Genomic DNA, 140,777 nt, shown 5'->3' with positions numbered 1-140,777 from the left:
ACGCCGAGTTTGTTGCTAACTAAAACATTGCTTTGTTGCGCAGTTATGTTTATGAAGCTTGCTGTTCAGAGATACCTACAATGTATTACGAACAAAGTTATGTAGGCGATTATAAATGCATACAGATACGTTGAGATTCCTGTTTTATGGATTGAAAAAGTTAAATTTGTGTAGGTATATTTTTAACAGCATAACATTCAATACTAAGTTATAATGAGGACGAGAAAAAAAATGGTAAGGAAGTTAAGCATTGATGCTCTTGACTCTATCCTACTAGTTATCTCCATTTAGAGTTCCGAAGCCAGGTAAAAGCTACTAATAAGAACATTAGCAAAAGCAAGATAAATTGGGTCTAATCCGTGATCATCGAGATCCGCAAAGTGGGCTGGTAGCGTAACACTAACAGCGGCGAAGCTTAAACATACTCTGGATAGTTTGACCAGCTCCCCAACTAAAAGCTGCAAGTACTTAGAGACTTTTGACGGGCTTTTTAAGATTTTCCTATCGATTAGCGTCAGTTGAGTGGCTAGTTCGTGCCTCGTTTTAATTATCTCCGCCGAAGGATCCCGGCAAGTTCTGCAACATTGCTCGTAATATAAATTTACATTTTAACGGGCAGTTAGTGTGCAGTCGGGCGAAGCGGACGCTTGAGATATAACCTTATAGTGCCCGACATGCATTTAAACTGCCTTATGAACATTTTTAAATTATTATCGCATCCACATATTGAATACGTGAACATTTTTAGTTTCTCCTCGTGTTCCAAGATCACCTTCATTTTGTATTTTATGATTTGCTGCAGATATCTAAGCTCTAATAGAAGGTTTCCTTTCAGGCTTGAAGCTGAACTCTATAATTTAAATAGCACCTCTTTGATACAAGCGAAACAACTTCATATAACTTAATTTGAGATAGTGTCGAGTCCCGAGACTTATTTCAGTAGTTGTAGCTTCACTAATAACTTTTGTGCTTCGGGGCGTATAATTTTCAATGCTGGAATGAACTACGAATGTCATTATACAGCTGCTTGCACAGCAAACTTGTCACCGCATTGCAAGATGAGAATTCGCATTTGTGATATCTCCTAGATCCTTAAGTTCTTATATTTATTAAATTCTACCATCTATATGCTTTCAACTTTCGTGTCAACTTCAAATTCCTAACAAAATATCCAAGGAAAAAAATAGTCTGAAACACTTTTAAACTTTTTTAATCTGTGACAAAACTTTGCGTTTTCAGTGAACAGCGAGGCTTCAGATTTTTCTGAATTGCTTTTAGGAAGTTCAATTTTTAACTTTCCGAATTGAAAAGGAACTTTTGTAGTTGGGTAACGGGTCATCTAGTTATCTGCCGTGAGTATCTCATTGCAACTCGCCCGAAGCAAAAGAATTGTGGGTAAACTATTGAAGTAGTTTCGCTAGGTTCGGAATATGAGTACCAACTTTCAACTTTACGGACTTGAATATTTTTAATTCACATTCTAAAATCCGCTAGCAATTTTTTCATTTCACTTCGAAAACTCTTTTTAAAATAGCTAATGCTTTTAAAAGTTTATTAGTTCTAAAGAATAAAAGGAACGTTCGAAAGACTTGAAAGTTTCTCTGGTAAGTTTTTCCCGTTGCTTTTTCAGTAGAAAGTGCATTTATCTAGCGGTGGCGGGCAGTTAGCAATTGTTCCGACCATGTTGGAGGGCTAATTAAAACGTCCCCCGGGTGAAGCGTGTCGCGGCTTGCCGCACTGTCTGTCACTCTGACTGCAACTTCCACTTCGATAATAGCTCTGGACGCAGGAATTCACCAGACCACAAAATACGATATAACATTTTGCGAGGACGGTGTCGGTGTCCGAACACTAATGCATGGACCTGATATGTGGTTAAATATATTCGCTACTAGTTTGCACGATACCTCAAATCCGAATGACCTAGCATTTGAAATCTACACCTTGTTGATGTTAAACCTGCAACTTGTAAAATAAAATAATTTCAGTATAACTGCAGTAAAATAATTAAATGCAAAATCCTAACATAATTCTGCAAAAGCGTTACAAATTACAAACACACCGTAATCATATTTCCTCAAAAGCTGTTAAAATTAATAGCTCGTTATTTGAATATGCGTTATTAGCAATTGAATAGATGGTACGCAGCTTAAAGTGAGTTAATGTTGTCATATATCTGTAGCGGTTTTACAGCGCGCGTAATAAAACGTGCTGTTACGATATGTGCTCGAGGAATTATGAGCTGAAATTAAATTTTTAATATCCTCGCAGCAATAACATCCTAAAATTGTTACGATCATCGTATCGTAGTACCGTTTTTACATCACTCAAGAGCATTAATCACTAGAGCCGGGCGAGATCGACGGACGGTAAATAATTTACTGCTGATATTGAGCCTTCGCACCATAAATCCTCGTCATGAAATAGCAACCAGATTGACAGTCACTCGATTATAATCAGCAGTGGCGCCCCTCATCTGATACTCTGTATTAATCACGACCTAAGATCACGGAGGACAGCTTTCCATAGTTCACAGTTAACGATCGTCGATAAGAAAATTTTCGAAAGTTTGCGAGGAAAATATTTTTCTGAACCGATCTAATTTTCATTTTACGGAAAAGATCTATTCTACAAGGCGCATCATATGTGGAGTATACCTGGAAATACCTTGTAAATGATTTCTTGCGATGGGTGCACAGTAGCTGTCATGCACAAGCTTTAGGGAGGGGCTCGTGGATTCACATGTATGCTTCGCTTTAGCTCGCCACACGGCGCGGCGGCGGTGCAAACATGAGAGTAGGGTTGTCAGAGCTCAGAAGGCAAAATAATATTTCAAATACTCAGAGCTGGTCAATTAATATAATCGAAAGTATCTAGATTTCCATTCCCCTTACTTTTGAGGAAAACTTGCTAAAATAAATACTTGACCTCATAACTGTTGGTCTTTCAATATATCTTTTCACGATTTCTCGAAGATTTACCTATTACATCAACATGCAAGAAGGTTGTATTAAACGCAAGGCAAATTAAGCTATAGAACTAAATCGAGTGCTTTCTGTTGAATTTTAACTTAGATTCTATCTTTAAACAGTTGAACTTTTGAATCAGACTCTCTAATGAAAACGATGAAAACGTCACTCCGGTGAAAGACATTCACGCGACAACCTTGATGTAGATGGTAAACGTTGTAAACAAGAGGTCTGTAGGGATCTCATGAATTTTACGCGTAGCAATAACGTATTGTGGTACAAGCGATCGCTACAAGATAACGATCTCAGGTACACGATCAGTTTAATATACCTAATAACGGATGGTATTTATTACACATCATTTCATTAATGCTCTTTAGTATTTTAACTATGGCTTTTAGATTGCGTTCAATTTTAGGCTTGATTGGAGACCCCAATGTATAATTAAGAGTCGAAAGACTACCAGAAAAAAATAGATATGAATAAATATCTGATAACAAGAATGTACCTATTTCAGCTTGGGCTTAGATCATTGGTGGTAAAAGTTAAATTTATTTTCTCATGACAGTCTTTTAGAATTCAATTTTCATAATATTGTAACTATCTCGCGAAGGATAACGTATTGATGTAGATAATATTGCTATCGTCTCACAGGAAATTGAGCTATATATTTGAGCGAGAGAATCACTGAAATCGGGTATAGAGAATTTTATCCACGTAGGAAAATCATAAATAGGAGGACCCCTTTCTTCCCTGAATCATTTATCGTCCGATAGATACAAATATATGTATTAGTTTTATATTCTTGGGGTAAATCAGTGATATTTTAGCTTGAGCAATTCACTTTGCTTCATCATCATATTTATTAGGAGCAATCTCGGTTGCTATCTCGCTTGTAATGTTGCGTAGAAATGGTTAGTTATGGGAGTCAAGGGAGTCTATTAAAGTAGATAGTGGGCAAGGGAATATGGCTAACGTATGTAAGTACAGTTTTTACCTAAAAAATAAGGTATGAAAAAAGTTTTACCTTAATTTTGTAAGAATGTTTTTATTTATTCTATAATTTTAATAAATTCGTGCCAGCTAGGTAGGAATAACGTGAAACACTTAAGGTGAAAGTTAAAAAAACATGCTCAGAAGTTATAAAAGCTACATCACAATGTATAAAGGTCATTCACTACGACGTAGGTCAATACAAATAAATAGGATACTTTCTAATTTATTTCAAAAATAATTGTCAACCCTGATATTTCTCCCGTTGAGATATATTTACAAAATACAAAATAAATTATGAATTATATTACATATATCCGAACCTTACAGTAACACAAACACCAATCGTGACGAAATTTCCATCTCAGTACATTGCGGAAGTCTCAATTTACTTTAGCATTAACCCGGCAACTGGTTTGTAGGTCAGCTGCCCGTCCTGGCTTCAATTTTGCATCTCACTAAGATATTAGGGCGTGAGGCTGTAACTTAGTGAAGTGGATCACCTGATCTCGCCGGGTCTTAGCGAGTAAATAATAGCCTAGATTAAATAGTAACAGAACTGGCCGGCTAGCCCACAGTTTGGCGTTACAAGATTAAGTTACCGGACTCTAGGTTGCTTGTGAGTTTGAACAAGTTCGGGATCCTCATGGAGTTTTATTCATAATCAGCTAAATTGGACGTCTGTTGGAGTGGTTTGTTTCTTTTTGGTCTTTGGTTGGTTGCTAGGTGTTCTTAAATGTTTGTCTTTTTAGTTGTGGTGTCGAAGTACCTACACACACGTGTCTATATTCATATGTGTAATATTAATACATGTGTGTCATGTACACTGCAAATAAAAAGGCAATAATCGTGTCCAAACCACTGACTGGTTATGTACGAGTACTATCTAATTTAATTTGTTTTGTAAAATAGATTCAGACATAGGTCCGTACGACCTATACGAGGCACGTACAGTGCACCATGCAAATGTAGCACAAAGACCAGCATATCACGATACAAAAAGCACATAACTACGGCATAACTTGTTGGGAGTATTGTTTTAGTGATGTTGCGGGACCCAGGATTTGTGGCCGGGATATATTTTGATTTTATGTTATTATTGAACAAAAATTAGAAATATTGTGTAATTAATAAAAAATGTTGTTTGTTTGAAAATGTGTACTTACTGGCTTAAGAATTATTTTCTGGCTAATGTTGTTCTTGTTTTAAATTCAAGTTATATCTTTACTAATCTCATTGCAACCTTTTAAGCTGCTTACGGTAAAAAGCGTAGCAGCAAAATATTCTTACAGTGTTCAATGTGTAGTATGGATAATTATATTAGTTGGGAGAACTGGATACCTTACCGGGAAGATAGAGTTTGAAAACAGTTGTTAAGCTATTAAGATAATGGGTTTCGATTTTAGTGTAACCTTTACATTCGCTTCTGGAGAATATATAGGTAGAAGCGGTTTATTATTCGAAATTAGATTTTTGATTACGGTAAATTCACACACAAACTGTAAAAGATTTTCTTTTTTCATTGAAACGACTCCCGCAGTAAGGAATGTAATCCCTGTGTCGCGGGGGTTTTACAAACATACAAATCACATGCACTAAGACACCCAGACTCAGAACCGCGGCAAGTCGCGCTCAGTGGGTTTGGTGTGGTGATCTTAACCACGGCTATCCGTGCAGTCATTGTATTGGTACACAATTATAGGGTGAGTTATTAAATTAATCTGAGTTCACAATATGAGTACAATTGATTTCACCTGGGGAAGCATAGCATACCATACCATCCCATTCAAATTAATTTGCAATGAGATCCCAGTTAATATTGCATTTAAATAATTCTTTATTGATTATGTAAATTACTATTATTCGAATGTGTGAAAAAGATTAATTAACGATGTTTTATTGATAGCTTAAATAATTTTACTGAATAAAATTGTATATGTGTAATGTAATTAAAATAGAAAAAAGCTTCAAATTAAAACAGGCTGAATGTAATCCAATTTTATGTTTTATTTTAAATATAATTCCAATACGCACGCATTATCATTTTTAATGTGCGTTGTAAAACGCAATACGGGACATAGCCCTTCCATTGTTCTTTATATCTTGCTAGAAGCATCTATTCAATCCCTGCTTTTTTATACATATAACCACTGACGAAAGAAAATATATCAAATCCGTTAAACAGGGTTTCTACATTAGAACTTTCATATCGGCGAAGATTCCCGTGCGACATATTCCCGGTTCCCGGTCCCGGGGTCGGTATGGTAATGCACACAGCACTACGTGTATCGGCGCGGGGCGTGTGGGTCTACGCTATCGGTGGCGTTTTCGCGCTCGGCTGGTTCCACTGAAAAGCGTCCGTTGCAATCTCTGACCACGCTTGAACACTTCCCCTCACTGCGTATATTGTTTCCAACTATCACTAAGATAAATTGTTTTATAAATGTATATGTACTACTTGTCTCTACTCTAAGGAAAAACTCTAGCTTTTTTAAAGCCCAGCTATAATTTATTGCGGAATTTATCTGGAAGTGGAAGAAAATCGAATAATGGGAATGGCTGCCAGTTTGTTTTTTCCGCCGTATAAATGTCCACCGAAGGAAAAGAATTACGCTTTACGTAAGAGACTATTAAGTTTCCAATGTGGAAGAATTCCCTTCCTTGGTATAAAAAAAAATAAACGCTGGAGGGCTTCTAAAATTTATTTTACTTCCATTACATTTTTTAATTCAGTTTTTGATCTAAAATAATCACTTATTACGTGCAAAAGTACACGTGCGTAAAGAACGCTACTGGCATTTTTGGAAAGTTAAAATTGACATTGAATAGCACCCTAATTTTTGCGTTTTCGCCCACACCTCACACTTCAAAAGTGCTTCAGCTGCAGAGAAGAAACATCGCAACAAGCTTAACAGTAAGCATTATAATAATTATCCCATTTACATTTTCTAATCACTGGTTGAAGCTGGTCCTGGCATCTATTTAGATCGATTGACGCGACTCGAGCTGCCCGCACCGACAAAGCGCCGCAATTAGTCTGTTACGGCTTATTGCACCGATATATCTTCACCAACCAATAAATAACACAATTATTTGCCGATGGGATTATGAGAAACTCATTCAACGATTCTGGGGAAAGCTATCGTTTTACGAATCGAATTAAGTGTTTCTTCGAGCGAAGTAATATTTCTGGTGAAATGGTTGTTTACCCGCCTGTAATAACAGCCATAACGTACCTACTATGTATAATATTCGGATACCCCCAGAAACTTGTTTTATTTACAGAACTTAATCATATGGGATTTAAAAAATAATAAGATATTTAAAATATGGTGTAATCAGGATAATAAACGTGAATATTCCAGGTGTAGGTATCGCTCTCAGTTATTATGTAGACCCCTTTTATTGGTGAATGCGACACTCCAGGACTGAATACGATGGTTGAGCATCTATTAAGCCCATGCCCGTGCCTCATTTGCTCGACCTCAAACAAAGGACGATCCTACTTGTGTAAAATGGCCCAATTTCATTCTTATACTGTTTAAATGTGTAAATCTACAGGTGTAATTCTGAGGATTGCCAAACAAATTGCTAATTAGGTGGTATGAAGTTTCTTTGTCATGAAATTGTGTGGACCATGGAAAAAAGTATTTTATTTTCCTTACGATTTAAATTGTTATTTATTTGTGTCGTTAACCTTGGTGAAAAAAAAAATGCAATGCAAAATGCTGTTGTTGGTTTGAAAGCTACCTGCTTACAACGGGTTTAGACTGGACACGCCTGAAGGTAATCAACTCCTGGGCCAAGCTATGCAGTTAGTGGAGTCCATCCAATATATATCTCAACCCCAAATGAGATAGAAGGAGTACTGTGCCTCAAAAAAACAATCAATATAAAAGACGCTTCGTTGCTTCAAAATGTTATCACTACCAAGTGGTAAATTAAATTACTTGATATCGAGTACACATTATTTGGCCGCAGTAATCCAATGTGTTTGGAAGCCAACCCCAACACAATTGGCAAACAGTTAGGCCAATATCATCGGTATTTATGTTATTAGCAACACACAGATTTCATGGTTGATTTCAATTATTATTGCCGGATATCATCCTATACATTCGTTAATGGAGCGTTTCCTATAGCCATAGAACTAATAACTTGCAGTATCCAGAATAAAGGTTGATTTATTATGAAATAAAGACATTTATGAAACAATAGATTCTTGCCCGTAGCTCGCTAGAATCGACTTTATTTTCAAGATAAAACCGACCTTATGACTCTTAGTAATAAAGTATGTTATCGTAGTGTAAATATTCCAATTATTTTTATACACCTGTCTATACATTCATAAAACGTGTGTGAGTTTATATTACGAAGCTTGTATATTGCTCCGGTAGTAACAGCACTAGCTTTGCTCGTTAAAACTTTACGTCTGATCAATTCAGCGTACTGTTGACTAATGATGAACTTTAAGCACCTACCTACAATCTACATAGTGAAAAAGTATTATGGATTTTCGCTCATTATTTATATCCTAGAAGCTCGACACAGTTGCTTGTTACTTCGTACTTATGCCCAGTTGTGGGTTTATTACAGGGTGAAATCATAATCAAGATCATTTTCTTTATTTCAAGTAGGCTTTCCAGGCACTTTGAAAACGTCAATAATAATTCTAAGCGCACGGTTCTAAAATATCATTCTTATGGAGAACAACCGGCAAGATACTGTATAATGTATATATAATAGATTCAATGAGATTTTCGTGCTAATGTCGAAGTAAATTCGTAACCATTTAAAATTATGACCGTCATAATATTTATTCTTAATTATAGCGAAAACATAAAATATCATCTGTGAAAAAATGATAGAGTCGGATTGTTGACGGCCATACGAACAGTACGAGCGGAACCTCTGTTATAAGGCCCCATTTTTGTCCTTTGGTTAGGGATCCCTAAAAATACTACTATTTCGATTCAAGAAGACTTGATTAGACTTTGCAAGACAAAAAAAGGTTATGAAAAAACATATTATGGAACGCGACTACGTAACAAAAATGACTAGGGTGTATTTTTGGGCAGAAATATGAAGATATTGTCGAACCTATCAAATACCATTCGAAAGATATTAAGTGTTTGACGTATGTACGTACGTAACATATCTGTTATGTGTATTTATAGAAGAATATGTGAACCTTCCATACAACAACAAAAATCACTTGATTGTTTTCCACACTTTCTAAAATAGCAGGACATTTTTGATAAAGTAATGCTGTTTAAAATATTAAATATTTTAAACTGGAACACTGCTGGTATTTTGTGAAATTGTTTTAGGGTTTCGTACGAGTAAAAACGGGTGCCCTATAATTGAGATTCGTCCGTTCATCCTTTACGAGGCTATATCTCATAAACCATGTTTTTTTTTTAACTAGATAGTATCTAATTTTTTTTTTCAAATGATGTGTTTCTGCTGCCGCTATAACAAAAAACGGTCATACATTTATTGGGATACAATAATTTGACTGTGAGTACCCGAGCCTTTCGTGTATTTACACGAATTGTGTGTCCTATTTGTATGGAATCCTGTGTCGCGAGTCTGACTCGCACTTGACTGGTTTTAAAAAGTTAAAAGCTTTTTTCTGTTTTAATTGAGGTGGAATTTGTGTTTCATTCTTATACAGTTGACTCTGCTCGTACTGCGTACAGGCGCTATTTTCCTTAAGACCAAAGATTTGTTAGAGTATACATTAACGGGGCTGGAAGAGATCTTTAGGGGTTATATTTGCAATTGGTTTATTGTTAATATAACCAATAGTCATTAACAAAGCAGATAACGTCCTGAAGGCTTATTAACAAAAATAAATCTTAGAATGTTTTTAATTTACAGTTCTTCAAAGTGAAAATAATGATTTAAGTTTATCACTTCTATAGCCTGTTAAACTATAATTGAAGTGGTTGGTTGCATTGTTTTATGTACATATATTTGTAACGTACGTAATACCGAGTCTGGTATTGACGCCTTTCCATCTTATACAAGTATATCGACCGTGCACTAACGAATGGTCAGTGTTATCTCGTATGTTTCGAGTTTTATGAACCAGTCTGCTCTTAAAACTTTCAAGAGAGAGGTTTCATTCATCAGATAAAATATAACGTTATATATTTTTCCAGTTAACTGCTCAAATAGAGTAAAGTAGTGCGCTGCACCAAATGAAAGTGGTTCGGGTAAAATATAAAAGGGAATATTGCGATATTTTTTCTTTAACATGAATAATATTACGAAAATTTGTATGGCCCTTACTCAAAACATTAAGGACAGTGGCTTAATAATTTCACCAATAAACACACTAGATAAGCTGTATTATTTGTTCTGTGTGCTTCGTAAAATATTCGTTTGAGGGGGAAAAAGAAACAAAGATATTTCTCATGTAGATTTATACAATAAAACTTTTCAGAAGGATCGAGTTTCGGTCTCCGTTCAATGTCTATTTGATTATGAAAATAGACGGGGAAGTAAGCAAAAGCTTTTTGTGTTCTCAGAAACAAACGTAGGACGGAATTAATTTCGTCAACATTCTCCACATCGAAGTAATCGCTTATGTATTAAATATGAAGGTGAGTCAACATCAATTTGCTTTTAGATAGTTTCTTTTAGATTATAATATTGTTTTTGTTACAAAGGCCTTTGCCGTACAAGGTATAAATTCAATAAAGAGTATGGACATGTTATTACGTTACGTGGACTCTTTGCTGTAAACAACCGCCGGCTGGCTCGTCATAGGTTAATAGTAATCTTGTTTCGCCAAATATTGGTTTGCTGTGATAAATGTGCTCTACCTTAGATGTGTAGAGCAAACTTTTTTTGTTAATCTTAAATAGACAAAGCATTTTGTTTACAAATTATTTCACTTAACACGCAATGTTTGTAACTTTATTCTTCGAAGTTATCTTTTTAATGGAACCTAAATATTGATGTTATAGGCTGCAGCATACACTTATTAATCTAAGAAGATGTTTGTTGAGTAGTTCTACATTATAAACAAGATTTTAGTGTATGTACTACTAAAATCAACTACATTAAAATTTTAGCAATAATTTTAAACTCGACTGACTCTTTGCTACGCGTTCGGGTCGTAGAGAGCGCTACGAGGCTGCTACGGCCTACGGTGGCAATCTTGAACTCTCGTAGCTGCCATTGTCTTCTTAAAGCTATAACACTAATGTAAATAAGTGTTACTTCTAACTGTAAATGAATTTATTACTTTATTCATTTATACTGTAAGAGTCCGGAGTACCATTTCAACCCAACCGGGGTAGATATCTTTATCCAATATTTGACGATCATATCAAGCCCTCGCATTTCGTAAAGAGGTTTGGTGAAGCGAACAATAATGCCCGTTTCCAGTTAATGCTTCGATGGATTGGGGAACGTTACGCGTTAGGAATTTGTGGGTACTAACTCAATGGAAATCATGCCAATATATGCATATTAACTGAAGGAAATTCTTATCGCTACTGTATACAACTTTCTTTTTTTATTATTAATACTTTTTTATAAGTAATACGTGTTGAAGACATCGGTGTATAAATTCCATAGAACGATATTTGCTAATCAAAATTTACCTTAAAACTGCCGTTCATTGTCACTGAAGTTTTTTTTTGCGAATACAATTTTATTTACATGTCTTAAAGTTGATTTTACGAAGTACGACAAACAGGCAACACAATAAAAAAAAAAGAACTGAATGTATATTTTGGACTTTTCTATTAATCAAAGGTTGTAGGTGACCAAAATACGAAAGCATTCTAATTCCATCTGAATGTGTTGATCTGGTTATCTTGAGTCTGCTTTTGATTGGATTGAAAACGATGTCTAAATTGGTTTTGATTCGTTAATTACAGAAAGCGAGGCGAACACAGCGATAAATTGGTAATATCTTCGGTAAGACGAAGGTTCTTGGGGTTGTTTGCTATCGACTCGAGAACAAAACAAACGCCCGCAATCTTCCTCGGCTTCCAACATTGAACTCCTGTTCCTTTGCTCTTTCATAATTTATTAACGTATTTGTCAACGATTTAGCGATTGTAATTAATTTTAATACCTCTTTGGTTTTTGGAGATAAATGTTTTAGGTACTTCTGCTTAAAATCGTTTTATTTCTTTTCATATTACACTACGCACTTTAGGTTCCATCCCACTTCCTACTAAAATTTTGAAACGAGAACGCTTGTGTTTATCGACGTATGGATGTTTGTTCCTTTTTCACGCAAAACCACTGAACGGATTAGGCGAAACTTGGTACACAGATAGTTAATAACCAGGATTAGCACATGTGATGAGTTTTTATCCAGATTTTATGTTTCCGTGTGACCACTCTCGATTTGTAGCGTTCGAGCTCGCCGGCAACAGCTAGTCGTGCTCTATAAGTATACTTTGATCTCCGCTCTCTTTATTTAGTCAAACTAAAATGCTATCAATACGTATTAAAGTAAACGAAGCACAAAGGCTCGACGTGTCTGGTAATTGTTTATCGGTACCTGCTCAGTTGGAAACAATTACGTGGGGATACGTATTGTCACGTTAACACACGCCTTGTCACCTGTCAACTAACAAAAATGGCTGATATGCCCCTGGAATGATCCAGCAACACATTTGTCCCACCTACCGATTATTTCTGAACGATCTGTCTGATATCTCTTTGAGTAATGACGAACCCAATGGACCGCGGTGATCGATTTAGATAAAACAATGTTTTCGTGATAAGTGTCGTTTTAATTCAATTACAAATGCAGAGATACTTGTAATTGAATTCGGTCTGTTTCTATTTAAAATCGTATATATTATAAAAATACGTATAGTTTCTAAATATAATCTTAAAAACAATCAAGAGAAGAAAACAAATGTATGTTTAGATTCTTTTTAAATCGGCTTTTGTAATGATGTCCTTGACCCTGGCCGTTATTCTTAATTTATATTTTTAATCTTATGTAACGCTCGCATAGTCATTAACCCTTTTTATATCACGTTGAACAGAGCGCAGATAAATATGATGTATGAAGTGGTGGTATGATAAATGCGAGGTGAATCCGACCCTCCGTCGACGAGTGCGGCATACTACGTCAGAGTTCAGGTATGCAAGCATTCGGGAGCAATGTGGAGGATAAGTTGAAGTTTGTATTTATAATTTAATCATTCATATTTGATGCTGTGATAAAATGTTTGTGGGTGGAATACAAACATAATTGTAGTTACAATTAAGAATATCTGAGTTAAAAAATAATAATTAGGTTTCATCTAAAACAATGCTCTGAAGATAACACGTGGGAAGTTAGTCTAATGTCAGATTAAGGATTCAATGTCGCTTTGAAATATCAAATTTATTTGCAAAATAAAGATGGACATTCAGTTCTATTTATTTGATAGTTTATGTGCACACAATTGAGCAAATTAAAAAGCGCGGGTTGTTCTTAAAATATTCAAGTCACACATACAAAGAAACCCAGACGATGGATTAATTCGTGGATTACACAAAACCTTGTCCTACGCGGGTAATAAACTCGCGACACGTTTAATGGGTTCAGCGTGGTGACCTCAACCATTCGGCTATAGGTACCTTAAATAGTGTTAAATTAATCAATACGGAATTACTTTAACTTTATAATAACAAAAAGGTTTATTATATTGAGGTCTAATAAATACAACTTAATACTTACTTAGATACTTCTAGATTTCCATTACAGTTATGTATACAAATCCAAATAAATGCACCCAGTCAACATGTTTCCAAGCCAGGTCTGGGATCAGTCAGATTTGCGAGTGAGCGAAGTCGGAGGCTAATGATGCACTTACAGTTTACTTTTGCTGCGAGACGGTAACGAAGTGGATCTATAGATTTGTCGCTATTCACTAATAGTGACAGATCTATAGACGCTATTCATATAGAGGCCATCTATTGATGTTATGGGAAGTTCACACAAATATAACTGTATCTAGCTATTCCAGTTGCTTGTTTTGCCATACAGATGAATTCTAGGGACTAAAAAAAAACGGGTATGAAAAAAAAAATAATACAAATGTTGTCAGACCTGCTCAATATGCACACAAATTTTCATGAGAACCGGTCGAGCCGTTTCGGAGAAGTTAAATAATGTATATTGTGACACATTTTTACGTTTATAATATAACAATATGAGTGTATACACCTCTAACTGCTGGATACAGTCCTCTTCCCACATTAAGAAAGTTTGAGCATTGATCACCGTGCTAGCTTTTAGCGTGGTGATCAATCAGTATTTTTTAGTTAGAATGTTTCACATTCACTATATAATTTTAGGGTCATAATAATGTTTCAGCAGTGAGATAACGTGTTGAGCAATGCTAACGTGTTGCTCAAGTCAATTAGGCATAACGGCAGTGGAATCTCTATAGGTTGGGGTGTTGTCACATTTTTTCTTTGAAAAGGTTTGTTTGAACTAAGTTTATTAATCTATATCTTAATATTTTATTCGTTATAGATATAGTTACAAAAAACACTCAGCCCAGATTAATTTATTGTCACCAGGTCCTGTTTTTGTAATTATAAAGTCACAATATCTGAATATGTATACAGCTAGCCTTTATAATCGAATAATAGCAGTTGGTACAGCGAGCTCCGAATGTGGTCTGCATAGCACACTAATGGAAAATGATACCTATTGCATATTAGATGAGCGGCTCATAACAGCATAATATACGGTTACACTACGAGTTGTAATTGTCTTCATGCAGTGCAAATACCAGATAATATGACCTAATTGAACCATGGATAAGGTTCAAATTTGCTGGAAACTTTTTGATCATATTGACCATGTGTCCAATCTTACTTAGCAAAGAGGCAGAATTTAGTTTCTGTTTTTGCATTGCCTTCTAAATTGTTGGGCTAGTTATCAAAATATTGAACTTGTTCTAACACTATGCTAGATGCTTATCATAATCACGTTACCGTTGTCGAAAGGACACGTCGCTCTACTTCATCTCCGTCTCGCTTTTATAGCCTTAAGATGTGGGGGTAGACCCACAGAGCTATTTTAATTAAATTTGGTTTGTTGAGAACTCTCATACTAAAACTGAGGTGCTAGCGAACGAAAAGTAAAAGAATAAAAATTTGTTCACTGCTAATTACTGAAGATATTCACACGTTACATTCATCTTACCAAATAAAAGCGTAACATTGATCCGGATTGCTTGAAACCTACTTAATTCAGCGCCCCCGTGGGATTCCCTGTCATCATGAATCACTGGGCGGGTCATAATTATCCGGGTTCCGCGGTGATTCCCCTCAGCACCTAAATATAGATCTCTAATGTGACGATCGTGACTGATGAATTGTTTAGTCAAGCGAGCATCGCACCTACTGTCTCTCGGTCAACTGAACATCTCGGATCAAGTGTGATTTAAATAGTTAAATCACACTTGATCCGAGATGTTCTATACATATAGATGTATAGAACAGATGATCTGATTGGTAATTGGCATAATGAACAGAATTTTATGTGAATTATGACCATTGTTTCTGTCAAAAAGTAAAAAAAAAAAATTACTTATTTAGTATTTTATATACCCTATTAAAGAGGTATGTTATCGGCAGTTCAAAATAAATAATTGAAAATAATTCATAATAGCAAACATTTGATGGAAGCATCGTTTTGATTCATAAATAACGTGTTGTTCAAATACAGAAAACGGTTACAATAAATTAAATTCAGCTTACCTACCTATTCATGCAAAATATATATACTACAAGTACTGTTCGCTGAAATTCGATTACATAAATATTTTCAATCAGCAGACAAAATCTCTATGGATTCGGACTACCACGGATTATATAGGATATAAGCTGTAATAACGAACAAACTAACAAACGTTGTACGGAACTGAAAATTATAGAAATAGAATTTGGCGTATAGCCAAGAACAACAGACACATTGGACTGGTACTATGTGTGCTAACGTACCCGTATATGTTTACGTCTTTGTATATTGTCGAACTTCGATACGGATAGCTTCTGTAAAATTACAAGAGTTTAAATTGTTCAATTGTCCGTGTTTAAACCTAGACTGAAGGCAGGATAAACTTTCTGTACTATACCACGAATAGATACTAAGATATTATTCGTTACGGATTATTTTGAGATTATCAGCCAATTTTAGACCCACTTAGCACAAACCTCTTCCCACATAAGGAAGATTTTCATGGTTTTAGCTTTCAATATTTAGAACTCAGGTTTCTCTCATGTTTTCGTTCATCATATCAGTGGTGTCTTACAATAATAAGAAAGTACATAGAACTTTGAAAAAGACACGTCACTCTTTTCATTGAAACCTCATACCGTCGTGGTGGCCTTACCATAACAACCTGAATTACAAGTATTGAAATTGCAAAATCGCAGTAGGTAAGCTAGCGTGGTGAAAAACTTCCGTGTATGGGAAGAGGATTTTGCCCAGCAGTGGGATATCCCTGGGCTAGTATTATATTTCGAATCGGCGCTCTGTATACTAAACCTTCTATTTTCGATACTATAAATATGTAACCTACCATATTATAGTATCTGTTGAAATTTTCCCTCCCTACCGTATGATTTACTCACGTAAGTATAGATACCTAAATTTACTTTTCCAGATCAGATTTGTCCTTGAATAACTCCCCGGAAGCGATAAGACCAAGTTCTAACCAAGCGGGTGATATGCCTCGCGGGTCGACTTCGTTAATGTCGAATAAATTCTTCCACAACTTTCACGAACCGATGACATTATAATATATGCGTATTGTGATAAGGTGAAGCTTGGATTTCAATGATTTTGACAAAATTTGGTGGCATGATTTAAAATTCTTGTGAAATTGTTTTTTTTCTCCGACATTCAGAAAAAGATTTCATTTTGAGGGTTCGTTGAAGTTTTTAAAGGACAATGTCATTATAGTAGAAGTGAACGCGCCGCAATGAGCTGCGCTCATGCCGCAATGCACTGTAACATAGTTGGTGAGATTTATTCCTTCAATCTCCGCTACTTTAGCCGGCGCGGCACACTCACTCACGCTAATGGGGTAATAACTACACTTGAACGTGGCAATTTGTACTACATTTTTTCGCTAAAAACTTTTTCTTGTTAGTGCGCTTTGAGCCAGGAATGTTGTGTTACTGCGACGTAATCCAGGAAAAATATTATTTACACGATTTTCCTCTTCCTTTTACCTCGCTCTGATTATAAAATACGTTTAAATGCTCCTTCAGGAGGCTTTGCGCTCTATAATTAGCATTTGTTTCCTTAATCCTGCATAATTAACATCTTTTTCACAAAGCAGAGTAAGCGTCATTACATTAATCAAATACTCTAATTGACTAATTAATTTAATGGTTGTTGTATAAACTAGTGACTCAATTACAATGCTTGCGTTTCGACATCAATTTGCGATGATCTAATCAGGAAATCATTTGCATACCATACTATATAGGTATATGTCTAGATACATCAGGCTGAATTAAATCTGTCCTAATTTCGTTTCATAACAACTCGGTGATTAAATCCTGCATAGAGGATATGCGAGGGAATACGAGATTTCCTTGTACATTAGCGCTGAAGGGTGTTAACAGAAATATTCTAATGAGAATGCAAATGTTAAGCGCACTAGAGCTCGCTGTTTTGCTGAAACAGAGCTGTAGTTTAGGCAAATTGAAACTATATAAAGTAAATCTTGCTTGTAATCTGCCATTATGGATATTAGTGTTATCCCCTTAGAGCCGGAGTTAGGAATTGACGTAGAAGAGGGATATAGAAACTGCATTGAAAGCATCGTATTCTTATATTGGCAATTTGGAGTAAATACGCAAGTCCGTCGTTCTATTTGGATTGGCGATATAAATGGAAACGTTTTTGATATTTACAACAAAGTGAATTTACAAAAATCTCTTTTGTTTATTATAAATTATATTGATAAAATATTAATAAAGGGGGTGTTATGATTTATAATATCAATATTGATAAACGACCAACACCGCTGCTTACACAGGCCAGCCATTCATTGCCATAGCCTTTTTCAATGTTTTATTTATATCTGTACTTATACAGGGTGTAAGGAACACCGTGACTTTTCCGTGGGACCTGAGTTCTAGACATGATTCCAGACCCCCCTGCGTTGGAATTTTTCATCGGTCTTTTCATGAAAATTGCATTTTTTTTCGCGTTTTTTTAATTTTATGTGTCATAAAATCATTTTTCCTACGTATTTCAATAATATTTTCATAACGAAAGTAATTATTAAGCCGTTTTCACGAAAAAAGGCAATGTAAATGAAACACTAAAAACTGCTCCCGATCAGCTGATTCGTAAAGGTACTCGTCGGTCATCGCTCTCTCGCAAATCTAACCGAAAGTGACGTCAAAACCGAACCAATACATGAGCGTCAACCGTAAGAGATAGCGCAACTATTGCGCGCGCACTCGCACTCATTATTCGTAATCCTGCCTACTATTCCTTTAAAAAAAGCCGCGCGCTTTGTAGGCACCGCTAGCCGCCTTTGTCGACACCGCCAAGCGCGCCGACAAACACCTACAGCGGTATCGGCGAGTGACGTACCTGTGACACTGGATAAAATAGTACATCGATTTTTGTTACACGGGTTCCATGTTATAAAATAAAAAATCACTTTCTCAGCGTTTATCAACTTATCGTACTACGAAATTTATTAAAACCTTTTATTATTAACAGTTTGTTATTGTTTAGAATTCTGTAGTTCTAAAACATGTTGTTATAAACAATAATTTATTTTTTCTAAAATTAAACTCTGTTTTGTTACTAATATCCATCATCTACTAAAGAAATTCCTGCCTAAAAATTTTTATCATTTTTTTTCCTACGAACTGCTGAATAATTATTCCAGTCACATAAAACAATTATGTTCTTACACAAAAGTACATTTTGTGATTAATCAATTTTAAAGGTTTAAGTTAAGTACTTTATTGTCAAGAATAATTTTACGATATTCACTTCGACCTCATGTAATTTATCGATAAAGAATCATAGGTACCTAGGTCCAACACTACTCAAAGGTAAAACCGAAAGTTCGGCTTTTTTCAAAATAGTACCTATTTTTACTCAGTTTGTTCCTTACGCTAATCGAATGTGCATGTGCAATCGGGTAATTCGCGGACTAATTATCGTGTAGGCAGACAATTTTATTGTGTTAAGTGATATAAGTGCGTGTGTTGTGTGTGTATTATTTAAATTACGATCCTAGTAGCTCGATAGGTTATTTTACCGCCCGGGAGAATGGCAACATGCTAATGTGTTATGGCGAAGCACGTGGCAATGCAAGTCTCGCGATGAACATTTACTGGACGCGGTACTTTTTGCCCTGGGTTCAGCAGCAGATTTTTCGCCGCGCCAAAATTTGTGTGCACGTAGATGGCGGACATTTCGAACCTTATCTGGTTAGAAGTGAGCGAGATTAAGGTAAGAGTAGGTTTGATTTAATAATACACAAGACACAGATTGAAGTCAGAATAGTGTAAATTGATTGGTATTTTTTTTGTGATTGTTTTTCGTTACATCACAACATTTTTATAAAATGCGCGCGCGTTTCGAATGTTTCGATCGTGTCGCCGAGTGTCGCCCTCCTACCACATTACAGTTCGTGTAAGTACGTACGCTGAGCGTAAGGATCGCGCGGTAACCAATTCATTGCGTGCTCAAAAATGACTAAATCTATAAATATTAATCTCCGACGGTAGCGACTTCTTTAATATTAATTAACACGTTATTTTAAAGTCATTATGCGACTTTGGTGGTACGGTGTTCCTTACACCCTGTATATGTTAATGCTAAAATGTTCATTTACTTTCATTTAAACATAAAAGCTAGCAAAACCAAATCAAACATCCATAAACACAAAGGAAAGCAATAAATAACGAAATATAGAGCAACCTTACTAAAATGCAGTACGTGAGGACATTGTGAACAATAGTGAGTGGGACAATTGTGACACATCGTCTGCAACGGTGTCAATTAATCTTTACAATGAAAAGAAATGCAATGTCCTTTATCCACACATGTCAAGCGAACAATAAACGATCCAGTTTCCAAAAGGAAGGTTCCAAAGGTTAACATGATCGAATGTGTACTAACGTTAAAGAGACACCGTTCGATTTTAATACATACTTTTTGGTGTGAAAATTTTTAATTGTGTTTTAAATCAAGTCAACTGGCACAACTGTTTGGTATTAGTGGAAAAAATATGGGTGTCATAAGTAGTTTTTTAGACTGCAATAGTTATGAAAAACTACTTATGACACCCATATTTTTTTCATAACGATTGCTGTCTAATATTGTGAACGTAGTTTTTAATATCGTTTAAGAAAACTAATCGTCCTTTTAGTCCCAAGTTTCTATTTGATTCCAATCTAAACAAAACTAAAAAAATGAGTCGATTAATAAAACCGTGGATATTAATAAAAGTGAATCAACCACAATAAAAAAGGCAAGAGTTACAATATACAGCCAGTATTTCTGTCCACTCAATTTAATGTAAACGGGGAAATGAAAATAGGATTAATTCGTCAAACTTTGTAATTGAAGTTGTGGATAAAAGCTTGCAATGTTCGTGCAATAACGTGGCGTCAAATCAAATAAACGTAAAACAATGCAGCTTTGAACTGTTATTTTTCAATGGTTCAGCGGAATATTCCGTTGATGTGTTATCCCTGTGACGGTGATATACGGGATCAATCAACGCATTGCAGATACGGACAGGGCTTATTTCACAGTATACAAAAGTTTCGTAGCATGCGTTTAGTTTTAATTAAATAAGATAAAGATAATTATATTAGTACGAACATGTGTAATGTATTTGTGGATAGAAAAATTGGGAAAGACAGAAGATAACCATTAAGTCCAAACATGTTTTGCCACAAACTAGCATACAAAAATTAACAATTGTAACTTTTTAGGAAAACATTTATAAAGACAAGAAACTAATTTGAACGATACTACTGTACATATTTTAGAATATAAATTATGTAACTACTTTAGGTACTAAGCCGTAGTATAAATTAGTATTAAAGAAATAACTCAATTCGTGATACGAATATAAGTTTAAACAAATGAATATCTTACTAATTTTTACTTTGATTAAAAACCTGTATGATGTAATTTTTGAGACCTAGAAACAATTCTGAAATTAATTTAGTATTCAATAGAGCTCAGAACCCGGCCAAAATCCAGGCGTTAAGGATAAAACCTTAAATTATTCTCTGAAATGAATGTATAGTCTCAAAAAGTCCTACATGACTCAAAAATAATTCCGACGCAGACATTCGAATACTGCGTCGAGTAAGTCGGATATCATGTTTGAAAATCTTTCAAGTTACGTAAGTTGGAATCTTAAAATGTAGGCTTGACTACGGAGAGATATGTCTTGAAAATTTCTGCGGGTCGCTGAGTTCTGAAGACATTTAGAGATATAAATACATGTTTTACTACTGTCCCATGACTTGGTCTGTCATTCCGATCATTGTTATAGCCAAAGGCCAAGATTTTATTAAAGATTTTCAGCAAATACTAAGTAGGGAAACTGTGCAAATGCAAGGTGTAAAGTATAGTGTGTGTAATGTTAACATGTAAGGTTAAGCAAAGATAAAGAAACAAATTATTCGCTGCTCATATTATGCTGAAGATTTTGTTCGTTTAAACTTGCTTATCTCAGGAACTAAGGGTTCGATTATTGAGGATCCCAATTGGATAGGAATGCTACTGGAGCACATCACGATATAACTGATAGGAACAGAGCAGTACTGAAATATATTACAAAACACGGACGAAGTCGCACACAGGAGCTTATCCGTAATAAGAATGTAATAGTAGTAACAGCTTTTAATAACATTTGTTTATAAGCGACTGTCGTTATTTCCCGGGCATTATTCCAAACCCCTGTGAGCAAACAGTTCGCTTGCAACCGCTGTAATAATGAGGTGGTTAATGAATGTTATTTTTAGTTGTATTTTAAATGCCTGTGTTTGTAAAACTAAAGGCCTTTACATTCACATTTTGAATGACGAATATTTTTAAACGCATTGTTTTTTACTATATCTCACACACTGTCGATTTCAATATCAACCATTTCTTCTATTGTAGGTCTGCTGGTAGACTTGTGAGGGCAAAGGAAGGAACATGGATGGGTTTTAGCCAGTAAAAGTATAACATTCTGTCCATTAAACCCAAAGTTGACTTACTTGATGATTTACCATCCGTAAGAAGTTCTGTTAGAGGTGTCTTTTGAAAAAACGCAATACCTCTTAATATCTTTACTTTTATTGTTGTTTTTTTTAAACATCTATGTTCACATAAACTATTAAAAAAGAATCCTCTACTAAGTAGGAGCTGTTGCAAAAAGGATTATTTTCGTCGTAAAAACTTTGAATACGTTCTTATTCCATATAGCCTATTCAATTATGCCCCAACCGACTTCAAAACGCTAACGGTACCAGGAATTTCGACAATATCAATCCTTATACGTAAGCTAATTGTTTTAATCGAACAACTACAAGAACTAGAGTACAGTTATTGTGAGACTGTATCGATGAAACCAACTACGGCTTCACATAAAACATTATTTCCGATATTAAAAACATTGTGCGGATACATTAGCGTTTATTACATCTGTTTACGAGGCGAGCGAGGGCAGCCCCCGATCGAATGGCCTTTACCTGTACTATGAGATTACAAAGCGAGACAACCCGTGTAGTGGAAGCGAGATGGAGTTATAGTGAGCAACTGATATCCGTGGACGCGATCAGATTTTCAAAACGATAAATAACGTTCAAATTTAAAAAGTTACTGTTTTTTCAAGTGATTCCAAAAAGGAGGAGGTGGTCAATTCATCTGTATTTTTTTATGTTTGTTGCCTCATAACTTCGGACGGGTTGCACCGATTTGTTGATTATTTTTTCATTTAAATACCTGTTTTTTTTTCAGAAGTTTTAATTCGAAGTCGGCTGTATATTTTGTTGCTAAAAAAAATTATAATGTTGACGGTAATGTTTGACATCTGGCATAGGATAGATAAAACATACTGACTACCAATTCGTATATAATAAGTCAGTGGAAAATACTGACACTGTAAATCGGATATCTTCTGCGACTTGTATTGTTAATTATACTACTATGTTGTGGTCTAGTGGTGTCTCGCTCTCACAGTCGCAACACACTCAAGTTCTTGGTACGGGGTGGTGGATTAATGACGCCAGCGAATTATTGTTCTACCACTAAATTATCCATTGGTAGCTTGCCTTTATGTGAACTCCACGATCCCTTCGAACGCTTTCATTACAGTTTAGCGCCATGAGACGCGTTTTTGGGCAGCTTTAATTCCTAAATGGGAATAGTTACCGCCATTAAGGGTAATTTTATACGGATACAATTAACGAGGAGGAATGGTGCGGTTTCATGGTAGGTTATGTCGTATTGCGTAATTTAGACTTTGATTTTGAGGATATTTTCTCGCTAAAACTATATTCATAAATCGAACACTCACATTTTTTTTTGTAAATAAATTGAATATATTCTTTTGTGTTGTTTTTGAACAATTTCTTTAACTTGGTTTTTGTTTGATTCGTTTTTGCGACATGGAATATTCACGTTTGATCAAAAGTTTTTCCAAATAAATATTCCCTTAAAGGATACTTTCATGCTTTGCTGGCATTTCTATTTATTTTCCGATAAATCGCTCAAGATTACCTTTAATTCCCTTTCAATAAAACTCTCGTTTTATGAGGAAGTTAAGAGCTTATTCGCCCGACTTCTGTTTATATTCGGGTGGTTTCCTATGAACCAGAAAACATACCAACTGTATGTAATTTTAATCTACTTTCAATTCCCGCTGTTTTTTCAATAAACATCAAAGCAAAAATTATGTGTAGACACGGTTTCGGCTCGAATAATTTATATTCGTAAGGATAAGCCACGCGCGCAGTTTACATTATGCTAATGTAGTGAGGAGCTCCTGACTTACTGTATGTAAGGTGATAGATCGAAGGTATCTGACAAGGGTCACACAATTTCCCGATGTAAGATTAAATATTAGTTCGGTACGATATCCGAGCCTCCGCCTGATCCACTCAGCTTTATTCAACAAATATGAAGGAACGACTGGAATTCAGCGCAGTTCAGAGATAAAATGTTGCCGTTGAAAATTCTTCTTCAAACATTTTATAAAATGAAGAATTTAAAACAATAATTTCACGGTTCTCGGATGGCATTGCTCGCGAAACAAATTACAATTTTGACGATGTTTTTGAACAGAATGGCGGTATGGTCAAGGTAGCGATATGACAAAAATCATGTACCGTGTGAAGAGGGTCACGTATGTCGCGCGTCACTCTTGATGAAGAATTATGGTGTTCATGTTACAGTTTAAAAATACAGGAAGCGTTGATTAGGGTTGTGGAAGCAAGCTTTAATGTGGAATTGCACAGTCGCGATAAAACTCAGGACTATCAATAAAAAGTATTCAAATTATTGCTGTATTTAAAATACTTTACCCCAAAACCCTGACACAGAATTTGTCCTCGTTTGTTTCTATACATCCTTTAAACTTTTCAGTACATTACATACAGGGTGCTAAAACGAAACGATTCTTGCTGCAGAACGAAGGAAATTTAATTAAATCTGGCTATTTAGATAATGAAAAGCACCATCAACGCGTCCGGCCGAGCGCAGATTATAAAATTATCACTTAACCCAGTGGTGACAATTGTTTTAAGCCAACCCTATCGATGTAATTTATTTTTATATCTGTACGTTGCGAACGCGGGCGGCACGTTGTCACGCTTTCGAGTGAAACTTATTTGCACGCTGAACAACATTTCTACGAGAATCAGTAACGAGATGAAACGAGATAACATTTATAATGATAATTGTTTTTATCATACTGTATTGAGGTGTTGATTAAAGTTATTTGAATTTGTTGTGAAATATTTATTATTATTAATTTGTTAAGAGCTTTTTTCTTTAAATGGGTGATGATTGTAAGGTGTTAGCAGCCCATTTGTTTCTGACGTGGCTTTACACACCATTGAAAAATCCTTGTGTGCTGGTTGTCTAACAATATTTCCTTTATCGTTTTGAGCACATTTTAAATATTTTAAAATGTTGGTTTTTAAACGTTGTTTGCTGATTCGATTCCTGTGACCTTTTACTTAGCAGTCCGACAATCCTACCACTGGGCTATCACTGATTTTTGATGTGAAGATTGTTCTTGTATCTATTATGTCCACAATCTTCTTCTACCACTGAATGTACTTACAAATCTAATTATCATCAATATGTAATTACAGGATGAGGTAAATGACGAATGAAACATTAGGAACGAATGAGAATGTATGGCGGTGAGATGAAAGTAATGGTGATTGAAAGGAATGAAAGTATTTGTGTAATGTGGACATATGAGACGAGAGCGGGTCGTGTGTTTGTTGGAATAAATGAAGACTAGCTGTTGCCTGCGGGACCGCCTGCTGCAAATGAAAAATGATCCCATGGTTACATAAAATCGGAATAAAAACAATCCTATGTGTTAGTACAAGTTATAGAAAATGTGTGTACCAAGTTTCGACAAAATCTGTTTAGTGGTTTTTGCGTAAAGCAGTAACAAACACACATGCATACAAAATTTTGCATTTGTAATATTAGTACGATGTGGATGAGGTCTGCAATATTGGTAACATTACAGTCGAGTGTTCGGTAAATGAGGTTTGATTTTGGGAATGTGTAGTTAGTGAGCAGGTCTATGAAGAATTAATTTCTGTAACCTACTTCCAAATTACAGGTTTTAATGTAACAATTCGAGGATATAATTAATTGTTTCATAAAATTATCTAGAAAAAACACAACTATTGCCATTAATTACACACAGGAAAACACTCTTACCTATACAACTTACGGTTTGAGTCTCTACATACACAAAACTAAAAGCAATCTGAACACAAAGTAAAAAGTAACTTTAAAATTAGATTCTAGATTACTATCTATCTATCATTAATTTGACGCAAATTCCAGGCCGCTTAGCAATCACATTGAGTAGAACATTACTAAAAACGTAGTCATAGAAAATGTAAACAAAGAAAGAATCTGAAAGAATACATGGACCATTTTGTATTGGTTTTGTATGGAGTCCGATCTGAGTCCGCGCCAATTGGGTCGTCACACTAAATGCGAATGGTGAAAAGGCATCGTTGCCGTCACAATAGGGCCTGGCAGCAGAACTTAGATCATTGCAAGAATGGTTCTAGTTTACCTGAAAGATATTGAAGAAGTAGTTCGTTTTACTGTTAGCATCGTTTTTGGAAACTAGGTTGAAGTTTTTTTTAGGTTGAAATGTTTGAATTTAATTTATAAAGCTTTAATTTTACTTTAAATTCAAAATAAAACTTTCATTGTAGTATGAAACGATGATAAAAGGTGTCTGAAAATATTCCCAATAATGTCATAATTTGCACGAGCGGTCTATATGCATATACCGAACCGCCATTATCCAATAATCGCTTAAGGGTTGAAGACGGTTTCCAATTATTTTTTAATGAGTTTATACAGGAAACAAGGTCTTCATTAAAACCATAATGTATAATTTATTCTCATCTATTTCATACTCTATGGATCTCAATTGCTTGAAATGAAGCAGTTCGTAATTTATTAATTAGAGTAATGAAAATTTCTGTTTCACCGGTCATAGAGAACTTTAAGCTATTAATGTTACAAGAATATTCAAAAGCGGAGTACGCATTAAAAATGTATCAAAGGAAGCCTTTGGATTAGTCAGAGGGAATGTACCTTCTCGAATTCATATTCACGACATTTAGTTATCAATGGTTAATCGAAACTGCCAGCTATAAAACAAGACTATCTTAGTTTTGGTATGAGAACTTACCTCTCTAATTAAGGTTGAATTTCTACAAACGGAATATCTTTGTTAGCTGTCACATTTGTCTGCCATCTTAATATGAGCATTAGGCGAGTTAGCAAGCTAATGTATGTAAATGAGGGCGGTTAACTTTACATTGGCTGGCGGGGTGACAGGTGTCATGTGGTAACGCGATGTCAGCCGCGATACGGCGCGGCACGGCGCGGCATGGCGCGTCATGGCGCGGAGCGAAGCGCCTCGCCGACGACTATTTGTCAGTGTCACTTGACGCGTTGTTGCTAACCTACGACCTACGTGTCACACACATCAGATGCCGGTCGTATTAACACACAGTTTTTTAACTAATTTTATCCTTAATTATCGGAGACATCTTAAGATTAGGTTATTCGAAATTGCTAATAAATTTCATTCGTAAGCGAAGCAGCTTGCACACGTAAAGTAAATGGATTCCTTTAATGAAATAGATTTCAAGCTGTCCGGTTTGAAAATTAATTACTACTATTTTACCTGAACGTATTTGTTTTTACTGTCAGCATAAAATATAGAGTTAGATGGGATCTATCTATCGATATAAATCGTGGCCGAGGAGAGCCACATAGCTGCCGCTTTCCAATGTGACCTCGATCTCATAAATAAGAATGAGGAACGGCGAGGGAACAAAGCGCCTGCAAACGGTGCTCAAAGACGATTTTAAAATCTTATCTGAGACTGAGGCGTGATTGACAAAAGTCAGGCGGAATTCGAAATGGTGGAGGATGTTTGTCGAAGGCTTTTTTGTGGGCGCGGCAGGAGACGCCTTCCGCGGCGGAAACCTACAAAGAGATGTGGCTTGGGCCGATCGTAAAATCCGCCGTTACTGTGCGTAATAGCAGCTGGGCTCTCGTCGCTGAAATACGGAAGCTGAAACTTTCTTGAAACAGAATGAACATTATTTGTTTGTACCCTACGTTGAGGCATGAATTTTGGTTAAGATAAGCCGTTTTACGAAGCTGGCGGCTTTGTGAATTATTACTATTTACCTTCATGAAACTCTTCCGCAAATGCCGCATTCTAATATTACACATAAGATATTCGTCAAAAAACGCCGAAAAAGTCATCACGATCAAAACTTTGAGAGATCGAAGAAACCGGAATAATAATGGAAAAAATATATTCGCACCATTAAACTTATTTTACGATTTCATCGAGAAGATATCGTCATCGAAAAAACCGGGATAGCCATCAATCAGGCGGCGCTCCGAGCTCCAGCCGAGTGTTTTTGTTTGTCCAACAGTCGCTCTGGACGGCGGTGCCACTGAAATATATTGTGTTCACTTACTAAACAAATTGTTTTAAAACAAAGAACACTTAGTTTTATTGCCTCTCGTTTAGTGTTAAGCTAACACTTTTTCAAAGTCTAGGTGATAATATAATTAGTTATGTGGCATTTCTGGGACAGACCGAAAGGGCTAGCGTGGCCCGGTACATGAAGGGTAAAGGGAGATATATGGGACGGCTTTAGTCAGTAGGAGTCTGATACTCCATTCCGCTCAACCCAAAGCGGAATGAGTCATTTGATGATTTGCCATCCGAAAAAAAGGTGATAATATAATTAGGTATGAGTTATTTGATCCATTAGAACTCTATTTGTAACTGGTGTTTTTCTGACGTCAAGTCAAAAAATAGTATTGGTATAACGCACCCATGAATGTTCTATATTACATTTTTGGCAGACCGCAAGGAAACTTTAAAGAAAAGGTTTCCTTTTAACCATTCTTTATTTATTGTTCGTTTTAGTAAAATCCTTAGTGAGTGAAACATAAAGACCACAAGTGAGCATAAGTTTAAAACTTATCCGGTCGTCTAGGAGCACGTCACGTGATTTGAATATTCTTTGATAAGGCTGTCCATTCATTTTGGGACAATCTCCTTACTTGCAGTAACTTTTCAGTAACTAACACTCATTAATCCAGTTCGACTAAAAGTATCATTAAAATGACATTCGGGAATATCGTGTCATCGGCCTAGCCTTTTCCCAACTATGTTGGGGTCGGCTACCAGTCCAACCGGTTTCAGCTGAGTACCTGTGTTTTACAAGGAGCGACTGCCTATCTGACCTCCTCAACCCAGTTACCTGGGCAACACGACACCCCTTGGTTAGACTGGCTGTCAGACTTTTTCAAGCTTCTGACTACCTGTAACGACTGTCAAAGATGTAGGAATAACAGCTGGGATCCACAATTTAACGTGCCTTCCGAAACAAGGAGGAACTCGCTATGACAAAGACGGTCACCCATCTACGGACCAACCGCGTCAAGCATAGATTAACCTGTGATCGAATCACTTATGCGGCTATAGCACAGCCACGAGCTCCTCTCATGAATGTGAGTGAATATCATGTATTTAAGTGAATTAAAAATATTAGACGAAATATTTACTTTATGCCCATAATGTGTTAATACTTTGGTAATTACAGCTAAAGTACTTGCGAGAAAAGAAGTAGGAAGCTGGTTGTGTCAAACTTAATGACTGGACGGTAGTAAAATGCTTCCGTATTTAGTCATTTGGCATAGAAATGTTATGGTATGGTCTGTCTTGTTTCAAATGTTCCATACAATGAACAGTTAGCCTTATCCAAGTCGTGACGCGTGTAGACAGTGGCGCATGGATTTCTTGGCTCAAGCAAACTTACTGCAAACGACACAAACGTAAAACGTAATTACTTTTAACTTCAACAACTGGGTCACGTCACGACGAAGATGCATTGAGATTAAATTTTATTATTTTTAATGACTGTTAAGTGGATTTGTGCCATGTTTATTCCAATATTATTATTAATGAGACTGAATATTATAATATATGAGGGTTCGCCCGCAGTGTGCAGGAGGAGGCCAGTAACACGGCTAGTGTTATAGAAGGCGCCCTCAAAACGCAAAAAAAAACATTCGAAGCGGTCCAGCCGTATTGGAGGATTTCAGTGCAGTCACACTTACTATGGAATTAGATATAAATACGACCTATATACCAATAAAGATTTAAGAGAAAAATATCGTGAATTCTAAAAAGATCCAATGTTGCATCTGACATAAAAACTAGTAGGTAGTAGAATGAGTGTAAAAGGATGAGGTTATACACTTCTATTAGACATCGATTTGTGTATCTTATTAATGCTACTTTGGATTATCATTATTTATTTATAGCTTATGGTTGTTGGAAGTTTTCAGGAAAATAGCCTTAATACTGTTGAGGACACGCGGTTCCCCATTTGCAGGCTTACGTCCCGAGGCACCGGCAGGTGGCGACATCTCTCGCTAATCAGGAACCTCCGTCGTCACACGTATATTACATTAAATACCAGACATTCTCTGCGTCGGCCGTCGCCATGTTATGACACCTCATTACTCGAGACGAGTTACTGTAATAATAACTTTTATTACTCACAAGTGAAGACTATCTAGCTTTTCTTTTGTTACGTTCCATGAAGTTTAACTTATGTATACCTCATATGAACTAGATACCTCCACAGCTCTGTAGATACCGAGAATATTTTTGCGAGATTCCGACTTCCGATATACAGCCTCCCCCCATACATTTTCATCATATTCTCCATTTTTCCTTCTCGGCAACAATAAATAAAACCTCCATTCGGGAATCGTTTTTGTTAGTTTCTGTAGTACCCAATACGGTACGAAGTAATAGAGCACATTTAACTTATGAATACTGAACGGTGAACCGACATTTCAAAGAGCAGTCGTCATGTCAGTGAGGGGAACACAACGCGATATTCATGGGTCGGTAATTTCCGTAAATCTCTCAGTAAGTGAGCTCATGTAGCGCTACACGAACAGGATTAGGCTGAGCTCTGAGAACAGTTTTTCTCTCCACGATTCATTCGAGAGAGAGTGTGCCGGAAATAAATAAGGCGAAGTGGGAATGCGAGACAAGAATATGCCCTTAGTGGAAACGATTTTTTCTTACAGCCAGATAGTAATGCAAAACGTATCGAACCTCCTTAAAAGCATCTTAATATAAGTTCGAACCGAGAGTACTCGGAGAAAATTTTCTCAATTGTTGAATTACACATCGACACAAAGGGACGCTTAGACAAGCGAAGTTTTCTTGAGAAATTACTTTCGGAATGTGAAAAAATATTTTCCTTTCTTTTATCAACGCTGAGTACTTTCGCTCTTGAAGCCGAGATAAGTCATCAAATTATGCGAATGCTATGTTGTTTACAAATTGTTTCTGAAACGAGTCACGTTTCCATTTAGAGGTAGGCGTAAAAATTGGCCCAATTTAAATAATGTTCAGTATGCCTCGCGCTTCCAACTAGGTGTTTGTTCGGATGGGGTGTCAACAAGACGCTTGCCAATTATTTTCATACAGTACCAAGGAACGAGTATTTGAAAATTATTTTACTTTAAGAAGCTCATGTATGTTGATACTACTATTTTTAACTAAAACAATCCCGAGTCCGTACTATGAGTAACTTTACATAACATGAAACTCAATGTTCAGGACGCCGCTCCGCTGCGAACTTTTTGCAAAAAACGAATACATCTAGTTCTGCAATAACATACGTTGTTCTACCGCAGAAAATTTCATATTTTACGTATTTAATTATTCACGAATTCGCGATATGAAGTACTTTCAGTGAGCATGTAAACTCTGAACGCATTTAATTTCAGAATGTTGTTCAATAATAAACATGTATTTGCATGATGACAGATTTATTATACGATTCATTGGCAAGAAACTCGATGGCGGGAATAAATTTTGTTCGTGAATAAATCACATTCTGACCGTTACAAAGGTAGTTCATCAATGTACGCGCAGACTGTGTAATCGTATTAATTGTTCCGAAGTGTTTGTTTGTGCTAGAACAATTGGTCACTTTTGGGAACGTTTTGGCGATCATTTATTTTGAAACGTGTATTTATTTTGGCATCCCTTTTTAAGTAACGGGTTTTTTGTAGGTATTGTAGGTTATGTAGGTAGTTTTTTAGGATCGAGGTTAAACAACGTTGTTACGATCATAAATTATTTGGTGGGTACTCACAAACTTATTTGTCGCCCAATTATAATAACATCACATACATTGTTCTGAACCCAAAGTAAGTTGCTAAAGCACTTGTGTTATGGAATTCAGAAACATCGAAGGTACCACAAACACCCAGACCCAAGACAATGTAGAAATGTGAATTTTTACATTGACCCGACCGGGGATCGAAACCGGAACCTCAGAGCTAGCGACACCTTGAAACCGGTGCGTACGCCACTCGACCACGGAGGTCGTCGAATTAGATCGACTCTTGTAACTCGAAAGTTGCGGTACATCTAATAGGTGAAAAAGTACTTTATTTAACAAATATAAATTATTTACCAAAAATTCTGACTGAGTATGTAGACTAGCCACTTATAATGAAGTCTTCTGCAAAGGCTAAATAATTATTTGTTGCTAAGGCGTAGGACTTAACATCAGTAAAAGAAAACTTACACAATCCTACACAAATAAATAAACAAAGGTTTCGTTGCTTATAATAATCCTTAATTTAACATTCAAACTAAAATAAAACTCAAAGTCGGATGAAAAGTGTCTTAAAATTTAATTACAAGAGAACACTTAAGTTTACACGACTCCAAACCCATTGTTTAATAGACAATAGCGACGTCTCTTCACGACTGCTTTTACATTAAGTCGCCCGCTCAACTTCCGAGGCAAACGACTAAGCTAATGTATGAAACATACAGACTGATATTGACGCGTTTTGATTCAGGACTTTGGTTTTATTTATTTGAAGAACGGAACGTCCGCGTTGAGGGATTTTATAGTGTTTTTTTTTTTTATAAATTCTATTGTTATTTAGTTACAAAAGCGGTGTTTAAAAAAGAACTTAACGTTTTTAATTTGCAACTTTCTTCTGTTTTGGAAATAAAATCAGACATAGCAGTTCGATTAGGTATCTGAAAAAACGATTATGAAGTATATTTACAGTTATTTAGATTATCAAAAAGTTACAAACGTTGTTCGGGGTCTTTGGACAAAAAATTCTTCGGGCGATAACGCTTTTGAATCAGCCTAATGTATAGAAATGTCAATACAGATATGCCTACTAATCGAAAGGAGATGTATTCCTTGCACACAAAGTTTTGTTTGCCAAAATCAGTGTTTAATCAACGTGGCTTTTGGAGTATTTTCGAATATCTTTATCGCGAGTATAAAAATCGCGGAAAAAGACGATAAAAAACCGTTTAATTTTGGCATAAGATGGTGGTATTAAGTGGTCATCGTACAATACGAATAGTTTCGTAAACCATGGGTGAAGGAGCACACAGCCACGATCAATAACAATAAGCCGGTGGAGTGGATTATATAAATCACTGGGCCAGCCCACACTCGTATAGCTCTAGAGATTTTCCTAGAACATATTCCGTTTACCATCAAACCCTTTGTTTGTAACCTTTGGCACTATACCATACCATACCTACATATTTCTAAAATAGGGATTTACGACTAAACATAAGCTTTTGTTAATAAAACCTATGTATGTAGGATGTTTATGTAAATAATCCTAGTTTCTACTAAACCTACTAATATTATTCTACTAGTCCTACTTTTTTCAAATATTGTATAGTGAAAACCACTGAACGGATTTAGATGAAACTTGGCACACAGATAGTTTATAAGCAGGATTAACCCATAGGATAGTTTTTATAGATTTATACTTCTTATATGTGAGAAAATGTACTAAGACGGACTTAATGCCTGAGGCATACGTATAATATTAGATTTAATTAAGCAAATAGATTCATCTGAAAACATTTAAATCAAACAGTCATGAATTGTGGAAGTTATTCGCTTTGTTTGGACGGAAATTGATTTAATCGGAGCTCATTTCATCTCCGCCACATTCATTTGTTGAAAACACTTCGAAAATTGAGAGCGAAATTTGAAGGCTCGAAGAGAATTATGAATTTGTATAATGTAGCGAATGTTTACCGCAGCTATTAAAATATGTGCATAATATATGGTATATGATTACATTATTATCATGGTTTATCTATATAAACTAATATATAAAGCTAAAGGGATTGTTTGTTTGAACGCGCTAATCTCAGGAACTGCTGTTTCAAATTGAAAAAATATTTTTGTGTTGTATAGACCATTCTTCGAGGAAGGTTTTAGGCTATATACCATCACGCTGTGACTAATAGGAGCGAAGTTACAATGTGGAGGAATGTGGTGGAAAATGTGGAAAAAACAGGGAAAATTATTCATCTTCGAGGGCTTCCGTTCAAAAATTCCTAACTTATATCCTCTAACCACGCGGACGAAGTCGCGGGTAACAGCTAGTTATTTAAATGAAGTGTGGACTGCTGTACTGCAATAGAAAATGCGATTCCTGGATATACTGGCACGTATAAACAGCATTCGCGGTTTGAGTCCACACTGTGATTTGAAATGTGTTTCCGGTTGCATTTATTATCACAAATTATAATTGTTAAGAAAGAGATATACAAAATATTTCATTCTATTTTTACCTTGGTTGTTATTATTTGTATTTGTTTTGTACTGCTTAGCTGTCATGGTGTATGAGAAAGAACCTCTTGACAGGCTGACAGACCAAAGGCCCAGGAATACGGTTCCATTTTTATTTCGAGGGAACCGAACACTAAGAATACGCTCTGCATGAAAGCTTGGAGATACACTAATCTAGGTATATGCTTGTAAATTAAACAAATAAACTATGTGTTTTAAAAAAAAATACCTTCTTTTACGAATGCAACTCACTCAAGACATCCGGAGTCTTTATTCCATTTAAAAAGCTTAACAATAAAATGTATCAAATTGAGAACATAAAATCAGTATGTCTACTTGAATAGTTAGCTTAGATCAAACGCTGCTTGAAACAAGAAGTTCACAAGTGACAAATGCCGATCGAACTCTACAGCTGCCATTTTGCTTTCGTAACTCTATCGATCCACCCATTACTCGTGATGTATTGAGATCATATTTCTCACACTTTGAAGATGACTGTAAAGCTTTTGAATGGCTTTTGATTTATCGCTACTTATATGAAAGTGGCAGGAAGCCGGTAGTTCAGTAGATTATAATAATATTCCACAGCTTTCGCACAACGCCACCTCGACTTCAAGCAAAGCTTGGATTATGAGTACTAGAAAACTGATAGACATACTTCAATATTTATAAATATATACTTACATATCATAAATAAATTACACCCAGACACGGAACAAATGATGTTGCTTTTCACGGCCTCTGGTACAGAAGTCCTGGCTACTAACCACTAGACCAAGAGGTAGGTACCATGATGGTAGGTATATGAGTAGAGGTGATGGCTCTAGTTGCGCGGTTCCAAAGTGTCACTCTTATGGAGAAGAACCGGCAAGAAACTCCATAAGTTACTCTTTTTAAAAGTAAATGTATACAATATAATTTTTACAAATATTATGTTTATGCAAGAACAGCGTAAAATGGTAAAATGATAAAAAAATAATAATAAATCCAACAATGGAAAAAAGGTAAATTCTACTGGGGTTTACACTGTTGATGCATTTACAATGCAAAGGGGAAAAAAAAGCAAAATAAATGAAGTAGTTTTCAATCCTAGTTTAAATCTATTTTCTATGCAATTGAACTATGGACTTATGGTATTTTCTAATTACTTAAAGTTAGCTCTGTTCACAATATTAGAAACGTTGCAAAACTTTAGAAATCATAAAAATAAAAACTTTTCGCTTATGGCTATATCCACTCCAGCCAATTAAATGGAAATAATTTTGCCATATTATGCAAGTTTTACCGCGCATCTGTAAGTCCCTATGATAAAGCGATGACGTCAAATCTCAGCTCCATTGCGTTCCCCTATTATTCTTGTATGATGAGTCTACAGGGAGCCAAGTGTTGCAAACCGAATATTTTTCAACGAAAACGTATCTACAGTCATTTATCCTTGCATTTATCATGCCAACCTCGCCGTTTAACTTTTAGGGTTGTCACTTTTCATTTCAAGGATACCAAAAAAAAAACTTAAAAAAAATCTGTTACACAAACACAACAACGTATTTTAAAGTGGTTTTCACAGTTCTCTAAGTGCTCAATAAAATTTAGAAAAGAAATTTAACCTCGAGCAGGTAATTCGACACCCCTATCGTCTAAAAGCTTGGTCTGGCGGCACAGTCCGCTGCTACTCAGCCTTGTCTAACGAACCGTGTTTAAAGGCTCGTTAGTATCACTTGTCTACGCCTGATGATATAGTATGAACACCACACCTCTCGAATGTCGATTGAAAATGTACCAATTATTTAGAGAGCACACAAAAAGTTCAGGTCTCTCTCCCGACTTGTATTGACTTGGTTTGGAAGTTAAACATGAGTTCTAATGTTTTATAGTGGCATGCGGGCTGGATGCGGCCGGCTGGTTGGATCTTGATGTTTTTAGAAAAGAAAACAAAAGAGTCTAAACTCAATTTGTTTATTTATTAAGAACCTTATTGCTGTGTCTTTGTGTCTAAAAATTGTAACAGAAAACCAATTTAAAACAAGAATAAAGATAACCAAATTAAAAACATCAGACATTTTATTAATTTAACATGACGTGTTTGTATATTTACTGTCTAAGATTGTTCCCACTGTATTTACCATACAAGTTCTGCTTTATGAATAGCAATATGCTTCTCAAACATTAATAACTGTCATCCTAATAAACAGCAAATATTTTCATTCAATATTAATATTGTAATGTAATACAAACATTGCTCAAAGAAAAAAGTTGTTAAATAAACAAAATTAATCTTCTCAAAGATATTTCGCATCAAAGTATTTGATACATTTTCATTACGTACGTTAATAATAAATTTTATTTATAAGGAATACGAGTATGATCGCGGAACCAAGTAATATTTCTTCGGATATTAAATAAAATATCTCAAGTCAAATTGAAAATACTTTTCTTGTTCAAGTCAAAGATGAAAATGAGTGATAAAAGTGATTAAAAACTTTTTTAATGTCCTTCAGATTCTATCTTAGTTGGTGACAACTGACAAACTATTTACGGGAGTAAATTTATTCGATTCATAAAAAGTCAATATTATCTATGTAAAAAGATATCAAATTAAATTGCAAATCCAAGAACAGAATCCACAAAAAGAAATAATATCTTGTTATTATATTTATATTCAGGTACGTTCATTGAAATGATAAAAACAATTAAAACTATTTTTGTAATTAAGTTATATTTCAGGAATACGTTAATTTGACTTTAAACTATTTTGACGTCTCCGATGTTATTATTCACATAGTATGCGCAAAATAAGGGAAAAGCCTCCATAATACAGGTACCATAGAAATAGGTATTCCCTGAAGTAGTTATTTCAATAACGGTTCCCAACAATATCTCGCTACTTTATTAAAGTATAATTTTATTGGCAAGTCTAATATAAGTCCTCGTCTCCATAATATATTAAAATATTACCTTATTTTGTTACAAGCGCTATTAATATAAATCATCTGAAGACGTAATAGATTTTTGCCCCAAAAGTAAATATAATTAACTTTCCCAATTAATCATTTATGGACACTTTATCGGAAAAGCTTTTAATGTGAATTTGTTTTCGAATGAATAATGAAACCGACAGAGGCTGGGGGCAGACAGCGTGAAACTTTCACAATAATCTTGCTTCTTCATTAGGAACAAAAACGTGGCCTCTCATTGATGCCCTTCACAGCTACTCAAACTGGCCTATTGAGATTAACCAACTCCGACAGAAAACAACGTAATTAAGTTTGGTGTTGGGCCCCACTGATGTTTATTGGATCGCCACGTTACTTATTGATTTTCCAATCCTTAGGTGCCGCCCCCTATTGTTGCTCGTTATATTAATTTGCCAAGCATTTCGCCGTCGCCACGTAAAATAAATTTAACCCTAGTTGCTGTGCAAACAGATTCTGAGAAACGGATTTATTTCGATGGCGGACTTACTTGTTAATGATTTTAGCTGGGTGGATGACTTGTTTGCTGAACAATTAATTACTTTAGATTACGGCAGTGGTAGAGTTTTTTTATTTACATTTTTAATAGATAAAAATCCTTTCATATTGATTTGTTTTCCTTTTATAATCTTTGCTAAAAAAAAGCATACCGTCTGCCAATCCAATAGTGACCAAAGCTTTATGAATAACAATGAAATAAATGAAGCAAGTTTTATCACGATGGCACGTTTCTCAATGTGCTCCTTCTTGGTAACGATATTTCAAGCGTTTTATGTTTCAGGATCTATTTACCCTTAGGAGGTGAAACGTGTCTTTTGCTGACGTCAAAGTCCTTTATGTAGAGTTTCCTTGTCCATTGAAACGTGATTGAGTAACAAACAAACAAAGTACGAGTACGTACCTACAGTTAAGTGAGTAACTGTAGGGGATCTCAAGCCGCCTAAAATAATATTTTGTCGAATGTACATATGTATATAGGTAGGTAGGTATATGTAGGTCTATTTCTCGGAGGAATTGAGGCTGTGGACTTGTATGTATGCTCCACTTGTGATCTAGTTTGAGATGTTATGTTTATTTGTTTTTGAGCAATGGCATGCCATCAATATACTACATGCTGAGCAATGTGAGGCGTTATCAGTAGAAATATACAAATGAAATATGATGGAAATGATTTGTAAACGGGTCCATTTAGTTGTATTTAAGGTGTATATTTCAAGAAATAGAGATAAAATGAGCTGATTGACAGTTCATAATTATCCAGTTCCTTGGTCTAGCTAGCTCTTTTATAATTTTGCTTCAACTTAAATTCATTAAGTATCAAGGAAAGTACATCGTATCTAACACATCGTTCTAAATCGATTTTTTACAAATTGTTGGTGAAAAGAGCAGTACTTAAAAAATGCGTAAAACGCGATACTCCCTTAAATATTCTGCAACCCAATTACGAGAGGATAAGATAAGAAGGTGAATTTCCGGATTGTTTACTTTAGTCAGCTTACTCCGCGTATCTCTAAGGACGGGACGCGGTTTCAAATGAACCACCTTTCACAGATACCTCACAACCAGTTCCAAAAGTACATAAAACCCCAGCGAGTTATTTACGAGAGATAAAATGGGATTTTTGGCTTTAAGCATGCCTCTGCATATAAAATCTCAATTATATCAGACCTTCAAAACCCGGGATTTGTTTGAATTTATATCATATTTTTATAAAAACAAAAGGATAAACCATGAAAGCTAGAACAGTAGACCACGATTAACCCTTGATTGTAAAAACACCTTTATCTTTATAGTGTTAAGGTTCATTTTTGTGATTTGTTTTCCTTTCGCCTCGCGGTTTACCGTACTATGTTATTTCTTTGTCGATATTATTGTGTGGAGCTTTCCGCTAGTCACGGGCAGTTACGTAGTTTTTAGTTTGTTCTCCCGCGACCACAGACCTTGTGAACTTTTGTTGTACCCGCCAAAGCACAACTAAAACCTGTTTTAGCCTCACCCTGTATGTGTAAAAGTGTAGGCGTTGCTCCAAATTTAAGTGGCGTATTACCACGTTAGGTGGTTTTTTTTTATAAATGGTTGTTTAAATATATTGGATTGTAACGATTCGGAGCATATTGATGAAACAATACTATGTTTTTTTTAGAACATCTTGTTTATCTACTCTACTAATATCATAAAGTTGAATAAGTAAATCACAGTTCTAATCATAGATCAACGATTGTGTTTATATTCAACTCACTTTTCTTTCTTTTGTTTTTACTTTTTATCTTATATTATAACTTGAAGTACCATGCACATTCAAACTGATCCACAACATCTGATTATGCTTCGGTCAGTCGTCCAATCATGGGTCGCTACACTCGAGAGGACCCTTAGGAAATTCTTTTCCTCAAGAATTGGTAATTGTTCCGACGTCCGCAATGATTTCCCCACTGCATTCATGGATGAGACTCCTAGAAAACTCACGGAAACCAAGATAAAGCTGCCGAATTTAAATATTTTAGGTTCGACTTTAAATATTTATTTGCGGAGGAAACCGCATTGTGCCTGTTTTCTACTTAAATATTTATGGCCTGTGTTTCATTTAAATGTTAGGCACGTGAAAACAGGTGCCTTGTACAATAAGGTTTCAGGCTTCAGGTACGTCCGAGTAAAGAGGAATTTTAAGAAGGACACTGTCTTTTCTATATGTTGAATGTTTGTACGGAACATTGCCACACAAAGAAAATTATGAATAAAGTTTGTCAAGGACATTTCGTAACTGCCACTTTGACAGATGTTCACAAATATTGTTGTTTGTAAGAGTTGTAAATCTCATAGTTATAACCAGAAAAGTTTTTTTTTTCATAACAACCCAGAAAGTCCTTGGTTGCTTAATAAATTGGTTAAAAGAGGAAGTTGTGTGCTTAATAAATCAGGTAATTTGGTGTATGAAATTGTAAATAATAGCTGCTCAGTCCAGAATTAGTCCATTTGTTTGAATTAAATATTCTTCTTTCTGTTTTTAAATAAAGTAGATATTATAATGAGTATTTTTGAAAACTCAACTAACCAAGGCAAGGCAAATGTAAGAATACAACATGAAACTCAGGAGCTGAGCTGCCTCTTAGGCGGCCCTGCAGAATCTGCATATCAGCAAGAAGCGGACACAGGGAAATTCAAAATGGAATACGGGCATCAGCCAAAAATTCAATTTTTAGTTTCAATTTGCTGGCGACTTACGTCATCCCCAAAGAAATAACATGGGCATATATGACATTTGTCAATTCGTATAAAGAATACGTTGCTATTTCGAAATAAAAGACCTTTCTGGGTTACGAATTATTTTCCGATACGGGTCGTTATTCACGTATCTCATGTAAGTGCTGTATGAATCTGTCAATGTTAAGATGTTATCCTTTTTCCGAAGTGATAGATGTTTTAGGTGTCTGTCAATCGGATATTGACAGATTTCTGGAAGACAGTTAATTGAAATAGCCGCATCTTTCTGAAACAAAACACATCATTTTATGATGAAAAAAATAATTCTTAATATTATTTTTAAACTAAAATATGGTTTAAAATGCGAAAACAGTCAATAATGAAACCTTTGTATTCGTCAAGAACCTAACATTGGGTGCAACTTTGAGTTGGTATTCGTAGAAAAACTTCACATTCGTAGCAACTTCTACTTGACTCGCGTCTACCATTCAAAACGTCTTGTAATGTACATAGTATAATATATTCGCCTTCCTAAATTAAAAATCTCCGGATCGTATTAGTATAATTTTTTACTTAAGTGTTCGAATGTCAATTGAGAGTTTCGAAATAAATATAGAAAAGTACTTACAAAGTGTTCATTCAAACTTCATTAGATTTGTTTGCGTGTATAATTCATTAATGTTTTCCTCGGAAAACACGGTCGTATTTCAGCAAATAAGTAACATAATCTAAGTTCCGAGTTTTTGGTAATAAATTGCCTACTTTGTATTCGTGGGGAGGTATTGGATACCTGAGTGTTCGGCCCTTGGGGATCTAAAGAAATAATACATTCTATTGGAAATATGAACTTAGTTTAAAATATACTATAATCGAATAAATTGGTAAATATTTTATTTGGATAAATGATTTTGTTTTGTTTCTTTCATGGAAGAAATACCAGAGGTACAATAAAAAATAACAACTTGTAAGGATCTATGGACGGTACCAACCGGTTTGGGCAGATAACAAAATTAATTTACCCTACACTTCATTACAATTCCTAGACTAAGTAGGTGTAATTAATTCTAAACAAAACATTACATTAAGTCTGGCAAATTAACTAACTCAAGTCTTTAGCCTGATCTAAATTTACCTTACTAACAAAAGAAATATAAAACACCTACATGGTATACGTAAAGTCCAATTAGATTATCTAAATGACGTCACATTTGTGCCCAAGTAGTCCTCCTTACCCTTATGGTATCGCATCAGGATCAATTAGATGACATGATGTTGATACTTAGCGGCGCCTTGATAAGTAAAATGTTGTACCTCATTTTGTATACTTTGCCCATACATATGAATATGTACCTACACATCGCCATATTACCATGTAATCCATAATACAGCCATTCATCGGCTAGTATGAAAATTTTGCCTTATTGTTTAAGAAGTCACCTGTGTGACAATTCGATAATCGTATTACGAACGGTTAATATTTATGTTTATTTTGCTACATTTGAAGAAATCCACTTCAAAATTGTTATTTTAATTTGCATATTCCAGCTGTTCTTTTAAAAGACTGAGGGCACTTTAAGTTACAAAAAGAACACTTTCGAATTCAATATTCACACAAACAAAAAAAGAGCGTAAAGGATTCCAATTTTCATTTTCCAGCTCTCTCCGTCCGAAAATCTGTTAATATTTTTGCGGTGGACCTCATATCTGGGTTAGTTAGTCGCTAGTATCGACGACAACAGAAATTTGGGGCCGCACAAAACAATCTCGACTTGACAAATCCCGGCTAATAATCGCCGCTCGTTATCCGCACACGTCCGGACCCGCCCGGATAGATTCCGACGTATTTGTTCCCGGTATTTGATATTGATAATGTTTTATTGACAATCTTACTTGAATACCTTTCGGAAAATAGGCGATGAAGTTTGTCGTAGTAAATTAAAAGTGAATTGTAGACGTCAGGTGTTTTTTTTTAATACATGCGAGAATTGAATATGTAACGAGGATAACGACTGAGTATAAAAATAAAAATATTTTCAAGCCTCAAAATTATTGAAAAATATTCGACACGATTTTTTGCCTCAATCTGAATAGTAAAAGTTGGCAAAAATAAAAAGTTTAAAGTTTAGGAGAGGTGTCATGACGACTCCACAAAATTTACAAAGAAAAGTGATGTCATGCATGCGTTAGATTCACAGTTCATTTATGCAATTCTGTTTGCGAGAGACAAAAAAAACAAAGTATTCATTATTCTTTATTAAACTAGCTGAAGGGCAATGAAAAAAATGTCTCAAAGTGATTTGGCTTTGGTTATCAATAAAGTCCTAACATATTTAAATCATGATCCTTGATCTATATTGAGATCCATCCTTTCCTGTAACTCTTCTGAGTAACTGTTTTATGGTCAGTTTGCATGTGCTACTCCTTAATCCATATAAATCACAGTATACGTGAGTCCAACTTCTTCTCGTAGTTTATTTACGTAAGTGGAGCTAAAGCTTTTGTTTGTGCCAATTAAGTTTATTGTGGACGCAGTAAAAGATACGTTGAACAAGCGAGACAACTTCTGCGGGTCACGACCTACATGATAACTACTCACTTACTTTGTTTTACCTTCACTACTTTCTTAATCTTTATTTGATCGGCTCTCGACAATCCGACTCAAACTGTCAATATTCTTTACTCGGAACTGTCTCAAAAAAAGTCATTTTAGAATTTTTTGACTGCACGATTAGCCGAGTGGTTGAGGTCATCACGCCAAAACCCACTTTGAGCGACGTGTCGCGGGTTCGATCCCCGCGTAGGACAAGTATTTGTGCGATTCACGAATGCTTGTTCTGAGTCTGGGTGTCTTTGTGCATGTGAATTGTATGTTTGTGAAACCCCCCGCGACACAAGGATTAAATTCGTGAGTGCGGGAGTCGTTTTTAAAAAAAAAATATATCTCAAGGAACCGGCGAAAACTATTTTGGCATTCAGCACATCGACGCTATACTTCTTAACAAATGGATATATCGTATCAGCCTCTGCACGTATATTTCTGTACATTGAAAATTTTCCGAGCACAATGCGCGTCTACAATTGAAAGATTCGCTATCGGGTCAATGTGACACTTTTCTCTTCGCAACTATCTTTTCGGGCGGTTTACGTAAGTTCAGAGAATGCCTCATTCAATACGGAACATGTGTGTTGACATCTGATTAATGGTCGTTTCGAGCTCTCCGTTTGGCTTCCGAGATTAAAAAGGAAAACATGGGAAAATAGTTCGCGCTCCGACTGTAGGCGTTGTTACAATAATGTCCATTGAATGATATCTTTTGATGAAGGTTTATTTGGTGTAGCTGAATTAAAGAAATAAAAGAGGCTTTTATTATTAGTCCCAGTTTTAAACCACATTAAGGGATAGGATTTCCATTTACGCATAATATGTTAACAAAATATTGTTTCAAACATTTGTTTATTTAAAAACATTGTTTGCATAAAACACGGAAATTATACACGCAGAGAACTAGGTCGGAAATTAATATCTTTTATTCATTTTCGTGTAACTACGTTCATTTGGGCGCGCCGAACATATTGGGCCAATGTTCACCGGACTTCGATACATACAGCTAACAATAGCGGGAATCATACGAGTTGTGTAACTGTGACGTCACGCGGATTTATGATGCCAATACATTGGTCGAACGGGATTGATATAGGCGGAAAAATATTTGCAGTATCGAAAATCATGACTTTTGAAATACGAATATCAATATGATATTTTGAGAGGATTTAATTAAAATTATTCATTTATTTTTGTGTATGATTGTCACACTATACACTAAAATATTTCTAAGGGGTGTTAAAAACACGACAGTGATCTACAGGCGGTTCAAAAATATTGACACCAAGTTAAACTTCAACCGAATAAAAATACGAAAAGAATACATGAAATGATGAAATATTATAAATGGCAATATTTTGACTGATTGATGAATATTAATTAACTTATACATTGTTTCACAGCACACCTCGGGAAAATAACTGGAAATAGGTAAAAAATTCAAACGTAGTCATGTTTTTTTTTTTAATTCGCTGTATAGTATGTTTTAAACGAGAATCATTTCTAATTAATCTGTTGTATCTCGAAGCTTGTTCACACACACGAATCTTTCCAGTCCGAAAAATAATTTAATTAGCAGGAATAGTAAAGCGAAACTGAATGCATCCCGCAAAATCGCACTTGTTTGAAATATTAAACGTTTTGTGGATACGAGATGAAATATGTAGGTATTGTTTATTTATGTTATTATTTATGGGGACCGTACTTTACGTACGTTATTTATTACGCAAAACCCGACGTTTCGGTAGAAATATAAACGGAATAGTTTAATTACTGATATATTAGTTTGGATAAATAACTGTACTACAAGTTGTGAGTCGATAGTCGATTGGTTTTGTTTATGTTTAATATAGAAAAATGTTAATACCGTTCATCAAAGCAACTTCTTTTATTTGTATTTTTATATGTAGGTAATGTACAAATAGTTTTTTGTGTAAGGTTTTATACTAAGATTTTTAATAAGATAATTAAAAAATATCTACCTAGTACCTAATAGTAAAGTCATAATCACTATTTATTTATCATCTTATCCACAAAAAATACTCAACAGGTTATTGTTGTTTATTCAATAGTATCAGTAATAAAAATACCAAAAAACAATTTAGGATGCTGTTTATTTCGTTAAAAAATCTCTACAGATTCATTAGATATTGAACAAAAATGTATAGTGGCTTTTCTTTACCTTGAATCATTCCATTATAACATCGCCTACAAGTCATTCATTCATAACTTATTTAGAGAAGATCTTGATTCCGTCCATTTTATAGAAAGTCATAACACAGAATAGAGAGGATTTATTTACGTCATATTCCACGGTCAGTGTTCTGCTCATAAAACATGGCGACCACGTAAATAGGGTATCAGAGTGCAACTAACCACAAACACGGCTCGGCTATTAAAATGTGCCGTCATCGTGCTAATGATGTGACTAGAAGGTGATACGTTTTCAATCATTGCTGACGAGCATATGGAAAAACTGCATGAATTTTAATTATTATTTCTGTCGTTTATAATTGGAACAGAGTTGGTTGTATGTGAGGATTTTTAAAGTTAGTGCAGTCTACACTATGATAGTTTATTTTGGTTTATCGTGATTCATCAGAATTAAAATAATAAATAAATGCGGACAACATCACATACATTGTTCTGAACCCAAAGTAAGTTGCTAAAGCACTTGTGTTATGGAATTCAGATACAACGAAGGTACCACAAACACCCAGACCCGAGACAATGTAGAAATGTGAATTTTTACTTTGACCCGACCGGGGATCGAACCCGGAACCTCGGAGCTAGCGACACCTTGAAACCGGTGCGTACGCCACTCGACCACGGAGGTCGTCAATTCAGTAAAAAATAAATACTGTTCCGGTTATCTTCACTTTGTTTATGAAAACATTCGTTTGTTTAAAAAGCAGTGTTGGAATATAGTAGAGGACAATTTAAAACATACCTTCCCCAATGATTCAAGGTTCAAATTCCTGCATACAAACCACCCCTAGATATTTTACAAGATAGCTTCTTTCCGGTTAAATGGGTAACGGAAAGCATTTGTTCTTTTACCCGTATTTGTCGCTGTATTTGTTAAGGGACTTGCACTACTCCAATTAGGGTTGGGCTTTTCAAGAAAGCTTACAATCCGAATGGTATTGGACCATTTTTCAGACTTCTATTTACAAGATTGGGTTTATCCAACCCTGTAACATATACAAAATGTAAGTACAAAAATATAAATTTCTTCGAACTCAAAGTCTGTCGCTAAATAAAAAGAAACTTTTCTCTTTGCATTATTTTGATGTTGATCCTTTTCATATTAGCTAATAAAAATTCTGCGTATGAAGTTGCGGAGTTTGGAGGTCTTTGAAAGTCTTCTTTGAGTTTGTACGCTTTAATATTAATGGCATGTTGCATACATTAATTACGACTTTGGAACATCTGTGTACTGTATAGCTGGCTTATGGAAAATAGTAGATGTAAATCACAACTACAAGGGTAAATTAATACAGAACCTTAAATATACCTAGCAAAATCTGATTTAGTTTCGAACAGTCACTATGCCTACACTACAGAGTATATCTGGAATATAGGGTATAATTCATTGTGAATATTGTACGCAGTAACAAAACAAAAGGGTAAGTAGAAATACGAAAAGGGGTCGCCCTCCAAACACTGTCGACCTTGTGTTGTTTGTCGGAGGGGTCCTTCGAAAAGGTCAGGTGTGGGGAAAGCAAAATGGCTGGTGTGTTTTAAAAATGCGTGAGTATGTAATGGAAGAATGCGTGAAGATCGTAAAATAAGACTTTATTTGTTTAGCATTTAACGTTGAGGAAATCCTTTTTGGGGATAAACTCGGTTTTATTTATTTATAAAATAAATAAGATTTATACTTATCCTTATATTTTTTGCGTAGGTTAATACAAGTTCAATAACGTTTCGTTTGAATTCGGTAAATACCTAGAAAACTGTAATGCAATATTCTAAATATTTTATTCAAAAACTAGCTGTTGCCTGCGACTTCGTCCCCGTGGGTAGAAGATATAAGTTATGATTTAGGTAGGTATACCTGCCCAGTTTTTTTTCACATTTTCCATTGTATCTTAGCTCCTATTAGTCGCAGCGAGGTTATAGCCTAAAGCCTTCCTCGATGAATGGTCTATTCAACACAAAAATATTTTTTCAATTTGGACCAGTAGTTCCTGAGATTAGCGCGTTCAAACAAACAAACTCTTCAGCTTTATACATATATTAGTATAGCATAGATGTAATCCATACTTTAAATAAAGTCATCTCTTTCTTCAGTGCAGCCCTGTTGCAACCGCATATCCATTGACAATTTGTGTTGTCAAACCAGATAAAAGATTTAATGGCGTCCTTAGCAACCGTGTCGTCGTCGGACCACCATTGTTGTGAAACAATTTCCACGCTTTAATCGCTCCCCTGAACAATTTACCGCTCGACTGTCGCGCGCACGCGGTTACTTATTGTTTTGTACGGAAAACAGCCTTTTTGTTCCCTTCGTAGAACTACGGGCCTTTATGAATAATAACGGTTCAACTACAATCACATTCGTTGTACAATTGCGAAAGTAACTCGGGATGAGTTTAGAAATGTGTTTTTGAAAATTAGAGTTAGATATTAGATATGTACAGTAATTAACAACAATATTAAAAAAATCTATGTTTTAATTTCAGTATTTTTTTTAGGCAAAATTAGGAGGGGAAAGGATAAAAACAGCTATTGAAAATTAGTACTGATTTAAAGCCATGCCTCAGACACATTCTATCAAAATGTGAAGTGGCAGACGATTTGTCTACCGTACCAGCACCAGGTAACTTTTGCTATTGTAGTAGCAGGGATAAAAAAGTCCAAGTGAGGTTGCAAAATTTACTGTAAAAACGATTTTTCTATGTCGGCACTTTAATACGGATACCGAAGATTTAGTTTACCTAAGAACTAAGACGCCCTTAATACGCTCAATGTCACACATGCACGGAAATCATTGACCATCAATCTCATTCAATTTTTAGATTTTGATTGCGGATCGCGATCCTTACTAATGGTGTCCCATCTGCTTAATACTCGAACAAACAGGTCATGAAAAATGAGTAGGTACTTAAATGTACCTAGCTAACTAGGTACATTTAAGTACCTACTCACCTATCGTCTAAACGATCCCTGCCGACTCCAGCGGTGATGGAGGTGTCATAGCAATTAGCATAGCGAATACGTTCCGTATAACTCTTCAAGTTTAGGCCAGTAGTTAAGCGTGATCTTAGGCGTTATAATAGTTATCGTTTGTCAGCAGTGCGGTTAATTAGGGCAACCTAAGTAAGTGAGTTAGTGACAAATGTTTTAGCAGCGGTAATTCCGTTTGTTGCTGTTTTGTTGGTAGCAAATGTTTGTATAAATGTTGGCCAACTTGTAATTTGAATAATTTTTAAGAAAAAAGGTTTGACAATGGTCATAAATATATTTTTTCAATATTTTAAATACTTCACTGTACTTATATTGGTGAAGATATCTTTTAAAGTTTCATTAAAGCTATAGACGAAAAGAACTAATGAATTGAAACAATAAATTCAAATTGCAAAATGCATTCATTTCATCCCATGCAAAAAAAATCTGCTCAGACAGAGGAACCTTAGTAAAAGAGGCACTTTTACACTTTGGCTACGGAACCCTAGAAAGCTGTCGTGAAGTCAATTTATAGTGTAAAGTGTTTTCTTATAATAAAGTCACAGCGTCTGATAGGTTGTTATTATAACTTTTAATGTAGAAAACTTTATTAAAGATGCAATAAAGCAAGAATAAGTTTAGTTTTTCTTTCTAAAGATTTTTTGTTGTTATTTATTAAGTTACAGTTTGTAAGTAGCTTCTCGTATTTAATTCAGTAAATTGTTCAAATTCTGTTCTAAACCTTAATCTTTTTGGTAAAGCTATAGCATTATATTTTGATACTAGCTGTTAAATGCACAGGAGGATTAAAAAAAAACCTAATTACAAAAAAGGTTACATGCAGCTTCTTCCCATTTTAGAACATAAATAATTACTACCCTGCTTCTATTAATTAAAGCGTGATGAAATATATCATATAGCCTTACTCAACAAATGAGCTATCTCACATTGAAATAGTATTTTAATTCGGACTAGTGGTTCCTGAGATTAGCGGGTTTAAGCAAACTCTTCATTTTATCAGTTCTTATAATACCGTACCTAAGGCATCTTTGGTAGAAAAAAAACCATAAAGTTTTTATTAAACAACAAATGCAGTCCGTTTTTGAAATTAAAACAATAGCCGTATACATAAAGTGTTTAGATCTCGTTCAATTATTCATTTAGCGCGGCTCCCAGGAGAACGTTCTTCGGGCAAATCCCTTTGATGGAAAATGTATGTTGCGGCTGGACGGCCGTTACTGTACAATTAATTTTACCTAAATCTGCCGCCGCGGTGAATTATTTACATATAAATGCGAGCAGACTATATTTTAGATAAATGAGACTAAGATTTAAAAGGGAAATATATGAATGTTCTCAGAATTGAAGAAAGGAAAACGATTTTAGCTTTTTTTTTTCCAAAATATTGAATTAAATATTTTGTACGTGTCCATCATATTCATCAAACATGTGTCAGTTTAAGGTCTTTTTGACCTATTCCGTTTTAGAACACGGCAAATCAACTAAGAGTATATTCACCGTCTTTCAACAAAACCGCAGTTTTATTTCATCCACCCACCGTGCACCGTTCCATTTATAATTAAACAAAACGAAGTGCTATGTGGTACCAAAAAAGGTTTAATACGTTCCGTGGAAATATGATGAGTGATTTAATTTGTATTTTTTACATTCGCAATTAAAATTTACAAGCTCGTGTTATAATTGAAAGGCACGTCCGCTTTTATTCGTGCCAATTAAGATCGGTTGACACTCTATGAGATGTCTGCAAATGAAATCTAGGCGTTACGTATTTATTGTACCCTGTGGGACTTGATTAAAATAATTGTTTTGTACAAAGGGTATTTATTACATAACTCTGAGTTATGTAATTAGTTAAGTAATTATGATTATGGTACCTATTAGAATAATGCTAGAATTTTGCTATCTTTTAAAGTTATTTTCAGGAATTCTTACCATGGGATTCTCAAGAAGACAGTGTTGCCATAGTATTGTCTCGCTTCCACAATCAGCAACAGTCATATTTCAGGAAACGGTCAATTGCTGACGGACTAGGCAGACAAAATTTGACGGTTCTTTACAAATAGGTAAAGAAAAACAAGTAAGCGGAAAAAATGGTCAGCTATCATGTCTATGGTGGTACGAAACCTGGCATACATCGATTTTCATGTTTCAATTTGAATTTATTGTTGCATCCACATCATAAATACGTCATCTGTGTAAGGTATTTACACTATTTACCTACCCTTATAGTGTTCCAAATTATAGTTGACAGACGAACGGAGGCCGTGGAGTTGCATAATTTTCTTTGGTTATAGAACCCTAACAATGGCAAAACTTATAGTGCCACCCTAGATCGTGTTCTCGCATAGTCCACAGATATCGTCACCCAGTTTCTCGCCGAAAAAATACAGGTGATTAATTTTCCACCCTGTTTATTGCAAATACGACTCGTCATAATCATTAAGTTCTGTAAAGTTGTAGAGCGCTCGTTAGACTAACTAAGTTCATGTAAATCTCAGCTAGTTAGTAAAGTTTATTACCATAGTAATATAAAATAATTTAATTCTATACGAACACAATTAGCACTCCGTCTAGTTTGCGGCGGTAGGTAGCTGACAAAGTTATCACGCCCTACAGATACACTTACAAATGATAGGAAACAATAAATTCTAATGAAGATTCAATTACGCGTTTCCAAGCTTAGAAATATTAAATTGTATTTAATATTTGTGAGAGTAATTAGTGCGAGTTGAAATAGAATATTAATGTAGGTATGAGAGGGTTTGACTCTCCAAAATAATGACCTTGTGATCATTTGTAATTTGGAAATAATTTATATACCTACCCATAGTAGGCTAGGAGGTATATGCTTAATACCTACCTATGTAATCGTGATTGCGAGCGTGTGTAATTTAGCAAAAAAATATTTATTTCAAATCAAAATAACCTAAGTAAGCCTCCTTATTACTTCAGCTACCTACTGACAAAGTCCCATCAAGATCGGTTCAGCCATTTCAGAGATTAGCCGGAACAAACAGACAGAGACAGACTAAAAAAATGTTTTATGTACCGTGTATACTTTCATATATCTACATAAAAACGGTTATTGCATTAATACAAAGAGACACTTCAATAGTGTCTGAGCCGATATTTTTTCTGTAAGAAAATACAAGATAGCAAAAACATTAATCTAAGAAAAATAACTATCCCTTGGGTGACAGTGGAGGGCGCGCTGTCATTCTCAAAGCAGACATCTTACTCGGTGACACTACTAACCTTTATAGACGTTGGTACTCTTTAGATAGTATTTCCAACTCAAAGCTTTGTTTACCTCAGTTTTTTGTTTTCTTTCTAACTAATAATTAGATTTTATGTTATCATTGACATCAAAAGAATATTTTCTCGATGTTTTTCAGAATCTATCTCCACTCATTCCACAACTTAGTTTTATTGGTTCCCAAAAACTGCACTATACACCGTGATTTTTAGTCGTCTTACGAAAGCAGCCCAGTTCGTGTATCCAATGACTAGAACACGTTCATGATAAAAAAATAGGTATTTATGAGATTTGAATAAATTTAAAATGCAATTTTTATTCAATATTATGATGCAAATCGTAGTATTTTAGAAATACAGCTCTGTTGCGAGAGCGGTCCGAGCCTTGTAACAATGGTAAGGGGCGCGGGCGGCGGCGTTTTGATCATTTTTAAGAGTATTTTCAGATTTCTCTTGTTTAATTTTTCTTCGTACTTATTATCTTAGTTGATGATAAAAAAATAATAATCCCGCCTAGCATTTTACGTCGGATACATGAACTGGGCTCCTATTGTAAGACGACTAAAAATCACCGTGTATAGGGATTTATTTTAATAATGTCTGTGTTATCTTTTATTTACAGATACAAATGGAGGAATCAAGAAGGCTCCATGCTGTCTCGAGCCCCTATGATTGTGTTACACATGATTCAAGGGCGCGCAAAACGGGATTTGGAATCCAAGTCACGCATCAGACCGAGTATTATTATTCCATTATAGGATCCAAGGAATGGTGAGGATAGCTTAACGGTAATTATAAAGACGCACGTGCTCTAGGGAATTTCTCATATTAGTTCTAACAAGAACAGTTTAATTAGTCGTCTCGACATTGCGACCAGAATTATTGGTAAATACTTAGTTACATATGTACATACTTAGTGAAATATTCTGAAGCTTACCTTGCAACCGCAGAAATTCTTAGAACATTAATGTACTCGTATCGTCAAAATTTGTGGTTGCATACTTGATTTTAAAAGACCTCAAGTATCACACTTTAATATCGCTCGCCGTAGTCAACATGTCTTGAATAACTTATAGCATAATAGTAGACATATTAGCTAAATATCTAATCCACTTTAGGGTCTGATACCCAAACTTCCACTTGTCTTGTATTTATTCGAAAAGAGATTACCAGATATTAATTACATTTAATCTAGCAATCAAAGAACAACCGCACTATCCTCAAAACTATTTTAACCGTGAATGTTAATATAGAAAGCAGTTGTCCATTCACAAAGAGGATATTCGAAAACTCTCTCAAAGGGTCCAAAATTAATTATTATAAAATCCATCGGACGAGTACCTTTTGATAAACGGCACGTGAAATCCAACGAATCCAACAAAATGGCGTCGGTTTTAATAATAGCCAGATATGGCGACACCCACGCAAGTGTACCTACATAATTATGTGGAAGGACTCAATGATCCTGTATAAGTCTGTGGTTTATGATAAAGCTTGATTCATGATGCGTACACCTAAGTGCTAAAGATTAAGGACTTGTTTTATTGAAAAAGTTATTGCCAACACTTTGGCTTAGTTTGGTCCACAAATATTACCAATGTGGCAATCGGCAAAACTAGGCCAAGTTAGAATTATTTTTGGACCACTCGAGATCTCATGGTTGGGTCAATCTTCCAAACTTTGTTTCGTGATTTAAGGACACGAAATGGGAATGAAATCTGACTAGATATTCGCAGCACCTTAAGCAAAATAAATTATTACGTCATTATTCCATTTCACGAACAAAAGTCTGTCAATCGTTATTCGTTCTCGGCGCTGCGTACGTGACACTTATGAAACAGGTAATGCGGAACGAAACGGCCTACGTAATTGGATAAAATTTAAGTCAATCACAATTTGATGGGAAGCTGATGATGTTTTTAATTGGAAAAGGATAATATATTTATATTCATTTGTTTTATCGAAATTGACAATACAGGATTAATATTTAATAACGAACATGAACGAAGACTGAAATAAATAAAAGAGAATTGCATAGTCGAGTAAGTCTACGTATATTAAATAACTTAATGAAAGACAGTGCTTTTGAATAGTCGTTGTTTTTAGCATGGATTTTCATCAAAGGCCTGAAATGTACAAGAAAGCCTTTCCAGAAGTCTATTTTTTTTAGGTGTATCGGTTTTGAAAATTGTACGTACTGGCTTTTCTTACTGATATGTACTTACTATGGCTGTACTTACTTCTGTTCAAAAGTAGAAGTTTTATTACAAAAACAGTTAACTGCCGTGATCCGACAGGTAGAGACACCGTTTAGCATTTGTTTTTTATTCTTATTTGTTTGAATGAAGCGCCTGTCTTGTTAATCTTTTTGCCCCGAAGTACCGTCAGGCGTTCAATACACTTTAGTAAAAAGTTTTAATTGAAACAATTATGGTGAAGTTGGTAACGTAGAACTGTTTTTGAGGTAAAACAAGCTAATTGTTTAAGCTTATTGTTTGTCAGTAAAATTCATTGTATTTTTTTAATATAATGATCCACACTTAAATTATTAAATCCTAGAAAAAATTTACTTTGCGGAATTAATATTTTTTGAAGAATATCTTCGTTGTCATCTACTTACATACGATATTTAATATTTCTTTATACTTTTTCCAGAAATAGATTGGTGTCCACAAACTCATTAGTACGAGAGAATACTCCTATCAGAAAGTTCTCTGCAATGCAAAGACATTTAACTTGTTTCGCGATTTATTAAGGGGCTAGTTTTAGCAGACAGTAATACAGATGTTCAAAAGAACCTCCGATACTTGCACAGATGTCTTGCCCTCCCCAATACCAAGGGAATAGTCGCAGAAGTTTTAGATGCCGTCCTCAGAACAAGAATTCGTTTGATGCGGTGAACATTTTTCAAAGAGGAAAAGTCTAAAATCTTTTTGAATACTATTTTTAAAAGGGGTTTATATATGGAGATCAAACAAAAAGCTTGAGATACCGAAGTTTCCTGAATTTTTTGTAGATATTAATAAAATTATTATTTTGTTCATTTGCTTAAAATTTCAAAGGTCAAAACTATGCAATTTTGTTTAATTTTTTATTGAAAACTGAAATGTAGTCTCATTTAATTGGTATAATAAGTAATAAATAGCTTGATGTCATTTTTAAGTGTTGCATAGGACAAGCGTTTGCGTTATCCAATGCCTGTTAAGCCTGGGTGTCTTTGTTTATGTGACTTAAATGTTTGTGAAAAAAAATATCCATTCACGAACGTTCTCGAACGCTGTTCTTGGCTTCAATCTTGTGGCTTTTAGAATACTTCACGGCGCTCTTAAGAAACCCATTATTAATGTACATAGTCTAATGGAAAGTGTTATGGCGTCCTCTTTTATTATCCCCCGCTGTTATTGTGCTGGTCGTAGGCTTGCTTTGAGGAAGTTTTAAGTGCAGCCACGGGTATACTTCAAGCTTCGTCAACGTTTACGCAGGGTTCAGAATGTTCTCCGTGGTGAGCCTTGCTTGCCATAAGTGAGAAGTGTCTAGAGTATATATAGCTACATATTCATTTGTTTTTATGTTGAACAGTTTGAATTTGCCAATTCATTTAAAGAGTAGTCCGGAGATTTTGATTTGAATATGTATTTAGCCTTAAATCTTTGTATTACTTTTGACATTAGGTCTCTGAGTAGTCTGCTACTAAATTTCCAGTAGCTCAAAAAAATAACATGTAAAAATGATGATGTACGATACAGATTAGATAGTAGTGTTTACAGAATAAAGATTGCATGTTACCGGTACAGTGCGAGTCGCAGTATCATTGAGGGTTCCGCTAAAGAAGGAAATTGAGGGTGAGTTCCCACAAATTAACTAGTGTTCAAACATTTTTATGACCCTTACACCGCTGCTTAACTTCGATCTTCATTTTTAGTTATCATCATGTGTGAACATTTTAATTAACTCTCACCGCTCAGGGGACACAAGCTGGTCACAGGCGACCTGACAGACAGCGGAGTCTCAGTAACAGGGGTTCAGAACTCTAAAAACGACCATAACATTCTAACTTACAGCTATTACAAATTAACCAAAAGTAATAAATTTTGGGCCTTCAATATTAAGTTAATTTGCCCGCATGTAGTCTAAAATTTTATGTTTCGATGGGCACTTGAATCACCAAGTTCTAAGCCCCATGACTAATGAGCGCTTCACTCACTTTTACTGCACTTTCCGAAGTATTAATGATACTTGATAAAGTTCCCCGTGTAAAAACAGATCTGGGGCTACAGCGGGCAACTTGTTGACGATGGCTGCTGTTGCTCATTCAAAAGAGGCCATTACGTTGTTACTGGCTTTTGCCCCACATTCTGTCTGTAGTTAGTCCGCTTTTAAGTTTTATTATGTTCGTGGAGAATCATTTTCTTTCTACTAGTGCTAATTTTATGTTTTCATTTTGTCATCTTTGGGTGACTTGCGTTTTTCCGAAGGATGCTAGCTGCCATGTACCTAATAAAGCAATTTATTAATTTTAAGTGCATTAAAATGGATTAAAAATTTAAGGCTTTTCTTTTTTTATGCATTCATTTAAAATGTAGTCCTTGTTTCTAGTTCAAAGACGTACAGTTTGAACAATACACGTTACTTGCTATAGTCATTAACCTATTGGATTGATTAGATCCCTGTCGAACCCTCTTCTATCCGTCTCTTCTGTAAACTAACTCACTCCACAAACCCCCGCCAATTCCACGCCAAATTTAAAACTTTGCGGTGTACACATACTGTTCGATATTAAATTAACTAAATTATTCATTGACCATAACAAAACAACGATTGTTCTGGATAAAGCCGTGTTAAATATTAAACGAGCAGTAATGAAATATTATACAGTCACCTTTATGTTGCACAGAATCGTTATTTATCGGCAAAAACAAGCAGGATATTTTAATATACATATTTTATGTCAGCCGCCGATGAAATATGTAGATATCGGGAAGTGGCGCCTTTAAAAGTATACATAAATAATTTGCAATGGATTCGCTGACGCCTGTCGAGACCTTAAAGGTCACCTATTTTGTTAGTAAAAGTTTTTTGATACTGCATTTCTACTTTATTTAAAGCTTTGATGGTGTTAAAATATTTAATGTGCACTTGACGCTACTTTCGGTATTTGGTATTGAAATTCTTAAGGTAATATTTTTTTTGCCAGTACATAAAAATGCATATTTAAGTTTGTAAGTTGTCTTAAATCCTCTTCAAAGCAAAGCATTTCTTTTTTCAAATGCATTTCACAAGTTGGATTCAATAGAGACAGATATACACAAAGACACGATTCAAAACTTGTACAGGTTCTATTTTAGATCAAGTAGTTGCCTCATTCTTTTGTTTTTTGATAACGTTATTTATTACTTGTAATAGAAAGATTACAACCGCTTTATATTCAAACGCCCAATCATTGGATGTTGGCGCAATATTTGTTCCGTTAGTGTTATTCGTCTGGTGTACTATTTCCCGAACACAATTGTGAATGTATTCTATTTATTTATCTAGGGTCTGTTTACAAGCAGCGCTATTTATAAACATCAAAGGCTCAATCTACATATTAATTAACGTCGACGCCATGAACGTGACAGTGTTTATTTTTCTTTAATTTGTCTCGGCGTTCAACGAGCATTTATTGGAGCTATACGCGAATAAAACGAGTACTTGAATTAAATGAACAGTGAAAACATATACAGCCTCCTGTTTTAGACTTCTGTACCCGAAGGGTATAAACGGAACTTTATTACAGAGGCTGTTCCGTCTGTCACCAGGTTCATCAGCCTTGATACTATCTATCAAAACAGGTAAAACTTTCAAAAAATCAAATTACAAAATAAAATATAAAAGGGTGCTGCTTATTTCTCAAGAAATCTCTAACAGCAAACCCGCGATAGGAGAAGTTGTTGCTATTGACAGTCAAAAGTGTTTATCATAATTATTCTTTTCTTTTGCTGTGCCCTAACAGGGTGACCATAATATTGTACCTAGCTTTAAGCCAGTAACAATATGGAATGCAAATAAATATATGAATGTGACGAATAACAATGTTATATTTCAGTTTAAGATTTTTATCTGCGTAGTTTTATTTCATTTTCATATAGTCAGTACCTCTTATAAGGTATGGAGTAAACTTAACGTATACCAATACCTCAAGGGCTTCACATTTCACTGGCCTGCAGGAAGTTTTATTTTATCGGTATTTTATAATTCTGGGCCCTCGTTACATGAGGGGCTACCTTTCACAAATCGAAAAGGGGAATTTATATTAATGCGGGTTGGGAGCCGAGTAAAGCTTTTATAAGTGACGAGATCTAAAATCAAACGTTCCAAATAAATTTAGAAAGTTTATGTACCTTTGGAGGCCTTTGGAAACCAAGTTCGATTGAATGACGTAAAGTTATTCGTAAAGGACTTGTGTGATGACGTTTAAAAGGTTTTAAAATCAGATATTTTATGCTTTCTGCATGTATATTTTTGGCAATGTAAAGCACACATTATTTTCAGCGCATTCAAAAAGAATAAATCTGAAAATTGATTAATAAAACATCTGTAAATCTCAGGATAAATATTTGTCGTTGCGCCCATATGTTGGTGCGTTACAGATAGTAATTCCACGTGACAAAACTCCCCGAAGGGGAATAAATATTTGCAGTGCACACAAACAAATAACCCTGCGCGATTAAATGCAAAAATACAGAGTATTCATTATATGGAAATAAAAATTGTGACAAGTACCCATTCAGTAAAATACAAATTTGACCATTGATCACTACCCTAGTTCACTGCGGTTTGGATATCTCAGATTTCAGCATTTGGAACCCTGGTTTTGTCCCGATGTTTTCCCTTCGCCGTTAGTCATTATTTAATGTAGGTACTACCTATCCGTGTACGGGTCAATCTTACTTTTTGGATTTTACTACTTCACGCCAAAACGCGGGACTAATTTTGATGAAATTAAGTATGTAGGACCCTTATGTCCAGCGGTGGGACATAGTGGGCTAGATAAAAAATGGACAGTCTACTTTCATCCGATTTCGATCCATCTGACAAAGGAGGCTAATGTTTTTTCAGCTAAAGCCATCCAAGCGGACGAAGACGAGAGCAACAACTTGTGTTAGTATATTAATTAATACGTCATTCGTTTGTTTACACAGCACCCTTGTTATAATATATGGAAGACGGTTACCTGGGCCTAATACACCCTTCGTTCGGTAATGAAGATTATGTCGACTAAAACTGGGTGAAGGTTACGGGATTGGTGTGTTTTAAAATTCATAGAATTTTAAATACATAAGCCGCCGACACATGCGTAAAATATTAGACTTATCTTTAGATTTATTACATAATGTAAGCTTTCCGGTTGGATATTTATAAGATGTTTGAGCATTTAGATTTTATGATTGGTTGAAATATCTTTCTTCTAAACTCTTGCTAAGAATAATGTCTAAGATAAAATTGTTAAGAAATTTAAAGATATGCGAATCCATAAATATTTGTATTTTCAATCAATTGACGCGAAAACTATGTTATTCTCTAGGATTCGTATCTTTAGTTTATATTAGCTGTTTCCCGTGGTTTCATCCACGTATTACCCGCTCTCGTGGTACTATTACAGTTTTTGTTATTTTTTGTCTTTGCTGCCATTTTTCCGTATTTTCTCACCATTTAAACTTTCCCTGGACAGCTACGTCAGCCAAATCGGTTCAGCCGTTCTCGAGTTTAAGCGAGACTAATGAACAGATTCATTTTTATATAAAAAAAGAATAAGAAGATGTAAAATAACTATTCTTCATACATTATTCTTTTTACCTTGATCCCGTTTAGCTACGTATCATCAGTACCTTCTCCCACAGGTAATATGTTTAGTTGTGTGTTTGTTTGTACTCAAATCCGTCTGCCGTTATTACTAAAGTCCCTCTGGGATTCAAAGGGTTGATTCGTAATATATTGTGCCTCGCAGTATCAACGACAAATGGTGAGTTATTGACAATGTAACAGAGTAATTGTGTATGAGATGACAAACTCTCTTTGGATAAAAAATATGTAACAAAAGTATTTGAAAGATACTCGTGTATATTGATGGTTTTGTGAGTTATGCTTTAAAAAGGTTGAATGGTATGAAGGGTGTAAATAAAAATACAACCATTTACATTATATATTTATCTATATTCAGGATCTTAATGGTTTACTTTGTCACTAACTAATCAATAATTAAATTAAAATCTACATGTACAAAAATTGTTTTATATACACGAATTCATGCAATTACTATACTTAGTCTAATTGGTAGGTACATAATGACCGTGACGCTCGTTACTCGAGGAATTTACAAATACAATTAATATAATATATCTGAATTCTGACGAAATTCATCATTCTGACACAATAAGTAAATCCGAGTTTTTAAAACTTCCATACTAATTAATGTTGTTATTTATTTTAAGTAGCTAATCGCTAATTATATTTAAATTACATTTTAACGTCTTTGTGAACCGGTATGACGATTTTCGCAATAATTAAAAATTGACAATCATCAATTATATTCTTAAGATTATGAATTTCATACATGAACATGACACTGAGTAAAAAATGATTGAATAAATATGATTTATTCTCGCAAATGGGTTCACACAGCACTCCACTGATAGTTCTCAACAAGCACTCGCCAGCGAGGAGCGACGCACACAAACGCACGGGCACACACGCGCCCTCCGCCTGCACTGGGACCAAACAGACTGCGAGGTCGTCCGACGTCTACCCACTAATGTTAATGTCTATATCAAAGAAATATGTTTATATGTACACGCACACACAGACGTACAAACATTTGGCACAAAGAGGCGTTTCACGCTCCAACACGGGCCACTGCACGATCCACTACAGGTTCTGAGCAAATATAGGTATGCGGAGAGATATCTACACAAGTACTTCGTAGCCTCACCTATTAGTCTCCACTTATAATATTGGTGAGTTCTTATTCTACTTATTTACATCTCACAATCAGTCGTAAATAGTATATATTTTGGCAGATAATTTCCATTTAATAACTATTTTAATTAAAGAATATTGTTGATACAAAATAAATATCAAACGCGACATAACTGTCTGGGTTGGCACTGTTAAGTCCTAAATAGGCCGGACTAAAAGCGGCTAAAAATATCATGCAAAATGTAAAGTCGTATCGTATAAATTCTGAAACACGAGTCTAATTCCGATCTAATAATGTACGGTCTCATAATGATAAAATTATTTCACAACCTGTTACAGTATGTTTGGAATTAATGACTATTCTACACAGAGGGGATGAAACGACTATTCGAGTATTATAAATTAGGTTTCGAGATTAAAAAGGAGATATTGTCAAGATTGTGTCAAGTCTCAGTAGACGAATACAGTTCTAGAAGGGTCTAGAAGTTGCTGTCATAGTCGGAGCGGCGCCGGGAGTAGTGCGAGCGCGGGTACTCGCCCGTGTAGCCGTAGACCTGGGAGCCGCCGCCCGTCTGCCCGTACAGCTGCGAGCCGCCGCCGCCGCCGTATCTGTGGGCCAACACAAACCTATTAACATACGCAATTTGTCCGTGTGCGGAAAAACTTTCCCATGCCGCATGGCCGTTTCCATGAATCGTGTAAGACGAGGTTCCGTCGTTCGAGCCCCGCGGGATAAGTTAGTGGTGGAGTTGCAGGCTCTCGCCGGCAAATTTCGTACAAAATTTAACGATACGGAAACTATTCCCGCTCTCATGTTTAAAGTTTCTAAAACATTACTCGTTTTGCTTAGCAGGACTGCTAAAACTTTTGTAATATACATTTATTTTCCTTCATTTTGTATTAATATCTGCAGTGGACTTTCGAAAGCAGAAGGTGGAAGTATAAAAAGTATCGTACAAGTTTTAAGTACACATGCTACATTTCATGGATAAATATCAGACCCATATGCATTTCCAGCTGGCCCGTAGATCTGCGACCCTCGGCCAGAGTCAGGCGTGTAATGCTGCATGTATTTCTGGAGCTGTGGGGTCCACTCCGACCGCCACGAGTCACCCGGGTTCGGGTAAGCAAGTTGCTCTATGAACGCAGTTGACATTCTCTGTGTAAACAAAAAAAAAGATGAAAAATAAGAACACAAAATTATGACATCAGAATAATACTTGTAAATGAAAGTAATTATTTACCTTTCCTGATGGAAGATACGGCAGTTCCCGTTCTTTAAGTTGATGAACATCATCAAAGCCACCCATATGACTCTTGTCCAAATCCCGAAGCATTTCTTCACTCAGAGGTATCGGCTGTTTTGCTTTGGCACTCTTCTGACGATTAACCAACTGTAAAATAGTAAATCAGTGTTACTACCCAATGACATCTCACATAACGGATGTTAATAATTTATCTCAAGTGTACTTACTACTGTAACTCCAAATATGACGACAAACAGAAGAGAGGCCAATGCAATAACAATGACTGCGATGCCCCATTGAGGTAGGAACGATTCTTCATCAGGTTCTACAGGAGTTGGTGCCGCGCGTTTCGGCAAAACTGCACAATAAAGTAATGTTAAAATTGCAATCCAAGAACAAAATAACTCTTAAGAAAGCTTCACAAAATATTACCTATAAATTCAGTGTACGCAGGATCCATGACAAATTTTCCTATTTCCAATTTGCCTGCAGATTTGTCAATAGTCTTTGTCATCTTCTCGTTACTTTTTCTCATTCTTTCTTCATCCGGTTGGTCACCCACCATAACATCAGGATCAAACTCATCATCTTTCGGTTCCTCTGTTACTGTCATGATTACTGAACCAGGTTTGGCATCGTGCAAAGATTTGTGGAACATCTTTTTCAAGTCCAATGTATCCACTCTTTCTTCTACCTCCTTAAGTTCAATAAAGTAGTCGACAAGAACAGAGCCTTGACTGAAACCGTCGATTCTTATACCCTTGTACCATTTGCGCAGGTAGTCCGATTTCGAATAGACGGAATTCAACTGAAAATTTAATGGAGTTTATTAAATAGTACACATATCATCATACTTTCAAACAGTTCCAAAGTAATACAGAAAAGTGTAACAAACCTCTTCTTTAACATCTTTGGCGAGTCGTTGCCATTCTTCTGTGTTATGGTCTAATAATTCTGGTATCCATGTGACTCCTGTAAATTGGGCAAGTATATGACAGTGTCATTTTTAAACGCATTGAAAAATTAATTTTAGCATTTAGTTTGGGCTGATTTAAATTATTACCTGAGACAATCTTTATAGTTGCAGCAATATCACACTCTTTCCGGCAAAGACCGGGAGTGGTCGATGGAGGAGGAACGGGTGTCGTTGTGGTCGTGGTCGTAGTGCGGCGTGTGGTAGCCTCGGTTAGATAATCTGGTAAAGGACTCGTGGCGGTAGCATTCCTTTGAGCTTCCAAGAGTTTTTCTATCGAGAACGGTGTCGTAGAAGGTGACGGCCATCCAGTAAATTCAGTTGATGCCCTAAAATAATCAAATGAAATGTTATTTTCATGACAAGGATGTAACTATACTACTATATAAATACTGTATTCCCCTAATAAATACCTCGTGGGCCAGCCCTTTTGTATTTTTGGTGTGACTGGAACTGGACCTAACGGTTTGGGTGTGGTAGTTTTTCGGTTCACCTTGCCACCGGGTCTTGAAGGGAACACTAATTTGATCAATCCGGGAGCTTTTGTTGTACTCACAGGTGGAGCTTCTTCACTTTCAGTAGCGTTCAATTTAAATCCAGGTGGTAATAAGCTAGAAATATCAGCAACTTTTATCGGAACTATTGGAGTATCAGGCGTTTCTTTCTCCGTCGCATTAAGTTTAAAACCAGGAGGTAATAAAGCCGTAACATCAATTGGTACAGCGTTAGCTGGAAGTTTGAACTCAGTTTTTGGTTTTGCTGTAGTTGTAGCATTCTTTTTGAAGTCTTTGGGTAAGAATGCAGAAATATCAACTTTTTCAATTTTATCAATTATGTCAGGTTTTGCTTCCGAAGATTCCGTAGTCGGCGGCTTATAATTGGCTGGTAACAGTTTACTTAGGTCATCCTTTTGTAATTTCTTAACAAGATCCTCTTGAGGTTTGTTCTCCTTTGGCTTATATTCTTTTGGAAGTAAGGATTTGTAATCTAATACGATTACTTTGTTTTTGGCACTTATACCAGATGATCGACCCTGTGTTCCGTTAATAACAGGAATTTCACTGGGAATAGTTGGCACACTAGGCGTTGTTGTAGTGGTAGTGGTCGTTGTACTTGTACGTTTGTCCTTGTAAGACAGCCTCGATTTATAACCTGCTGGTAATAGTCCTGCTATATCGTCCATAACGGTTACTAAAGATGGCTTCTTTTTAGGTTTCGGTGTTGTTGATGTTGTTACTCGATGTGCAAACTTTTTGATTTGTACGGGTAATGGTTCTGGTGCTGATTTTTCTGTTGCGCTAGGTAATAGAGTGCTCTTCAAAGTAAATACATTCAAAGAAGCCGGGGTTGTGGTAGTAGTTGTCGTTGTCGTTGTTGTGGTTGTTGTGGTTTGTTCTGTAGTAGATTCAGTGATCAGTTCAATATTTTTATTTTCGTTATCTAAAGAACCTGACAAAACTGCACTTGACAACTCTGATTGAATACTATCTAATTTATCGTTAATATTTTCTGTCGACGACGGAGTATTTATTAGACCATTCGTCTCCAGCCTTGGGTCTTTTGTGACAGATTCACCATCTTCGTCATCTTCATCCTCTTCGCTTTCATCGGCTAGAACTTGTTTCTTTTCTTCTTGTTCAACTGTGGGGAAAGGTAAGAATCGTGCCCCCGAAACGCTTCTACTTGTTTGTACTGAAGCAACGACTATCCAATTCTCAGTGGTTACTGGTACAGAAGCGTCATTTGCTTGGTTACTTGCAGTTGAAGAGCTTTCGGAAGATGCGCTAAGTTTAGTAGTGCTTGGGGCGAATGTTACGTCAGGAATAGATATGGTTCCATTGACAACACTTTTTGTCGTAACAACCGATACAACTTCTTGTCCCAATATTGAAGGCGTTTCTATAGAAGTGACATCTTCATCTGAAGTTTGTGAATTATTTCTATTCACTTGTATGTCTTTTTCTTCGCTTTCTTTATTATCGGTTTGATCTATTACAGTTGTATCGACGAAGTGTTTAAAGTTGTCATCTTTTACCATAGTCTTTTCGGGTTTCATGACAAGTACATCAAAGGATTCCGTAGTATTTGTTTTGGCTTCTTCGGTAGATTTAATAGGTTCTTCGGTTGTGTCGTAATCATCGTCATAAATATCTGTAACATGTTCTGTTTGATGCGGTGTGCTGTGAGTAGTATGAGGGACTTCAGAGCTTTCTGCGTCGTCATAATATTCAACATATTCACCCTCATCATCAGAGCTATCTTTTTCATGATCTTCCTCTGCATGTTCATTTGATTCTGTTGTCGTTGTAGTAGTGGTAGTTGTCGTTGTTGTTGTCGGTTTCAAAGTCTTTATTTGCTTGCTGGGATAATTGTCAGCATTCATGGAACTGGCGTCAGGTTTGCTGTCCGCAGTTGTTTCAGGTACAGTTGTATTAGATTTAATAACTTGTACGTCAAACGATCCTTGGGTATTTTTCATAAGCTCTCTAAATGAACTTAAGTCGCTAATGTCATCTTCAAGTAAGGGTTCTATATCTAAGAGTCCTTTATACTCGGTGGAAGAACTTTGATATACATTATCTGGTTTGGGTGCATTAAAGTTATTGTTTCTATTAAATGCTTTGTTTGGCGAATTTGTGTTTTGGTTTACTGATGGTATTTCTAGTTGTGAGAATCTTGGTGTATTAGGTTTAGCATTCAGTCTTTGTTTGGCAGCGAGCTTATGGGGATTATAAGTAGTCACTCTATGGTGATCAAATAAATCTTGATTGTCGTTTTCGATATCTTCGTCATGAGCAATGTGGCCAGTTTGTCCATTGCTTTTTAGGCTGTTGCCATCGAATGGTATATTTTTAAATCTGTTGTTTTGTAAATAGTCGATATCCGGGTTGTTTAAAGTGATTTGTCCTAAAAACGTTTCTGGTTTCGAGGGATCATTTTGATAGGCAACGGAGTGTATTTGTGACACGTCAGGCCTTTTGGTAGACGCTGGATGTAATTGGAAGTTGTAAGGTAATGCAGGCCTGAACCTCTGTCGTTGTGCAGGAAATTCGGGTTGATTTACATAATACTGTGTTCCAGCCTGACTTCTTCCAGTCGGCAATTGAAAAGGTGATGGATTTTGATTGTAGTTAGGACTAGGAAATCTAGTTTGGCCATCATTGTAGAGTGGCTGCTGTGCTGTTGGTGCAACTCTGTAGTTATCACCATGTTCAAAGAATGAAGATGGTCGAGTATTTGGAAATAAAGGCGGTTGAACTTGAGCAAAACTTTTTTCTACAGGTGAAAAGTAATAGTGGCTTTCATCTGAAACAAAGAAAAAAAAACAATTTAAAAAATAATTCTTGATGTAGTAAAAAGAAACTTTTTTATGCAAGACTTGGCATTCACAAAATTGTGTACCTATAGTTGGTAATCGCAAAGGAATGTACTGGGTATTTCCGTTGTATTCAGATGAGGGAAAAGTTGTCGAGTGAATGCAAATCACAAAAGTATCAGTTTTGTTGGACATTTTTATTGCATTGTAAATTAAGACAAATGTGCTTATAAAAAGAATTATGAAGTTAGATGAACAGCCTAAGATAAAAGTGCGACAAGAACGAGTTAACGTTGCGGTTTGTGGTAAGTCAACAAAATTAATAAATAACACAAAATGTACCATTAATTACATTTTCGTGTTAGTTCAACCACTTCCCTGTTACATTTTTATAAAATTTACACCGTGTAAAATACTTTGGTACTATAGATATACTAAGCTTCGTCCAAAGATATATGAATCGAAAGCAGGGCTTCAACTCAAAAGTTCATAAAAAAATATATATATGTTACAGTTCATCCATAGAAAAAAAGGGAACAGCGAGTAAAGTTCTCCAACGTCTAATTGAGATCGCTTACTACGTAGTACGTACTTATGTCAATCTTGGTACCAACATTAAATAAATACATATATGTATAGCTATTATACATATGAGTGAAAAGTAATCACGTTATTGGTCCATAAACTGCGAGGTATACCAAATAACTCCTCAGTTGCGGAGAAAAACAATATCCTAATGGGTTGTGGAGTTTGTTTTGTACAAATTTTTGGTCTAACCGGCTTTAATACAATTTTGCGAGAAAACTATATACTTATATTAGCTAATGCAAAAAGCGCATGCTTTTGAATATGGTGGACATCATATATCATATTTAAACTAAGACATAGGACTGTATACGACATTATTAACAATATTAACTTACAATAGGATTAAATAAGTACAAAGATTTTATAAGATTTTTGAATGGAACTCTTTTTTTTTATATCTTCCTAGAGTTTTAAAAGCGGTATGGTGCTATCTTCAATGTTTTATGCACTATAGTACAAAAATCATTGAATCAGAGAACGCAGTGTTATCACATTTTGCGGCTCTTCTAGTTTATTATTATTCTCGGTTTGGGGCTGTATATCGTTCGGAAAGATAATCTCGAGGAAATTACTTTCTTGTGGATCATATCCCTAATTAGGAATGGCCTCGGTGTTCATCAGTGCCCAAGTGGGAGTATCGCCGGGGTTAATAGGAAATCGATCAGTTGAATAACTCATAAACTTCAAGGCTCTGCGCTATAGAAACTTTGAGTATTATTTATGTTATTTTGCGTATTTATTGATTAATTTTGGCGCAGTGCCTAAGTGTCCTTCCCTAGTCTTCGGTTCTCGAATGATACGCTTTATTGTGTTTTAGCTGTTTTATTTTATATCCTTTGTTTACTAAGTCCCATTATGCTTACAGGTACCTTCTTTAGTTTGAGGTTTTTTTTCCAAACATCAAAATTATTCAGTAATTTAATTTAATGTCCAATCTTAATTGTTCTACAAAATAGATTGTTTAATTGGCCGCAACTCTATTAATTATCCTTATGCAAGCCTGCCGTCTACTCAGTTTGCGTAAAAAAATTAAAGATCCATCGTCAACATGAGGCCGGAGGAAAATTCAAAGCAAATTAAAGAGATTTATGTTTCGATTACACTTCGGGGCACGCCCCTCAGCTCAGCGTTTTTAAATGTAATATTATGGGAGTCAAGAGTGCCATTGAGAAGTAAGGTAAATATGGATAAAAGAGCATTTTTGTGTTTGATGTGAAAATGGCGAATCGTATTCGTTTGAAGTTACAACCGAAATTCGAATCGTGTAATTGTTTTCCTATCGATAAATCCGAAAAAAGGTCACCTATTTTGTCATTGTCACAAAAAAATCGAAAAATACCAGAACTCTATTGTAATGCGAAATGTTCTTTGAAGCCAACGGGGTGTTATTACTGCATCCCCTTTGTACGCTGATTTGGCAATGAGACGGAATATAATAACTGATTGCCGCCTGACCTCGTCGATCCCGAAAATTTCTCGTATTTTTTATCAGAACAAATTACCAACCCCAAGCAGACCTATACGTTACTATAGATATTGGCATTGTATTTGCGCCTTTTCGTGTTTTGTGCGTAGGAGTTACATCAACGGGAAATTGAATAGAATATATTTAAAGAGGAAAGGGAGTGTATCATTCTTGTAAACTAAAAAGGTTCTTGTATAATCAATCTTCGAACTCCAAACTAACTTTAACGTTGATTTCATCCTTTTCAAATATCAACCCTTGCTCGAAACGTACCGACATAATCGACGAGTCAAGTTCACCTGATGAAAGAAATACGTTACTTTCGCAGCGCTTTCAATATGTTTTCTGATTAACCCGAAGGTCGCAAGAAACTGAAATTTCCCTGGAGACTGGCCGAGTTTCGTGGCTTTATCGGCCAAGTCAATGTTTATGCACCACGGTTGATTATGAGCCAGAATTGTAGTTCTAGGCATATGCGGTCCCTACAAAGTTTCCTATCTGAATACGGAATGAAACGAATCGCTTATTGGGACTATACTCGAGGGGTTGCCGTAAATAAATTACTTTGTGTGACTGTCTTTTCTGAACCAAATACATATATTTATTACATTGTATGCATATCATCTGATAAAGCAATGCGGCATGGAGATAAAGGCAACGATTTTATAAATTCGCTCATTTTGATATTTCCATATGACATTTCCTTGTCTTTATTCTACTCACAAAGTCTATCTGATATAATATTAAACACGTAAAGCCAAATGAATTAATAATTCAGGCCTAAAACCCGAAGGCAAACCTAGTCCTAATTTACCGGGAGGGAAGTTTATATAGAGTAAAATTATTTTGTACATACATGAAAAATTAACTCGTCGGTATGAAAAAGGCCAGGATTTACGAGCCCACTGGGACTGAATGTGTTATGTTATGGTCCCACTAATCTCACTTATCCTTTAACTCAAAATCTATGTTTGTAGAGGATCCCCGCTTGCGTTCATACCTCGAAATTGGGCCACTATTTCACATTTCGAGTAACTAAGGTAGCTTAATGTTTATAATGATGATTATGTGAATCACCCACGTGTGTAGTGTAGCCACGCGAATAAAGGAAAGATTTAAATAATATTTAAAATCACAACGCCGAAAACCCGCATATTAGTTTAAGTAAGATCTTTTTCAGAACAATGGCGTTACAAACTGGCAAAAACTGGTCCGCTTTTTGCGAACATTCCGAACTTTCATTAGAGGGTCTTGTGGAACCTAAAAACAACATTCATTAGAACAATAAGTTGTAATTAATATTAGGGGTGGAGCACACGCCGTAAATCGCAGGTAATTAGGCAGGCACACGCGTCGGCTAAGGCCCGGTCTGCACGTGACGTGTGCGGAAAGGGCTTAAAAGCTCTTTGTTACGAGTACACAGGGGTGCCCGATATGTAGCCTTTAAGGTAAACAATTCACTTTTTTTATTCGACCCGTAAAAAAATTTCACCAAAAATTTTATACCAAAATAAAAAGGTATACATTCTGTTATCTTTATATATTATACTATAAAATCTTATCGTTAGGTTCGGGTAAGATTATTATCATAAGCATTTTTGAGTAGCCTTGTCTATAATAAAGGCCATTTATATTTTGTACCAGAAAAAAGTGAAAAACCTTTTTAGAATTTTGTTAATACCGAGCCGGTGGAAATATTTCAGGTTTTACGCGTGATTTATCGTTCGCCATTAGAGGGTTTCATTCTTTAATTCCGAAGTGTTTCATCAGATCATGACAAATGAATATGCAAATGTAAAATATAGGTCCTATTTTTTAAAGTCTGGTGCAAAAATACTTTACAATAGAAAACTCTTTAAACTCTAGTGTTTACTAGGTGTTTGGTTTATGCATAAATTCATAGCCGCATGATTCGGAAACTTCTCCCAATGATGTAAAGTGGAAAATGGATTAGTCTTTCTATCACGGTACTCGGGGCTTGGGAAGTAGATCTTTGTTTGACGAAGTGTAATCCCTCGGGCGCATAGACTGTGCCACACGACCACGACTTTATTTCTAACGTATAACGTATATATAAACGAAATGTTTGATTGGTACAATTATAACAAAGGAATTTGCAACTAAAGGTTAAGGTTTTAAAGTGCAATTTACAATGAATACGTAGGTAAACTGGAAATAGTAATTCAAAAATTCTATTGAATTTCCTCTTTATTAAATATTGTCAGAAGTATCATTTGAAATTTTCAAAAGAACATTTTAAGCAAATTGTGAAATTCTGTAAACCCATTAATCCCATTTAAAGATTCATTATGGGAGAATTTATCCAATTTGCTTACGTCACTGGGAAGGCCTCTTTAATCGTAGATTTGGAGATGCTGATTAATTTATCTGTGTCATTTTTTTTTTAGATTATATGTCATGGAAATTGATCTCTGATTGATTACCGACGTCACTAAAATTTTTCAAACTCAAGTGTGCGTTGTGAAAACTCATCAAAGGTTGTTATTGGAACCCGCGCAATAACTTTAAATATTTTTAAAGTGACCTGCACTGTGGTGTCATTTTTTCTTTTTGACAAGTGATAGACAAGTAAGTACTTAATCCATTTCGTATTTAATTATGGTGGGCTTCTGTGTAGCGAAGTGTAATTGCTAATGCTAAACTTTTCAATACAAATGTATTGAAAAGTTTAGATAAACAAATTTCTATTTTATAAAAAACAAATGTGTATTAGCAATTATACTTCGCTACACAGAAGCCCACCATAATTAAATACGAAATGGATTAAGTACTTACTTGTCTATCACTTGTCAAAAAGTTTAAATAAAGTAAATTGGATCAAGTTAATAAAGTCTCAGATATTGATTGAATCTGCTGTTTTTATTTCTGATAAAAAAATCATAAAATATGATTTATTATAAACAACTAACTTTTAAAAGACGGTTTTCAAAACAAAGTCTGCCTGTGTTGTTTATACTGTCTTTTTGCAAAACGTGACCGTCAAGCCCGTTCAAGACGTTTTCGTCAGAAGGCAGCTTAATCTGCTCAGTAGCTGAATATAAGATAAACCTTGTGGCAAAAAGAATTTTTCTCAGTAAAAAAATTTTGCAAGGTTTAAGCATTAATCTCGTAGACAGGTGCAAATGACTAATGATTTGTGATCCTTTTTATCAACAAGAATAAAATGCGTGTTTTTGAAATGAAATGGATGTTTTTGTTTCTTTATTTTTTGTAGAATTACAAACGAAAGGTACAATTGTATGGTTTTCAGAAACTAGAAAATCGGTCAAGTAATTTCACCAAGTGTCATCTTATGACCAAACAATTTTGGTCATGATAACGCAGATTACGCAACAAAGCTTCTATCTTTTAAAATATTTCTGATTCAATTCTTTTCGTTTCAATTTGTGTTTCGTTTGATACTAATTTTTAAAATCACCATCTTATGACGTCATGTAACCTCCTAGACGAAACAAACCCATCAATTCCATAGTTCACATTAACAGATATTTACTACGGTCTCCAGCCGAGGCAATTAGTATGCAAACTGAACAATCTGCGCGAACCACTGCGAACCGTTATTACTTGTACATAGATCGTATGCATCTCGCGTCTGTATGAAACCTCCATGGTCTGAGTATAACGTCCTACTTGAACGACATAAAAATGCAGAAGCAGTTTTCAGTTTCTTGAACCTTATCTTCATGTGCGAAATTGTAATTGTTTTGGAATTTGCGGAGAATCGATGATGGAGAGAATGTCGTTTTATTATTGTTGGTTGTGTTTTGTATTATTTGAGGAGTACTTCAATAAACAGGATAGGTTATTTAGAATAATATTAGTTTGTTAATGTCCTTCAGCTCGGCAAGGGTCATACAGTCATGTATTGGACAGTAAATCATAACTGCCCAGAAAAAATTGCATGTTAAATTTTAATAAACCTTACCAGGACCTGATTTAAAAGCAAATTTAAATGTATTTTCTAACAAAATCTACTTCAATGATAAAACCTGCACTAAACCTGGTAGGTTTTCCTAAAAAATCGAAGAACCCAAGTAATTTATGAAAAAAGTCATAACATTTTACACCAAGTATTTTATAAAAAAGTTTCCTCGTTCATTTTTAAGATAATGTAACTAAGAAACAAAAGCGCTCTAGCTTCCAGGGTAGGAGAAAAGTTTCGCTTACTGGGCCGCGGCTAAAAGTTAGCGAAACGGTTTGAACACACCTGTGTTGCAGGTGTTGCGTAGTTTCCGAGTTCGTTATATTAATATAGCTTACCGGGTCAAATTAGCGTCCGTCCGTGTAATACTCCCCTAATGACGGACAAAGGAGTATCTTATACGGAAAGGTTTAATTGCTAGGGGCGTTCATCTGTGGAATCTTCAAAAAGGGAAAGTAACTATCATTAGCAGGAACTCTTGATGGGAGGGTACAGTATTATAATTAGCGACATTTAAGTGGAAGCTCTTCTTTCTATTTTTCGTTTCCTTTTTTATGTAAAGAATGGTTTTAATATCTTTTGGACTTTTTGCGGAATCCTAATTAAAAGCAACGCATACTTTTTTTTTTAGTTAAGGACGAAATGTTAGTTCTTTATTTTTAAGTATCAAATTAATTAAATTGTATTTTACTGCCCACGGTAGTGTTTAATTTTTCTCTTTTATCATGAAGTCTGCTAATTACAATTCAACCTAGTAATTAAAAAGAAAACAAAAAATCTAAAAGCTTTTCTGAAAGGTCAAAACAGAAAATTATATTAGAAGCTGATCTAAGTCACCATTTAACTACAAGACAAAGTATTAGAAATTCGCGTACACTTTGATAAAAAGACTTATGAATTAGTAATTAAAAAAGTCTAGACAAAATCAATATGAAGTATTCCATGTTCAAGTTCATTTTGAGAAGCCTAGAGGCTACTGCAAAAGTTTACGAGTTTGTTTGTTTGTTCCAATATCAGTCAACATTCAGCGAAATCGAATTTATTTTATACAAAGTTCTGCACTAACAAATGACAAACGAAAACAAATATGGGATAGGTATAAATAAACAAGGTGTTTTATTTGACGCGAATCGAATTAAATGGGCAATAAATGGTATTTTATTTGAACTCAAAGAGTGAACAAATGCAATTTTACCGATTTATTTAACCGAAAAAGATATAAAATCTACATTTTACCGTTATTCCATGGCAAAAAGAAATCTCTAGTGATTTTATAAATTTGTCGGTCTATCACGAAATAGCGATTGATGTGGTTGAGACGTGTTACAAGAAACGCACGCTGTTAATGTCGGAATAACGTGATAACTGGAACCCATGCATTCGGATTCGCGGACAAAACCTATTAAATTAATAACAAAAATATAACATTTCAAAAACCTAAGATAGCTCACATTGAAAATTATCTTTTGCAGAATTGCAAATACTGAGATGTAGTAATTGATACTCTTTCCTGACAATCTGATTTCCATATCCCATTTTCCCACCAACAATTTTCTCATCGAACGAAGCTAAGAACTCTACTGTATAAGTCATCAATATTCTATTTCAGTAATCTTTCATTTCAGTCCCCACTCGAATGTATTTGCAGACATTCGGTTATTCTTAACCCCTTTTATCTCCAACAACTTTGGAAAACACATAATTCACCTTTAATAGAAAAACAAACTAAATTTAAATATCTCAATCCGTTCGGGAAATAAGATGCCAGAAACAGACACGTCAAACTATCATACTCCTCTTTTTGCGACGGGTGTTAATTAAAGACTTATTCCAATTTTGTCATAGAAGAAAACAAAGTATCCTAAAGTAATCAAGTAATACAATAAGCCGAATTCAATTTCGAATTTCTACAAAGAGAATTAAATTTACAGCAATATTAACAAGATATTGTTATATTACGTTTACAGTAGCGTCTGCCCCGATAATGAAAATGGGCTTCAAATTTAATATCAAGAAACTGTAACCCACGCACTCGACGGCCGATTGACATTTACTGACAGACAATATACGAAATCATTTACCTTACTAGCTCTAAGGTCGCGTTAACACAAGGGACCTCGATACATGTTTTCCCCGAAAATATATTTCTTCCATATTTTCCAAGTCCATTTAGATATTGACAGGTAACAAAGTGCAAAGCACGAGTAATAAGCTTGTCAAAAATTTGATATAGGTTCAATCGACTGAAATTAGCTCAGACAGATACACAAGCGAAAATAAAAATCAAAACGTTATTTTCTACTTCGGCAATCTTTCTAAATAAGACGGTATTTATTTTCTGAAGCTTTTATATACTTGTGTACTGAGACTTTATCTAGACGTATGTGGATATAAATGTAGATAGCTTCTAATTAGTATTCTGTGCGTGTGGGAATTTTAGATATATGAGCAACATACGCAAAATATTTTGATCCAAATACAAAGTGTAGGCTCGGCTCTGAGCTACTTGATCCCTAATTAAGCAGGGCCCTCACGTACGCACCTCTCCTAACCTTTGAATAAGAGATGCTCGAAGCCCACACGACCATAGTTTTACACCAGCGTCACATAAATTGCCTTTTGAAATGTCAATTACTTTGAGCCAATATTGATTGATCTTCGTGTCGGTTGGCTGGTGAGATGGTACTCTGGAGGGCTATTTACGACGTAGTTACAGCGATCGCCAACCCTTTAACTATGGTCACTGGCAATTTGATACGTATCCTTCGACCGCACATGCTGGTGTTTATTGATAAAGTAGGGTAGATCCAAATAGATTGGTATCTAATGTTTAGCACGCCGACAAAGAAAAAACAGTTTTTGGACTTGTGGGCCTTGTGGGCTTCTTCAAATAATGATATAGGTTTTGTGGAACAGCGACGCAGTTCTAGGACGTAAAGTGCACTGTCACGCTTCTTATGATAGCACAATTCAGACTTAAATTGAAAAAAGATTTTGATTCTACTAAAACGGACCTTAAGCATCGACCAATACCTTCTAAGATACATTTCGTTCGCGCCGCGCGCTGTGAATTATCCATTTGCCATCAAATTGTGATAATGAATATGTGCTTACTTTAGAAAATTTAATCAGAACCTCAGTTCTGGTTTCTGTAGCGTTATATAAAATTCTAACTTATTACAATAAACTAGGTATACAGGCTCGTTCAAGTTTTACGGTACATTTAACAAAGGTACGTTTTTCTCTCAGGGTATTTAATTTACGTTATTACAGTTACTTTAAATGAACTAGGAAATTCATTTCATTGTCTCTCTCGTATTTTTGTGATGTCGGCTTCATCGCGTTTTATTGTAAATTGTTATGGCAGAAGAGAGAATTATGTATTTTTTGTACTCTCCTTTTCATTTGGAACCGTGTTGGATAATGTTTTTTTTTCGCAAAAATATTATTTTAGTGTCAAAGGGAATTGTTTAATTAAGCTCCAGCCTTGTTTAAATATTGTTTTAGTTAACTAGATTTAAAATTTATTACACATAAAAATGTTCCTACTTACAAAATAAGGGATGTCTAAAAAGTTTTCATCTCCCATTAAATTATTCGCATCCTAAAAGAGATTTTCAGAAGTCCATCAAACACGGTAATGAGTTCAAGGATAAAAAGCTTTAATGAGCCTTTTAAAAGCAAAACCTTATTTAAACTTTATCAGGTTACCTACAAAATAAACATACCTACTATGTGTAGGAATTTAGCAAGTTTCCACTTTTGCTTATTAATAAAGATAAAACCTATATTTGAAGAAATCTTTTTGGAACCAAAAGTCGAACTTTTTCAAAAATTGACATGTACATACGTATTTCGTCTGACCTGTGTCCCACTCGTCAGATAATTTTTCACACATCATATTTTTCTGTTCCCAATAAAGATGAAAATAAAAAATATCGGGGTTAAGGTAACGATTGTCTATAATTTACTTTTTTCTATCAAGTTTGAACATAGTTGTGATATGGTCGTATTGGTAATTTTCTTTAAGGAATTATTATTACTTTCATGACCAAAACGTTTTTCTCAAAAACACAAACAACTCGAAAACGTGCAAATAGAGCCGGGGATCACGTGTGCACTGCAACATCATTTTCCACTAAAGGTCCTCGATCTCATATGACAGTCCTGGCGTTTATCGGAAACAATTCCGATACCAGTATAACAGAGAATTGTTTAGTAGGAAAATTCAATTACAGTCGGGAATCGAATCCAAATGTAATCGACGTCGTCCTCGCTAGCCGCGCTTGGCACATCTAGGTCGATGGGGCGACCGACCAAACGATAAGTAAGCACTTTACTAGGATTGCGAAAATATTCGAATGGAGCTTTGGAAATTTTTGCATGTCCAAATGTGTATGACAATTTTTCGTTTGGTATCGACTAGTGTGTTTCGTTGGATACTGTTTCCATATCAGAAATATCGTTTTTATTCATGTACAACGGTTTTCATTAAATTTAACTTTGTAGTACATTCAACAATACCATTTCCCTACTACTCCTTGCTTCTAAACATTTTTCATTCACTAACTTGTTCAGAATTATTAGTAGGATTTCAATTAATTCCTATTGTTCGAGATTTCACCACCAGGTTCTGTCAGAAGTGCCCAACTTCGGCCGGCGTTTGCCGGAGCTGGCTCTTATCGTCACAAATCTCTACTTAAACATTAATTTGTAGAGGTTTTGAGAAATTCCAGTTCCTGCCTACGAATGGCGCCTTAATCTCCTCTTTTGTCTAACAATCGTTAAATTTAAATGATCATTACATTTTCAATATGGAAATAAAATTCGGATCTTTGAATAAATCGCAAGGTCACTTCATTTTAAAAACACAAGCAATTTATTTAACGACCGACCTATTTGACCGCTGAACGAATTCCGTTTTGACAAATTAAATAATTTTATTCCGACAAATACATGATCACGTTAAAACGAAATTGTTGACATGCACTTTGCGGATTGAAATTTAATTAATTTAACATGGACAATCAGTTATCGCAGTTTCATCAAATTACTGTCTAAATGCCGACGATTTAACTACACGAAAGTTAAACACCAAATAAGTGTTGCTATAAGTATAACTTAATAATGGTTACAGTACATCATTACAATATTTTCCGAGCGTTCACCGCGACTTAAACGCGGCACTACTTTGTAATAAATTTATTTGTCAAGGAACGGAATGGAAATCTCTGGAATAGTACATTTTAGAAGTAAAGGAATATAAATTGTGCATTCTCTTGGTAGTTTTTCTTCGCCGCTATTTTTATCATAATATGCATTTATATACCTTAATTTTACACGTCAACAGTTTTGATGTGTTGTGTAATGTGTGAAAATTATACGTTGAGTATAAGATAGGGTCTTTCCTTTCGAAAGGCAAACATGTTTATGTCAAAAAGCAAGTAGAAACTCATTGTTCATGTTGTAAAAGACGCCTTCTTATTTTCAAATGGTTGATGCATTACCTGCTGTCAATCTTTGTAAGCCACCTTATGGCTTTCACGTGGCTTCACACATCCCTAAAAAATTGCATGTTTATAACCTCATTTTACTCGGCAGTCTAGCAACGGTTTATTACTACTTTTCAGTCATTAGAGATCAACTGATTAATAGGTGTTAGCTTAATGAGAGATAGCCTTAAATGCTTTACTACTCCCATTACATTTTCAATCAGGTTTAAGTTAAAAACACGAAATTTTTAAACAGTAACTCAGGTAACTCTTATCAAATTAATAATACCTTGATACACGTCAATTACTGCGAAAAGTTCGTTAAAATTTCGATTACATAAATACAATACCGCCGTCGTTCAATTGTTCAAATTAATTTACTGACTAATAGAAGAATTATTTCGGTAATTGTTTGAAAATGGTTGATAATTTGTTTCGGTTTCTGATAACATGAAGGTTGTTTAGGACGCTGAAAATGTAATAAAAAGGGCATAAATTATACTAAAATATTTCAGTAGTCTGTTGCACATGCTTATCTCTCCCTTAATCTTCCAATTTAAAACTCTAATGAACAAATAAATCTTAAAGTTCTTTTGTTGCGATTGAAACTACGGATAGTCACGGAATCTAAATGGAGCCGGTAAAGTGTGAAACTTGTTGTCGATCAGAGGCTGTAGCTATTCGCGACTCGGCTCTTGAATAATAAATATATGGAGCACCGGTTGCCGGCGCACGTGGGAGCCGACTGCCGCGCACCGACGTGCAGTGTCCACCCACGCGGACACTGCACTGCACCGCCATTTTTGTAACATTTTACGCTCGCTTTATCTTCATTGTCTCCATGTTTATCTAGGTTATAGCCCGTATTGACTCGAAACCTTTTCTGAGTACCGTGTTTTTCATATGACCTTATTCTGAGACAGTACAATAAGGCTATTTTTATGTGAAACGTTTTCTTGAATAGTAGTTTATGTGGCATTATGTTGCTAATTAGCAGTAATTTTCGTCTGGATTTGTTACTTAATGTAACCATACGAATTATAAACGAATGATGTTACAAGTTTATTTTAAGAAAAACCTCCTTAGATCTTTGTTAGGAATGAACAAAGAGTAACTAAGTATGGTTAACTTTGAGAATAAAGCCAGAATATAAGATGAAAATACATAATGTAGGCACCAAGACCGTGGAGGGATTAGTTTACGTAAAGTCTATTTCGCAATGAAAAACTATGGAGCCGGCTTTAATCATTTTACGTAGGAATAAAGTAGGTATGATTACCGCGTATTGTTTGTTACTTAATCATGAGTATGGGAGCAAGTGTTTTGTATGTATTATGTTATTATAGTACTTACCTTGACACTGTGTGTCTTTTATAACGAACAGCAAGAACGCCGTGATCGTAACAATTCTCCAACGTCGCCTCCCCATTGTTGTAATTAATTTTCACCGTGTCATTGATACTGGTACACAACTCACTAGAATTTTCACTTTACAGTTCATGGAAAGTCCCTTGAAGTTTTTTGATTGCCATATTAGGCAGTGCAGAAGAGAATGTTGCTACGTCATACCGCTGCCGGTATTCTGTCACATCTGTAACAAGCAAAAAAACAACATAAGTATTTAATAGAATAAATTATTTTTAAGGTGATGTACACAAAGGTAAAAACGGAACAAAGTCCATTTATTACCATGATTCTCAAGAACTGTGATAGTTAGACAGTAGAAAAATCAGAGGTAAGGTATTTCTGTTGCGTTTAACAAACAACAAACCAACAGTTGCTTTGGTCATAAATTTGACAGGTGAATTTCATTGAATCTTTTGAACTTTTTATTGTTTTTCTTTAGATTCTATTTTACGTATTCCTTAGTGCTGAAAGATCGACTCGCGCTTGACAAATTCATTAATTTTCCTTAATTGACTTTCAACCAATCAATTCTCAGGAAATACGAGAAAAAATGTCTAAAAAAAGAAATTTACTTTTCTCAATTAACACATTTAAGTAGGTTACCAGAGAACTACGATTCATAAATAATCATTATCGAGAATTCGTGTTCATAAAGTAACTGGAAACGACGCAATTTATTGCTCACATTACTTCATGTTTACGCTGAATTGGAGTAATACTATTCAATAAAATTCACCGACGATTTCATCGATAGTAGGTACATGAATAGCTTATACGTCGAACCACGTAATTTATAGTGCAAACAACCGAAATAAGTCAACCACTCAGGTAAGTTCGTATAATCAATAGACCCCAAAATTAAGTGGTATCCGATGCAGACGCCTGAATATGGCGTGTCAGGTAAACAGAAACTTCATAGATTACTTCGTTGAACACCATTGAACAGCGATACTCTTAAACGTTATTACGTCCGAGGGACTTGACACGTTGCTTCAAACTTTATGTGACAGCTTGGAAACTTGAGCGAGGCCGGGCGGGCGCACGAAGGTGGACGATATCAGCTGACACTGGCGGCTCTTTGATGTTTTGATCACTCACTTTGGCATGTTGATTCATTAGTCCCTTGCCTTAATAGACCTTGTTTGAGATTTGACGCTCCTTTGCGACTAAGCCCTTCTATCCGTTCCGTATTAATCAGTAGCTTTGACCGAGTAGTACCTAAAGGTAACATTTAATTGGATGTTTAAGATTTTGCTAAGACAAATGTTTTTATAACTCGTCTGCTTAGGGATGTACTAATTAGTTGTTAGTTTTCAGCACTGTAACCATTGTGGCAAAAACAGAACCCTATTACCCACCATTGGTAAATTTTGGCCTCGCAAAAAACCGAGGTTATGGAACGGCATTAATAACTAATAGGTGACTATTTATTTGCAAATTTGCTTTTCTTTAGCCTATTCCTTCGGAAACTTAGTGTCGCAAAACCAACTCGTACTTCAACGGATTTTTACTTTTACTCCTGTTGAGTCAATGAAACTGGTTCAATGGCTGAATGCAAGTAAGTGTAAGGTGACGGAACGAATAAGGAGCGACAGGACGGAAAACATTCCAGCGAAGAACTCGCTTTAACGACCTGATACCAACATTAAGAACCGGAAAATACCTATTTCCGCATCTGTGGAGAGCTGCAAGTGACATTGTAAATATTGTATTTAATAAATTATATTTATCTACTACCTTTGCTCTTGGTTGTGTCTTTGTTAAATTATGTTTGAGGGAAACGTTTTCCTTGTGCTGTTTTACTTCACTTTTTATATTGGATTGTGGTGTTTTTTTCTACTATTGTTTAACTAACATAATTACTGCTGTAACGTTTTAAGCGAAATTTCAATTATAAGCCTTCCCCATATTACTATTCCAAAGGCCTGTATCCAGGAATAGAATATCTATCTATAGGCCCGTCTACACTCAATAAGTATTTATAGAAAACTTTATTCATAGCCTTCAAAGTACCGAAGTCGGTTTTTCATTTATGTCTGCAATATTTAATCTGGTTAATTCGTCAATTCCCAAATGATCAAATGATAGTTAATTTCGATGCAGCTTAGTAAGCTATTTGCAAATGTCGATAATTGGGTTTATCTCAAATCCTGACGGACTCTAACTCCATTATATCTCCCTACTAGTAAATTTAATTTAAATACCTACACGGGTGTAGACTTTTTAGGACCCCTAAAGGGTGAAAACGAAACCCTATTACTATCTGTCTGTCATCAGGGTGTATCTTGCCAAGCTTGTCTAGCTATCAGCTGGACTGTAGAAATTTTCACAGATGACGTAGGTACTTGTATTGTAGCTAAGATCGTGTTTAAGCAACGACTTGTTCATATTTATCCAATTTGTACGGAACGATCAATGTCGCGATTCCGACTCGCACTTGGCCGTGTTTATTTATTTATTTTTTAGAATTGCAAATAAATAAATAAATATGATTTATGATATAAAGTACCACGAGGAAGTTCCTATATTAATAATTTGATTATTATACATACGGACGATGGATTAGCATTTAGCATGCACATTTAATACGAAACTGCAAACAAGGAAAAATGCTATTAATCACAACTTATAGTTAATTCTATATAATTGTTTGATGATTGTCACTTCTGGTGATTCGACATCGACGCGCCTGTTATTGGAGGTAGTGAAACGTATCGTGACGTCACACAGCGTCACGTATAAACGCCGGCAGATACGTGAAAGCGGCTCGTTCCGGCTCGGCGGACAGTTTCTCGCGGACACATCAACTCTATACTGCGAAGTGCTAATGTATTTCTAATAATCCAACATTACGACCGCCGATGCCGCTCCCGTATAGACCTCGTTAGCCATTAGCGCAAGTTTCAAAATCAAAAAACGAACATGGCTGCCGTTTTAATCATCTGTCAAAGACAACATTCTTTCAAGCCAGTCCAATCTTCTTAAACGCCAACCGAAAAATGCCTCAAATAACAATAGAAAGGCAATTAGCAATATATATTTGAAATTCGAAAATACTTTGACTGGTATTTTCGAATCTGACGCGTGTAATTGGAAAAGTTATTCACAAGTTTCTTTTTTATTTTAGCTTTCATTGTGTTGAACCTGTCTAGGTATAACTAGCGATCTTTAATGAGATTCCAACAGGTACGAAATTGTTTTTAGAAAAAGTAAGATAAAACCTTTTCCCGACATCTAAAGAACGATGTTTTTAAAAAGAAATTTGATTTTTTTGAGGTCTAAAATTTCAAAGTTGTCTTATTATTTTGAAAGCAAACTATTTAATTAAAACTTTGACATTTTTAAACCTGAAAATTAATACAGATTTATGTAGCAACAGTATTTGAATAAAATTACACTTTGTACATTTCATTGCTTGTATTTAATTATTCACGTTAAGCACAACCGTTTGTGTAATTCATTCTCATTCTAACATATTCCTTCATTAAGATGCTTGGCTGCATCTATTACCGTGTGCAAGACACGTTCTTGTTTCTCGACTATGTATAGATAGTTTGATCTTATAGTATGGTTGACTAGGCCTGAAAGGCACATCACATCGACATCGACAGCCAGTGAGCTACCCGGGCAAGATATGCTATCGTGTCTTATCATCTCTGTAGTGCACAGGTGAAACAAAGTAAAAAGAGGTACAACTCAAATGACAATAGCTGACTGTGTGGCCCGCGCTTAATGATTCACCTAATTTGCTTGACAAATCTCAAATTTTGTCACTCTAATGATAATGACAGTCCGAGCGACATACTTCATCAATTCATTGCCATTTATCTATGTCAAGGTAGAAATAATTATGTTTTCTTTTTACGACTTTACGCCTTCGCAAGCCGGATAACTTTATTCATATTAAATTTGATTGTTCATTATTCATGAATCACAAATACTGTCGATTTGTTATGGTTATACCAATCAGAAGAAAATGATAAGTTAGGCCGGAGGCAGTGAAATTGATGCTTTGTTATCTGTGGCACAAAAGAATCGTGTGACAACAATACTATCTCTCACTTTTTGTGCGAATGGAAAGAACTATGAGAGGCTGGAATGTGAATTCGATAGCTTACGAAAAGCAATTTTTGTGTCTAGTATTTCAATACTAGGCATTTATAAGTGTTATTTTTGTCTCTGAAAAGTTTATTGACATGAGATTGCGAAATACTCGTAAACTCTAATTACAAATGATTAATCAGTAGGTATACATATAAGTAAGTCTTCAAAATAAAACCAAGTATTTTTACCCGTATATAAAAATAGATTCACCTTAATAAATGCAATATAAAACGGCCTTAAAAACAAAAGAAAACCGACTCTACATTTTGATCCAAAACTCACATACCTAGTCATGAGTACAATAGCGTAGTATGTAAATTATAAATATTACACATTCAATGTTAACACATTAGTTGACCTTACAAACAATACAAACACAGGTGAAGATTAGACTGCCGTTAGATACAAGATGAACCGACAACGCAATAGGTTAGTGGTGCCAAATTTGAACTCAGCAGTCGTCTCAAATAGCCTTTAGCGACGTAAATTGGTCTGGTAGTGTTATGACTAGTTATTCTCTTGAAAATTAGTCCTTTTTTCTAGTGATTAATAGATATAAGTACTTTGATACCAATTAAGTGTTTTGTTTATGAAAAGTTTGAAATAGAGTTATGTTTATCTAGCACTCTTCGGGTATTTTATTATTTCTCTAAGCAGAGCTGAAATGTTGACTACCAGCATTTTGATTGATAGTTTTTGGTATGTAATTAAATGAATACCAAAACACAAATGACTGAAACTATTCATTAATATAAGCCATATTTGAATTAGGCAAAATCTCGTCATAATACGACGCCGGAACTATTCGCATTGACATGACGGGACTCCCTCTGACGTCACGGCGTCTATTATTCTGTTTGACATCATCTCCAAATTCCGTGGGCGCTGCGCTCAACAATTTGCAATTAGTAAACCGGATCTGTCTTCTGCGGAAAACTTCGATGAGCCATCAAACATATATCAAGGCCATAAGGAATTAAAGCCTTTGTCTGCACGCTACAAATTACAACCGAACTCTTTTTTAGCCTATAAACTTAATATCTTCCGTCTATCTCAAGTTATGTTTTTATACAACCTTATAAACATTGAAGGTTCTTTCACTTAATTAAGAAAAATGAAAAGTACTTACTTAAGAAGTTGTTCAAACTCGTTCGCTGTAGCAATTTAACCTACATAATTGCGTACCTTAAAAAGTAAAAGAAAATTTCCAAATTGTATTCGTAATAACGAATTTCACAAGTTTTTGCGTTGTCGGTGAAATTTCATTCGTATCCGTACTTAAGTAAATTGATGCCTGCCTAAAATCGGTACGTTTAGTGCTCAAGTTAATTGCGTCGTTGTTATAAACGTTTTAGTATGCAAACGGGTAGTCCAAGCGTGTCTGAGGCAAAGTTAAATTACCCCTATTGTGTGGTTTACCAGTCTTACAACACATTCTCACGGCCGTCGACGCACAGCCGACGCGCGACGCATTCTGACCGGTGACCAAACACTCAACTCCTCATTAATAGAAAACTAAAAACGACAAACCTTCAACTACATGTAAAGTTGCATTACCACAAGGTTATTATGATAGATATGCGGCCAATGTGTTTGTCAATGACAAAGCTACCTTTGTCCTGCATTAAGTGAGGTATTACAAAACTTAGAGCTTTATAATTACATATTGTCATTGATTGATGTTAGCAAAACATTTAATTGTTTTGTTTACAAAATTTTAATGTTTTTCTTAAGTAACAGATCTTATCAATTGGAATTGTTAATTCAAAATTTTTGATGGGATCGTGCATTTGTTGTGATTATTTAAATAACTTGTAAATTGATTGAATTGACTGTGAAATAAAGAAGGCTTTATAAAAAAAAAGTAGTTTGTAATTGTAGTTTGTTTGAACTAGAATATGCTTCCCATTCTGCATCAGGGAAGTAAACATGATACTACAAGTACTTCCTCAGATATACGCAACAAAACAAAATATTCAAAACCATCTACAATATAATGCAAGGTCTACTTATTTAGAAACGGTTGCAATGACTTTATAACACAGTAAGGTCATATACCTAGAGTAGTCCAACTCAATTATTTCCAAATCAAATTACATAAGTAATGTCGAACTACATGCGTTCAGAGGACACGCACTTTAGGTCGACAATCAACTGTTTCAAGGCGTTGTGTCAAATTAACAGCTCTATAGAGGTCTGTTTGACACTGACTCATAAATTCCTGAACAAATCACGATTTTCCAATAATAGTCTCTAATAGAGTTATGTTATTGTGACCTTTGCTCATGCATTTGGAAAACTTCAAGTACTTTTCATGTTTAAACGATTTATTTAAGTGTGTTATTGGAGTTAAATTGTTTAAGGTCAATATATTTTGTTTTAAAATGAGTTAGTTGTCGTTACTGTGTATAACCCTCAAAATATTAAATCCCGAATCCGCTTAGATCATGTGTGTTTGTAAATATGTAAATATATATTTTCTTCGTCTTGTTTTGTGACTGATCTATAAAAGGTAGTTATAAACATAAGATAATGATGATAATACAAACTTAGCTCAGCTTTTTACGAAAACGGAGGAATATTATATTAATATAATAATTCCCCTTATGTTTGAAATATCGAACTGCGCTCAGCAGGACACTCACTGGCCTATAATCTGACAAAATAATCACCCTGTTTTATTGTCTTAAAGGAAGTAAATAGGGAGCGACGAAGCTATAAAACCAAAGGCAGACTGCACACTTAGTAAGTTTTTATAATAGATGGTTTATGGAGGTTCTCGCCGGATTTATAAGCGATTCGCCCCACTTTTAAGGGTTACAACGAGTGGCCTATTTCACGACTTGGGATGTGGATTTCAACGTCAATAACTAATGGTCATATTATTTTAATTAAAACCTATTTTGGTCGAACAGGTTTAATGCCTTTTTTGTGATTTGTTTAAGGTTTATTGATTATCTATCACAATGTGATCTTTAAACGTCAAATTGTCGAAACTTAACTAAAACATATAAGGTCATAGAAATTTTATTACAATTTATTGTTAAGTAGTTTAATCAATAAATACTAAACAGGATACAATGCCGATAAATCAAACTACCATACTTAATATATATAAAATTTTAAAATAACATTGATATATATGTATGTTGTAACATGTACTGGACGTTCAGAGTTAGATGGAGCTTGTTTTTGAGCCACGTGAAACTTTCATAAAAACCTGAGTACGTAATATTAAGCTAGTTTGTTTTATCATGACTTTTTTCTCAACCAAACATAACTTGAAAACATTTAAATTAAAATTTAATATAGGCCCTGATATTGCAAAACAAATTCCACATCGAATACCAAAACTTTGTTTTCATATTAGCAATAATAGGATCACAAACAAGGCACGAAAGTTTTAATAACATGGTTTAATTAAAGGTACAAAATAATATTTATTGGTCAAAGTTCAATTATATTATCTCTTTGATAGTAAAACGCTCTGCTATTTACAGCACAATATCTCCTCATTTAGTTTTAATTGGTTTTAGACAGGAGTAGATGTTGTTTTACGGTATTCTAAGTTAACTCCGAAGACAGTTTGAGCGCTTAGCGAGCGGCAAGCTAACGTGCATTATGCAAATGTATTTCAAAGGAATTTTAGTACTTCAATACAGGCCATTACAATGTACACGTCATAACAGTCTGGAAAATATTCCAGTAACAGTAATGCTCTGTAGCGGAGAGACGTGAATGTTATATTAAGCGCGAATGTGAATAAAGTATTATAAATCAGATTAATCTCTCTGTGGGCTCGTTACTCGCGTACCGGTCCTCGAATTAGTATTCCTCCAGCGCACTGCCACTAATGCAATCCCCTATCAACATTCCCGTGGAATTAAAAAGTATGTTATTTTAAATGGAGGCAATTTTTCGTTTTATTATCTTTTCGCTATTTACCTTTCACGAATGGTTTCACGCCTCCGAGTTAAGATCGAAGTCGACTTTTGCTGGGTCATCGAAACTTCGGCGTAATGAAAAATGTGATTAATGGTTTGAAAAAATACCTTATTAATCTTATCTGCCCGGCCATCAGCCTTTACGCTCGAGGCTCTGCGGCGATTTAGATAGCTTTAGCAATGTATAACTATACAGTTCTTAACTTTAATGGTTAGATGTAGTGACGTAGGTTTTGTTTTATTTACAATTTAATTTCTTTGCCGAATGTAACAAGTGTTGGTTGTCGTGTTCAATCATAGTCAAAACGATTTTGATTATTGATGATTTTATTTTTGAAGATTATTTGTACCAATTTCGTTTCAAGCTCTTTCATGTCTTATTTCGTAACCCAAATTGTTAAAATAAACAAGACACCTCAGCTCCGCGGGATATTTCATACTTGATTGACCAAATCCACTGAAGAATAAAATCCAGCAGCGATGCTTTATTTTATTTCCAATATTAAATTATAATATTTCGTAACTGCGGCAAAAATAACGCAATGTGACACGTTTCAATGCACACGGACACACATAACTGGAGCGTAATAAATTCTCGCTTTTGAAGTAACGCCAATCATATTATTTCACAGAACACAACTGGTGCGAGCCGATAATGTTCGTTACTCAATGAGATTATTTTGTGTGATCGTACTGATTGAACGCTCACCTCAACCGCAAACCAATCAACTTTACACTATAACCTATTCGTAATTAGGTCTAAAGTGAATTGGCAGTGTACAAAAATTGGCCAGTTCATTTGGCAAGCGCGTGCTTTCAAATTCGAGCATGACATGAACGCCTGCCAAGTTTGGAGTGGTCAAGTATCTGACCGGGTTTTATTAACGTGCACTGTGTTTACTTAAAACGAGTTTGTTTGCTCAAAATACTCGATATCGATAGTTATCGCTCTGTGTAACGTATGTTCTTTTATTAGTATCTGTTTAATGGCATCTGTTTCAGATCAGTACCTACTAGAAATAATCCTGATTAGATTGCAACCAGAGATTTAGATTTAGATTAATTTGTAAATTAAACAAAGTAAAAATTCTTATAAGAAATAGGCTAAGTAAATAAAATAAAATATTTTGTGGTAGTAGGTGGTGTTGGAGGATTTATAACTATATTTTTTGTTCGATATAATCTCCTCTTTTCACGTACTCCGCGGGTGAGGCGTGACTAGGCTGCGAGAGGCTTTGTCCCGCATCGCTAGACGAGATGGTTCGTTTATTTTGAACTCTATTCAATTGCCAGCCTATTTTTTTGCTACAAATCAGTATTCCGAACGCAAACCGCTGCTAAGAAGTTATCGATGAAGAATGTCGATAACTCTGGAACCTCGATAATTGTATTCTTCAAAGGCGGCCAGCAGCGCTCACGTAATAAGACATTAATTTTATGTAATTACATTCCATCAGTGATTGTGTCCGTAGACCTAGGAAAACAACACGCAAATTTGGCTGCAGAATAATTAACCTTGTTACACGTTATCTGAATAGGAAACCTGGTGTCTCAACAGTACAATGGCACCATACATCACCGAATCATTAAGGCAGCTAACGCAACGCTTATTACTTATTACTCAATGCGTTGTTTGGCATGTCTAGAGCCGGTGCAGCCGGTTCGCAACCTTGTACCCCCTCCTCCCCCGCCCCGCGCGCCCCCTCCCCCGCAGCCGCCCTCGATTCACTTTCACTAGCGCGGCTGCTCGGGCCACTGCTTCGGCCTCCCTCGGCCTTCCTCGGCCGTCTTCGGCATTTCTGTGTACGTAGAATTTGAATAACAAAAACGTTTCCTTGTGGCAGCTTTGTGGTTTCGCAAGAATTTGTTTGGTACTGCGTTTTCAATGAAACGAAATTCGAAATGCGAACTCTTTTGTAAGGTTGCTTCCAAAATGGACGTTTTAGAAAAGTTTCTGAGAGTTTATATTGTATTCATATGGTTCTTAAAAGAAACTATGTGAATGATGGGAAAGCTTTGTCGTACACGTAACAATTTGTATTTTTACATCTGATATAATTTAATTAACTGTATGTACTCAGTAAACTCAACATAAATATTCGCATAATTGTTAACAGGCAATCAGATCTTGCTGATAAACTATACATGTTAGCTTCCTTTTTGTTAATTAAATTAAAGGAAATAATAATAAAAATCATAATTAACACATTCGTCCAATGAGTTAAAAGTTTTAACCTTCCTTCTTTTAATTAACTAATATAAATCAAGTTTTTAGTTGAAAATTGATATTAAATCATTTGTTTGATGTTAAATAATAGAGCGTTCTCAAGGCGCGGCTGACGATGATTACGTCACTGTAATGGCCAAAAGGTTAATCTAATTATAAACTTAATATTTGTATTTAAAAAATATTCGATTTAGAAGCTAGTTGGGCCACAAAATATGTCATAGTTTATAAAAATCATTTACGAATGTTAATGACTAACGCGTTGATGTCTTTTGAATGACTTCATGTTACTACAAGTGCACACATAAATCAAACAGCGAATGTTTGTTTCATAGTTCTATTTAATATTAAATTCCATACAGTCCATAATTTATTTGAAATTTAAAGCAGGTATAAACGTACATTTTATTTGGAGAATATTTATCATATGAATACTAAGTTGTTAATTCCGAAATGTTATGTTGCTTTATCTACAAGTTTTTTCTACAAAAATGAAGTTTTAAATATGATCAAATTTAATTCAAATATAGCTTGCAAATATGAGCAATTACTTTATGAAATTACAACAAGTCGAACTTCAAATGGAAACAGCAAGTTTTTGTTAACGAAACTTGACACCATCTAGTATTTAGCTAAAACTAATGATGTGCAATTTTGACACAAAAAGTAGGTATATCGGAATATTTGAGCAATTAAATTAGAACTATAAAAAACGTAACAAAAATCCAAGATGGCTGCAAGGACCGGTTTATGCAAACATGACGATAAAACAAGATGTGTACAAAATAAGCGCGGAAGACTAACTAAATGTCACTTGATCACCTTCCAGATGAAATCGACCAGATAGAGCGTAGACATAGCTTACTCATGAATAATAATATTTATGTGTATTTTATGGCCCACCGAGCTACGTTGCAAACTTTTTGGATTAATCTTTCCAATGAAAATGACTCTATAATATACGTAAGACCTTTTTTAAGAAATGGAGAGTCCGTCCGTATGTTTAATTTTTATTTTATTTGCTTAACTTGTAGAACTTCATAAAATGTGTGTATATAGAAATATTTACCGCATATGGGGTTTAACCTGTACCTCTTTACGACCTGCAAACTCTTAGTCACGGCGCGTTTCGGGTTAACAACCTTTGTTTAAGGAAACATTTTGTGAGTTTATGTAGAAATTTCACAAACCACTGGTACTTAAAATACTCATAAAACCTATTCAATTGAAACTCTTGATTAATCGAATTTTTGATTAACAAAATGACGGCAACGACAAAATTGTCTTGCCAATGCCTAGGCTGTATTTTTTCCTTTGATTCTTAATTTCATAGGTATATAAAATGCTGTGAAGTAGGATTTTCCGGATGAGGTCAGACGAGACCGGTTCTGCAACGTCCTTGCGCGGAACGGACCCTCCGAATACAATAAAAGCAAAACTACAGAATGCCTCACAAATTTATACTTTAAGAGACCTTTTTACAATACTGTATCACCTGCGACGATCATCTTTCCTTGTGTGGTTAAAAGTTCAAGATTGAATGTATAAAATAAGATTTGCATTCGAAAAGAAAATAAGAGTTGGCGTTATTTCGTGTGGATTAGTATTCAAGCTATATTTTATTTGAACGTTAGTTAATCTACAGGCTTTCACACTAACACTTAGTTACTAAGTTAATTCCGGCTCCGACTGAGCCTCTAAAACGCTAAACTGTGTATAACATCAAATTTTATCATTATTCAATACTAAATTCGAATTGCATATATTTTGAAGCAAACTATTTTCAACCTTATTTACATTGACGTGAAAGCGACAATTGCGAATACATTTAACTGGCAGAATGTTGCCCGCAGTTGGCAGCTGTACGAGATTTCGGCGAACCTCGTTTGTTTGACGAAATCGCGTCGCGATGGCAGCAAATAACGATCAGCTGGTATTACCGCAGCTTGTATAAATATTCGCATAGTTATCAAATTAACGTTGCCTTCTCCAATTAGCGGTGTATCCTCTGCTACACTGAAACGCTATTCATTGAATTCACTCGAATATGAAAGGTGGCACTCATTCAATAACACTCACCCTGTCTTTCATACTTCTGATCAAGGTTTTGTATAAAGATTTGATTTTGTTTTCAACGGAGAGCCAATTATTTTAACAAAAGCTTCGTAAACATGAACAATTTGGGAATCAATTAAGAAGGTAGAGTAACGAGCATTAATAATTATTTTATTTTGTAGGCTTTATTTGATTGGAAGACAAATAAAGTTATTGATTATGGTATGATAAATGTCCAATTTTTTATGGTATCAACCGAGTAAAGGGAAAACTTAAATGATTCTAAAAATCATTTGCTAAATTTAACGTCAGAGTACATTCTTAATGAGTTTCATTGAATCCATTACGATTTCAGAGCCTTCATGATCCCTCTAATGAAATCTGTAAAGAACATTATCTCGGCAATTTATTACGACTTGAATATTAGCTAAGTTTTAGAGTTATAGCACCGCATAAGAAACTTTTATATCCTCCTCGGCAAGTTGCTGTCGGCGACGAAAATCGTTATAAATCTTCAACCATTTCTCCGACAATACTCCGAAAATATTTCTGACTAAATTCGTCGGATAGCTCTCAAGAGCCCCTCAACTTGTTAACTTTGATATAAAATAGTTAACGACCAGTTTACTAATAACCAAAATTTAATTGAAGAGGTTTCGATTGTTATGAATTTTGAAGAGATTCGGTATTGATTACCTTGTTGAAATTTTACTCTGCAATGTTATTGAGCCTACTGTCTTTTCAGGGTAAGTAGACGCGTATAAAATTACTAAAAAATAACCGATTATAATATCTATTAAAGAAAAAAAAGAGTTTTTTTATCACTTTCAAAAGTCTTAACCTAACCATTTTATAACTTGCACATCCGTGCTTGATGTCAATTTCATACATTTTTTACCGAAGTTACATTGGCTTGTCAAATGTCATTAGATTTGCTCAAGCCTATTGTAACGTGTATTGCCGATGTAACTGTACGCTTTCGCCACATTACTTGCTCTGATAAATATCGTACGGTGGTAAACAATAAGCGCTCAAGAAAATAGGAACACTTTGAATTCAGTTCCGGAAAATTGCCAACGTTTTGCCGAAATAAGAAGATTGTTGTATTTTATTTTTCAGCCATCGTAGACGATACTCACTCGAGAATACTTTGTTACCCAGTAAAATGGTTGTGGAAAGCACTTGGACAGCTACTTCGGCCTCTACACAATCACTTTACTAACTACGTATATTATGTAGAGTAAGACTTCGATGACGTCAGAACTATGTTAATTACCTGTGTCAGATATTCAACCTTAATTGTCAATAAAAAATATGGAATGCTGTAAGCATAATAGTGTTTTTATCGTATGTAAACTTTGTCACACATCGCTTCCTGCTCTTGATTTCTTTGCTAATAGTTGTATCAACACAAGTACATTGCAACCATGTCTATTCAAACTGAATAAAAAACGTTAGTGAGGTCACGTCAGTACATAAGCTCGGTACAGCCTTGCTTTGCGTTCTATTAATGCAGGAATTTCTTTCAACAAAGACTCATGTATCGCATACACTAATCTCTTTCTATTTATGTCTCCGTCGATTGAATGCAACTCTCGTGCAGCAAATAAAGGAATAACAAAGAAAAATCAGACAGTGACCGAGCACCAAGCTTGCGGTTTCTAAATAAGGAGAGTACTTTTATTGCGCATTCATGATCAAACGTCATGTCAGGGTTACATTTCTTGTAGCCGTAGTTTGCATTGCATTCTCCTGGTCCCTTGTGTATTGGAAGGGTTAACAACTATTTTGGTTTTATTTCGTTTGTTTATGGAACTATTTAATCAACATTCCTTGTTCTATCGTAAATATCACGTCTGCGTACGTGTCATGCTTGAAATACACCACAATACCTTTGAGCATTCCCAAGACCGAGAAAGATCTTGAAAATTTTCCACATACTTATTCTTTTTCAAGTTTTTTTCAATGAAGTCTGTAATTTCCTGGTATTTTTCTGGTGTAATCTCTTTTGAAATATTATATTAATTTTCCTTAAATTACTTTCCTCAGTTAAATCGCTCAAAGTTTGGATAAACATTCACAAAAAAATGATGCGGCAATAACGATAAACGTGACTTATAATTCGATATGGTTGGAATGATTGCGCAAATAAATCAATGAAGCTTTGGTTGTAAGAATGTTTGATTTGGCAATCCAGTTCACTTTGACTGTGGGCAGTTTTTATTAGCAGTGGGTATTTTGGCAGTCGTGAGTTAGCTGGCACGATTAGCTTTTTTAACTTATTAGTGATTGACGAATGCGAAGCGGTTACTCGTACCTTTTACCTCGTAATTTTACTGAAAAAAATGACTTTTAAATTAGGGACTTGGCTTTTGTTTAGCCCCACTGCAGGCTAAATAGGAACTTGATTCAAGCCTCAGAACTGTGCCTCCCTGTTTAAGACTTCAGTCGCTTTATAAGCAACACATTTTCCACGATGCCCCTTTTTAATATTATTATGTAATACAAATCGGCTTTCTTCCACTTTATGCAGCAAATCAAATAAACTTCTTCGGTTCTACACGTTAAGTTATCGTTCTTGATCTACATTAAAACAAAAACAGCAACCTATCAAAGTGAAAAGCAAACAAATTCGAAGAGCCTTCGTAAAGGCTTCACATAAATACCTAACTTGTGTTTTATATTCCTTTGCGCTCCGGATGCAATCGATCTTGTACGAGAGAATGCCAACTTATTCTTATATCATTTTTGTAGTAAAAAAATACAAGTAACCTCCATGGTCGAGCGAGGCCAGTACACGTGACTTGGTAAGCTGTGTTCGAATCAATTTGAATTGCTTTTGAATTCCGAACGAAGAAATTTCTATACGTAATTGTTATTGTATTATAGTGCTTTAAATGCTTACGATAATGTGGATTAAGTGTAGAGTTAAGTAACTTAAATTTGAGAATATTTACTTTAAATGTAAATAGGTAATTAAGAAAATGTATGAAGTGCAAAAACCTCTCAAAATAGCGGATTATGTAAATCCTCTTATGTTTTAATTTAAGATTACGAATGAATATGAATATTTATTTATGTTTCGCTAAAATGTAAGTAGTAAATTTTCATTTTTATAGCCTTGTTCTACAATTAATCTTGAGTGCTATTTATGAAACATTAAAACATATTTTAGTAGAAATATATTGTTATTTTCGAGGCATTCTTAAAGTTTATGTTTCATAATTTAAGTTTTTCTTTGAAGATGAGTTAGAAAAATGATAAGCATTTTTATCTCAAAAACATTTTTGTTGAGCAAGCTGTCAAACTTGGTCGACAACTTTCTCCTATTTTGCAAATGTTTTACTTTCCTTGTTACATATTGTTTAGCAAAACAACGAAACCGCTCCTAGGTGTGGGATCGAAACAAAAGAAGGATCAATTACATTTTTATATGTACGTGTAAGTATGTTTCTATCCATGGATGATTAATTAATTCGCTAACCACCTATTAACTCTCACTCTTAATTGTAATTTTATAATCAGCAAATTTGTGGATACGCTTCTGATATCACTACCCACCCGTTTAAGTATAAAACTAACATACATTTTACAAGTGCACTAGTGGGGTATACAAACCAGCGTTGGCCATTTAAGTCAGCGTAACAGTAGTCATTACAAAAACGTTATTGTTTCCTATATTGCTGTAATACTGTAATCATTTCGTAAAATATATACTAAGACAATAAACGTTTTGTAACCTTAAACGACTTTTATGAATATAAAGTTAAATTGGGAAAATAATAATTCACCGCGCTGTTGATTTTTTGGGATCCGCACCTAAAGGGTAAAACCTAACCTTAATACTGAGGTACCGCTGTCTATCCGTGTCTGCCTGTCTGTTCGTCCGTCTGTCAACAGGTTGCACTTCGAACTGATAGCTAGCCTCTTAAAACTGTCCAATGTTTAATCATTAGCATTTTTAAACCTTCGTATTAAAAAAAAAGAAAAGATAATTGTTATGAAAAAAGTAAATAGAAAAGTTAAAACAGACTTTAAACAAATAAATTAGCATTAAGAGATTACACAAAAAATTAGGTGAGTAACGAAACAAAACTTCAACGAATAATAATAAATCATGTATAAAACTGTTCCGTGACTTGCAGGAGTTAAGTAGAAACAAATGGTAGCCTTTCTATTCATTAAAAACATGACAGTTAAATGTTTGCAAAGCAATTGACACTAAGTAATGAAATATTATCACTTGTAAGTAAAACAAGTCGGCATCAACGCTTGAGGCGAAACACTTTCTGTTAAACAGCTAATAATATAACTTATTTTCTAGACTGTCTACAATTAGCTGCACGTTTCATTCGGGAATGTTATTTAATGTGTTTTCACAGACCATACAGTTTTTAATCTTAATATTTTATTACTTTTTCGTATTATTTTAATATCGCTTCAGTATCTGTGAAAATGTATTTTTTTTTTCAAAGAAAATTAATAACCAAATTGTGCTTTCTATAGGTACAAAATTAACATTACCTTTCATTTGTTTTTATCGAATTTTCCTTTTTAAACAAACCATATTTTCTAGGAAAGAGAGGTTTTTAGTTTTAATAATCAATTAAAATATGAGAACAAATTATCCATGTAAACATTTCGTTTATTATTGCACAGAAATAGCATGTAGGTTCTAGAAGCTTGTTTTGTTTTGTCAATTGCGGGCTGACATACGAGTGCACTCAATGTCGCTCCAAAGCTTGCAATTCAGACCGAGTTCTGAAGCAGTTTATGTAAGTGCCATCATTAAAACGCATTAACTTGGAGCGTCTTCCTTATGGTCGCTTGAACTAGTAATTTTACATTTAGTCTTTTATTAACATAGAATTATGAATATGAATGATATTCACAGATAATTTATTTATTTATTTATTATTATTTAATCTGTCAGAGAGCAGAAAAAGATCAAGAAAGTCGTAAAATTGAAATTGGTTTATTCAGATGAATCTCTCTTTTGAAACTTAACTACCATATTTGTTAGGTAATCTTCTTGGTTGTTTTTTTTTTATCAAAACGACTAATGTACTAAGGAATTCAATCCTTATGTCTCAGGGCTACTCACAAACATCAAGCTACATGCACAAAGACGCCTAGACTCAGGACACGCATTCGTAAATCACACAAGCTCTTGTCCTATGCGGAGATAGATCCTGCGAAACGTCCCCCAAAATAAACGATGTCCTCAACCGCCCGTCTATCTATGCAGTCAAAATTATATTTCTAATGGAAGTTATTCTATGCTTCGTTTAGTATCGGCCAGTACTGGTCGGCCAGTTCGAGCGGTACCCGTCGGCCTCGGCCCACCACGCCTTGTCTCCGTTCACATGCCATACCTGCTCGCTATTCGTGATCTAAACTTGTTTATCAACATGTTCTAAGCATTCAACGATTATGCTTTAGCAATATAACAAACTTGTTTCGGTATTTTGCATAAAATCGCTAAGAACTTCCTTCGAGGTTTTAGACGACATTTTAATTAGCAAATAAAGATTTTACGAGAGCCATCTAGTTGGGTTGGTTCGGAAGTCTTTTGAATGGCTTACATTGGGAAATCTAACTTTCAATTAAATACGAAATAAGAACCTAGGTCTTTCGTTAAGGTTATATTTATGCCATTTTATATGTAAGGTATATTTTATTTAATGTGTAATGTCTACAATGACTAACCCTTACAAATACGTAAGTTTTGACTGGACGGTTAGCCGAGTGGTTGAGGTCACCACGCCAAACCCACTGGCGCGTCGTGTCGCTGGTTCGATCCCCGCGTAGGACAAGCATTTTTGTGCACAAATGCTTGTTCTGAGTCTGGGTGTCATTGTGCATGTGATTTGTATGTTTGTGAAACCCCCCGCGACACAAGGATTAAATTCCTTAGTGTGGGAGACTTTAAAAAAAATGTGTAAAAAAGAAACTAAAATTACTTACTAAATATCTACTTCTAGAAACAATGCCACGCTATGCTCCAAATTATTTAAATACTTCACTAATCTGTACGAAGGAGACATTAATACAACTTAAGAATCTAATTTGTACCTACGCATGTCAAAATATAGAGCACATTATTCAAAACAAAAGTGTGTCACCTAGTTGTGATCCAAATAGGTTACGTTAATCATATTCCGGAAAATCCCAAAATAAACGGGTCGTAGGCGTTGTGCCGATATTCAAAGCATATTCTAATATCCTTACAAATATGTAACGCATTAACTCAAGCATGAATAGGTACAATACACCTATGTGTGTAGGTATACATATATGTAGTATGTATTGGGGTATACTTGTCTGCTGGCGCAAACAATAGCTAAAATTGAAATTTCTGTGTGAAACAGTCCTTTAACAAAATATATTACACAAGATACTTGGCTAAAGGTCCATAAATATATCTTCTGTGTCTATATTGGTCTTCCTATTTCCTATTCTATATAATATAATATATGATTGCCCGGACAGCCGAATGGTTGAGGTCACCGCAACCATAACCACCACCAAACACACTGACGTGTCGCGGGTTCGAGCCAGCGTTCGATAAGAAACAATTTTTGGGATACAAGTGCTTGTCCTTTGTCTGGGTATTTTTGTGCATGTGAAAATAATGTGTAAAACACCCCCAAGACAAAAAGCTTAAAATTTCTTACTACAGATGTCGTTAAGAAAATATTTATCAAATGAGAAGCTACCAAAACAAAACAACTGCTGCAACGTAATAATTTGTTCGTTTTTCGAACTTTAAAAACAAAATCATGATTTAAGTATTCTGTAAATATTACAAATAACTGTAGGTAATTAAGACGCCAACATCTAACGATCACAAAAGCCGCCCAAATCCTTAATCAGATTAGCAGCAACAAATCTAAATCGAATGATATTTTTTCGGGCATAAAAATAATGATTTGCCAGCGGAACATAAATTTATTTGGAACGTTCCAGTAAATTAAAGGCTCCGAAAAATCGTACAGTCACTTGGTCGATTTCCAATGTCATTAACAGAAGTGAAGAGGTTCTGAAGCTTAGCGGGGCTCGGACGCGGCTCTTTGTGAATTTCTCGATTCGTCATGGGGACGGTACACCGGCTCTAATGGGAAACGCTTGACAATGAACGAGGAAATTCCGGTGTGCACCAGCTGTGTCCTATCCAATTATTTTCGCGAATCACAGAATCAATTTTAATTTGTTCTTTTTATGTTAAAGTAAATTAAGCTGTTATAGACCTTCAGTTTTTTCGTCTGCCTCATCATTTTGGACATTAGTGTTTACCACAATGTGCTTAACAAAGCACTGTGACCCTGAGATGATCGGTCTTTGTAGAAGGTGCGGTGATGACGTCAACTCAAGCTAATCTTGTACTAGTATTTTCAACTCGAAGCCTAGTAGTGAGTCACTCGGTACCATTTCTTGAGCTACAATCTCTTATAATATGTGCGCGGTTAAAATAATTCAATCTATTTACGGCCAGCATGTGATTGCATTTATGGTTAGTTCCAATAGAGGGTTATCGAATTAAGATATCTGAAGTTAAGTCTGTGTCGTGAGAAACTGAACGTTCGCACGATGTACATTATTGTTTACTCCTAATTAAACTTTGTTTACTCAATCACGGCACTGTCTGGTAAAGTTAGGAGGAGAAATAAATGAACACAAACTCTTTGCCGAATCATTTAGACTATAATCTCGTCTATCTTCTTGATAATATCCTGAAGTTAAGATTTGTTTTAGCTTAACCTGATTTATCATTCACGCTAACTACTACTAGCTCTTAAAGCAACTGTTGCTGAGGTGGAAATGAGATGTCGTATCGGGAGTGTATGGTGCTATCTCGCTTTTTCACTAGCAAAAGTCCTGGCTCCAAAGCTTATACACGCAGTGAAGCAATCACCTAAGTCAGCGTTTTAGAACTACCTCAGGCGAGATTGTAGCTTCCGACGTTAATTGACTTTCGATCGGAAATATCGAGATTTAATTTGAAAATAACAGTTCGGGTATGAAAGGAACTAACCAAATTCTGTTTCGAGAACGTCTATTGAAAATGTTTAATTACTTGAGTTATAAATAAACGGTATTACTGAGCCATTGTTGGGTTAGAACGTTTAAAGGTTAAAGATCAATACAGTTCTGAATTTAATATCGGGAATTTCGTCTGACTGGAAGTATTATCTTCATAAATCAAATTTGAGGTACATATCGTCGAGTATTACTCTGATAATAATTATTTAAGTAAAATAGGTACCTACTGGATGAGGTATTCATTTGGAAATATTGTACATTGTACAATATTGCACCGTACATAACAAACCAATTTTGGATATTGGAAAATCGAATTCACGGATTAGATGTCAATGCCAATCACTACATTATAAAACAGAAGCGCTTTTTCTGTCCCTATTTCCCCTTGACTGCTTAAATCTTTGAAACTACTTGACGGATTTTGATGCGTTTTTTTAATAGGTAAAGTGATTCATGAGGAAGGTTTTTAAGTTTAATCTATGCATAATTTAGAAGAGGAACGTAGTCAACTTTAGAGAAAGAACGTTAAAGAAATTCTGTAGTGTATATTAGCATTGCTCCCGTGCGAAGCCGGGGCGGGTGCCTACTGTGTGTATAAAGAGGGATCAACAAAGATCATCAAATCTTCCAAGATTATTCAATTGTAGGTATAACTAATAAATTCGACGTCCCTTTGGTTAGTATCATAATTAAAAGTAAGTCAGCTGGTCATAAATACGAGGAGTTACGATCCAATTCTGCACTATCTGTCTCCCCACTCAAGTGTTAGGTTACGGCTCATAAAACTTTAAACTTATCGCCAATACCCGGCGACCTAGATCCAAACCAGTCGTAATAACTAATTATTATTACATGAAACATTACTGCCTATAATCGTGTTTGTATTACATTACCAATACTTGTACGAACCGGACCAAATAATAAGAGCAAGTCGCAAAAAGTAATGAAATTATGAGTATTTATTATCTACATTTGAGGGTATATGTAAAAAACAAATTGACCAGCCTCTATCTTAAGGATCAGTTTTGCAATATTTTTAACTTTTGCGAGCCGTATTTATAATTATTTATTTAATGACGGTGTACTCAAGCTTATCAAGATATCTCGGAATCTGTGTCTCGTTATTTGTATCCCATAACACGGCAAGACAATTTAGCGATCACAAATTTATTTGATTTTAACATCTTAATCCTACCTATGAACTACAAATAAACAATTTTGATTTAGTTTGTAGTTTCGGACCACTCGGCGAACAATTTTGTACCAACCGGAATCAATAACCATGAGTTGTATACTAGTGGCTAGTCGAACTCCAGTTAGGTCCAAACCTAGTCGGTCTAACACGATGAATACGCGCCGTACGTAAACCGTCATTAAATAAACAATTATTTATTAATTGGCTACATTTAAAGATTTTTATTACAAATCATGTGGATGTCGAATTAAAATCTGATACTATTTGCAAGAGGTGTACCAGTATTTCGTCAAACACAACTATATTGGCTTTGTTTATGCGAGAGGCCACTCTACATTATGTGACTGCTCCTCGCTTACACAAACATATTTACACCTTAAAGAGCTCATAATACAATCAGGTATCAAGTTCAATATTTATTTCATGATTACTTAATATTTCCTTAGCTACTCTAATAAGGCTATTCAAAAAGTAAGTACTTATTACTAGTTATATTTTAATTGTAACGACTGTTATCTTCAAGAGCATCACGACAACGTGATTTTATGCACGCATCGTTTAAATTTGGCCTATATTATATTAGAGCCATTAGAAGTGAGGTCGATCATGCCAAATAAAGTATGAAAAATATGATTTTGAACATCCGAGTCTAGAAGTCAATGCGTTGATATCTAATAAAGCACAATTATGTTATGTTTTCTACGCCATTTTCATAGAATCTCAAAGCATAAAGTAAATTTAATATTGTTTGTTATCATAATTTATTAAAACTTTGATAGAGTTTGATTATCAGGAATATTATAAACTATTTACTCACGAAACTTGGCAGACAATACAAACATTATATAGATCTTTGAATATTAAATACTATTTTATTACATTTAAAAAACTGGCTAACTCTTATACAGTGAAAGTTGAAAATTCTGATGCTGGGTCTGAGGTCCTTTGTCAGTCTTGTCACCCATCAAATAGAACAAACACACAACTAAAAATTACATTAAAACTGAGACCTTGCAGCAATCCAATGTGAGCAAAACATTTAAAATATTTTGTGATGGAGATTTTGGTTAAGCAGATTGTTTTTCCATAACAATATTTTAAGCATATATAAATACAGAGGGTGATTATAAATTGTATACATTCATGAAAAACAATTGTAACTATAGTTTCGAATGGTATTGTAGTTAAGTGCATCGTTACGAAGACTGCATACAATGGTAATAAACCCATAACACTAGAATTTAAAACCCTGAAGAGGAAAATAAGATTTTATTCGTGTTACATTGTTACTTGAGAAAAGTCTGTCTAGTTTTCTAGTCGCCACATATCTTAAATCTTAATGTGCTTAATGGGATAAGCTGATTCTATCAGTGCAATAGTACGACGTTTCCGTGATCCGTTGTAATTATGTAATGTAATCAAACGTTAAAACAGAAAGGGAGAAAGTAGGTTTATATCAGGGGTCTTAGCACCATGTGTTAAAATAAAAGTGTTACAGTTGTGGTAGAGAGAGATAGAGCAAGCTTTGTAGAGCAGCGTCTTTTTCTCACAATCTTTAATAGATAGTAGTAAACCCACTGCACGTTTATGTCATTTAGCGTTTCTAAAAATGCAAAAAAGTTCTGAATAAAGTTGTAAAAATAAAATAAATAATAAGGAAATATATTGATGCTCCTATTAAACGTGCAGTTTTTATATAACTCTGTGAATGCCTTCAATTTTATAAATATTGCGACAATAAGCTATTAAGTAATGAATTTATTAGTTTAGTTAACGAGTTACGTACTAATTACGAGACTTAAGACTAATTATTTATTTTATTGAAGATAATAAAACTTTTAAGCCACACATAAATATTCCTTGAAAAAAGTAGCTTGAATATCTAGATACCTATTGGTTTATTATTAACCAATAGGTATCTAGATATTATTAACCAATATCTATATAGACGTTACATACCAGGACACTTATTCATTTTCCAATTCGAAAACAAAAAAAAAATCTTTTGTTTGTAACCATAAAGCAGGGAATGAGTTGATTGAGACAGTATTGTTTAATTTATCGACAAATAAAGGTATCAGTAAAACCACTAAACGAAAAATTTCAAAATGCGGTTCCGCGGAATTTATATAAATTCTTTAGAACGAGCTTCTATATACCAGTTCGTGGATGTGCATAAAATCTCTCTATTCTGTAACACAATATACTCTACAATAATTTAAAGCATATTCAGTATTGCGAGCCCCGATATTTATCGATAGAGCAGACGGGGGAATTCCAATATTGTCTCGATTCCACCCTGCCAAGGATTGACGCAAGAACTACTTACGAGTGAGATATTTTCATATACGGAGCAGCATAGCTCCGCCCTAAAGATGTAATATAGAGCACAAAATGTAAGCTTCAATTTATGCAACTTCATAAAAAAAATACAAAGAAGGTTTTATAACCCCAGATCTATGTACCCTCCAAGGAAAAGAGGTCGTATATTAATAATACCTACGTATTGTTAATAGCAAGTTACTCAAGCTTACGATTATACGCCCACATCCTGTTTTTGGTGTAACTATTAGACTTGTCTGATGGTAAAAGCCTTTTATTTTCATTTACCGGTACATAAATCTGATTCACAGACAGCCCGTGTATATCTTTGTAGTGCTTTCCACAGATTTAGAACAGCCTTTATCTATCGTTTCATCTAGTGATTACTGCCTGATAGCAAACGATAGCAAGTTAGTTATGTTACAAAATAGTTCTCCAATTATCCATAGAGTATATGAAAATGAACATTTACCTACTTATAATTCAAAAAGTTTAAAGTATTATTCCTTTTTTTTCTTCTACTATAACTATAGAATATACCTTCACTGCAATAACTAGAGAGTAAAAACTACCATCACAATCACAGTACTAAAATTTTCTTAAAAGAAAATAAATCCTAAAGAATGTAAACAGCCGAACTATAACAGTACTAGTTCACTAAGGCATTATGTTATAACAAAAGAAATACCAGAGTAAAAACTGATTCAGATAACGATACCTTAAAGCAATGTATAATTATCAACACGATACAAAATGCAACAACCGACTATCTAACATATTCATGAAAACTTATCTAAGTGTGTTGAAATTCATATGTTAGGAAATCAAGCGTGAACGCCGTGGAATCTAGTACGTACCAAGTCTGTTAGTTTTTGTTCGTATATGTGTATTATGACAAAAACTAAACTGGCTAGAACGATAACACTTATTTGTTGCGGAAATCGTAAACACTTGAAACAAAAACTATCGGTATTACGAGAAAATGACGTTACATGTGTATTTTGTGTGAGGATTTTTTATATTTCGTGACCTAATCGAACCAAGTCGTCTAAGCAAAACCGGCACGAAATAAACAATATGTAACTCAAAAGTCTTCAGTTATTGCTCAAAATAATGTCTCCATCAATTCAAATCGCAGAGACCTAGTTCTAAGTTATCTCTTCTCAAAATAAAAGAAAGTTGACTACATCAAATTAACAGTCATTAAATCTATTTAAGTTAGACTAATTTTCTTTTGTATTCATAGTTAATGGGGCATCTAAAATTAAGCCATCATAATTATATTTAGTAAAGCACTAGTTCAAATTACGAATCGTTCTTGGCCGGCCTCGATCGTTAAAACAAGCTGCTTTTGTAAAACTTGCGGAATATATAAAAAAATATACTTATAAGGTAACTGTTACAATCTATTTTATGAGGATATCTTGTTGGCGTGAGCAAATCGAGATAATTATCTAGGTAAGAGCTCGATCGATTCCGGCATAGATAGTTCTGCATACCAAGTCTTACGTTACGCTGTGCGCTATTTGTGAGGGTTGTGCCTCATTAGAATGCAAGTAATTAATTAATTACTTATTAAAAAATATAATAACGTAATATAAGTACGTGATTGCAAACTTTCATAGCAATTACGGTTAGTTTCATCACCACCAAGGTTTATAATGAAACTCTGTGTTTAGGAAATTGTGATATGAACAGATATGAGAGAATACCTACTGTTTTCTCAATTAGATAAAATATGTAATAAAACAAGCGTTTATTTAAAACACGTTGCATAAAAACGCAACTTTGTATTAATTGCTCTTTTGTTAAATACCAGTTTCAGTTAAATACTGCTAATTGATCAGGTATAGAAATTACGCAATTTTGTTAAAGAAAATTAAAAAAGATTCTCAGTTCTCGTTATGAATTGTTAGATTTAACGAGATAAAAGGAGTTTGGTTTTCTAATCAGATATAAGGTAAGGTGTGAGTTGGTTAGTTGTGAAACATTATCGAGACTGTCTATCTTCGTAGCCCGTCGCCGTGAACATAAGGCATTGCGTTGCGGTCACATTCCACGCGTGCCGTTGTCGCTCGACCGCGAATAGGGCTGCCAACATCAAACAAATTGTAAAACGTACTAAGATCCCAATACATAATATATCATAGTTGAAGCGAACTTCAATGTGGTGTTAACACTGTTAACACATTTTCAGCATTGACAACCCTGATCTTACATTGCATAGGTATTTAAAGATAGAGAAAAGAAACTACAGTTCCAATTTCAAGTTAAAAGTGCGTTAAAGACATACAGATTTGTAACACGACCTCGTGCGTGCATGTCATTTGACCAGTTGACGAAATGGCCTCACGCACATTTGTAAATACGCGTCAGAAATGGCGGCCATGTATTTAAATTACCGTAATTTACCTGCATTTTACTGGCTTTTTTGTCCAAATTGTGTAATATTCGCTATTCGTATGGGAAAATTCAAAATTAGAATGTGTGGTCAAATGTAGTATGGAAATGATCAAGGTTGATTTAAAATCAATTATATAGAAAAATAAACGTTTATTTATTTTGTGTGATAACCCTGTTGGCGAAAGGGCGGGTTTTGTGCAAAAAGCAAACCACACTGTTTTAATGGCTTTATTCTGCTCTTAACTCATTGTTGTCACACTGTAAGTGCAAATAACAATATGCCCAAACACTACGAAACATTTTAATCAAACATTTGTATTTTTGTAACTCCAATTTTCAATTCGCTTTGAATAAATTTTAAGGTGACTTTTAAGTTTTTGCAGAGTTTTTGCAAAAATATTTATTAACTTTGATAGACATCGAAGACTATTAAAATCCAAATTTCAATAACTAAAATACTGAATAACAAAACACTTTAGTAATAACTCAAATGTTTTGACTTTAAAAAGTTAATATGTACTACCATTATTAAAAAAATACATAAATATTTCCAATCGCGAGAGATATGTTCAGAATTTACATAATTTTAACATCTATCTTTGATCAATTATGTATGCACAATTAATATATAATTAATATGATAGGTACGTGCAAAATATTTTAGGGTTTCCGATTCCGTAATTAGCGGTGAAAGTTACCCGACGGGTTAGAAAGTATTAGTTCGCTAACTATTGATATTTGCATTAGAAATCTGTTGAACACACGTGCTTTCTCACGCGGAGATTCAACGCATCACTTTTTTAGTTAAACGCCGACCGTTGTTGTTTTTCTGTTTGTAGCTGGGCTAATTATAGTGTGTTTGCTTTTTACTTAGCTAAATAATGGGTGGATTTATCTATCGTTTGTATTTTATTATTGGTTTTTGTTTTGATTATTATTCGTCAAGATATAATCATTTTTAAATTCTTACGTGATTGTAAAATGTCAAGATCAAAGACTTTTTCGATAGTACAATATCATAGTGAAACTGGAACAAGATATTTTTGGTTGGATTTTGATTTGGCGCCTAGATATTTATACAAAAATGTTAGTACGAACAGCCGTTGCGAAAGTTAATTCGTTACAGTACAGCAGTTTGACATAAATATAAACAACAAATTACATACATAGACGGCAACATGTAACAAGATTGTCAAACACATCAAAATGCCAACGTACTTTCAGATAATTTAGCAAACGCGCAATTTGCCCAACCTATCAAATTTTGATGATTTGCAAGAGGCTAATTCAGGCAGTAATAACGCCACATCAAACGCGTTACTGAACGGTTTCAGATAAATTCAGACATCACTGAGCTCGCTTCAATATTATGAATGGCTAATAGGCGATTCAACGCAGACGGCGCGTGGGTACGCAAAGTACTAAAAAATAGCGTACATTCAGAATGAAAACTTTTATTATTGAGCACTTCGGCGACGAAAACTCGCCTATTCAGTATGTATAACGTTATTTCAGAAGAAAATTTAGTTAATGTTTAGAGTGAGCCAACTTTTATCCCGAACAGGACGGATTGATGTCCTCGGGGGAGCCGACGATGTCGCAAACAAAACAAAAAGATTCAAGACGCTGTCAGGGGAGGAAGTGCCCTTACATGAGCGAGGACGACGCGGCGCGGGCGTGACGCGGGCGCGGCGGTGCGCGACCTGCCCTCTACTTATTATAAATAATGGAAACTCCCGATTCCTTATTAGTTTATGCTGAGAGCATCCCTTGACGTATCTTCTTTTGCAGTCAAACTCCCAAATTGGCCTTTTAGCGCGTTGATGTTTTGTTTATTGTTAACGCCGCGATGCTTTCTGTTTTTCCCATAGCGTGAAATGTGAAAAACACTCACAGTGTCTACTACTTTGCTCATCAAATATAGAAGTCCTTTTTGGTTCGATTTTCTGCGAAATTTCTCGAATTCCACCTACTTACACTGGCCATACACAGATCTTATTAGAACTTACCCAAGGTTAGTCAAAAAAGAAACTAGAATTATAAAACCATTCAGTAATTTATTTTATTCCTGTTTAGAAGTTATGTAATGATCAGCAAGGGCCACCCTAATTTGAATAAGGCCTCTCGGGGAACTAGCCTCAATTATCTCGAAATACGGCTTAAAAATAATTGAGTGGGACCAAATCCGCTGCGGGGGAAATTAAAAAAAGAGTCCACTGCAGTGTCTTCCGCAAATAAATGAGCTTTGCTTTCAAGTGGCGTTTATTGCCTTATCTCAAGGAGAATGATAGCATTATACCCCAGACAAAAAAAAATACTTGTTCCATGTCTTTGAACCTTGGCGAGACATCTTGGACCCGAGCCAATGTCACTGCGTGAGCGCGACTCGCTCGAAAAGGCAAAAAACGCTAAATGAATGTGAAACATTTTTTGGACTTCAGTTTAATTAACGAGTTGAAACTGATATTGCTGTTTTTCATGCTTTAGATAGTGTTCAAATATACTTAACTATTATCATGAATTAAAAACTTCTTACAAAAAGTTCATTCAATTTTATTATTTGCATAACTTTTAGTAATACACTTTTTAGTTATACGTCAAGTTCTAGTCTGTAAAGATCATAACCCTAACTTCACTCATCGACTTTATAGCCTGCTATTTCTTTCTAATCTCGAGGGTTTTTAATGGAGATTTTAAAGTATGAATAAATCATACTTTAAAATCTCCAGACTTTATCTTTTCTAATATATAAAATTCCTGTGTCACGATGTTAGTTACCGTTCCCCTCCGAAACGGTTCGACCGATTCTTATGAAATTTTGTACACATATTGGGTAGGTCTGAGAATAGAACAACATCTATTTTTCATACCCCTAAGTGACACTAAAAAAAATATTTTATTTTTTGGACGAAATTGTTTTTTTTTTTTTTTTTTTTCTCTTTATTTTATTTAGGGACTTTTATACAAAGGTACATGCCAGTCCCATCGGACCTTATAAAACATTATACAGTAAAGCGTAGTAACACAAACTTAATTAAACTATGAGCAGCCCTGGAGTTAGGAAACGATAGAATTTGATGAAATAACCCAACATCATACATATTTGTCCCGAGTTCTGCGAATTTGTATGCTTTTATTTTTTTATAATGTGGCGTTAAAAATACATACAACTAGAAAAAAAAATCGGCAAAACAACGTTTGCTGGGTCAGCTAGTCTAATATATAAAATTCCCGTGTCACGATTTTAGTTACCGTACTCCTCTGAAACGGCTTAACCAATTTTTACCAAATTTTATATGCGTATTCAGTAGGTCTGAGAATCAGCTAACATCTATTTTTCATACCCCTAAGTGATAAGGGTTGGTTACACTAAAAAAAAAAAATATTTTTTTGACGAAACGTTTTGTTTTTATTTTTTTATATAATGTGGCATTAAAAATTACATACAACTAGAAGAAATTTATTAGACAAAACAACTTTTGCGGAGTCAGCTAGTAACACGTAATACACGGTGCACTACATGAAACATTTTGATATTAGCGCCTGCAGAGTTCAGTCAGAAAGACTCAAAGGCATGTTACATCGGTTCGGACTTCCAGTCAGATAAGACAGATTGAATAAGCGATATCAAAGGCGGGAAGCTGAAGGCGCCACCTTTATCCACGCGAAGGACTGCGGTAAAGGAACTACCCTAATTTGGTTTTCCTTAGAAAAGTGTTATGGTACATTATGATGATATGTCGTAGGTTTTCTAGCTATCCGGAAATCTTTATACCGACCACGATATACATAAATATGATGAATAAATAGACTACATAGGTAATGCTCGGGGTTTTTTAATTGCTGTAATTGGTTTTTCACCATTGCAATTGAATAAATAAATAAATTTGGCTATTTAAGTATAAACCTTTTTAGGATAATTAATTATTCACCTAGAAACGAAGAATTTGATTTCAGTAGATCCTAAATTCGCAGTTTTGGTATCATTTTAAATTACAATTTTAGACAATTTTTTGAGTATCTGCTGCATTGCTTAGTGAGGTTTGCTGAGGATTTATTTTCTACTTTTCATTCCTTCTTATTTCCCTTATTTAAAAGTGAAAAGCGCGCAGCTCTTTCCATTTACGTACAAAATAAATGACCCTGAAACGAAATTACAGTAATTCATTTAGAATCGCAATAAAACTCCTTAAGAATGTAATACCAGTAGTTTTATAATTAGCAGTCACTAAAAAGGCCGCGTTTCAATTTCACATAAATTAACGTAACTCTGTTTACTTGCTGGAACGTGTTTGAGACATTTTTACAATATTGTTTTGTATAAATTACGCACTCTAATAACTATTCGGGTAACTATTGTATAAATTTACAATATTTTGAAATTTTTATTTTTTTATTTCTATTTAAATTGCTCGTTGTTGTGTTCGCGTTTCATTCTTGATGGTTATGTCTTTAAATGTAGGTACGGTTTACAGCAATTGTTTTAGAATAAATGCTTTTAAGTTTAGTAGGTAAGTCCTTGATCTTGCAATAAGATTGCAATTGATTAATTGTGTGCTTTGGTTGTTGATTAAAGGGCTCAAAATTAATGTATGTATGTATTTGTTGACCTCATCGCATACTTAACAATATGAATGGTTGCTTTCCCCATCCAATTGACATAGATTTATTTCTTGTTATGACGGTCTATGCAGTAAGTAAAACTTGATGTTTTTCATTGTTTAAGTTAAAGAAATTCTAATTTAATAATTAATTCTAGTTTAATAATATTTAACCTCTAATACGTAACAAAAATAATTATGAATTACAATTTATTCAGTGAATGCTTTTAACCTTGGAAGAATTACATTATTTTTTATTTAATAATTTTAAATTCTGCTGCAATTACAGTGGTAGTAATTGAGTAAACTTTATGTTTATTTATTAGACTGACAGTATCCTTGTGAAGCAACATACACTATGCTACTAGGTTGCTATGCTAGGCTACGTTACTAAAAATAACGAGCAATGACGGCACTAACATTGCAGTTCAGAGAAAAAAAAACTACCGGCTGAATTGAGAACCTTCTTTTTGAAGTCTATAAACGCACGATGTGTAAGACAGCGACAGCTATATTGTCCAACTTCAGCCATTTCAACTTCCAATGCACTTCCTGTAAGTATGGCCACTGCCCAATACCAAGGTCTGTGACAGAAGCAGGCGACCGAAGACAGGCCGTAACGCACGGAGGTACACCTTAAGTATACCGCGTCCTATATACACAGACGTTTAGGAACCCCGTCATACACCTCCAATAAATATATTCACAGTTAATATTTATGCGTAAGTTATTATTAATCATATTCAACTCACATCCCGGTTCTTTGGTTCTGTTCACAGTCTGAAAGTGGCTCACGTAACAAAGGAACGGTAACCTAATACGTGACGAGAAATATGATGTATAGTCGAGTTGTGTTATTCTATTGTGGTAGACCCATTTACCGACTAATTGGTTTCGACTGTTCCAGACTTCATCGTGACTTTCGCAGCGAGTCGCGTGCGGTGCGTAGTGAAATCGTGGATCCGCTTAGTTAACGCCGGCCACCTCAGTTTCCACTGAAGAGAATTCTCTCGGAATGAGCTAAATTCACTGAACATTGTCTAGACTTATCGCTCGTTTCACTTGATTTTGATTGCTAGCATTAACATCGAAAAGCAAACTAGTCTTACGTAGTCAAATGTTTAATGATAAGTGACGTGATCAAATAATCTTTATCATATGACTAATATTTTTTCACTGCTCGATCAATGACTCATAATAAGAAACCTACTTGACATAGTCCACCAACGACCATGACACCTCTTCGTTAATGATCTTTTACTTTTTATCTGTCAAAATGCCGTCATAAAAAAGTAATAATGATGTTTTTAACTAAATGATATACAATTGAAAAAACGTCAGTAACAATTATAAATACATTTAAAAAACCACAACCTATTCGAAAGCAGTAGTTCCAATCACATTACAATTTAAACTTAAATATCTAGTTTGTTTTATTGAGTGTTGTCTGATTCACTGACACTTAAAACGCGATATACAGCAACGATATCTAAAGAGGTTTCACGTTATATTGGTGAAAGACGCTGGAGTAATTATCTTACAATCAAGATCCAAGCTAAAGATTACCAACCTACTTACGCATAAGTGCAGGAAAACTTAACAAAACATAGCGCTGAGCTTGAACTATATTTATGACGATGAAGTTTTGCAATCGAGGAAGCGAGATCGCACGCTACATTGTACGTAAATCTATCTCACCTTTAACTTTTCAAGTCGTGATTAACAAGCTCAAAGACAGCACTGAACGTGATCTCAGCGGACCAATTGTAGCAAAAAAAGCTAGTCCTAATCTTTTAGAAGATGCCTTTGTTAGGCTATAGACAGGTCTTATTGTATTACGGAGTAAATCTGATTACATGTTGATTTCAGCACAATGTAATAGCCCAGTTTGATTCAACGCAGACCGGTTTATATGACAAATACCCGAAGGAATTTAAGACCTATAGCTGCAACGTTGTGTCACTGAACGTCTTTATGCAATCGCATTGGAAGTTCGCACACAATTTGCGTTGCGTCACTTTATTGTGGCGTATCTCCTTCAAGGGAATAAGTGTCTATTACATACTAATTATAAGACTCAAGGTCGCTTGAACATCTTTCGTAAATTGGTTTTTTATTAGACTATCGTTATGTGGTGAATCCGCCGGTAGAAATAACGTAAGAGTCTAAATATAATTGCGTGAAGTCAAACCGCTTAAATGTCAGATCGAATGATAGTTATTCGTAACCTTTACTTATATAACGACGTATGCTGTAAAGTATTCCGAATATGAAGTAACAGTTGCAAACAAATTGTTTGACCTGCAAATAAAAATGATTCCTTACAAAACACACACAGAGAATTGTTTTTACATTATTTGACGAAAGCATTTAGGTGTAAATACAGACGATATACGATAAAAGATATATTTGTTTGCAAACAAGTACGAGCGTTGTGGGAACAAATATGCGAAAGTTTTATGCGCTGTGTACACCAGGTTTTAGCGAACAAATAAAATCCTCGGCCATGTACAACTGCGTTTAGCTTTTATTACTAATTAATGTATCTTATCGCTTACGCAATTAATAAATAGCCTTTTGTTCTTGATATAATCTTCAAAGTCGTATAAATTACTCATTTACAATGTTCACTCGTTTTTAGGAATCCGTACCCTTATAGAGTGGAATTCTTTTACACAAACTCTACTGTCTGTTTATTACAAGGTTGTATCTCATGATCCGTGATAGCTATATATACATTCCTAATTTTCACAGATGCTGCATTTCTGCTGTCGGTATAACGACAGCTATGAAAAATTCAAGATAGGCAGGAATTGTTTTGGTCAAAAATTCGATGAGTGACCAATTTATTTGACTTCTTTTATTTTGTTAAGCCTATTAGTATCCTGAAAACCCTGATGGTCACGAGTTAAACTAACACTTGACAGCTTTTATTATTCTTAATACAAATTAGACTTTTTGTTACATTTGGCCTTTCATAGTTTAGTTCAAGGAACTCTTGCTGCATCAGAGATCATTAAAGCAAACCTGAGCGGCCTTCAAATAGACTTAGTTTATCCATATGGCAAGTTGGCTTAGGCATTCCCGTGGCGAAGCTAGGATTACGGCTGGGTTTAATAATATAGGCTGGGCACGAATTGGGCCGTGCGAGCTACGGAGCAAGAGATTTACTAGAGAAGCTTAATATTTAAAGATGTTAAGGTAATAACTTGTAAGTAAAGAACCAAGGGAATGAAGTAACTGCTAAACAATTCATTGGAATAAATTGTACATCAGTCTGGTCTGTTGGTCTAGTGGTTAGTGGTCCTGACTGCTATACCAGAGGTAGTGAGTTCGGTTCCCACAAAGGACAAGTGTTTTTTGTGATGAGCACGATCATTTGTTTTTTTTTTGTGCTATTTATGTATAAAACGTATGTATTTAGAATTATGCATAATTATGTTTATTAGTTATCTAGTACTCATAATGGGTAACTCATAACTAGGTGGCGTTATGTTATTTGTGGATTATTAATAATAATAAAATAGTATGGAGTAAGCAAATTAATAGATGTAATAATTAATTGAAATGTTAATTAAGTTTCTGCGGCGTTATCGTATATTGTAACCTAAGCAAGTTACGTATTGTATATTGACAATATTGTGGTTTCTGAGCAGGTGTTGCAACTTCCTTCGAAAATTGCAAGTTTAATGTTATCCACGCCAAGTTATAACGCCGAGGGAGCTATTCGCGTCAACTTCCAAATTAGGTTTAATTCCACTAAATAGTAGAGAATTGATGTTAGTTTCTCAACTAATTTGCAATTAAGAGCTCGACAGCCATTATTGGAATATCTCGTTCTGAATTTTGATTACGAATTTGATTAAGTGGCAGTGACACAATGATACGTCTGTCACATAACATCGAGACAAGTTCGCAACATTTTGTTCTTAATTAAGTCAAGTCTAAGACTTTTATTGAACGTATCTAATAATACAATTGGTGTAATTTATCTGTAATATGTATGTATTTAGGAATATATAAGTAAGTTTATCAGTTGTCTGGTTACCATAACACAAGCTCTGCTTAGCTTGGGATCAGATAACCGTGTGTGAGTTGTCCCAGGATATATTATATTATATTATATTATATTATTATATTAGAATCGTATTCTTAAAGCTTCGCTGTCTGTCCATCAGTTTGTTACCAGGTTTCATCTCATGAACTGTGGTACATTTGACTGTTTTTGTTTTCTGTCTGTTTATTAAAAAAAATAAGCAACGCTTTGTACGGCCATAAATGTGACTGCAGACCATTATTTTTCAAATTTCTTGTACTTCAGCCCTACTCGTACTTGGCCAATTTTCGTTAAGAAAGTCAATGTAAAAGATTGACAGCCAAAGTTTTGTTTACAGGTTTACGCAAAAAGAAAGGCGAATTCCATAAACATTTTCTACAAAGAAGGTAGCGACGATAACTTTCTCGTTAGATACAAGCTCGCGAGATATATTCGTGGCTTTAAATAAAGAAAAGTGATTTGTAAAACACGGCACGTCTGTGCGGTGTGAAGTCACCGCATTTATCTTACACCTTAGTTTTTCGAAGGTCTAAGGTTCGTGCGTGATATTTTTCTGTGATTAGTAGTGAGTAGTAAGTGAGAACAATTGCGTAACGATGTCTTCGGTGCACTGAAGGCGGATACGGCCGGCCTCGGATCAGTTTCCAATTGTGACTCATCCTTGTAGAGAATTCTCTAATTCTGCCCACACTTAATCGAACCGAGTCTTCAATGTCGCGGTCTCTGTTTTGATCTCAACCTTACACATAGATACGAAAAATATACAATATTGAGTAAATGAAAAAAAACGTGTATGTTTAAAAGCCAATGTTTAATGTATTCAAATTTATTGATGCAGAAAGTTTTAATAAATTGTGTTAAATTTTCGAAGCTTTTTAACAAAAAAATAAAAATAAATTGATTCAATATTAAACTTTTCATGGTCGCTTGATTAAATATTGTGTTAAAAACAACTGATTCATTTTCAGGCTATCAAGATTAAATCAGTTTTCAGAATTTATCGTATCGCCTCATTGCACATACGCAAGTGGAACCCGGATACCGAATACTCGAACTTATATATATCTATATAAGATTTAATCAACAACCATGTCTGTCAATTAATACGTCTTGTAATACATATTTAGACTGGTTAATTGGTCAAGTGGTTAGTAGCCCTGACTGCTATACCGGAGGTCGTGGGTTCGATTATCACCCAGGATAAATCTTTGTTTGATGAGCACGATCATTATTTCTTCGTATCTGTATAAATTACATTATCTACGCTATCAGCTAGTACTCATAAGACAAGCTTTGATCAGTTTGAGACTAGATGGCCTTGTGAAAATTTTGGAATATTACCATATTCACCAAGTAAATACAACCTATATATCCATCCACTTGACGTTGTTCAACCGCCAATAATCCTATAGCCCTCCGGAATATAGGTTATGAGTCAAATCGAGATACTCTACCTCTAGAATTACATCTAACACTGGGTATAATAATATACAGAATTGTATGGCTTGTCTGTATTGTGTAGTGGACTATTACGTATTAGTATGCTACGATTGTCAGAGAAACGGGGATACTGATATCATTGATCTGTGTATGCTGGTACTTGATAGAGCAGAAACGTTAAGTAATAGGTTTAAATTGTGCATGTAGTGTTGTATCTCGGAAAGTGAAATGTACCTTATTTATGTTGGGATTAGGCTGAATATTTAATTAAAAACCAAAAGCAAACATAAATAATAAAGGTTTATAATGAAAAATAACAAACGAGCTGCTTTAACACATAAAAATGACTTACGTTAAGAATTAAAATAGATTATAGCCCTGTTCATGGTCACTCATAATAAATTGCCAAGTCAAAATTATTGAAGTAAACTATGCATATACGTATATTAATGACAGCCGCAATCATTTTCCATAAAATAAACAAACAAGGAAACAAACAAGCAAAATCTCTCTACCTCACAAATTATTTAGAAATCAGTTCGTTACAAATACTACCAATGCCGACATCATTAGCAACCAACCAGCTCAGAACAAGACCAGCAAATAACGCGATTTAAAAATCATATCAGAAAATGTCACAAAGAAAGTTCGAATCGAGAAATATCCAGCATGCGAAAGAATAAGATAGTTTGGAGAAGAATGCGTTTCTCTACAATTTCTCTACAATTGTAGATTGTGAAGTTCTAGTAGAAAAAGTGACCAACAAAGCCTTGGCTTAGCTTTTACAAGTGAACTTGAGCGCTCTGCAGAGTTTTATTGAAACAAATAAAAATGGGACAATAGTATTCAAGAGTTTTCCTCTCTAGTTTTATTGTTGAGATGATAGAATGGCATTTGCTGACCCAATTGCAAACGGTTGCGAAAACTTTGATTGCTTTGAACAATAACATGATAAAGTTAATAGTAACATTCAGCGTATTGAGGGACGATATAATATTACACAAGTTTCACACAACGCCATCTAGTCTCAAACTAAACAAAGCATGTATTATGAATACTAGACAAATAATGAACATACTTTTTTTTCTAAATTACAGATAGATGGCTATTTCAACTGCTTTTCTATTAGATTCAAAGGTTCACTGACAGATATTGCCTCGCGGCATTAATATCGTCTTATGTACCACAATTGTACGTAAAAGTTTAAATAAATAAATAAATTATATCAGACAGAACAAGTGATCGTGCTCATCATACAAACATTTGTCCTGGGTGGGAATCGAACCAATGAAGAGATAACAAGTCTAAGTCACATGACTTATTGAAATGACATGTCATTTCCATACGTATGAGTGACGTCCATTGACGCTAACGATTTTAAAAATGTCACTCTTCTTAAAGAGATGTTTTATCATATTTCCTTCTAGGTATTCCTATTAATATGTATTTTTAATTTAAAGCCATATTTCACATTCACATCACGTAGACTTTTCGTATTGCGAATAAACCATCTCAGATAGATAAAACATCGCTCCAAATGACATTAAAGTAGATCTCGGAAAGACATTAAGGCACGCAGCAGAGCAAAAACTTGATTTCCCTTGAAACCAACACCGATAGAATTAACTTGACAATGACAAACCAAATTGTAATTCACACCCGGATCTAGTTAGCGTTGTAACTCGTTATGTCGATATATTGTTACGAGTACTTACACATTGTACTTTGTCAATGCAGGTGATAAAAATTGAATTTGTTTTACTTAGTTCGAAGTTACACTTAAACGAAGAACTAAGTAAGTTGCGTCGATAAAAACAATAAAGAACTGTTTCTTTTAACATTCACTTAATATTAATTTTACTTTCATTAGAAGTTGTAAGCTGCAAATTTAAAAATTAATTCGCCCAAATTTATTTCAGTTCAGAATTTCAAAATTATATATATATAATATTATATATTTTAAGTTTTATTTTTATTTTTTGTTCTAGTTATAAAAAAAAACCAGCCGTTTGAGCTTTAGGCCATGCCTAACAAATTTAAATACGATCACATCCATTATCATCCGACACAGTCGGTAAAAAAGTCAACTTATGTTACACGAGTAATATCAATTGAAAAATAAAATTGTTCCTATTTTAAATGAGCACTTATAAGTTTGGGTTATCTAGGTAATATAACAAGTAAAAAAAACGTAACATACATTTGTCGTTTCCTTATAGAAAAATAATATGATACGGAACACGTTGGAATTCAAGGATTGGAATAAAATGTAAGTGTCACGTTGTCTGAGGAGTTCAGGAGTCCCACGCTCCATAAGCTGAAGATGTATTGATACGGTACGTGTGTCAATGCGGATAATACAGGTATTGTGTACTATATTATACCTACTATGTACCTAAACTATTATACAAACACAAGTTACATACTTGTGTATGTATAGGACACGCCTTTGTCGCAAACAAATTTTTAAGGGATGGTGATAATGATAATACTTTTTTTTCTTGAATTGGGACAGGATCTATATGAATTAATGCCTGAATCTTTCATTGGTCAATAGGTTTGGTAGTTTCTAAATTAATTTTCGCTCGTTCAATAAATTAAAAAAAAAACTTTTTTTCGACATGTGTTTATGTTATTATAATTAAGAATGAAGATATTCGATTCTAGTGAAATAGTACGTTTTACTAGAACAACTTTCTGTATCTACATCTACGTTGCTATATTATATTACAAAAGTATTTAATACTTAGTAACCTCATTTAAAATAAGCATAAATGTTATATACAGCTTATTACAAAACAATAACGGTTAATTGTTTCAGTTTTCAGAACAAAAGAAAAATATTTACCTTTGACGGAGCGCTAATATTGTTCTTTTGTGTTTTAAATACAAACATTAAATGCATAAAAAGCTCTTTCAGCGCTAGAATAATAACTGCGATAGAATAAACATGAAATCGTTTGTTTATATCATTTTGTTGGCTTGTTTAATGAATTCAAATGTTATCTTAAAGGTTGCCTACATGTTTATAAATGATAATAAGACAACCTTAATTTCCACCAGAGAGAATATAGTTTTAACTTAGTATATGCTCTTTAAGACATTATCATTGGTGTCTCTGTGTATGTGGCTTGAATATCTGTGAATTACCCGCGACACAAGGAAAAAATCCTTAATGCGGGAGTCGTTTAAAAAAAAACAACTGCGGTACGTAATTTATACCAACGTGTTGCAATGTTTAGATGAACATAATTTAACTATATTAACTTAAATGTTGTGAAGATGTGAAGAAAAAATCGGTTATGTAGATTTTTAAGTTTACTCAGAAATGAGAAATAAGTCATACCCAATCCGGAATTTCCTAGATTTTGCTCGCGACCAAGATTCTAATAATAAAATGAACCATCCGTTCAAAAATATCTAAGACCATTTTATTTCGGTAAGGGTCAAGCTAAATCTAGACAGACTTAAATATGAACAATTTTTATAATTGGAGCTTTTTTAAGTTTTAATTAATATTCCTTGAGTACATTTGTAGTTTTATAGTTGAAAATATAGTACATCAATGGAAAATGCTCAATCCCTCTTTGTAGATCAGCTTTTTACCCAACAGTGGGTCTTTTTAAAAGAACTATTAGCTGACCCAGCAAATGTTGTTTTGCCTAATGAATTATTTCTAGTTGTATGTATTTTTTAAAGATACATTATAAAAAAAAATAAAAACAAAAATCGTTCAAAAAATAAAATATTTTTATATGAGCTACCCGTATCATATAATAATTTTCAAATTTGAATTAAGTACAAAAGGTATCATTATTTACTTAATTGATTATTTTTGTTTTGTTTTTCACGACTTGCGACTCGATGTGGAACACCCAGATAGGTATTTCCAAATTTGATGATATGTTTGCATGTTAAACTGTTTATTAGCATAAAATCTCGCTACTAAATCGTCTAGATTTTTTGCAATAACCCATACATACCCAACCAATTACATAAATAGATTTTTGCATTCCACATGCGGCTTTTTGAGCAACATTTTTGCCAATACTTATCATATTTCTGATTTTTGATGAGAATGTTTTTATTAAATATTTAAAATTTTATTTGAAATGTTGTCTGTTATAAGCTTAAGGTTGGATTCATGGGAATTATGTGTTATAACAAATTTTGGGTGAAAGAAAATATCAGACCCAATATAAATGCTGCAAAACCTTAATCAGTTTGGCTACAAATACGGCATTTGAATCAATGCAATCCTATTTATTACTCAAAAGTAATATACCACTTACAAAATATGACCTAACTGTCTAACTTATTGTGACCACTAAATCTAAATAGAGTACATTGAGAAATATCGAACAAAATGTTTGTTCAAATTAGTATTTATATATATTAATATTTAAGTGGACCTTAAGAAACCGTATGCTCGTTAAGAAATACCAATTCACAACCCAGAGTTGGACCTCTGCCCACAAAAGCTAGCCTTACAAAACCTTGGAACGAAAACACGTGAGAAATCTCAAGTTGACGATCAAATATTCATAAAATACCCATGATTCATCAATTTCAATAGCCCTTAAAATATACGAATTATTTGATGATTGAACTTTACCTAAAATCAAAGGATTTTTTAGGTTCAAAATAAGGCAACTAAGAGAGTAAATCAAAAGTAACGCATTGCCTCGAAAGCCTTAACTAGATTTTCTATACAGAAGGTCAACCAATTTCGTGAAATGATTAGAAGCTAAATTAACATATGACATTAAATTAATGGGCAAAAACGGATGTAATTAATAAATGATGCGATAAAATATTAATTCTTCAAATGTTTATCAAAATGTATACAAAACTGCCAGATTTATAGGTAATGTGATTTTTTTATTTTTCTGTAATTCTTACTGAAGGTTTTTTTAACTTCATAATGATTTTTAACAAAGGCAAAAGCGATATACTCAGCAACAGAATGTTTGGATCAACCATAAGATTAATAAAACACAAGTGGGGTCGAATGAAGGGTCCAAATAAAAAATGTGAGCACAAATTACAAGGAAATAAAACTAAAAGGGACAGTTGAAATAAATAAAAATAAAAGCATTACTACTTACCAACAACTCCAGTGACAATCCAATGTTATAAAGAAATAAATCACAACGGAAACACAGAAATGGACGATACAATGAACACCACGGGAGAGGGTTACAAAACAATATAATAAAATAAATTCACCAGGGTCAACAGGATCGCACAATCAAACTAACCGCGGTACACCATGCACACTGTGACGCGGGGATGTCCAAGGCTCGAGCTAACACTCACAGACGTTTCATAATCAATGCGTGAGTGTTGTAATATTTACGTAATTTTTTTTTCAGCTTGTCAAATGGTCTCCGCGATGTAGTGTAGCCGCAGCCGAATGTACCGCTCCCGGTGAACGCACGGGCCGCACTGCTTGCCCATAACGGCAAAAGGTCGTTCGTTACCCACATTCTCTTTCCGCGCAAGCCTTCTCAAGTAAGAGAGGGACGGAAAATTTACCGCGCCGCGAACCCGCTCATACGAGCGAGACGGCAACAACACAGCCTCAGGAAAACCCGAACTCGAGTCTTGATAGTTCTAACTTAAGACCATGCTTTGCCTTTGTGAATTATTTGAAAGGTATACCTCATTGCACAAGCATTTTATGTGTAAACGGAAATAACAAAAACGATCTAATTGTCAATTGAATGGCTTTGTCAAGTTAAATGTCGATTGCCACACGACTTCACACAGTGCGTGTATGTTTCCAATTCTCATAAACGCAGCACTAATATGCGTACGCATAACGCTGATGGAAATATTAGATAATTTATTCTAGTTTTATTCATTTAATTATTACTAAGCTGGAGCTTTAACAAATACGCTCTGGTTAATTAAACAAGTGCCTATTTAGTGGAAATTACAGAATAATTAAACGTGAGCTGCTGTTATCCCTTTTATCTCCGTTGTTACAGTACAATTTAGTCACATATTCAAAGCCCCAATTTCATATTTTGGGTAAACTGAAAATCCCTAATCATTAATTTTGACTAGCTCAGTCTATGACAATAATAATCTGTGGAGCGTAACCATGCGTCCTCGATTTCATATTTTCTCGTTCAGTGAGTTCGACTCGCGAACTGCTAGTTAATATAAGGTTGGATAGTTAGATTAGTTGGTGGATTTCACAATTTAATTAAAATTTAATAATGATAGATGTTCCGTGTTAAGTGCTCATCGCGATGGTTATTATTAGTTGTTAGTCTTTATTCATTTTCGTATAAAACAGGCACTATAATTTCTTTTATAAATTTAATTCTCGTCACTGATTTTTTATTACTTTTTGTCATGAAATTAGTCTTACATTTAACTCTCCTTTGCTTGTAATATATATTGAAATTTTATATTGACATTAATATTATATATTACTGTTTTCAAACAACTAAATATATAAGAATAATAAATATAAATATTATATTTTCATTTTGTAAATTAATTACGTACATAAAAGGGGTTCGTATCCAATAGTGTATTGCATAATCCGCTTAAGTCAACATTTCCGAAGCATAATAATTTTGCTGAAACTGTCACAATTAAGCGGTAATATAAGGTAGAGCTGGATATAAATGCTTCATAGAAATGATCCCGATAAAGTTTACGGAAGAATATGAAGCATAATATTCGTAGAATTAATATAATTAGAAATATTTTATTATAGCAATATATAAAAACGTACATAATATTTTAAGTATTTATATTATGTTTTTGAAAGAATAAAAATATATTTAGTTCTTGTTTTGTTCAGTAGTAAATTTTTAATATCATTGTTATGTTGTGAGAAACATGCGGTCAGTTTGGTGGTGCAGTTATTGTATGAGTAAAATTAATTAGTAGTGTTATTATAATAATGTTTGTGCTATTAAATGTTAATTTTACATTCACAGTAAAACTTTATGGGAAGAGACCCGCTAACTATCTATGAAAATGTTAGTTTCTATTTATTTATTACCGAATCCAAAGAGGAGGAGTTTCTCATATTTAAATTTTGTTTCTATGTTCAGCTCAGAAAATGGGACTGGATATTTTTTCATAGAAATTTCATCAAGTTTGGCTTAATAGTTTAAAAAGAAACATTATAGTTCAAAATAGAATACATGACATGAGAACCACACAAAACATGTCATAAACAGGCAACTACTTAACTAATTAACTAACGAGAGCATGCAATAGTGAAGTAATCTACGATAGAAGCTCAAGACTTGTTTACAAACTATCAATAATTAGTGTGAACATAGCATTACTGCATCATTGTTTATTCAACAGCCACGCTAAGAACCTAGCATTACCTATTGTTGTGATTGTAAGAGAGAGATGAAGCTCTATACCGCTCTACGCAGTCTAGAGCACTCTCTCTCACACAACTGCTATAATACTTCTGTAGTATGTGTTGGTTGCTATGGTTACCGTACGTTGCGACAAATAATTAATGCTGCAAGTGGATGCCCGGCCTTAATTAGCGGTCATTACAAAGTGACGTCATTTAATATCGGGAACTTTCACCTTTTTATGAGTTTTTTGTTTTTTTTTCTCTTGTCAACTCTACATTTGTGTTCATTGTAATAAGATTACAATTATTAATTTGGTTTATTCACTTGTTTTTAGTTCGTATAAATTTATTACTTGTTTGTTTGTTGGCAGTTTTAATAAAAACTATTTTTTGTACGAAACGATTTTTTTTAATTGATTGTAATTTTAATGAGTGTTCGGAATTTCTATAATTGTATTAACATTTATTCGTGTATACAAAGTTAACCTTAAGTAGAGCTACATTTTCAAATTCAGATCGTTTATAAAACCTCTTTCATTGTTGATAGATATAGAAAGTTGTCAATTGTTTTCGAGTAGCGGAATGTTGCTCTACAAAATATTACTTTGGTTTCGGATTATTTAAATTATCGGTGGCCTACAGTTGACATTAAAGGATAAACATTGATAAAAATGAAAAAAATGTTATTCTTTTATTTCACGTTTACGTCATTTGTATTTGTTTCTATAGCTTTATGAGAAATATGTAGATACATAACATGTGAACATTTCAAATCGCTAATTTTGACGGTGCCTGAGATACGGCTTGGTGACTGACAGACAAACAGACACCGGAGCCTTGGTAATGTGGTCCCGTATTTACGAAACCCTGAAAAAGAGTGTCACTGTTTCATAACACCATTTTAAAATTTCCAAAAATGTTTTTAAATTATTTTTCATGTGTCGGGTAATCCCGACAAATACGCTTGAGTAAACCGATCTTTTAATTTAAATCATCCTCGCATATTTTATAATAACTTTTACTATAAAAATTTGTTTATTTTTTTGTAAGTTCATTTTTTTCAGATGAAAACAATGCATTGCTTACTATATTTTTCGTTTCTATGTTTTTGTTGCCCAGTGTAGAGTCCAGCCCAGTTGACACACTTGCTTAGCGTCTCACAAAGTATAATTTACATTTACGTACATATGTATGTATATTGTACCGTATACGTATATCAATACCTGTTGCTATTTTAGTCAGGATATACTAAAAACTCAGGGCCGGCGTTGATTAAAGGCCCTGTTCGTAAGGTTAACGATGTTGTGTTAGCACAGAGTTCCTGGCACACGAGGAGCAGGGACCACCTGACTCGATGTAGACTGACCTTATAACATACTCAATTTAATTTGTATGAACTGTTAAACGTTTGAAATGACTCTACACTTTAGGCAATGTTGTCGTAATGTGATATCGTTGAAGAACTGATATCTGACAAAATCTTAAGAGGGATGAATACAGTCATGTTTTTTGATCAACAAAATCGACATCAAGTAAAAACTACTGAGTCACACTAGATGATTTGTTAAGGGACAAATGACAGCTAATAATCGTGAAATGAAAAAAGATTTGAAACAAGAATCAATCAAAACGATTTATCCAGTACAAAACTCTTAGGTATCAAACATAAAAAAAACCCATCAATTGAGAACCTTTTCCTTTTAAAGTTGGTTGAAAAGAAATATTTAGATTTAATTAAATTAACATTGTGTCATATAATGTAAATAAAACTTATCGACTCTACCATAATCCTTAAATCATCCCTCAGCAGATTTGGTTTCACAACAAACTGAGCGTAATAATCTGAATATTTCTGTTCTAATTTGAATACATGCCCATTTATTTCCTTAGAATATTTCGAGATAATGAATCCCAAACTAACCTTTTGTCAAAGCCAACAATATAGTGCGGACCCGCGCCGCCCGCGCCCCTCGCCCCCACGCTCCGAGCCGCCGCACCGTAAGGCACGCAGGCCGGGCCTTCATCAAAACTTGAACAACACCGTGGTATTGTGTTCCACGTAAATATTATTTACATATTTAGTTTATTCGGGTACGTAGTTCTAATCTCACGTTCATTGTTTTAGTTTCACACGACTTGTTACGGCTGGGATACATCCTCGCGCCTATCGCGCCGAATCTATTTCCTTTTCATTTGTTTCTATGTGTTCTGTTGTATTTATTATTATTTTTCGTTGAATATGATTTGGCTGCGCTGCTCCGATAGATAGGATATAGTCAGAACTGTTTGAGTATTGATGGAAATAGAGTTCTGGAATGGCTTCATAGGATTAACCGGATAGAGCTGGCGTATAGGTAAATCGAATTCTATTGTATGGAAATATAAACGATGAAATATTGGAAGAGTTATTTTTATTTAAAAACTTGTTATTTAATACACTATTTATTAATACGTATAATATACGGTTAAAACTGTTCTACCAAAAACGTATTCATAGTGAAAATCAATGAAGCCATTAAAAAGAGAGCTTTATGAAATACTTACAGTAAAATTTTACGTCTCAATAAAAATTTTAAAAGGTATTTTGAGTATGAAAAGGCCACGTACCACGACGCCAGTGCATTGTTGGAGTGGACGCGGAACTGCTATTGAATGCTAAAGCAGCCTTGTGCAGCGCGGCGCTGGCCGAAATATTACACTAATGTGAGGTTAATACTCCCACTATTACGCTTCAGTGTACATTTAACTTGACGAAATATTCGTATTAAATAAAGCACAAATATTGTGTTGATTGATAATTAAAATTAGTCAACTTGTAGGTCGAAAATATTTTTAAGACGTTAACGATTACGGTTCGGTATTTGACTAACATAATAATCAGCCCGTCAGATTGATTTCTAAGTATAATTCCTTCCTTTTCTAATTCTAAAAGCCGGATAATTCCTTTTTTTTGTCGCGTAAGCAAATATTAAGATGATACAAGTTAGTAGTATCTTGTGTGACCTAACTTATCAGTATACTTAAGGTTCCTCTTCGCCTATTTATATTGACGGAAAAAGCAATAGTATCCAGTGTTTTTAGTAAAGTACCTGAGGGAAAATGTTGTTTTTTTTCTAAGACTTTATAATTATTAGGTGTACATACTAGTATTATTTTTTCTATAGGTAGGTAATTAAATAGCCTTCTGAAAAAAAAGGCATTTGCTTAGCTGTAGGGCTAGACTAGACTTATAATTGATATGCTAATAAGTAATATAAAATATTTTCTAAGTCAATTAGTCACTACGACATTAAATACCCATGTATATTATTTTAGGATAATGAAACAAACATTATTATAAGGTAAATTATAATGCAAGCTTTAATAACAAATTATACAAGCTAACGCATGTTCATACGTTCAACTAAAAACATTGAAATTATCCAATAAAATTACAGCCTATATGACGTAAATGAGGCACATTAGTCAAGCAAAATGAATTTAGCTTAAAAAGTATTATAAAATTCGTTCCAGCCCATTTGTTTAATAACGTCGTGCCGCATTGGCATTCGGGTGTAAATCAAACTCACCTTGCGTGGAATTTAATTTAAAGTGATAAAGTAGTTCGCTACAGCTATTAAGTGATTTCATTCATTGGCACAGGTGGCAGCACCGGTCGCCGAGCGAAAGTGAATCGAGGGCGCGCCAAGGTCCCGACCATTTTTGCAATGATCCAGTAGTACCAGCCTAATACTACAAAAGTTGTACGTTGCTACCTTCATAAAGTCACGTAGAGTAAGGGTTGAGCCGTGACGAGAAAATATAAAATAGTTCCGTAGCCCGCAGTCGCACTGTCATCCCTCACTCGAGGAATATTTGCGTTCTAAACGTTTTCAGTATTTCTAACACTTTGTTGTTTGTACAGCAAACTGAATAAACGGTGTACAGTTAAATAATTCCATGTACTACCTTCAATTTATCTACAAGTACGTAAAATATATATACATTATTTTGATTATGTAGTTATGCTTTCTGAATTTTTTGTGTCATTTTCTTGAAAAGAGCATAAACCAACGGTAATCAGGTAAAGTTTTCTAACAAGAAACATTTTTCGTCTGATAAAGAACATGATGACATCACCATTCTTTTTAAAATTGGAATATTAAATGATATATTTAAGCCAATGTGCAATAACTATAAAATAAGTGAAGACCGATGTCAATTTCATACACCTGGATCGGTTTCATAAAACACACATTCTATTTCAATTTTAATTCAAATTTAAAATTACATAAACATTCCTACAACAATAACACATGCAAAACAATGCAACAAACGAGTTTAAAAAACCAACTTACTATGCAAACAAGAACCATAAATAATATAAACAGATGTAGAACAAACTATGGAGTGAGTTTACAACAATACGAATAACAATGTCCACTTTAACACAGCACGAACAGAACTGGACTGTAAATAAAGTTGAGCTAACTTTTACGAGCATCCACAGTATTCCACAGCCAGCACAAACACGATCCTTTTAAAAATGGCGATGAGCTCGGGATTCTGTTTTTTTATTTAATCTTCCCGTAATCTGCTCGTAAAAAGGACAACAGGCCGCAACGCCACCTAGCGGCCGGGCCGGGAGCTGCCGAAGCGCCACCCGTAAAGTTTTTATTGTTTCCGGGTCACAGCGCGTCGACAATTCGGTTTTCCAATCAACATCTTTATAGTGATAGAGAGCGTGATACCAACTACACTAAAGCGTTTAGAATCAGAATGTTGCTAACTGTACCTTTATCTGTTTTCCACACGACCGATTTTGGGCATTTAAATATTATGCCGACTGCTCTGAGTATTATTACGGTCATATTATCAGAGAAATTCAATAAACAAAGGTTTGGGTTCTAGCAGATTGGCTCAATGATAATTTGCTTAACATAGAGAAGTGGTTCTGTTCAGTTTTAGTGGACGCACTTAGTAATTCCTAATGCCAAAAAGGACGGATATTTTTGGAAAATAAATGACATATAAATTAAAAATCAACTTCAAGTTCAGGACGCGTGGGATTAAACTGAATCCTAATTTCACACCTACGCATTTCGCAGGCTCGTGTACGACGCTGTCGTCGTTTTTAATGAAGGCTTCGTTAAAGAGGGCCAGTTCCCAATTATAGAGTACACAATATATTAAGCGTGAAGTTTAATAATTTCACAACTTAATTAAGTGTGTGTGTACACAGCAACGAATCCTCGCCTCATTGTATGACACGAATGAATTAATTTCATGCTTACGTTTGGTTTCGCTATGAACGGCGGTCTCTTTTAACAAGTGGAAAATTTACGGAACGTTACACAGATAATTTAATTCCTTTGAACCGTCCTATTATGCGTATTGTGGTGCCAAACGTTTGTGGATTAGGATTCAACAAATTTCGTTTAGTTTCTACGATGAACAAATAAAACGGCCAGTAGATTATCGTATTCATTCATGTATTAAAATCCGTTGGGGAGTTCGCCGTTGTGGTAAATTTTCCTTTGTCCTCTGTGTCTATTTGTGGTGGCACCCGTTTTAAGAAAGTGCCAAAAACATTTCTCGACAGTTTTCAGCGAGTAGCGCGCTGTTGGAGTTTGTAACCTTCTTGCAAATAAACCTCCGAACAGATCCTAATTTAATTATTGTTCGAAATAACTAAAGAAATACTTGTTTTAACCCGTATTAAACTCGGTTGCGACCGACTCAAATTTAAATATGTAAACATTCACCTTCTATTTAAGATAATGATTGACACCAACTCATGTAAAATTCATCAAATTCATCCCAATTAGCATAATTTAAGGATTGTCTAATAACCAAGATTATGGAAGCCGCCTCCCTCAGGTTTGGAGGGGTTTATGCATAGCAAATTATCTTTGATAAACATGCCATTAGAATCAGGATCAATATTGTCACCGTATAAACAGCGCGACGCATAATGTGTTTATGGTATCAGGCACAAAATTGATTACGGCATCCAATCTGAAGCTAATGCAGCGTAATAGTAACGAGTTTAGGGGCGAGCATATTGCTGCTAAACTCAAATCGCTATTAGGCTCACAAGAGCACTTCAGCTTGCAAACTATATACTCGTAAGTAGTACCTATGTATTTAAAGTGTGATGTAACGTATATCATATACAAATAAATGTATCTGCCTGAAAATTATCTCAACAACGATGATATGGTTCACACAATTTAGAATAGATGAACTATCTTAAAACATTGATAAAAGGTAGTGCCAATCCGAGTTCAAAAAAACGTCTTATTTCGATTTTAAAAATACTCATTACTAGTTAATTCTAGCAACTTCATTTGTTTAAAATTTATTTATTGAAAATAATTTCTACGACCGAAACACAATTTCGTTATTTTTGTATATTCAAAGCGCTCCACCATACAGAAGGCACAACCATGGTAGAAGTTTTAGTCAACTTCATGCAGGTATTGGTAAACTGAATTGAATGGGTGTTCCCTTTGATCTAACCTGTCATGTGTGCGATGGACGCAATTGTTTCGTACTTTTGTATGGCTCCCATCGTGTCCGGCACATCCCCGGCTCTGTATTGCGGCCCTGTATTGACACACTATGACTTCATTTTGTCATGGAAAATAACCTACAGCAGCAGGAAACTAATTGTAGTGAATCCTGGCACCCTAGCTCCCACCCATCCAAAATGGCTTATAGATTCTTGCAGTTATGGTAGCGAGATAACTTCTGGTCAACCAGCTGTCATGGTATGGACATGTTATGCGGAGGAGTAAAAGTCATGTGGTGACGAAGGGGTTGAGTATGGATGTGGATGGATATAAGGGAAAAGGATGACCAAAAAACGAGGGATGGATAGTGTAAGAGACGATATGGCTGTAAAAAGTGTTTCTTGTGAGATGACGACAGCTAGAAAAGTATGGAAGGAGAAGACCAGCTGCGACAACCCCAAATAAAAAGCAAATGGATAAAGGCAGGCGAATAAATGACAAGCAAGATAGCACATCATAGGGCGTAGTACGGCGTTTCTCTTCCAAAATGTAACATTACTTCAAGAAGGTAGGCTCTCTAATCCCTTGTATATTCAAACATGAATTGCCATCTCATAAACAAAACATTTAATGTACTAAAAAGTTTTAACCGTATAATTTCAATATTTATTAAGTACAGCATCCAACCCAGGGTAAAAGATTTACGACTTTAGAACGCTCTAAATTCTTAAGTCGCGAATCTTAAGACAATTCAGGACACGTTTGTTTCAGCTTTAATGCAGACAATCTAATGGGTAAAAGTTTTAAATTAGTTTATGTTAAACAGCGAGAGGTTCAGAGCACTTTGCTATATTAAAAGATTTCACGAGTCGTGTGCACTTCGGCTGTTGTTCGGCCGTAAGATACCCTTCTAACTTCTACGTAACTTTACAGAGTCATACTGTAAACAAGATTATTTTTGCAGTTACACACGAAAATAGTTTGAACAGAACCCTTGTAATGTCCATTTGATTTGTACTCTATTAGTCTTATAAGGTCTATAAGTCTATAAGGTCTTTGTATTTCTGAAGATTGATTTGATAGTATTTATATATCTATACTAATATATAAAGCTGAAAAGTTTGTTTGTTTGTTTGAACGCGCTAATCTCAGAAACTACAGGTCCAAATTGAAAAAATCTTTTTGTGTTGAATAGAACATTCATCGAGGAAGGCTTTAGGCTATAAACCATCACGCTGCGACTAATAGGGGCGAAGATACAATGGAAAATGTGAAAAATCAGGGCAGGTATAAATCATAACTTATATCTTCTACCCACGGGGACGAACTCGCGGGCAAGAGCTAGTCTACACTAAAAGTATTTTTTGTTACTATCCGCTAACTCTGTATTGCATTTCTAAGAAGTTCTTTTTACATGGTGTTCTGAAATGAGGGCAACAGCTTCATGAATAAATTGTAACGTCGTTTGGGTTTATCTCCGGAAGATGTAATTTGAGTTTCGAAGATTGATACGACTTTTTTCAATTATTCATACCATAATTAACCATGTAGGTACCTAATGGCGACTTTTAAATTTAAATCATTTTACCCGCACTACTCGCGATTTTTATCAGTATCGTTTTTATTAACTCAACTCAAAAATCATCATTTATTCTGAAACCAAAAGTAAACCTAAAAAATCCTATGAGCTAAAAAAGTAAAATCGTATCACAAAGTTCATTTCCAATTCATACGATATCTTTAAAGAGGGTCGAATTTCACAACAATTTGCCCAAATTTATTAAGATGAAGCTCAAATGTTATTCAATGTGGGCGACGCCAGTCCCCCTTTAAAAATACCTCTTGAATGATAAAAATACGGGGCTCATTTCGGCAGCATTGTGGTTTATGTCACGTAAGGCGAGGCCGACATACAAACCCCCGCATTATGTAAATAAATAGATAAAGATAGCAATTCAATTAGGGGCCAGTTCACGCACGTTTGGAATCCACGCATGCCAAGTAAACCGAGATTTTCATTAATTAACTCAATTATATTCCCGCATATCAAATTCATACTAACTCAGGAGGGCGTTGAATAATCTACGAATACTCCCATACATTTTTGATTCGATTTCGTCAAACGTCTACGTAAATTTTACTGAGAACTTTCAAGATATGTTTTGGAATTTTGATGAAGGATGATATTGTGAACGTGATCACTCTGAAACCATGTGGAATTCAGTCACGCGTTCAATTAACGTGTTACCAAATTGGGTTCGTTTGTCATTGGAGACAGATAAAACCTCAAATTAAATGAAGCTCGAAGCGAATAAACCGAAATATTATTGCTGGTTTGTTAGTGTAACTATGGACTGTAACTTATAAACTTGTAAATGTGGGTAAAGGCCTCGTCTCATATACAAATGGTCATTAATCACCACGTTTCATTGCGGTTGATAAATACGGCAGTAAATTGTCGCTAGACGTACAGGCGAATCAAAGTTAACGAAACCGCATTCACCTGCCGTAAATGGTTTAGGAATATTTCTAACTAGTGAAGCTACAAGCGTGTACAAGTGTCGCTAACGAGGCCGTTATCAGAGCTCGGATGTTCGCCTGTATACCTACAAATACCCACCCCACGTAGAAGAGCGTTCGCAACTGATTGCTCAATTAAGTTCAGCACAAAATCATCAATCAATCGCAAGCTGTGCTCTGTTCACCTTTGATTGATTCCGCTCATTATACTTGGCTGAGGTTGTTAACCGTCCAGAGAATATAAGAGCAGTACATAATTATGTTCCGTGTTAAGGATAATGAGGAGTATTAGCATTACAAAAATATTCCAAGCCCGGTGTTTAATTATGATGGTAACTGTACGTGGGTGACTGTATATTATGTAACGTATATAAAAACTCAGGTGCACAAATTTCGACCTACATCCATGTGGCTTTGTATGAATAATTATTTCCAGTAATGTTCAAATGGGCATTCTTAAGCATGATAATACGTTGTGTGCTCGTGCAGCAGTACGTCACCATTATATTCACCTGATAACGACACACGCTGCTTTGTTAACATATGTGCCGCAAAAAGGTATGATTGATGTCTCGTTCGGTGAGAGATGCTCCGTGCCTGGAGCGATTCTTCACTCAACCCCCTAATGTTGTGATCTCAAAGGGCTTGGGAACGAGCGAACAATGCTCCAGTCACAAGCCTTGCGCTGCTCATAAATATCCTTAACAATACATATTATACGAAGATCTTGTGAATTATTATCATATAGAAAGGAAATTGGTGTTGTGCTAATGTTATGTATTCATCATAACCATAAAAATCTGTACTTAGAAAACATTACAATGGTAGTAGAAAAGGCCTATAATTTTTGGTTAAATTTGAAATAAAAGTTTATGGAAACACTCAGAATGTGGGAACTGTGAAATCATCTTAGTTACTGAAGCATTAAAATCTATAATAAAGGCACGTATTCAATATAGCAAAACGCAAACCAAAACCAATCGTACATAACGGGTTTTGTTCTTTTTATATTTAGCCATAAAATTGGCCCGAGATTCCGGAAGCAATCGCATAAAAGACGCCCGGATTACAATATCGGCAGGTGAGATGAATACGGTGGGAAGCAATAAGGAACTTTCTCGCATTACTCCGGGGCCCGGCGGCGTGAAGCGATCCCACACTGTAAACTTACAACTTGATTGTGCCTCGGGGATCGGCCACCACAGCTCTGGCCTGTTCCCTCTGATAAACTGTTATTGGGTGCACAGTAAACTGAGAAAAACTTTGATGTTTGACAAGCCTCGGGCATGCACTTGAGTACCACAACATGTCCACCCGAATCGTTCTTTTTATTATGCCCCAAGCGCTTGGAACGAAGAGATCGATTAATGACTTCTGCTTCGAAAGACAGACACAATAACTAGCGATGCTGACTTGGTTTTAGATGCAAATTGGGATTTAAAGTTGAAAATTTTAACAAAGATGATCGAGCTACCAGCTTATCGCTTTCGTTGAAGCAGAATCGAATCGAATGAAATCATTTTAACACAGAATTTACGATGAATGGCCGGTTAAGCATGATCACCGGATTGCTCTATTCAATCCCCAGAATCGTATAATCGTTAAACACAAAATGCGATAACCGTATACCCTGCGCATCCTGCCTGGCCTAATTGCTATAGATTGATCGCGACACCCGAATTTCGCAATAATACCCTCTATTATTGGATATATTCGGCTATAATTCAGAGTCACGTTTTGTGTAGTTGCAAGCGGGCTAATGGGCAGCTGTCACACTTCGTTATTCAATTTGAATACATCCCGAGGGCGGCTAAACAAACGGAGGAACCTGTATCTAACGACGATGTTGTTGCCCGTGTTTGCCGCTCGGCAATCTTTCATCAATCTAAAATTCACAATCAGTTCTGTTTCGGAAGTTTTGACCCAATTTTCGTTTTGGTTGTTCGTGTTTTAGCATACTGCAGACAATGTTATAGCATGGATTGACTACTGAAAATTTTGAGACATTTAATTGGCTGTCTAAATATAACCTCATTTGCGAAACTATAAATTAATTCACCAACGTTAACTTAGACATGTAACATGAATACATCACATAAACCTACGCTAACGTTAACGCGACCAGCGACCCTTTAATAATAAGAACCACGAACGCACGCATTAAACGTCTATCATGCATGCTCCAAACAGGCATTTGCGGGACGTAATACTAAATTAACTAGCGGCTCCTTTATCACTGAGCATCCATACTAATAACTTGTGGTCCGGGACGGTGACGACGTGACACAAGTGCCTATTGGCAGTAGCGAGCGAAATTGCTTATTGCCTGCCAACCGCCCGTCTTACTACCAGCTACCTATATTACCAAGATAAAGCCTCCGGTGCCACTTGCCGGGAAATGAGAGGCGTTGGTACTTGGGTTCGTATTTGAATAGTTTTCTTCCAAAAATATACAAGCAATTTGATTTTGGAAACCCTCAACAGACTTTTGCTCGCACTGCTTGGAGAAGAAAATGTAGTTTGTTTTTAATTCATAGTACTTGATATATTTTTAGTCGTGAATTTGTAGTAATAGTTCAGAATAAAGATGAGTTTATTTCCACACTTTAAACAAAAATAAATTATTTATTACGGAGAAGCAAGGACTGGTCTGTTTCTTTGTATAAAATGTCTCTCTGATTAAACTTCACAGTTTCAAGAAAAATCGCCAACTTTCTTGAGATACACATCGCTTATTCTTATTTTAAACGAAACTTTTTCCCTGTCTTGACAATTGCAGCGTTACCTAGAAAAGAAAATAGTTTGTTTTCGTTTCCTTTCTTTGGGGTCCGTACCGAAAGGGTAAAATCACAGGACGAAAGAAAAGTATTTAACATAAAATGAAATGAAAATCAAGGTTAAGTAGCGGTTGGTACAGTCATAAATTTTAAGGATGAACATTTTCCATAAATAGTTTGTATTTCTTAATCTCCTATTTGTACAGAATCCGAGTGTCGCTAATCTGACTCATACCTAACATGTTGTCATTTTAATTAACGTAAGTCGAGTAAAAGTAGTAAACACTCACTTAAGTGTATTTTTTATCGTGAAAAACTTTGAAATTATAGCTATTGGTAGTATTACTTCTTAGTTCATTCACGGATAATCTATATCTATACTAATACATAAAGCTGAAGAGTTTGTTTGTTTGTTTGAACGCGCTAATCTCAGAAACTACTGGTCCAAATTGAAAAATTCTTTGTGTGTTGAATAGACCATTAATCGAGGAAGGCTTTAGGCTATAAACCATCACGCTGCGACTAATAGGAACGAAGATACAATGTAAAATGTGAAAAAAACAGGACGGGTATAAATCATAACTTATATATTCTTCTACCCACAGGAACGAAGTCGCGGGCAACAGCTAGTACATAAATAAGGATAAAAAAAATTGTAAAAATCAAATTAGAGTTCGACGTACTAACATACCTACAGCAAAGAAATATTAATAGATTTTCGATTCTAACCTTTGCGTACGAAACCCTGAAAATGCAAAACTCATCTACCCTGACAAGTTAACGAACCGCAAATTTTAAAATAAAACGTTGATTCGGAATTTCGCTCTCATCCTGGACGACATGTTTCAATTATGTTGAGGTCGACTTCTAGGATAACCGCATTCCGAACGACATGCGTGACTCACAGCCATCGGCACGAGTAGCGTTCATTCAATAGGAAGGAAAGAAAAAGATTGCATTAAACATTCGCTCAGAGACGAGAGAACTTGTTTCCTTAGATAACAATTTTTTAGTAGATAACAATGTCGCTCTGCAATGTAAGAAGTAATAAATGAGATTTTAAATTGAATCATTTCCTTGAATGTCAACTAGGAGTAATTTTAAATTACTCCTAGTTGACATTTGACTATTAAATAATATTTATATTATTGGCAGTGGCAGATTATGGAAAGCACCAAAGAGAGCAAAAGGCTAAAGAAAATCAAATTTACTCGAAAAATGTATCACCCATCCAATCATGATCCTACTAACCTTTACTAAACTTATTTTTTTTTAAATTTCTTGTTATGTCAACTTGGACACCTTTCTTGCTTAAAGGAATGGAGTTACTCGTAGCACTTTGCTCAGTAAAGAACCAGTGTTGTCCATATAATGTTTTTTTAAATCTTATTCGTCTAATCAAACATCGTAGTATCTTTTGTATTGACTCTGAATCTCAGAACAAAATACAATAAACCAAACCTATTGGGAATAAGGCCACAAAGATATGTATTCCGAAAAGAGCTTTACCATTTCACCAAGACTTTATTCCATTACATATCATAGGAATATCTAGTAAATGGTAACATTATTGTGTACGTTTTACCTGAATATATAGTTACATAGGCAGATACATTGTGGTGAGCGTAGTAAAGGCGTAGGAAGGTCTTTGTGGATTCAATGTTAGCAAGGGATCAATACCGCACGTAAATATCATAAAAGGTGGTTTGTGTGTGTACATTGGAAATTACTATTACTATTATACAGTATCTTGTATCGTGATAGTGGATGGTGATATAATGGTTTTTTAAACCGACGCAAAAAGACGATTGTTTTAAGTCTGACGTGTCTGTTTGAGGCACCATAGCTTCGGAAGGGATTGAGCGATTTGAATTTAATTTGTTTTTTATTAAAGGTGAACTGTGTTAAAGTGTTCTTAGACATGTTTGATAGAAATTTCGAGGACGAATCGTTTATAAGTTGTGGGAATTGAAAGTGGGCAGGGATGACCGAATGTGCAAATAATCTCGAGTAGGGACTCAAATGAAAGGGCACTGAGATGGAATATTGATGATTTCATTAAGAGAGCGAAGACGCTTCGTTTGATGAGAAACAATTGTGGTTATTTTATTTCATGTTGATCTGAAATATAATTGATTAACAGAGTAGTATTCCCATTCGCTACTGTGTGGCATCGCGAATTTTTTCAGAGAATAAAAAAAAAAGTTTTTTAGTCTATGGCAACTCACAACTAAACGTCACTTTCTTTTTTCGCGACTTAACGGCATCGTGGTGATTTTGTTAATTACACTTTAATTACGTTATTTAAATAGTTTTTGGCATATTTCAAGTCGAAAAAGTATTGCCAAGTGATACAAAAGCCTTGAAAATACTGGCCAAGATGTTTAAAAGTGATCTTCGAGACTATAAAGGCGCTGCGGAGTTAATGCAGGATGCGTGTACGCAGCCCTTGCCCTAGGTTCATCGCCGTGGGATGGAACCCCAAATTACGGAATATAAACGATGGAACACTGACCCATAACCTCAAAGAGGGGGGCCAACAGGTGAGGTTTTCTCTGATTTTAGGTTCAGCGAACAAGGACGCAAATATGATGTGAGATGATGCGAAATACTAAAAACATGCATGAACCGAGCGGGTCCGAGAGACTTTAGCTCGAAGATCGGGCTCTTCGCGAGACGTCGTAGCTCTGATAAACCCTACTGCAAAGTTCGGGACGCGAGCCCGCAACTTTGATAGTACACAAAACAACATGCATTACGTATAACCGAGCTAGTACGCGATGCTCCACGCTCGATGTTAAATTGTGGGCGCCCCCAAATTACGGAATATAAACGATGGAACACTGACCCATAACCTCAAAGAGGGGGGCCAACAGGTGAGGTTTTCTCTGATTTTAGGTTCAGTGAACAAGGACACAAATATGATGTGAGATGATGCGAAGTACTAAAGACATGCATGAACCGAGCGGGTACGAGAGACTCTAGCTCGAAGATCGGGCTCTTCGCGAGACGTCGTAGCTCTGATAAACCCTACTGCAAAGTTCGGGACGCGAGCCCGCAATTTTGACAGTACACAAACAACATGCATTACTACAAAGTTCGGGACGCGAGCCCGCAACTTTGATGTTACACAAAGAACATGCATTACTACAAAGTTCGGGACGCGAGCCCGCAACTTTGATAACCGAGCTTGTACGCGAGACAGCTCGAAGATCAAAACTTCGTACGAGATACGACAGTTTTGATGAAGAACATACTATGTTCACTGGTTCTCACAGTCCACAACAAGAACCAATGGTGACACTCTTCGAGGTGGATTCGAGGCTCAAGATAGAAACAAGACCAATGCACCTATCAAGAATGTATAACAAAAGTTATAACCGAATACCACCTCTAAACCTAAGCAAGGACTGTGGAAAACATAAGTGGTCCGGCATCAAACCAAAGTGCTAGCACAGCAAGGGGGACCCAAGAGTGGTATGATACAACTGTGACACCCTCGCTGAACAGGACACAGGAGGGTGGTGAGGTCACAGGACAAGGGTGGCCCCGAGAGGGTACACGATGCCATGCATCCAGCAGGCAATTGTCAACCAGGTATATGTAATATATCTAACTGTCTTTCATGTTGTGAACATACCACCACTAATGTACCTTAAAATACTTGAACATAACATTGTTTACATAAACAATACACATATAAATGAAATCAACAATATGTGTCAGACCATCAATAACTCATGAGTTAGGGGCTGTACAAATATGCACTCACAGTAAAAATTTCTATCTATATACATATATGTCTAAAGATTTAATATTCTTAAGACCACCAAACTCAACGGACAGATCAGATTTGTTCTTAACTGAAAACCAAAAATATATATAGAAAAATATTATAGTTTTCAAATTGTGGATATGGGAACCTTGGACCATCAATATCACATGTCTTGCACAGTCTTAAGATAAAACTGATTCCTTAGGTTCAATAACACCTAAACTCAGAAAAATTAATCCGCTTTGAGTTTAAAAATGTCATATAAATTTACTGCAATTCCATGTAGTCCATGTACAGCACCCACAGTCCTTACAGACTAGAAATTTAACAAACTGTTGTCTGAATGACCACCCATTGGTTAGAATCAGTATAAATGTCTGGCTGACAGAGGGGCTACACTCACATTTATCTAAATGATTTTCCCTCATTGCTAACTATGATTAAAGTATATTAGTGCAATAAATACTTTAGGTTTACTATGAATAGAGACTAGTTAACATCAGAAATACAGCAAGAATGCAACTCCTATAGAGATACTAAATATCAATGATATTAAACATTGCCCAATCAGCAAATTGGCAAGGTTGTTGGGAACCTTCTGTGAACCTGCCCAAGAGGTTATGTTCAAACACACACAAAAAATAATAGAACAAGTTAAGTACTTAGCCTTGTTGCATAACAATAGCAATCTTGATGCTGTCAACTGACCTAAGATGGGGCCCCATTACATAATCCGAAACTATAAGAACATTATAGAAAATGTATACTAGAACTAGTTTCTAAAGCTTTTCTAATAGAATGGTGACACATTGTAATGGCGAAAACAATTGTAGTGTGGTGCCTTGTTTAGAATGATGACTTGCATTTAATACATCAATTAGAACATAATATTAACTGGATTAAAACACATTGCAAGATTATACAGCCAGAGTAACATGGCTGCAAATACATAAGTAAGATAAATAGTGCTCAGTTCCACATGTAAGTCAACGAAAAAACCATACTTGTTTCGTTATCAATAGATTTTGGGCCCCACAAGTTTATCTATAGCAATAAAAACAATGTGACACACACATCTCTAAGAAGTGAGGCACCCAATAACATTAATGCTACTAAACACTAAATGTATATGCATCAATACTTAGTGGACATGAATATGTTCTTTAAGCATTCCCAACATTTGTTTACCTTACTAAATGTTTCAGAATATTAATAATGACAAAGCAAAAAGTCACTAAGTTCTTATTCACCCAACTTTGGGATTTTTAACCGACAACACACACTGAGCAGACTAGGTGCCCTGACAAAAAGCATCTCTTAGGGGAAGCAGTTAGAAGCCAACGTTAGATAGCTCATTAACCATCATGTTACCATCTGTGTCAACAAAGCAGTAACCGGGATCCTATTTTGATCTTCACCCTTATTAATTAGGAAACATTAATAGAAAGTTTAGAGAATGGAGCTAGCTTCAAAACCCTAAATTTCCACAAATCAGCATTGACTCTAAAGATGGGAGAGGAATTAGGTATGGATAACAAAGGATTTCTGAGAGGCTTACTCAGATTGAGATTTGCCTGTATTACAGAAAGCCAGAACCCATATTTTGTATTGAACCAGCTAACTCATCTGCTAGCTGCCTCAAAACACAATATTATAAACATATTGCTTATCGGTTAAGAAAGTATAGATGGTTATTAAATAGAACTTGCAACAACTGGTTGCAAGCAACATGATGACAAAATAGGCTAGAACATAATTATATGGCACAGGAATAACTCTGTTGACAATAGACACAAACATACATATTATGTTAATGAAACATACAATACACCTGTATCTGAAGACACAGAATTATTTAGTTATTTATTTGAACCAAGACACAAACATCTTCTAACTCCTAGCTTGGATAGCTGCTCAATGGGTACTAGCCGCCCTCTCATACATTAAACTAAATAACATAGCCCATGTCACACCCTGACAATTAATAAGATGAGAATTGTGATAACCAACCTTACTCTCAGTAAAAAAGGAAAGGAACCATAATGTACTTTTTACTTTTAAGATCATAAATTATGGCTAACTTCTAAGATTTAAAGATCCTTGTAGCCTTAACCAATACCTGAAATAAGTTAACTTTACCATATTAAAAGTTTTACCCTTGGCCTTCAAAACAGTTAATCAGGTATCAAATTTATACCTGCTGACAGCTGTATCCCACACTCCAGCAGTACATCTGCAAGAGCAGCAGGAATGCTCTTGAGTTTAATCAGGGAAAAAGGTGGTTTGGTTGTAGGTTCTACTACATTTGCAAGGCCTTATAGCTCATGTCTTAGGAACCGACAACTGCAGTGACAAAAATTTTAATTTAATTTTAATCATAATTGAGTGACTTACAAACTGCAACTGACAGTAAATGGAATATCTCATTATCATCTTGTTATTTCTTAT

At 35.0% G+C, this 140,777-nt stretch overlaps 1 protein-coding gene across 1 annotated transcript; it reads right to left on the bottom strand.

Moving 5' to 3' along the window:
- Window positions 1-59,813: 59,813 nt before the first annotated feature.
- Window positions 59,814-121,360, bottom strand: LOC113492615 (mucin-5AC). The gene is made up of 10 exons (XM_026870157.1): window positions 120,527-121,360; window positions 78,974-79,211; window positions 63,230-66,122; window positions 62,907-63,145; window positions 62,739-62,815; window positions 62,276-62,651; window positions 62,071-62,201; window positions 61,841-61,990; window positions 61,598-61,755; window positions 59,814-61,205 (listed from the first exon to the last, which is right to left on the bottom strand). Exons 2-10 carry the CDS (start codon window positions 79,047-79,049, stop codon window positions 61,076-61,078), a joined length of 4,230 nt encoding a protein of 1,409 aa, XP_026725958.1. The 5' UTR covers window positions 79,050-79,211; window positions 120,527-121,360; the 3' UTR covers window positions 59,814-61,075.
- Window positions 121,361-140,777: the final 19,417 nt, after the last annotated feature.

The sequence above is a fragment of the Trichoplusia ni genome, chromosome 4 (genome assembly GCF_003590095.1).
Source record: "Trichoplusia ni isolate ovarian cell line Hi5 chromosome 4, tn1, whole genome shotgun sequence".
Lineage (NCBI taxonomy): Eukaryota > Metazoa > Arthropoda > Insecta > Lepidoptera > Noctuidae > Trichoplusia > Trichoplusia ni.
This window is presented reverse-complemented; position numbering and strand designations above follow the sequence as displayed.

Excerpts from the sequence above, each read along its gene's own strand:
- LOC113492615 (XM_026870157.1), bottom strand. The coding sequence starts at position 79,049 with ATGGGGAGGCGACGTTGGAGAATTGTTACGATCACGGCGTTCTTGCTG. Across the intron at positions 62,816-62,906 it reads AACTATAAAGATTGTCTCAG|GAGTCACATGGATACCAGAA; the intron begins GTAATAATTTAA and ends CCCAATTTACAG. Across the intron at positions 62,202-62,275 it reads TGCGTACACTGAATTTATAG|TTTTGCCGAAACGCGCGGCA; the intron begins GTAATATTTTGT and ends TTTATTGTGCAG.